Raw genomic sequence first — 144179 nt, 5'->3', positions numbered from 1 at the left:
GTTATATGTGTACATATAACAATTATCTCTTAGAATTACGATCTTCCGTTCTGAAATTCTGAAAAGCACCTAGTCTATGAACCAATACTCTGAATGTTTAAAAGTTGAATGAAGCAACAAAAACTGTAAACGACTTTAACAGTCGAAAGTTTGATGATAAAGAATAGCATGTTGGCAAAGCTCAGAAAAGTTGGAACTGGAAAACGGATTGAGAAAACCATGAAGGAGGCTATGGACAAATCACAAAGACTAAACTTGTACATAAAGAATCCTGATGATTCTGATTCTGATGAAATCTTTATTCAAATACCTTACTCGTTAATCGCTCTAAATCATCGTGAATGAATTTCTTCATCACAATTTGATTATAAAATTCTAAGATATCATCGTATCTTTCTTTATTAATATCCTCAATATTTCTGAAGATATCTTCATAAATATTCTTGTCCAATATTAATTATCTCTCCGCTCTATCTGTAACACCCTAGGCAAATCCCACATCGCCCACAGACATGAGTGATCATGGGATTATAAGGTAATACTCACGCTTAAATGACACAACGCGTTTTGGGATCACAGGCTGAGTAGAAGTGCGAGTACGTTGTGGTTAAGCGTGCTCGTGCGAGAGCACTACCAGGATGGGTGACCTCCTGGGAAAGTGCTTCTCGTGTGTGGTCGCCAAGAAAAAGCCGTGCGCCTGCGGGCAAAGCGGACAATATTGTGGTCATGTTAAGCTGGGGTGTTACAGAATGGTATCAGAGCCACTCATGTGCCGTTGGGGGTGGTGGGGCAAACCTCATCGAGGACGATGAGTCCCTGAGGGGGGGTGAATGTAACACCCTAGGCAAATCCCACATCGCCCACAGACATGAGTGATCATGGGATTATAAGGTAATACTCACGCTTAAATGACACAACGCGTTTTGGGATCACAGGCTGAGTAGAAGTGCGAGTACGTTGTGGTTAAGCGTGCTCGTGCGAGAGCACTACCAGGATGGGTGACCTCCTGGGAAAGTGCTTCTCGTGTGTGGTCGCCAAGAAAAAGCCGTGCGCCTGCGGGCAAAGCGGACAATATTGTGGTCATGTTAAGCTGGGGTGTTACACTATCCGTGTTATATCATAAAAGAAACTGTTTTGGTTTCTAAAATTCTGAAAAATTCAAATTTGAATTATGAATGATATTGAAGTAGTGTTGGGAACTGAAGCATGAGTTAGTATAATATAATGACACTTGATCAACATGATTATATTACATTAAGTCATGCTGATTTGCTAATGGAACTTGATGATTCACAGACCCTAACATCGTTATGTGCCATGTACACGACTCTTACATTCTACCTAACCTCTAAACATATCAAGAATATATCTTCCTGATAATTCTATCTTTTCTCTTAAATTTTGGTAATTTAACCAATCAAGATTATGGTATTACAATCTCTCTCTTTGAACATCAGTCATGTTCATTCGAAATTCCATACTTACGAATTCTGGACCGTTACTCGCTTTACTATAGGTCGAGAAGAGAATAAAAAGGCAAATAGCTCTAAAATATAAGAGAAAATATAAAACCCAATAACAATACGGAGGTCACAAACTATGGATATTAATAAGAATAGCAATATAAAGACACGGTATAATTAAGAATAGTATCACCCAAGGTAATAGTAGAAGTAAACAGATTTCTCTGGCAGAAGATTGGAAAGAAGGATGACGGAAATGATAATTAGGCAAATATCAAGTATTAGAACTGGATTAAGCATTTTCACAATCTATTGGATGTATGAACTAAGAAAGAAGGTATAGGAATGGTGAGAATAATGGGACGGAAGAGTTTAATTTATAATGGAATTATCAGACAGAGTAGTCGAGGCAGATCACCGTATTTAATTATAGAGATTCTAATTTTCTTATTCACCGAAGAACCATATCTTGTAGATTTTGAAGATTTTCTTTAAATCCCTTGCATTCCAGAAATCAACTGTGACTACATCAAAAGTTAAGTCGAACCTCTACTTAATTCAATTCACTCTTTTGTGATAACTTCACTCATACGCTTCGAATAATCGAATTGTTTTATCTGTATTAATCAATAATGATAAAACTCTATTCATCAACTCATATTTGTCATGAAACATTTCTATTGTCAACCATGACCACTTCACTCAAATTTCGAGATGAAATTTCTTTAACGGGTAGGTACTGTGACGACCCGGGAATTTCCAACCAAATTTAAACTTAATATTTATATGTTTCTGACACGATAAGCAAAGTATGTAATGTTGAGTCTAAAAAAAAATTTGAAACGATGTTCATATATTCATTTGACCTTCGACTACTCTCGACGATTCACGAAACAATTAAGCGTAGATAGATATGTGTGTATGTATATATAAATAATAATTCGAAGTATAATTTGAAGTATTATATGTTGTTGTTATTAAAAATTAATAAAATAAAGATAGGATATTATAATAATTATTATATAAAATATATTTCTATATATAAATAATGTATATTAAAAATAAATATTAAATGCTTGTAATACTCGTTTGATGTTTTGATTGATATTAAGCAAGTTAAATTCAAACTTATGTATTTTTAAAATAAACGGTGATACAAAAATGAGTTCTATAAATTTTAGGGTTATTAAAAATGTATTTAGTAACTATTTGTTAAGTTTTAAAACTTTTTATATTTTACCTGGGGTTGGGAGTGAATAATTAATGTAATTTTTATTTAATAAATAATGATCGAATTTTATACCATAATGACAAAAATAAATAAATATAGTTAATTTAAAAATATGGGATTTTTCTTAACACTTTTACCCGCTACTGATTATCAACGGACCCCGAAATAATATGTGAACTAAAACTGTCGGTAGCATACCAACAAATAAGCTTCACGAGAATTTTAATTATATTACTGTGCGTGCACGTTTAATATGAAATATGAATATGAAATTGGGATTATTGTTTTAACATTGAAATTCATACTTGATAGATTATATTATAATATAATATAATTATAATCTAAAAATCTAATCTATATATATATATTATATATACTGTAAAAAGGAAACCCACTTCAGTACTTCACATAACTCTTATTCTTCCTCATTTAACACAGCATGATATCTTTTCCCTAATTCCAATTCTATCCGAGAACACCTTAGTCACCATGGTTAAACCCACTCGAGAACATCACTCAAGAATGCTCTCTTTTGTGTCTATTTTCGAATAACACCAAGAACCACCATAACCCATCACTACCACCTTTGTGATCTTTTTCTTCTCGAAAACCCACATCAAATCTTCACAAACCACCATTTACAACCATCTTTAAACCATTTAACCATCTAAACCACTCCACCAAACATTTTCAGTTTTTCTGTTTCTGATCAATATCAACACCCATGTATATTATTATTGCTACTGCAAATGTTTTTGTTTTAAAACCACCATCACTCGATCACCGTTGAACCGCCACTCAACACCAATAACCACACTATAAACCGCCATCTCTCTACTTAACGTATTCATCGATTAACCTGTGTACGTTTCTTCTTTCTTAATTACCGAGTATAACCGACACCTTCAAGACCACCATCTAAACCGTAACAAAACACCACCATCATCAATACTTGATGCATCTACTTTCTGATCTAAATGACCCAAACACCCATTATAGAACAACCTGCAAATCACCATACACCATCATCACTTTCTTCTATTTCTTTGCGATGCAAACCCACCGGACCACCTTAAATCACCATCTATTCCTTCTCTGGTTTACGTTGGAAAACAATCATCAACCAACACCACAATCTTTGTTGCTACTCCTCGTTCTGCAATCCATCTTCTTCCATCGTTAAATTCTGTTACAAGTTGAAACCCACGAAGTATGATACATGAAATCACGATGAGGACGGTATGTGAATGATTGATTGTGAAGTCGATGATGATAATGATTAGAAATAATGATTAGGATTTTATGAGGTTAATAACCTATGAAGATAATTGATAGCGTATTTTTTTATACCCTTCTGCCGATATTTTTTTTATTATTTCTTTGTGGCCGACCATGATGACATATGGTGTCCAAGTTGTTTTCCTTCTGTTACCGAATGAGGCTCACTCCCCAAACCCATCGAACAATTTATTAACTTGATGTTGGGCTTACTTTATTCAATAGATTGGGCTGTGAATTTAATTTGTTGGGCTGGTATTGTCAGGTTGGGCCGAGATCCAGTTTTGTTGTTGGGCCAGAATAATCATATATATATGTTCTGTCGAATTCAATGAGGATGTATGATGATGATAAGATGAAAATATAAAGGATTTAATTTAAGAATTAAAATAGAAATTAAGTAACAGAGGAATGGTTGGGCGAGTGGCAAGGAAACGGGAGGTCTTGGGTTCGATTCAAGGTCGCGACCTACTTTTTTCCTATTATTTTGAAGAAGAAATAAGCATAGAAATAAGAATTACAAGAAATCAGGTATCATTTAAGTCAGGAAGATCATAGACAGACAGATGGTTAAGCTTGTGTTGGGGTTTCAAGAGGTCGCGGGTTCGAGCCTCGTCTGGTGCATTTCTTTTTATAAAAAAAGCTTGGAGAGGGTATACACTTTTATTTTATTACTATCATTATTATTATTAATTATTATTATGTTTATTAGTATTATTATTATTGTAACTATTATTGTTATTGTTATTATTAGTATTATAATTATTATTATAGGTATCATAATTGTATTTATTATTATTATCATAAAAATATGTATTATATCTATTATTATTATTATTATTATTATTATTATTATTATTATTATTATTATTATTATTATTATTATTATTATTATTATTATTATGAGTATTACTTATGATACTATTATTAATTTTAAAACTTTAATATTATTATTATGATGAGAAGGTTTATTATTATTAGCATTATGAATATAATACAATTATTATTAGTTTCATAAATACTAGTATTAGTATCTTTTTGTAAATAATAAAATTGTTAATATTAACATAAGCATTATTATTTATATTGTCATGAGTAATATTATTATGTAATTTCTAAAATCAGTATCATAACTGTCATTAACAGTAAAATTAATATTTTTACAAGTATTATTATTAATATCACCATTATTATCATTAATATAATTATTATTAAAATTATTACCTTTATTAGCAATATTAAGTATTATTATTATTATTATTATTATTATTATTATTATTATTTTTACCATTGTTAATATTATGATAATATTATTATAATTACTATTATAAAACAAATGATATATTTAATACACATAACATAACAACATCAATATTTTATATACAGAATGAATGTATGAAACATATATATTATTAATATAAAAATGATATACTTCATAAATTATATATATATAAACTTGTCCAATTACGATTATATATATTAATATATATAAATGATATAGGTTCGTGAATCCGAGGTCAACCTTGCATTGTTCAATGTTGTCATATGTATTTTTACTACAAAATACAGTACTGTGAGTTTCATTTGCCTTTTTACCCTTTATATTTTTGGGCTGAGAATACATGCAAAAATTTTATAAATGTTTTACGAAATAGATACAAGTAATCGAAACTACATTATATGGTTGAATGATCGAAGCTGAATATGCCCCTTTTGCTTGGTAACCTAAGAATTAGTAAACTGATCTACTAATTGACGCGAATCCTAAAGATAGATCTATTGGGCCTAACGAACCCCATCCAAAGTACCAGATGCTTTAGTACTTCGATGTTGTTTTTATAAGGATTTCCCGGAATGATAGGGGACATTCTTATATGCATCTTGTTAATGTCGGTTACCAGGTGTTCACCATATGAATGATTATTTTTTTGTCTCTATGCATGGGACGTATATTTATGAGAAATGGAAATGAAAATCTTGTGGTCTATTAAAATGATGAAATGAATGTTTATGATAAACTAATGAACTCACCAACCTTTTGGTTGACACTTGAAAGCATGTTAATTCTCAGGTTTAAAAGAAATCTTCCGCTGTGCAGTTGCTCATTTTAGAGATATCACTTGGAGTCATTCATGACATATTTCAAAAGACGTTGCATTCGAGTCGTTGAGTTCATCAAGATTAATATTAAGTCTTTCATAGTTTGGATATATTATGAAAGGATATGCATATCTGTCAACTTTCGATGTATTGGAAGTTTGTCTTTTAAAAACGAATGCAATGTTTGTAAAATGTATCATATAGAGGTCAAATACCTCACGATGAAATCATATGTTATTGTATTCGTCCTTATGGATTAGGACGGGTCGTCTCAATAATGGTCCAGAATTTGTAGATATGAAGTTCAGAATGAACATAGTTAATGTTCTAAGAAGGAAATTATAATGGCACGATCTTGATTTGTCAAATTACCAGAATATCCTGGAAAAGACCGAATCATCAAGAAAAATATTTTCTTGATATGTCTAGAGGTTAAATAGAATACAAGAGTTGTGTAACATAGCACATGATGACGGTATGGTCTGTGAATCATCACGTTCCATTTAGAAACTCAGCATGACTTACTGTAATATAATCACATTGATCAAGTATCATTATATTATACTAACTCATGCTTCAGTTCCCAACACTACTTCAATAACATTCATATTTTAAATTCGAAGGTTTACAGAATATAGAAACTAAAACAGTTTCCTTTTATGATATAACACAGATAGCGCAGAGAGATAATTAATATCGGACGAGAATATTTATGAAGATATTTTCAGAAATATTGAGGATATTAATAAAGAAAGATACGATGATATCTTAGAATTTCAGAATCATATTGTGATGAAGAAATTCATTCACGATGATTTAGAGCGATTAAGGAATTAGGTATTCGCTAAAGATTTCATCAGAGACAGAATCATTAGGATTCTTTAAATACATTGTTTAGTCTTTGTATTTGACCTTTGTCTCTTTCATGGTTGGCTCAATTCGTCTTTCAGTACCAATTTTCTCATCTTTTGAGCTTTTTTAGCCACTATTATTTAGCATCAAACTTTCGACTGTTAAGGTTGTTTACAGTTTTTGCTGCTTCATTCAGCTTTTTCAACATTTTTGAGTTTTGATTCGTAGACTGGGTGCTTTTCAGAATTTCAGAACGGGAGATCATAATTCTAAAAGATAAATGTTATATGTATACATGTAACTGTTGATGTAGAAATGCTGCGAGATTTAAAAATACTGATTGCTAGTTCTCGGTAACTGGTATGGCAATTCTCGTTATAAGATACGGATGAGTATATGATAGGGTTTTATTGAATAGATATAATGGTTTTTCGAAGTGATTTAATCCAATGAGTAGTGAATGTTGCTGGCAAGTTTACTACTAATGTGATGGAATATAAATGGTTTCTCCACTAACGACAACGAAGGGCGAACTTATACATCAAAGTTATAATAGAGTTTATTTGAATGAAAAGTCGAAATGGATTTTGTTGAAGCTGTGACAAAATTGGCTAATTTGGAGAGAGATTGTAAAGTTATTTTTTATAATAACAACGCCAGAGGAGCTAGCATAGATACGTGTTAAACGTGTACTAAGGTTTCGAGAGTTTTTTAGGTGCATAACTAAATGCATAAATCTTTTCTTCCGTAGATGAAGTGCGGTTGGTTCATCCTCTCGATTGAGGTATTTTCAAGTATCATAAAAGGTTTGAACGCAGATTGTAATTGTCAAGATACAAACAAGGTTTAAGATGAAATCAAGTGATAAACTTGAAGAAATGTTTAGTTTCATATGTTATAATCAATATTTTAATTCATTTTAATTGTCCAATGTTGGTAGTCCACAGTTAGTAGTTCAATAATTCATATATAATTTAATATATAATATTCGAATTAATTTTTACGTATCGTGACCCATTGTATACATGTCTCAGACTCGATCACAACTCAAAGTATATATATTATTATAGAATCAAGCATTACCGCATATAGATTGTCTATGGTTATTCTAAATAATATATATAGATGCATCGATATGATATGTCAAAACCTTGTATACGTGTCCCGATATTTAAAGTGTGTAAAATAAATAACAGAAATTAAATGACGATAAATAAAATTGCGAGAATATAAATTGCGATAATTAAATTGCGATAAATAAAATGTAATTAGTTAGCTAGGAACAGTTAGCTAGGAACAGTTAGCGTGGATTCTTAACAAAAATTTTCTCGTAATTAATTTGTTTGTTTCTAACAAGTTTTATTTTGTCCAGTGTTTTCTTCATTATACCACTTGTTGGTTTCTGATAAGTCAAAATCCAAATATGAAATTGAATGAAAATGGTTATTCTGTGGTGAACGGATTCGTATATCTGTGGATGTAAGTAGGATAGTAATTGACTGTTGCATCATATTCGAAGAGTGTACAGTGTAACTTATTTATGTGAAATCTTAAATATTCCTCAAGTATTACCTACCCGTTAAAATATTTTCACCATTAACAGTTTGTACAAAAGAATTTTTAATTACAATCTTTATAAAATCATATGTACATATATATTTTCTTCAGATGTAATCATGGATTTAATGAGTTAATATGATATTAACTCATTTTCTTTTCGGTTTGAGCTAGAATAAGTAACCTCTAAGACTTTTAGAAACCACATATTCTTCGCAGAATATTTCTTCAATGAAGTTATGGATCAATACTTCATCGTTCATTGTCGTTGGTACTCCTTGGTATCTATGGTGCGTATGATGTTGATGTTTGTGATGACCCGGAAATTTCCGATCAAATTTAAACTTAATCTCTATATAATTTCGACACGATAAGCAAAGTTTGTAAAGTTTAATCTAAAAAATTTTGAAATTTCATTCATGTAATCAATTACCCTTTGACCGTGCTCGATGATTCACGAACATTTATGTGTATATGAATATTATTTGTAAATATATTATAACAATAATTTTATTGGTTTAAAAATATAATTAGTATTTACTATATATATATATATATATATATATATATATATATATATATATATATATATATATATATATATATATATATATATATATATATATATATATATATATATATATATATATATATATATATAAGTATATTGAATGTATATATATTTGGTTTCGGATTCATTTAGTAAACGATTGCAACGATCGATGGTTATGTAAACAAATCGAAATATAGTTATTATACTAATATTATTTTGGTATAATTAGTATTAATCTTAATATCAGTATTATTAGTATAACTATATATAATGTATATACATATGAAAGGTTATACATTTAAATTGTTACCAAAAATTGTTGTTATCATCATTAATATCATTATTATTATACTTAATAAAAATTAATGATTTAGTCATTATTATAACTATTATCATTAATTTCAAAATTATTATTCCCAATATTATTAAAAATCATTATAGTTATCATTATTATTATAAATAGGATAAAATATTATTATTATTATCATAAATAATATTATTATTATTACCATTTTTATTATCTGTATTATTAATTATTATTATTATTATTAATATTAATAGTATTATTACTATTATAGTAATATTTATTAAATGATAAAATTATTTATGTACACAAATAATATAGATACAGATATATGATTACAAATACTGTTATATATAAATACAAATGCATATATAAATTTCAGTTATTTATATATAATTACATATAAAAAATAGATAAATAAATGAACATACCTAAATACATAAATATATATATAATACGACTATATGTATAAACTAATACATATACACCTATAATACAGTTATATACCTATATCCAATACGTATTCTGTTATATATTACAGACACATTTAAATTATTTATATGATGATAAAGTCTTTGAATCGTACGAACTAATTTACAGAATTATATTCGTTGTTATTTTCCTTCTTGTTCTGTTGCAAATTGGTACTAGTTGTCGATGTAATATTGTCTTCAATTTGTTAGCTGTCCAACTCAACCACGATCCGCAGACAAAAGAATTGGTGTATTATAGACAAATGAGAAGAAAGTAAACAGATAAATACAAAGTCAGTTGCCCATCGTTATCAGCTTTTACTTTTGTTTACTGGAACGAATATTTCAAGTCTATAAATCAAATCCATTCAATTATGTTAGGGAACCAAAAATCCATTCAAATATTTTCTACGAATATCTTATATCAATTACATCTCTTTATCTTATAAATTAAACAGAATTATATATATATATTTTTACTATACATCTCTGTTCTTGAGTGTAAAACTCAATAGCCCAAAAACGAATCCAATATCAAAATGTGTTAATGCAGATATGTTAGTAATCGTGTCTTTAAACTATCTGCCAAGTTTCAACTTTCAATTCCTTATATTGATCACGAATTTTAGAGTCAAAGTTTGTTTTCAAAAAGTCAACCTGTTTGTTCTTCGTAAAATTCTTATTCATGTTAATGTTTCTGTTTCAATTGAGGCTTCAGAAAGATTATAGAAGTGATTTAAAAATATTTTCATTTAGAAACATGGGTCTAAAACGTTCTCAAAGCCAAGATTGAAGTTTTAGTTTTTGATTATGCTTGCGACTACAGCAGCAGTTTTACAAATGGGTTATTTTATTTTTTGTTTGCTAATTTAATCCAAACACTTTTAAAGAAAGAGTCTGTTTCAAGTACATATTATAAATCCAACAATTCAATTGAAGATAGAAAGGTTATGGATCGATTGAAGTTTGTTTTTAAGAAGATGAAAAGGAACCAGAATAACAAATGGGTTATAATAAATTCGTTTGGGTTTATAACAGAAAGACAGTCACAGAGCAATGGTTTACGGTGTTAGCGTTATTTGAGAGGTCTCGGGTTCGAGACCCGGCTGAGCCAATTTTTTTTAATCCGATTAACATGAGGTAGTTTTCATTACCATTATTATTATTATTACTATTATTATTATTAATATTATTACTATTATTATTGTTATCATTATTATTATTATTATTAGTACTCATATTAGTATTATTATTTTTGTTATTATTATTATTTTTTTTATTAATTGTTATTATTATTGTTATATTATTAACTATGATCATTTTATTAGTTATTATTATTGATATCATTAACTTCATTAATATAAATTACGATATTATCATTATTATTATTATTATTATTATTATCATTTAGGAAAGAAAAACTAGTAGTATTATCATTTCTAATATTATTATTATTATTATTATTATTATTATTATTATTGTATTATTACTAGTAATATTATCGTTATTAGTATTGTTATTATTAAAAATTATTATTACTATGGTCATTTTTACTAAAAATTATCCACTGGTTATCATTAAAATTAGTCCTAGTACTAAGTACCGTTATTATTAATAGTTAGTATTAGGATTATCATTTAACATTAATATTAGTATTAGTAGTAATATGATTAGTTAAATTTCTATTAAAAAGTATCATGTTTATTAAAAGTACTACTATTGTTAAAAATATTATCTTTATGAAAACTATCATTTTATCTTATCATTATTTTCAAAATTGTCATCTTTACTGAAGCTATTATTATTATTATCATTATCATTATCATTAGTACTATAACTATTAATATCCTTATTCTAGTACCATTATCATAAATACTTTTCAAACCAAAGAAAAATTTTATAAAAATATATTTATTATATAAGTATATTAATATTACATAATATTACATTTTAACTAATATAATATCATCTATGTTAATATAACGTTAATTAAATTATATGTCAAATGAACATTATAATATATGATAAGTATTAATAAAATTGTATATATATATATATATATATATATATATATATATATATATATATATATATATATATATATATATAAATATTAATCTTAAAACAAAACTAAAGATATATAAATTCGATTACAAGAATATGTATTAATGAATATACAACTGATATAGATTCGTGAATCGAAGGCCAACCCTACACTTGTTCAATGTCGTCATATGTATTTTTACTACAAAATACAGTATTGTGAGTTTCATTTGCTCCCTTTTTAAATGCTTTTGCAATATATATTTTTGGGACTGAGAATACATGCGCAGCTTTTATAACTGTTTTACGAAATAGACACATGTAATCGAAACTACATTCTATGGTTTAATTATTAAACCGAATATGCCCCTTTTTAGTCTTGTAATCTAAGAATTAGGGAACATACACCCTAATTGACGCGAATCCTAAAGATAGATCTATCGGGCCCAACAAGCCACATCCAAAGTACCAGATGCTTTAGTACTTCGAATTTATCATGTTCGAATGGAGTCCCGGAATGATGGGGATATTCTATATGCATCTTGTTAAGGTCGGTTACCAGGTGTTCACCATATGAATGATTTTTATCTCTATGCAGTTTGCAAAATGCCTGATATGAGATGATGTTTATGAAACATGAAATGAAAATCTTGTGGTCTATTAAATTAATGAAAATGATTGTTATGATAAAATAATGAACTCACCAACCTTTTGGTTGACACTTGAAAGCATGTTTATTCTCAGGTTTGAAAGAAATCTTTCGCTGTGTAATTTGCTCATTTTAGAGATATTACTTGGAATCATTCAGGACATATTTCAAAAGACGTTGTATTCGAGTTGTTGAATTCATCAAGAATATTAAGCCATTTATAGTTGGATATATTATGAAATGGTATGCATGCCGTCAACTTTCGATGTAATGAAAGTTTGTCTTTTAAAAACGAATGCAATGTTTGTAAAATGTATCATATAGAGGTCAAGTACCTCGCGATGTGATCAACTATTGTGAATCATTTATAATCGATATGAATGGGTCCTTTCAGTTGGTATCAGAGCGGTGGTCTTAGCGAACCAGGTCTTGCATTAGTGTGTCTAACTGATAGTTGTTTAGATGCATTAGTGGGTCTGGACTTCGACCGTGTCTGCATGTCAAAAGTTTTGCTTATCATTTAGTGTCGAAAATTATTTGCTTATCATCCTTAAAGTCTAGACACGTCTTACTGCCTCTATTGCATAGACAGTGTATAGATAAATTCATATCCTAGCGTATCGGTTACTGTAGATTTGCCTGACATATGTCGTAAATTCCTGTGTAATCTACGAAATCTTTTGTTCTATATATATATATATAGATATTCTATGTAATTAGAATACCTTCGGATAGCTAAAAATCATTTCATATTAAAAGTCCTTTATTCGGAAGTACGAAATGGGACTCGTCACTAGTTCAAGTTCTTCGGAACCCGACAGCTATTCCGACATGGATGTTCACCTAAGCTCCGGAGGCAGCGTCACCAGAATGAATCAACCAATCAACCATCCCCAATTCATCTGATGGGTTAGTAGATGACTTAACCGATGGAGACGCAAAGAAGGCGATTCTTTTCATCCACCACATTCCCCTCTTGACGAAGAACCTGAAGCATTTACCGGCGAACCTATTCGAAACACCATTTTCACACTCATTTCCAGAGTATCTCGCCACGATTATATTCTATCTAAAATTCTAAACCTTATTCACCCGCTCGTTCCGACCGACAATCATCCCGGAATAATAGAAGAAGTCAACGAACTTCGCGCTCGAGTAATCAATTTGGAGAATATGGTGCAATATTTACCAGCTTCAATAACAACACCGGCACCAACAATACCATCAGTAATAGCACCAGTACCATCAACAATCCATGTCTCAACATCTCATTCTGTACCATGAGCATAATCATAGTTCTACGTATCGTTCTATCTATATTATCTTCGTTCGACATGGCGACTATGTAATCTCTAATGTTTTAGAGATTATGTATTCTAGTTCTAAAGGTAAATCAAATGAGATTAATATTATATTAACTCATTAAATCCATGATTACATCTGAAGAAAATATATATGAAAGTATATTTTCATAAAGATTGTAATTAAAAACTCTATTGTACAAACTGTTAATGATGAGAATATTTTAACGGGTAGGTAATACCCGAGAAATATTTAGATTTCACATTAATAAGTTACACTGTACATTCTTCGAATCTGATTCAACAGTCATTTACTATCCTACTTACATCCACAGATATACGTATCCGTTCACCGCATAATAACCATTTTCACTCAATTTCATATTGGATTTTGACTTATCAGAATCCAACAAGTGGCATAATGAAGAAAACACTGGACAAAATAAAATTTGTTAGAAACAAACAAATTAACTACGAGAAAAATTTTGTTAAGAATCCACGCTAACTGTTCCTAGCTAACTGATTACATTTTATTTATCGCAATTTTAATTCTCGCAATTTTATTTATCGTCATTTAATTTCTGTTATTTATTTTACGCACTTTATTTATCGTCATTTAAATACTGTTATTTACGCGTTTTAAATATCGGGACACGTATACAAAGTTTTGACATATCATATCGACGCATCTACATATATTATTTAGAATAACCATAGACACTCTATACGCGGTAATGATCGAGTTAGCTATACAGGGTTGAGGTTGATTCTACCATAATATATATACTTTGAGTTGTGATCGAGTCTGAGACATGTATACGGGTCACGATATGTATTAATTAATTCGAATATTATATATTAAACTGTATATGAATTATTGAATTACTAACTGTGGACTACAAACTGTGGACTACCAAAATTGGACAATTAAAATGAATTAAAATATTGATTTTAACATATGAAACTAAACAATTCTTCAAATTTGCCACTTGATCTCATCTTAAACCTCATTTGTAACTTGACGATTACAATCTGCGTTCAAACTTTTCATGATTCTTGAAAACACCTCAATCGAGAGGATGAACCAACCGCACTTCATCTACGGGAGAAAAGATTGATGCATAATAGTTATGCACCTGAAAAACACTCGGAACATGAGTAAACGTTTAACACGTATCTGTGCTAGCTCCTTTAGCATCGTTATTACCAAAAATATCATTTCAATTCTTTTCAAATTAGCCAATTTTGTCACAGCTTCAGCAAGTCAACTTCGACTTTTCATTCGGATTAACTTTATTATAACCTTGATATATAAGATTACCCCTTCATCTGAAATGTCCCGTTCATATCAATTATAAACGTTCCATATTAATTGATTTTGTTGCGAGGTTTTGACCTCTATATGAGACGTTTTTCAAAGACTGCATTCATTTTTAAAACAAACCATAACCTTTATTTTATCGACAAGGTTAAAAAGACACCACCTAGATTATCCAGAATTGATAATCTAAAAATATCACACTTACAAACTACCAATACATATTGGTTTACAATATTAATATGTTACAACAAAATAAATCTCGAATACAGTTTTAAACAATATTATACAAGCATGCTGACACCAAATCTTGTCCATATATTAGCATGCAACAGCGGAAGCTCTTAATAATCACCTGAGAATAAACATGCTTTAAACGTTAACAAAAATGTTGGTGAGTTATAGGTTTAACCTATATATTTATCAAATTGTAATAATAGACCACAAGATTTCATATTTCAATATACATCCCATACATAGAGATAACAATTATTTATATGGTGAACACCTGGTAACTGACATTAACAAGATGCATATAAGAATATCCCCTATCATTCCGGGAAATCCATCGGACATGATAAAACAACATCGAAGTACTAAAGCATTCGCAACCATGGATGGGGTTCGTTAGTCCCAATAGATCTATCTTTAGGATTCGCTTCAATTAGTAGATCGGTTTACTAATTCTTAGGTTACCAAGCAAAAAGGGGCATATTCGGCTTCGATCATTCACCCAGATAATGTAGTTTCATTTACTTGTGTCTATTTTGTAAAACATTTATAAAACTGCATGTATTCTCATCCCAAAATATTAGATTTTAAAAGTGGGACTATAACTCACTTTCAGAGATTTTTACTTCGTCGGGAAGTAAGACTTGACCACTGATCGATTCACGATCCTATAACAAATATGTACATATATATCAAAGTATGTTCAAAATATATTTACAACATTTTTAATACGTTTTACTATTTTAAGTTTATTAAGTCAGCTGTCCTCGTTAGTAACCTACAACTAGTTGTCCGCAGTTAGATGTACAGAAATAAATCAATACATATTATCATGAATCAATCCATGACCCAGTGTATAAATGTCTCAGGCTAGATCACAACTCAAAGTATATATATTTTTGGAATCAACCTCAACCCTGTATAGCTAACTCCAACATTACTGCATATAGAGTGTCTATGGTTGTTCCAAATAATATATATACATGGGTCGATATGATATGTCAAAACATTTGCATACGTGTCTATGGTATCTCAAGATTACATAATATATTAGAATACATGTATAATACAATATGAGTTTGCTAGGATATGATTAATATAGATTTGTTACCAATTTTCACGTAGTTACAACAAGCAAAAATATCCAATCTTATTTTACCCATAACTTCTTCGTTTTAAATCCATTTTGAGTGATTCAAGTTGCTATGGTTTCATATTGAATTTAAGTTTATGAATCTGAACAGAAAAAGTATAAGTTTATATTCGGAAATACAGATTACAAGTCATTTTTGTAAAGGTAGTCATTTCAGTCGAAAGAACGACGTCTAGATGACCATTTTAGAAAACATACTTCCACTTTGAGTTTAACCATGATTTTTGGATATAGTTTCATGTTCATAAGAAAAATCATTTTCCCATAAGAACAACTTTTAAATCAAAGTTTATCATAGTTTTTAATTAACTAACCCAAAACAGCCCGTGGTGTTACTACGACGGCGTATATCCGGTTTTACGGTGTTTTTCGTGTTTTCAGGTTTTAAATCATTAAGTTAGCATATCATATAGATATATAACATGTGTTTAGTTGATTTTAAAAGTCAAGTTAGAAGGATTAACGTTTGTTTGCAAACAAGTTTAGAATTAACTAAACTATGTTCTAGTGATTACAAGTTTACACCTTCGAATAAGGTAGTTTTATATATATGAATCGAATGATGTTATGAACATCATTACTACCTCAAGTTTAGTAGGTAAATCTACTGGAAATGATAAAAAAATAACTTGAGCTTCAAAGGATCTTTGATGGCATGGAAGTTCTTGAAATAGAATCATGACACAAAAACAAGTTCAAGTAAGATTATTACTCGAATTAAGATAGTTATAGTTATAGAAATTGAATCATGTAGTGACCCGAACTTTTCCATGTTTATATATATTAATTGAGATTGATGTTTACATGATTAAATGTTTCCAACATGTTAAGCAATCAAACTTGTTAAGACTTGATTAATTGAAATAGGTTTCATATAGACAATTGACCACCCAAGTTGACCGGTGATTCACGAACGTTAAAACTTGTAAAAAAACTATATGATGACATATATATGGTTATATATATAGTTAACATGATATTATGATAAGTAAACATATCATTAATTATATTAACAATGAACTACATATGTAAAAACAAGACTACTAACTTAATGATTTTGAAACGAGACATATATGTAACGTTTATCGTTGTAACGACATTTAATGTATATATATCATATTAAGAGATATTCGTACATCATAATATCATGATAATATAATAATTTAAAATCTCTTTTGTTATTATAAACATTGGGTTAACAACATTTAACAAGATCGTTAACCTAAAGGTTTCAAAACAACACTTACATGTAACGACTAACGATGACTTAACGACTCAGTTAAAATGTATATACATGTAGTGTTTTAATATGTATTTATACACTTTTGAAAGACTTCAATACACTTATCAAAATACTTCTACTTAACAAAAATGCTTACAATTACATTCTCGTTCAGTTTCATCAACAATTCTACTCGTATGCACCCGTATTCGTACTCGTACAATACACAGCTTTTAGATGTATGTACTATTGGTATATACACTCCAATGATCAGCTCTTAGCAGCCCATGTGAGTCACCTAACACATGTGGGAACCATCATTTGGCAACTAGCATGAAATATCTCATAAGATTACAAAAATATGAGTAATCATTCATGACTTATTTACATGAAAACAAAATTACATATCCTTTATATCTAATCCATACACCAATGACCAAAAACACCTACAAACACTTTCATTCTTCAATTTTCTTCATCTAATTGAACTCTCTCAAGTTCTATCTTCAAGTTCTAAGTGTTCTTCATAAATTCCAAAAGTTCTAGTTTCATAAAATCAAGAATACTTTCAAGTTTGCTAGCTCACTTCCAATCTTGTAAGGTGATCATCCAACCTCAAGAAATCTTTGTTTCTTACAGTAGGTTATCATTCTAATACAAGGTAATAATCATATTCAAACTTTGGTTCAATTTCTATAACTATAACAATCTTATTTCAAGTGATGATCTTACTTGAACTTGTTTTCGTGTCATGATTTTGCTTCAAGAACTTTGAGCCATCCTAGGATCCATTGAAGTTAGATCCATTTTTCTCTTTTCCAGTAGGTTCATCCAAGGAACTTAAGGTAGTAATGATGTTCATAACATCATTCGATTCATACATATAAAGCTATCTTATTCGAAGGTTTAAACTTGTAATCACTAGAACATAGTTTAGTTAATTCTAAACTTGTTCGTAAACAAAAGTTAATCCTTCTAACTTGACTTTTAAAATCAACTAAACACATGTTCTATATCTATATGATATGCTAACTTAATGATTTAAAACCTGGAAACACGAAAAACACCGTAAAACCGGATTTACGCCGTCGTAGTAACACCGCGGGCTGTTTTGGGTTAGTTAATTAAAAACTATGATAAACTTTGATTTAAAAGTTGTTATTCTGAGAAAATGATTTTTATTATGAACATGAAACTATATCCAAAAATTATGGTTAAACTCAAAGTGGAAGTATGTTTTCTAAAATGGTCATCTAGACGTCGTTCTTTCGACTGAAATGACTACCTTTACAAAAACGACTTGTAACTTATTTTTCCGACTAGAAACCTATACTTTTTTTGTTTAGATTCATAAAATAGAGTTCAATATGAAACCATAGCAATTTGATTCACTCAAAACGGATTTAAAATGAAGAAGTTATGGGTAAAACAAGATTGGATAATTTTTCTCATTTTAGCTACGTGAAAATTGGTAACAAATCTATTCCAACCATAACTTAATCAACTTGTATTATATATTATGTAATCTTGAGATACCATAGACACGTATACAATGTTTCGACCTATCATGTCGACACATCTATATATATTTCGGAACAACCATAGACACTCTATATGTGAATGTTGGAGTTAGCTATACAGGGTTGAGGTTGATTCCAAAATATATATAGTTTGAGTTGTGATCAATACTGAGATACGTATACACTGGGTCGTGGATTGATTCAAGATAATATTTATCGATTTATTTCTGTACATCTAACTGTGGACAACTAGTTGTAGGTTACTAATGAGGACAGCTGACTTAATAAACTTAAAACATCAAAATATATTAAAAGTGTTGTAAATATATTTTGAACATACTTTGATATATATGTATATATTGTTATAGGTTCGTGAATCAACCAGTGGCCAAGTCTTACTTCCCGACGAAGTAAAAATCTGTGAAAGTGAGTTATAGTCCCACTTTTAAAATCTAATATTTTTGGGATGAGAATACATGCAGGTTTTATAAATGATTTACAAAGTAGACACAAGTACGTGAAACTACATTCTATGGTTGAATTATCGAAATTGAATATGCCCCTTTTTATTAAGTCTGGTAATCTAAGAATTAGGGAACAGACACCCTAATTGACGCGAATCCTAAAGATAGATCTATTGGGCCTAACAAACCCCATCCAAAGTACCGGATGCTTTAGTACTTCGAAATTTATATCATATCCGAAGGGTGTCCCGGAATGATGGGGATATTCTTATATATGCATCTTGTTATTGTCGGTTACCAGGTGTTCACCATATGAATGATTTTTATCTCTATGTATGGGATGTGTATTGAAATATGAAATCTTGTGGTCTATTGTTACGATTTGATATATATAGGTTAAACCTATAATTCACCAACATTTTTGTTGACGTTTTAAGCATGTTTATTCTCAGGTGATTATTAAGAGCTTCCGCTGTCGCATACTTAAATAAGGACAAGATTTGGAGTCCATGCTTGTATGATATTGTCTAAAAACTGCATTCAAGAAACTTATTTTGTTGTAACATATTTGTATTGTAAACCATTATGTAATGGTCGTGTGTAAACAGGATATTTTAGATTATCATTATTTGATAATCTACGTAAAGCTTTTTAAACCTTTATTGATGAAATAAAGGTTATGGTTTGTTTAAAAATGAATGCAGTCTTTGAAAAACGTCTCATATAGAGGTCAAAACCTCGCAACGAAATCAATTAATATGGAACGTTTTTAATCAATAAGAACGGGACATTTCAGTTGGTATCCGAGCGTTGGTCTTAGAGAACCAGAAAATTTGCATTAGTGTGTCTTATCGAGTTTGTTAGGATGCATTAGTGAGTCTGGACTTCGACCGTGTTTTCTTTAAAAATGATTGCTTAACATTTTTGTTGGAAACTATATATTTTTAACATATGAATATTATGTGATATATTAATCTCTTAACGTGTTTGATATTATGTGATAGATGTCTACCTCTAGAACAAGTCCCATTGACTCACCTAATAATAATGAAGAGTCAAATGTAAATTGGAATGATTTGTGGACTGATTCACAAGTTCCCGAAGAGGAACCGGAAGAAGAGTCGGAACCGGAAGAAGAATCGGAACCGGAAGAAGAATCGGAACCGGATGAAGAAATAGAACCGGTGGGGGAAATAATAAAACGGTTAAGTAAAAGAAAATCCTCAACCAACCGACCAAAGTTAATTATGGTCAATGGTGTTTCCGCCAAGGAAGCAAAATATTGGGAGGATTACCAATTCTCCGATGAATCGGATTCCGACGAGAATTCCGATGATGTTATAGAAATTACCCCAACTGAATTTAAAAAGGCAAAAGAAAATAATAAGGGAAAGGGCATAAAAATAGAGAAATCTAATTCCAACCCCGATGAACTTTATATGTATCGTCAACCCCCGAAGTCCTTAAGTTGTAACAATGACCCGGGAACCTCTAAACCACCAGGTTTTTCTAAACCAATGTGGACAACGACGGCTCGTATTAGGGGAACATCATATATCCCTAGAAACTTGGCAAAACGAACCAAAACCGAAGAAGAAGAAACGAGCGAGTCGGAATAAGATAGTTGTATTCGTGTGGTGTAATATATGTAATATAGTGTTCTTATGCTTTATGATATATGTAAAAATTGCTTGTATTAATAAGTATTTTTTTATGAAACTAACTCTTGTCTATTTTACAGTTTAAAAACACAAAATGGATAGACAACCCAATATTTTAAGAGACCTACCCGGAGACATGATTGATGAAATCTTGTCTAGAGTCGGCCAGAATTCTTCGGCACAACTATTTAAGGCGAGATCAGTTTGTAAGACATTCGAAGAACGTTCCAAGAATGTCTTAGTTTATAAGAGACTTTCGTTTGAAAGATGGGGGATATCACATTGGGAAACCCATAAGTTACGATGTGTTTACTTTGACGCATATATTGCGGGGAACCCAAATGCTATTTTACGCAACGGGTTAAGAAATTATTTTGACTCAATATATCCGAATATTGGACTTCGTGATTTAGAAAAAGCGGCTAACATGCAACATAAAGAAGCATGTTATGCTTACGGATTAGTAATGTTCGCTTCTCACCAAAGTGAGAACAAGAACATCGGGCTACAACTATTAAACAAAACGTTTCCACAAGTGACGGAGTCGGTAATTGGGGTAAGAAATGAGGTTTTTAGATTATTACGGGACTGTTGGACATTACGTAACCCTCGTCCCTTTGATGACGTTACAACACGCTGTCTTATCAACGGCCATAACTGTTATGTTGCACAAGACCAAGGATGGGAAGTAGTCCTAGTAAAACCAGAATGCATGACTTGTTTCTGGACGTATGAATTACGTGTCTTTATTGCCTTTGCCGAACGACTTGTGTACTAGCTAGAATTGTCTTCACAACTATCTTGTATCAAAGTTATTGTGTGCTATATTTCATGCTTTATGTAAAATAAGCGGTATTGTAAGTTTGTAAAATATTGTATAAAAGTTTGAACGCGAAATATTATTACAATCAGTTTTTCATATAGAATTGTAGTAGTTGAATTGTATATTAGCTACTAAGTATGAACTTAACGGGTAGGTACTACCCGAATTTAAACTTATAAAACGCTAATATGAAGAAAAAGCTTTTATAAATGAGTTCATATTATGCTACGAAATACTATTAACTACTCTTAATATTCTGTATGATTAACTTGTTCCATTTAACTATTTTGAAGGAAATGGCACCGACTACTCGACACACCGTGAATATGAATGAAGAGGAATTCCGTACTTTTCTAGCTTCAAACATAGCCGCAGTACAGGCTGCGCTACATACCAACAATAACCTTGGATCTAGCAGTACAGGAAATCGTGTAGGATGCACCTACAAAGAATTCACTGCCTGCAAACCTTTGGAATTTGATGGAACCGAAGGACCGATCGGATTGAAACGTTGGACCGAGAAGGTTGAATCGGTGTTTGCCATAAGTAAGTGTACTGAAGAGGACAAAGTGAAGTACGCTACGCATACCTTCACAGGTTCTGCGTTAACATGGTGGAATACCTATCTAGAGCAAGTGGGACAAGATGATGCGTACGCACTACCGTGGTCAGCATTCAAGCACTTGATGAACGAGAAGTACCGTCCCAGAACCGAGGTCAATAAGCTCAAGACAGAACTTAGAGGGTTACGAACCCAAGGATTTGATATTACCACGTACGAAAGACGATTCACAGAATTGTGCCTATTGTGTCCGGGAGCATTCGAAGATGAGGAAGAGAAGATCGACGCGTTTGTGAAAGGATTACCGGAAAGAATCCAAGAAGATATAAGTTCACACGAGCCCGCCTCCATACAACAGGCATGTAGAATGGCTCACAAACTAGTGAACCAGATTGAAGAAAGAATTAAAGAACAGACTGCTGAAGAGGCCAATGTGAAGCAAGTCAAAAGAAAGTGGGAGGAAAACGGTGATAAGAATCACCAATACAACAACAACAGCAATTACAACAATAATCGCAACATCAATCGCAACTACAACAAACGGCCCAACAACAACAACAACAACAACAACAGCAACTACAACAATCATCCCAACAACAATAATAACCGCAACAACAACAACAATCAGAAGCAACTATGCCAAAGGTGTGAAAAGAATCACTCGGGGTTCTGCACCAAATTTTGCAACAAGTGTAAAAGAAATGGTCATAGCGCGGCGAAGTGTGAGGTCTACGGACCAGGGGTTAATAGAACGAAAGGAACAAATGGTGTCGGAACGAGTAATGGTGGAGCAAGTAGTGTCGGAGCAAGTTATGCCAATGTAGTTTGTTATAAATGTGGAAAACCAGGCCACATTATTAGAAATTGCCCGAACCAGGAGAACACGAATGGACAAGGCCGTGGAAGAGTTTTCAATATTAATGCGGTAGAGGCACAGGAAGACCCGGAGCTTGTTACGGGTACGTTTCTTATTGACAATAAATCTGCTTACGTTTTATTTGATTCGGGTGCGGATAGAAGCTATATGAGTAGAGATTTTTGTGCTAAATTAAGTTGTCCATTGACGCCTTTGGATAGTAAATTTTTACTCGAATTAGCAAATGGTAAATTAATTTCAGCAGATAATATATGTCGGAATCGAGAAATTAAACTGGTTAGCGAAACATTTAAGATTGATTTGATACCAGTAGAGTTAGGGAGTTTTGATGTGATAATCGGTATGGACTGGTTGAAAGAAGTGAAAGCGGAGATCGTTTGTTACAAAAATGCAATTCGCATTATACGAGAAAAAGGAAAACCCTTAATGGTGTACGGAGAAAAGGGCAACACGAAGCTACATCTTATTAGTAATTTGAAGGCACAAAAACTAATAAGAAAAGGTTGCTATGCTGTTCTAGCACACGTCGAGAAAGTACAAACTGAAGAAAAGAGCATCAATGATGTTCCCATTGCAAAAGAATTTCCTGATGTATTTCCGAAAGAATTACCGGGATTACCCCCACATCGATCCGTTGAATTTCAAATAGATCTTGTACCAGGAGCTACACCAATAGCTCGTGCTCCTTACAGACTCGCACCCAGCGAGATGAAAGAACTGCAAAGCCAATTACAAGAACTTTTAGAGCGTGGTTTCATTCGACCAAGCACATCACCGTGGGGAGCTCCTGTTCTGTTTGTCAAGAAGAAAGATGGTACATTCAGGTTGTGTATCGACTACCGAGAGTTGAACAAACTTACCATCAAGAACCGCTACCCACTACCGAGAATCGACGACTTATTTGATCAACTACAAGGCTCGTCTGTTTATTCAAAGATTGACTTACGTTCCGGGTATCATCAAATGCGGGTGAAAGAAGATGATATTCCAAAGACTGCTTTCAGAACACGTTACGGTCATTACGAGTTTATGGTCATGCCGTTTGGTTTAACTAATGCACCAGCTGTGTTCATGGACCTTATGAACCGAGTGTGTGGACCATACCTTGACAAGTCTGTCATTGTTTTCATTGATGACATACTTATTTACTCAAAGAATGACCAAGAACACGGTGAACATTTGAGAAAGGTGTTAGAAGTATTGAGGAAGGAAGAATTGTACGCTAAGTTTTCAAAGTGTGCATTTTGGTTGGAAGAAGTTCAATTCCTCGGTCACATAGTGAACAAAGAAGGTATTAAGGTGGATCCGGCAAAGATAGAAACTGTTGAAAAGTGGGAAACCCCGAAAACTCCGAAACACATACGCCAGTTTTTAGGACTAGCTGGTTACTACAGAAGGTTCATCCAAGACTTTTCCAGAATAGTAAAACCCTTGACTGCATTAACGCATAAAGGGAAGAAATTTGAATGGAATGATGAACAAGAGAAAGCGTTTCAGTTATTGAAGAAAAAGCTAACTACGGCACCTATATTGTCATTGCCTGAAGGGAATGATGATTTTGTGATTTATTGTGACGCATCAAAGCAAGGTCTCGGTTGTGTATTAATGCAACGAACGAAGGTGATTGCTTATGCGTCTAGACAATTGAAGATTCACGAACAAAATTATACGACGCATGATTTGGAATTAGGCGCAGTTGTTTTTGCATTAAAGACTTGGAGGCACTACTTATATGGGGTCAAAAGTATTATATATACCGACCACAAAAGTCTTCAACACATATTTAATCAGAAACAACTGAATATGAGGCAGCGTAGGTGGATTGAATTATTGAATGATTACGATTTTGAGATTCGTTACCACCCGGGGAAGGCAAATGTGGTAGCCGATGCCTTGAGCAGGAAGGATAGAGAACCCATTCGAGTAAAATCTATGAATATAATGATTCATAATAACATTACTACTCAAATAAAGGAGGCGCAAGAAGGAGTTTTAAAAGAGGGAAATTTAAAGGATGAAATACCCAAAGGATCGGAGAAGCATCTTAATATTCGGGAAGACGGAACCCGGTATAGGGCTGAAAGGATTTGGGTACCAAAATTTGGAGATATGAGAGAAATGGTACTTAGAGAAGCTCATAAAACCAGATACTCAATACATCCTGGAACGGGGAAGATGTACAAGGATCTCAAGAAACATTTTTGGTGGCCGGGTATGAAAGCCGATGTTGCTAAATACGTAGGAGAATGTTTGACGTGTTCTAAGGTCAAAGCTGAGCATCAGAAACCATCAGGTCTACTTCAACAACCCGAAATCCCGGAATGGAAATGGGAAAACATTACCATGGATTTCATCACTAAATTGCCAAGGACTGCAAGTGGTTTTGATACTATTTGGGTAATAGTTGATCGTCTCACCAAATCAGCACACTTCCTACCAATAAGAGAAGATGACAAGATGGAGAAGTTAGCACGACTGTATTTGAAGGAAGTCATCTCCAGACATGGAATACCAATCTCTATTATCTCTGATAGGGATGGCAGATTTATTTCAAGATTTTGGCAGACATTACAGCAAGCATTAGGAACTCGTCTAGACATGAGTACTGCCTATCATCCACAAACTGATGGGCAGAGCGAAAGGACGATACAAACGCTTGAAGACATGCTACGAGCATGTGTTATTGATTTCGGAAACAGTTGGGATCGACATCTACCGTTAGCAGAATTTTCCTACAACAACAGCTACCATTCAAGCATTGAGATGGCGCCGTTTGAAGCACTTTATGGTAGAAAGTGCAGGTCTCCGATTTGTTGGAGTGAGGTGGGGGATAGACAGATTACGGGTCCAGAGATTATACAAGAAACTACCGAGAAGATCATCCAAATTCAACAACGGTTGAAAACCGCCCAAAGTCGACAAAAGAGCTACGCTGACATTAAAAGAAAAGATATAGAATTTGAAATTGGAGAGATGGTCATGCTTAAAGTTTCACCTTGGAAAGGCGTTGTTCGATTTGGTAAACGAGGGAAATTAAATCCAAGGTATATTGGACCATTCAAAATTATTGATCGTGTCGGACCAGTAGCTTACCGACTTGAGTTACCTCAATAACTCGCGGCTGTACATAACACTTTCCACGTCTCGAATTTGAAGAAATGTTTTGCTAAAGAAGATCTCACTATTCCGTTAGATGAAATCCAAATCAACGAAAAACTCCAATTCATCGAAGAACCCGTCGAAATAATGGATCGTGAGGTTAAAAGACTTAAGCAAAACAAGATACCAATTGTTAAGGTTCGATGGAATGCTCGTAGAGGACCCGAGTTCACCTGGGAGCGTGAAGATCAGATGAAGAAGAAATACCCGCATCTATTTCCAGAAGATTCGTCAACACCTTCAACAGCTTAAAATTTCGGGACGAAATTTATTTAACGGGTAGGTACTGTAGTGACCCGAACTTTTCCATGTTTATATATATTAATTGAGATTGATGTTTACATGATTAAATGTTTCCAACATGTTAAGCAATCAAACTTGTTAAGACTTGATTAATTGAAATAGGTTTCATATAGACAATTGACCACCCAAGTTGACCGGTGATTCACGAACGTTAAAACTTGTAAAAAAACTATATGATGACATATATATGGTTATATATATAGTTAACATGATATTATGATAAGTAAACATATCATTAATTATATTAACAATGAACTACATATGTAAAAACAAGACTACTAACTTAATGATTTTGAAACGAGACATATATGTAACGTTTATCGTTGTAACGACATTTAATGTATATATATCATATTAAGAGATATTCGTACATCATAATATCATGATAATATAATAATTTAAAATCTCTTTTGTTATTATAAACATTGGGTTAACAACATTTAACAAGATCGTTAACCTAAAGGTTTCAAAACAACACTTACATGTAACGACTAACGATGACTTAACGACTCAGTTAAAATGTATATACATGTAGTGTTTTAATATGTATTTATACACTTTTGAAAGACTTCAATACACTTATCAAAATACTTCTACTTAACAAAAATGCTTACAATTACATTCTCGTTCAGTTTCATCAACAATTCTACTCGTATGCACCCGTATTCGTACTCGTACAATACACAGCTTTTAGATGTATGTACTATTGGTATATACACTCCAATGATCAGCTCTTAGCAGCCCATGTGAGTCACCTAACACATGTGGGAACCATCATTTGGCAACTAGCATGAAATATCTCATAAGATTACAAAAATATGAGTAATCATTCATGACTTATTTACATGAAAACAAAATTACATATCCTTTATATCTAATCCATACACCAACGACCAAAAACACCTAAAAACACTTTCATTCTTCAATTTTCTTCATCTAATTGAACTCTCTCAAGTTCTATCTTCAAGTTCTAAGTGTTCTTCATAAATTCCAAAAGTTCTAGTTTCATAAAATCAAGAATACTTTCAAGTTTGCTAGCTCACTTCCAATCTTGTAAGGTGATCATCCAACCTCAAGAAATCTTTGTTTCTTACAGTAGGTTATCATTCTAATACAAGGTAATAATCATATTCAAACTTTGGTTCAATTTCTATAACTATAACAATCTTATTTCAAGTGATGATCTTACTTGAACTTGTTTTCGTGTCATGATTTTGCTTCAAGAACTTTGAGCCATCCTAGGATCCATTGAAGCTAGATCCATTTTTCTCTTTTCCAGTAGGTTCATCCAAGGAACTTAAGGTAGTAATGATGTTCATAACATCATTCGATTCATACATATAAAGCTATCTTATTCGAAGGTTTAAACTTGTAATCACTAGAACATAGTTTAGTTAATTCTAAACTTGTTCGCAAACAAAAGTTAATCCTTCTAACTTGACTTTTAAAATCAACTAAACACATGTTCTATATCTATATGATATGATAACTTAATGATTTAAAACCTGGAAACACGAAAAACACCGTAAAACCGGATTTACGCCGTCGTAGTAACACCGCGGGCTGTTTTGGGTTAGTTAATTAAAAACTATGATAAACTTTGATTTAAAAGTTGTTATTCTGAGAAAATGATTTTTATTATGAACATGAAACTATATCCAAAAATTATGGTTAAACTCAAAGTGGAAGTATGTTTTCTAAAATGGTCATCTAGACGTCGTTCTTTCGACTGAAATGACTACCTTTACAAAAACGACTTGTAACTTATTTTTCCGACTAGAAACCTATACTTTTTTTGTTTAGATTCATAAAATATAGTTCAATATGAAACCATAGCAATTTGATTCACTCAAAACGGATTTAAAATGAAGAAGTTATGGGTAAAACAAGATTGGATAATTTTTCTCATTTTAGCTACGTGAAAATTGGTAACAAATCTATTCCAACCATAACTTAATCAACTTGTATTATATATTATGTAATCTTGAGATACCATAGACACGTATACAATGTTTCGACCTATCATGTCGACACATCTATATATATTTCGGAACAACCATAGACACTCTATATGTGAATGTTGGAGTTAGCTATACAGGGTTGAGGTTGATTCCAAAATATATATAGTTTGAGTTGTGATCAATACTGAGATACGTATACACTGGGTCGTGGATTGATTCAAGATAATATTTATCGATTTATTTCTGTACATCTAACTGTGGACAACTAGTTGTAGGTTACTAATGAGGACAGCTGACTTAATAAACTTAAAACATCAAAATATATTAAAAGTGTTGTAAATATATTTTGAACATACTTTGATATATATGTATATATTGTTATAGGTTCGTGAATCAACCAGTGGCCAAGTCTTACTTCCCGACGAAGTAAAAATCTGTGAAAGTGAGTTATAGTCCCACTTTTAAAATCTAATATTTTTGGGATGAGAATACATGCAGGTTTTATAAATGATTTACAAAGTAGACACAAGTACGTGAAACTACATTCTATGGTTGAATTATCGAAATTGAATATGCCCCTTTTTATTAAGTCTGGTAATCTAAGAATTAGGGAACAGACACCCTAATTGACGCGAATCCTAAAGATAGATCTATTGGGCCTAACAAACCCCATCCAAAGTACCGGATGCTTTAGTACTTCGAAATTTATATCATATCCGAAGGGTGTCCCGGAATGATGGGGATATTCTTATATATGCATCTTGTTATTGTCGGTTACCAGGTGTTCACCATATGAATGATTTTTATCTCTATGTATGGGATGTGTATTGAAATATGAAATCTTGTGGTCTATTGTTACGATTTGATATATATAGGTTAAACCTATAATTCACCAACATTTTTGTTGACGTTTTAAGCATGTTTATTCTCAGGTGATTATTAAGAGCTTCCGCTGTCGCATACTTAAATAAGGACAAGATTTGGAGTCCATGCTTGTATGATATTGTGTAAAAACTGCATTCAAGAAACTTATTTTGTTGTAACATATTTGTATTGTAAACCATTATGTAATGGTCGTGTGTAAACAGGATATTTTAGATTATCATTATTTGATAATCTACGTAAAGCTTTTTAAACCTTTATTGATGAAATAAAGGTTATGGTTTGTTTAAAAATGAATGCAGTCTTTGAAAAACGTCTCATATAGAGGTCAAAACCTCGCAACGAAATCAATTAATATGGAACGTTTTTAATCAATAAGAACGGGACATTTCAAATCAAAGCTTGAATATGAATATTACCTTGATTTAGAAAGACAACCTTCTGTAAATAACAAAGGTTTCTTGATCTTAGGTGATTGCTTGGAATGGATTAGGAAACTTGAAAGTAAACTTGTAAACTTGGAAGTGTTCTTGATGTGTTCTTGAGTAATTATTTTTATGATGATTATAGGTAATAACCAAAGCTTTTATTTGATAATTTTTGCTGGAAAATTAGTAACTTAGATGTTCATGGAAGAGTGTGTGTGTTTTGAGAGAGAATTGGGAAAAAAAATTGGAAGTGAAATGGAGTAGGTGGTGACTGGTGAAGGTGAGTGGGGTTAAAAGGAGTTCTTGTTTTTGTTTCCTTACTCATAAGTCATGCTAGTTGTTTAATTATTGGTTCCACATGTTTATTGACTATCTAGGCCTGCTAAGAGCTGAATTATTATGTGTATATACCAATAGTATATACGTCTAGGAGCTGGGTATTGTACGAGTACGAATACGGTTGCATACGAGTAGAATTGTTGATGAAAATGAATGAGAATGCAATTGTAAGCATTTTTATTAAGTAGAAGTACTTTGATATGTGTCTTGAAGTCTTTCAAAAGTGTACTAATACATCTAAATACAATACATGTATATACATTTTAACTGAGTCGTTAAGTCATCGTTAGTCGTGACATGTAAGTGTTGTTTTGAAACCTTTAAGTTAACGATCTCATTTAATGTTGTTAACCCATTGTTTATTATATCTAATGAGATGTTAAATTATTACATTATCAAGATATTATGATGTATGAATATATCTTAATATGATATATATACATTAAAATATCGTTACAACGATAATCGTTACATATATGCCTCGTTTCAAAATTCTTAAGTTAGTAGTCTTGTTTTACATATGTAGTTCATTGTTAACATACTTAATGATATATATAATTATCATTTTATCATGTTAAATATAGTGTAACAATATCTTAATATGATACATATGTATTTAGTAAGACGTTGTAATAACGATAATCGTTATATATATCATTTCGAGTTTCTTAACTTAGAAGTCTCATTTTTATGTATATAACTCATTGTTAATATACTTATGGAGATACTTACTTATCATAATCTCATGTTAACTATATGTATATCCATATATATATATATATATATATATATATATATATATATATATATATATATATATATATATATATATATATATATATATATATATATATATATATATATATATATATATATATATATCGTCATGTCGTTTTTACAAGTTTTAACGTTCGTGAATTCGCTGGTCAACTTGGGTGGTCAATTGTCTACATGAAACTCATTTCAAATAATCAAGTCTTAACAAGTTTGATTGCTTAACATGTTGGAAACATTTAATCATGCAAATATAGTTTTCAATTAATATATAATCATGGAAAAGTTCGGGTCACTACAGTACCTACCCATTAAATAAATTTCGTCCCGAAATTTTAAGCTGTTGAAGGTGTTGACGCATCTTCTGGAAATAGGTGAGGGTATTTCAGCTTTATCTGATCTTCACGCTCCCAGGTGAATACGGGTCCTCTACGAGCATTCCATCGAACCTTAACAATTGGTATCTTGATTTGCTTAAGTCTTTTAACCTCACGATCCATTATTTCAACGGGTTCTTCAATGAATTGTAGTTTTTCGTTAATTGTAATCTCGTCTAATGGAATGGTGAGAACTTCTTTAGAAAAACATTTCTTCAAATTCGAGACATGAAAAGTATTATGTACCCCGGCGAGTTGTTGCGGTAAGTCAAGTCGGTAAGCTACTGGTTCGACACGATCTATAATCTTGAATGGTCCAATGTACCTTGAATTTAGTTTCCCCCGTTTACCAAATCGAACAACGCCTTTCCAAGGTGAAACCTTAAGCATGACCATCTCTCCAATCTCAAATTCTATATCTTTTCTTTTAATGTCCCCATAGCTCTTTTGTCGAATTTGGGTAGTTTTCAATCGTTGTTGAATTTGGATGATCTTCTCGGTAGTTTCTTGAATTATCTCCGGACCCGTAATCTGTCTATCCCCCACTTCACTCTAACAAATCGGAGACCTGCACTTTCTACCATAAAATGCTTCAAACGGCGCCATCTCAATACTCGAATGGTAACTTTTGTTGTAGGAAAATTCTGCTAACGGTAGGTGTCGATCCCAACTGTTTTCGAAATCGATAATACATGCTCGTAGCATGTCTTCAAGGGTCTGTATCATCCTTTCACTTTGCCCATCAGTTTGTGAATGATAAGCAGTACTCATGTCTAGACGAGTCCCCAATGCTTGTTAAAATGTCTGCCAAAATCTTGAAACAAATCTGCCATCCCTATCTGAGATAATAGAGACTGGTATTCCATGTCTGGAGACAACTTCATTCAAGTATAATCGCGCCAACTTCTCCATTTTATCATCTTCTCTCATTGGCAGAAAGTGTGCTGACTTGGTAAGACGATCGACTATTACCCAAATTGTATCATAGCCACTTGCAGTCCTTGGCAATTTAGTAATGAAATTCATGGTAATATTTTCCCATTTCCATTCTGGGATTTCAGGTTGTTGAAGTAGACCTAATGGTTTCTGATGTTCAGCTTTGACCTTAGAACACATCAAACATTCTCCTACGTATTTAGCAATATAAGCTTTCATACCCGGCCACCAAAAGTGTTTCTAGAGATCTTTGTACATCCTCCCCGCTCTGGGATGTATTGAATATCTGGTTTTATGTTCTTCCTTAAGTACCTTTTCTCTCACATCTCCAAAATTTGGTACCCAAATTCTTTCAGCCCTATACCGGGTTCCGTCTTCCCAAATATTAAGATGTTTCTCCGATCCTTTGGGTATTTCATTCTTCAACTTTCCTTCTTTTACAACTCCCTGCTGCGCCTCCTTTATTTGAGTAGTAAGGTTAGTACGAATAATTATATTCATAGCTTTTACCCGTATAGGTTCTCTATCATTTCTACTCAAAACGTTGGCTACCACATTCACCTTCCCTGGGTGGTAACGAATCTCAAAGTCGTAATCATTCAACAATTCAATCCACCTACGTTGCCTCATGTTTAGTTGTTTCTAATTAATTATGTGTTGGAGACTTTTGTGGTCGGTATATATAATACTTTTGACCCCATATAAGTAGTTCCTCCAAGTCTTTAATGTAAAAACAACGGCGTCTAATTCCAAATCGTGAGTCGTATAATTTTGCTCGTGAATCTTTAATTGTCTGGACGCATAAGCAATTACCTTCGTTCGTTGCATTAATACACAACCGAGGCCTTGCTTTGAGGCATCAAAATATATCACAAAATCATCATTCCCTTCAGGCAATGACAATATAGGTGCCGTAGTTAACTTTTTCTTCAACAATTGAAACGCTTTCTCCTGCTCATCCTTCCATTCAAATTTCTTCCCTTTATGCGTTAATGCAGTCAAGGGTTTTGCTATTTTGGAAAAATCTTGGATGAACCTTCTGTAGTAACCAGCCAGTCCTAAAAATTGGCGTATATGCTTCGGAGTTTTCGGGGTTTCCCACTTTTCAACGGTTTCAACCTTTGCCGGATCCACTTGAATACCTTCTTTGTTCACTATGTGACCGAGGAATTGAACTTCTTCCAACCAAAATGCACACTTTGAAAACTTAGCGTACAGTTTTTCTTTCCTCAACAACTCTAGCACTTTTCTAAAATGTTCTTCGTGCTCTTGATCATTCTTTGAGTAAATAAGTATGTCATCGATGAAAACAATGACAAACTTGTTAAGGTATGGTCCACACACTCGGTTCATGAGGTCCATGAACACAGCTGGTGCGTTAGTCAACCCAAACGGCATAACCATAAACTCGTAATGACCGTAACGCATCCTGAAAGCAGTCTTCGGAATATCATCCTCCTTCACCCACAATTGATGATCCCCGGAACATAAATCGATCTTCGAATAAACCGATGAGCCTTGTAGTTGATCAAATAAGTCGTCGATTCTCGGTAGTGGGTAACGATTCTTGATGGTAAGTTTGTTCAACTCTCGGTAGTCGATACATAACCTGAATGTACCATCCTTCTTTTTGACAAACAAACAGGAGCTCCCCATGGTGATGTACTTGGTCGTATAAAACCACGCTCTAAAATTTCTTGTAATTGGCTTTGGAGTTCCTTCATTTTGCTGGGTGCAAGTCTGTATGGAGCACGAGCTATTGGTGCAGCTCCTGGTACAAGATCTATTTGAAATTCAACAGATCGGTGTGGAGGCAGTCCCGGTAATTCTTTCGGAAATACATCGGGAAATTTTTTTGCGACGGGAACATCATTGATGTTCTTTTCTTTGGTTTGTACTTTCTCGACATGTGCTAGAACAGCATAGTAACCTTTTCTTATTAGTTTTTATGCCTTTAAATTACTTATAAGATTTAGCTTCGCATTGCTCTTTTCTCCGTACACCATTAAGGGATTTCCTTTTTCTCGTACAATGCGAATTGCATTTTTGTAACATATGATTTCTGCTCTCTCCTTTTTCAACCAATCCATGCCGATTATCACATCAAAACTCCCTAACTCTACTGGTATCAAATCAATCTTAAATGTTTCGCTAACCAAATTAATTTCTCGATAATTAATTTACCGTTTGCTAATTCGAGTAAAAATTTGTTATCCAAAGGCGTCAGTGGACAACTTAGTTTAGCACAAAAATCTCTACTCATATAGCTTCTATCCGCACCCGAATCAAATAAAACATAAGCAGATTTATTGTCAATAAGAAACGTACCCGTAACAAGCTCCGGGTCTTCCTGCGCTTCTGTCGTATTAATATTGAAAACTCTTCCGCGGCCCTGCCCACTAGTATTCCCCTGATTCGGGCAATTTCTACTAATGTGGCCCGGTTTTCCGCATGCAAAGAAAACTATGGCGGCATTATTTGTTCCGACATTATCTGTTCTTTTAATTCTGTTAAACTTTGGTCCGTAGGCCTCACACTTTTCCGCACTATGACCATTTCTTCTACACCTAGTGCAAAATGGCGTGCAGAACCCCTGGTGATTCTCTTCACACCTTTGGCATGACTGTTTTTGGTTTTTGTTGCCATTATTGTTATTGAGATTGTTGTTGGGATTGTTATTTTTGCTATTGTTGTTGTTGTTTTTGTTGTTGGGACGGTTATTGTAGTTGTTGTTAGGACGTTTGTTGAAGTTGTTGTTGCGATTGATGTTGCGGTTGTTGGGATAGTTTTTGCGATTGTGGTTGTCATTGTTGTTGTTGTATTGGTGACTCTTGTCATTGGTTTCTTCCCACTTTCTCTTTACTTGTTTCATGTTAGCGTCTTCAGTCGTCTGCTCTTTAATCCTTCCTTCGATCTGGTTCACTAATTTTTGAGCCATTCGACTTGCCTTTTGTATGGAGGCGGGCTCGTGTGAACTCACATCTTCTTGAATCCTTTCCGGTAAACCTTTTACAAATGCGTCGATCTTCTCTTCTTCGTCTTCGAACGTTCTGGGACACAATAGGCACAATTCGGTGAATCGTCATTCGTACGTGGTGATATCAAAACCTTGTGTTCGTAATCCTCTAAGCTCTACCTTGAGCTTGTTGACCTCGTTTCTGGGACGATACTGCTCGTTCATCAATTGCTTGAATGCTAACCACGATTGTGCGTAAGCAGCATCTTGTCCTACCTGCTCGAGATAGGTATTCCACCATGTTAGCGCCGTACCTGTGAAGGTATGCATAGCGTACTTTACTTTGTCTTATTCAGTACATTTACTTATGGCAAACACCGATTCAACCTTCTCGGTCTACCGTTTCAATCCGATTGGACCCTTGGTTCCATCAAATTCCAAAGGTTTGCAGGCAGTGAATTCTTTTTAGGAGCATCCTACACGATTTCTTGTGAAATTAGTTCCACTGCTAGATCCAGAGTTATTGTTATTTTGCATCGCAGCCTGTACTGCGGCTATGTTTGCTGCAAGGAAAACACGGAAGTCTCCCTTGCTCATGTTCAAATTCTGACGATTCGCCGGTGCCATTTCCTTCAAAAATAGCCCAAAAGAATTAAGTTAATCATATAGAATTTTAAGAGTAGTCAATAGTATTTCGTAGCATAGTATGACTTATTTATAAAAGTTTTCTCTTCATATTAGCGTTTTATAGTTTTTAATTCGGGTAGTAACCCATTAAGTTCATACTTAGTAGCTAATATACAATTCAACTACTACAATTCTATATGAAAAAACTGATTATAATAAAATTTCGCGTTCAAATTTTATACAATATTTTACAAACTTACAATACCGCTATTATACATATAGGATGAAATATAGCACATAATAACTTTGCTACTCGGCAGCTATAAAGGCAATTCTAGTTAATACGCAAGTTGTTCAGCAAAAGAAATAAAGACACGTAATTCATAAGTCCAGAAACAAGTCATGCATTCTGGTTTTACTAAGACGACTTCCCATCCTTGGTCTTGTAGAAAGTAACCGTTATGAGCATTGGCTAGGCAGCATGTTGTAATGTCGTCAAAAGGACGAGGGTTTCGTAATGTCCAACAGCCCCGTAATAATCTAAAAACCTCGTTTCACACCCCAACTACTGAATCCGTCACCTGTGGGAATGTTTCATTTAATAGTTGTAATCCGATGTTCTTTTTCTCACTTTGGTGATAATCGAACATCACTAACCCGTAAGTATAACATGCTTCTTTATGTTGCATGTTAGAAGCTCTTACTAACTCATGAAATCCTATGTTGGGATATGTTGAGTCAAAATAGGTTCTTAACCCGTAGCGTAAAATTGCATTGGGTTCCTCGCATTTAACGCTTTAAAGAAAACACGGCGTAACTTACGGTCTCCCCAATGCGATATACCCCACCTATCAAAGGAAAGCCTTTTATAAACTAAGGCATTTCTGGAAAGTCTTTCAAATGTTTGACAAGTTAATTTCGCCATAACTAATTGTGCTGATGAATTCTGACCGACTCTAGACAAGATTTCCTAAATTATATCCTCTGGTAGGTCTTCTAAAATATTCGGTTATCTACCCTTAACGTCCATTTTTTTAATACTGTAAAATAGACAAGGATTAGATTCATAAAAGATAATTAACAAACAATACAAGCAATTTTTACATAGAACATAAAAGTACAAGCACACTACAATACATATAAACACAACATGATTACAACTCCCTAATCTGAATCACTGGTTTTTTCTTCTTCGGACTTGGTTCGTTTTCCTAATTTTCTAGAGATATATGGTGTTCCTCTAATACAAGTCGTCGTTTTCCACAATGGTTTAGAAAAACCTGGTGGTTTAGAGGTTCCTGGGTTATTGTTACAATTTAGGAAATACGGAGGTTGCCGATTGAAATGCCCCATTCATATTAATTATAAACGTTTCATATTAATTGGTTTCTTTACGAGGTTTTGACCTCTATATGAGACGTTTTTCAAATCTTGCATTCGTTTTTAAAAACAACCATAACCTTTATTATTGAATAAAAGTCTTATTGACATAATTTAGATTGTCTATCAAAGACAATCTCCTCAAATAGATAAGTTTTTACACAACCCATTACAATATGATCAAATATATTACAACAAATACTCCGAATGCAAGTTTAAACAATATAAACAATTATGCTGACTCCAAATCTTGACTTTGGGTTGGCATACGATAGCGGAAGCATTTTTAATATTCACCTGAGAATAAACATGCTTAAAACGTCAACAAAAATGTTGGTGAGTCATAGGTTTAATTTCTATATAATAATCATAATATTTAATAAGCCACAAGCTTTCATTTAATTAAATGCGCAGGATCATTACAACTGCAAAAATCATTCATACGATGAGTCGCCTGGTAACCGACCTTAACATAAAGCGCTTAAGGTATCTGGCATCATACATTCCACTATTCAAATGTATGACAAGGACCCTTCGAAGTACTAAAGCATTTCCACTATTCGAAAATGGGGGTGGTTGGTGCCGTAGATCTACCTTTAGGATTCTCGTCAATAAGTGTTTTTCACTAATTCTTAGGTTACCAAGCATAATAATAATAAGTACAGATATCCGGTATAACAAAACAATCGTAGAATGTAGTTCCACGAACTTGTGCTTATTTTGTAAAACATTTATAAATTTTACATGTATTCTCTTCCCAAAATAATTTAGATAGTAAAAATGGGACTATAACTCACTTGTGATGATTTTGGAATAGATGGTGGTAAGACTTGGCCTTTGACAAATTCACGAACCTAATAATAATATTCTTGTGTCAAGATATATATATATATATATATATATATATATATATATATATATATATATATATATATATATATATATATATATATATATATATATATATATATATATAAAATTAATATTCCATACTTATGATACTTGTGATAATTTTAATTGTCCATTGTTAGTAGTCCAATGTTCGTAGTCCAATAGTCCAACAGTATGAATATATATATAAATATAAATGAGTATATTGTGTTAGAATTCACTAACACTATAATATATTGTCTTAATATAATAAGACACATAATATGTATATTGTCTGAAGCAATCCGTGACCCATTGTATACATGTCTCAGGCTCGATCACAACTCAAAGTATATAATATTTTGGAATCCACTGCGACCCACAGCTAACTCGAAATTACTGCCAATGGGGTCTTATAGTTCGTTCCAATAATATATATAGAAGAAATCAAAATGATATGTCAAAACGCTGTATACCGATCCACGGTGATCAAGTCATATATATATATATGGTGCCTTACGATCTTTATTAAGACTATAATATATTGTCGTAGAACTTAATCACGACTATTATAAATTGTATTTCCATAAGTTCGGGAACAAGACATGTATAAATACATGTAGGATACAAGGTAAGTTAGCTAGGATAAGGTTAGCATCCATTTTTATGAATCATGTCCGTAGCTAAAAATTAAGAAAAATATCCAATTTTATTTTACCCATAATTTCTTCATTACAAATCCGTTTTGAGTGATTCGAGTTTCCATGGTTTTGTATCGAACTCAAAATTATTAATCTTAACAGAAAAAGTATAGGTTTATAGTCAAAAATACAGCTTAGGTGTCAAATAAGAGAAGATAGTCATATCCGTCGTAAGAACGACATCTTGATGACCCTTTTGAAAAACATACTTTCACTTAGAGTTTAACCATAGATTTTGGATATATTTCATATCCATATAAAATAAGATTTTTCACCAAAGGAATTCTTTTAATTCAAAGTTTAACATAAGTTTTTAAAATTAAACCCAAAACAGCCCTCGTTCGACTAAGACGGCGTATATTCGATTTTAAGGTGTTCTTCGTGTTTACAAGTTTTATATCCTTATGTTACCTTGAAATATAGTCATAATACATGTGTTGAAGTATTTAAAAAGTCAAGTTAGAAGGATTAAGTTTATTTGCAAACAAGTTTAGAAATAATCTAAACTATGTTCTTGTTGTTATTAGTTATAACTCAAAATAAGATAGCTATAAGAATATGAATCGAATAAAATTATGAATAAGATTACTACCTCAAATTACTTGGATAAAGCTACTGGAAAAGATAGGAAATAATCTTGGAATCAAAAGTATCTTCGATGGCTTGGAAACTCTTGAAGTATGAACATGGAATGAACAAAAGTTCGAATAAGAATTCTATCTTGAATTAAGATAGTTATAAGTATATAAATTGAAGCAAAGCTTATATATGATTCTTACCTTGATTAAAAGACGAAAAGCTACTGGAAAGGAAGTATAATTCTTGATCCTAAAGAGTGGTGGGGTTGGATTGAAAGGTTGGAAGTAAGCTAGTAAACTTGAAAGTATTTGTGAAGTGTTCTTGATGTGTTCTTGAATATTGATGTTTCTTGATTGTAATTGAAGCTAGATTGACCTAGATGATCAATATTACTGAAGTAGAGACGTTCTTGAGTGTAGAGAGAGTTAGGATGGAGAAAATTTGGATTAGAAAATCAAGGAAATGTGATGTGTGTGTTGTTTGAAAAAAATGCCTAATGCTTAGTCAATATAAGGTTATTAGTTTTTGTTTTTATGCATAAATATCAAGTATAAGTTAAAACAAGTCATGATCATGGTTTATGACTCATTCATGGCTGATCATTGGATTTTACTATTGGTATGTACCAATAGTAAATAATCTAGAAGCTGTGTATTGTACGAGTACAAATACGGTTGCATACGAGTAGAATTGTTGATGAAAATGAACGAGAATGTAATTGTAAGCATTTTTGATAAGTAGAAGTACTTTGATATGTGTCTTGAAGTCTTTCAAAAGTGTATGAATACATCTTAAAATACTACATGTATATACAATTTAACTAAATCGTTAAGTCACCGTTAGTCGTTACATGTAAGTGTTGTTTGAAACCTTTAAGTTAACGATCTCATTTAATGTAGTTAACCCAATATTTATTATATCTAATGAGATGTTAAATTATTATATTATCATGATATTATGATGTATGAATATATCTTAATATGATATATATACATCAAAATTATGAATATATCTTAATATGATATATATACATGAAAATATTATTACAACGATAATCGTTACATATATGTCTCGTTTCGAAATCCTTAAGTTAGTAGTCTTGTTTTTACATATTTAGTTCATTGTTAATACACTTAGTGATATGTTTAATTGTCATTTATCATGTTAAACATTGTGTATCGATATCTTAATATGATTCATATGTATTTAGTAAGATGTTGTTATAACGATAATCGTTATATATATGTATATAGTCTTGAAGTCTTTAAGTTAGTAATCTCATTTTATGTATATAACCAATTTTTATTATATGTAATGAGATACTTAAATATCATTTTATAAAATAATAAGTATATTGTTATAATATATAAATATATATATATATAAATGGATAGTCAATTATTGATGCACAAAAGTAATATTATTGTATTACCTAAACTTGTGATATTTTTGCTAAAAATAGCCATGAATGCAAGCATTAAACTTGCACCATTTCTCACACTTACAAAGTGTTTCTTTCTTTCTCTCCATTATCATCTTTGTTCTTACACTTCATTATTAGTATTCTTAATCAAGAATCAAATCACTAAAGGTAGTTATAAGCCTACTGAATTATAACATCAAGAATCAAACCACTAAAGGTAGTTATAAGCCTACTGAATTATAACACGTTATCAGCACGATAATCTTAATACTAATTATGGTTTGCTCTGCCACCTAAATGATATATGGTCGGTTATACCACCTGAATAATATATGGTCGACACTGTCGTCTAATTATCATTTATGTTACTAACATTTATATTTCAATTATCTAACATTTATATGGCCGACACTGTCGCCTAATTATCATTTATGTTACTAACATTTATATTTCTATTATCTAACATTTATATGGCCGACACTGTCACCTAATTATCATTTATGTTTACTAATATTTATATTTATGTTATATAACATTTATTAATGATTGCTTACATATGGTCGACACTGTCACCTACTTATCATTTATGTTATATTAAATTTATGTTTAATGTTTATATACTTATGAATATAAATTGACTCTAATTTATCATGTTGTTTGTTTTAATTTTTGATAATAGAAAATGTCGAATCTGGAAAAGCTTAAATTTACTCCTTTAGAATCAACGGGAAACAACTACATGCCATGGGTTATAAAAGTAAAAATGCATCTTAAATCAATGGGCATTCTTGAAACCATAAATGAAAACAACACTTGTTCTGAAAAAGAACAAGCAACGGCATGTTGCTTTATTCATCAACATATTGATGAATGCTTACAAAATAATTATGTGACTGTAGAAGATCCCCATGTTTTATGGGAAGGTCTCAAAAGCAGATTCAATAATCAAAGAGAAATTTTACTTCCAGCTACTATGGATCAATGGAGAACATTAAGGTTCCAAGACTTTAAGAAAGTAAATGAATACAGCTCAGCTCTATATAATACAGTCTCACAACTTAAATTCTGTGGACATGAAATAAGTGATGCAGACATTTTGGAGAAAACTTTCTCCACAATGAATGCTGCCAACATTACAGTGCAAAGAAATTTAAGAATGCTAAAGTTCAACACATATCCTGAACTTAATTCATATCTCTTGGTTGCAGAGCAAAATGATGAGCTATTACTGAAAAATCAGTAATCCCGTCCTACTGGTACACTTGCAATCCCTGAAGCAAATACTGCAAATAATTATAAACAGGGACAAGGACGTGGGCAAGGTCGTGGTTATAATAACCATCGCCATCATCATGCCAAAAGCCATAATTATGGTAGATACCATCCTTATGGTAATGGGAATGGGCGTGGACGTGGCCGTGGTCATGGCTGTGGTGGTAAAAGAAATAATAATCCACGAAAATATAAATATCAACCACAAAACAAGCCCACTAAACAAGATGTTGAAGAAAATTCTTCTAAAAATTCTGAAGAATCTTGCTACAGATGTGGTAGAATGGGCCACTGGGCTAATACTTGCCGAACATCTAAACATCTTGTTAAGATGTATCAGGATTCGCTTAAAGGTAAAGAAAAGGAAGTAAATTTTGTGGATAATATTGATCCAACAGTCACTGAGCAACCATCTGATTTATATGAAGATTTCTTGAATTAAATTAATATGTTTCTTTTATAAATAAAATGATTTAACCTTTGTCATCATGTTTTCTCAAATGTTTCATTTCTATATGTTTTATCAAATGTTCCAGTTCTATGTTTGATGTTTCAATTCTATGTATGTCAAATGTTTCAGTTTTATCTATTTGTGTGTAATAAACATTTTGTGTAAAATTTATATACTTACTGTTTGTTTCTTATATATGAAGTTTAATATGAATTCTGCTGGAACACAACATCAATCAAGTAGTGGAGATCTCTGTATAGCAGATAGTGGTACTACACACACTATACTTAAATCTAAAAAAAAAAAAAAAAAAAAAAAACTTAAATCTAAAAAATATTTCATTGATTTGAAACCAACGGAAGGAACTATACATACAATATCAGGTGCTGCTAACTTGATAGAAGGGATAGAAAAGGCAAAATTCATATTACCAAATGGTACAACATTTTTAATTAATAATGCCTTATTCTCTCCTAAGTCAACCAGAAATTTATTGAGTTTTTCTGACATATACCTTAATGGATATGATTATCAGTCAGTAACGGCAGAAAATGAGAAATATTTAAGTATCACTAACAAGAATCACGTGATTGAAAAACTGCCAAGACTTAATTCTGGATTACATTATACACATATAAATGTACCAGAAGCACATATGGTGATTAAAGAAAAGTATATTGATCCCGGAGTATTTAATTTATGGCATAACAGATTGGGCCATCCAGGATCAACAATGATGAAAAGAATTATTGAATATACACATGGACATCCACTGAAGGATAGAAAAATCCTTCATGATATAATGGTTCCATGTATATCTTGCTCTCTTGGAAAATTGATAACTAGACCCTCACCACTTAAGGTTGAGAAAGAATCACCAATGTTTCTTGAAAGAATTCAAGGTGATATTTGTGGACCAATTCATCCACCATGTGGACCATTTAGATATTTCATGGTTCTAATAGACGCGTCTAGCAGATGGTCTCATGTTTGTCTGTTATCAAGCCGTAATGTGGCATTTGCAAAATTTCTTGCCCAAATTATTAAATTGAGAGCTCATTTTCCTGATTACACCATTAAAAGGGTGAGACTTGATAATGCTGGTGAATTTACATCTCAAGCAGTTAATGACTATTGCATGTCTATAGGAATTGTTGTTGAACATTCTGTTGCTCATGTGCATACACAAAATGGTTTAGCCGAGTCATTTATTAAACGTTTACAGTTAATCGCTAGACCATTGATAATGAGAACAAAACTCCCTGTATCTATATGGGGTCATGCAATTTTACATGCTGCTGCATTGATTCGCATCAGACCAAGTGCAAGTCATAAATATTCCCCCCTACAACTTGCTTTTGGTCAAGAGCCAAATATTTCCCATCTTAGAACATTTGGTTGTGCAGTGTATGTTCCAATTGCGACACCACAACGTACAAAAATGGGTCCTCAAAGGAGGTTGGGAATATATGTTGGATATGAAATATCTTCAATATTAAGGTATATTGAACCTATGACAGCTGACGTTTTTACAGCACGTTTTGCTGATTGTCATTTTAATGAAACATTGTTCCCTAGATTAGGGGGAGAAATGAAAAATAAAGAAAATGATGTTTCATGGTGTGAACCTCAATTAAAGTATCTTGATCCTCGCACAAAAGAATGCAAGACAGAAGTTCAAAAGATAATGCATATACAAGAACTTGCAAATCAATTGCCTGATGCATTTACAGATACAAAAATGGTGACAAAATCATATATACCAGCAGTAAATACTCCAGCTCGAATTGAAATTCCAAAAGCTGGCAATAACGTCACTCATGAATCTTTGCCACGTCAGAAACGTGGAAGACCAATTGGTTCAAAGGATAAAAATCCTTGAAAAAGAAAATCAGCTGATAATGAAGTAAAAGAAAGTGTTCAAGAAGAACCACAAATCAGTACTCCTACTGCAGAGGAGATTGATGATGTCAATACAGAAATTGCAATCAATTATGCATATTCAAAAATATTATGGAACCGAAATGAAATGAAAAATCTTGATGAGAAATTTTCATTTAATGTTGCATATGACATCATGAATAATGATGATGATCCAGAACCAACATCTATGGTTGAATGTCAAAATAGACATGATTGGGCTCAATGGAAAGAAGCAATACGAGCTGAATTAGAATCACTTAATAAAAGAAAAGTTTTCGGATCCATCATTCTCACTCCTAAAGATGTGAAACCTGTAGGATACAGATGGATTTTTGTCCGAAAAAGAAATGATAAAAATGAAGTTACAAGGTATAAAGCTAGACTTGTAGCTCAAGGTTTTTCTCAAAGATCGGGAATTGATTATGAAGAAACTTATTCCCCTGTTATGGATGCAATTACTTTTAGGTACTTAATCAGCCTGGCAGTTTCTAAAAATTTAGAAATGCATCTCATGGATGTTGTGACTGCTTACCTATATGGATCACTTGATAGTGATATATATATGAAGATACCTGAAGGATTTAAGGTACCAGAAGCATCAAATGCAAAACCCAAAGAAATGTATTCGATTAAATTACAAAGATCCTTATATGGGTTAAAACAATCAGGACGTATGTGGTATAACCGATTAAGTGATTACTTGATAAGCAAAGGGTATACAAATAACCTTACTTGCCCTTGTGTTTTCATTAAGAAAACAACATCCGGATATGTGATCATAGCTGTTTATGTTGATGATCTTAACATCATAGGTACAAATAAAGAGATCTATGAAGCCATTCAACTTCTAAAGAAAGAATTTGAAATGAAAGATCTCGGAAAAACCAAGTATTGCCTTGGTTTACAAATTGAGCATATGCCTAATGGTTTACTTGTACATCAAACAACATATACTGAAAAGATTTTGAAACGTTTCAATATGGACAAGGCAAAACCATTAAGTACTCCTATGGTTGTTAGATCACTCAATGTTGAAACTGATCCATTTCGTCCATGTGAAGATCATGAAGATATTCTTGGACCAGAAGTACCATATCTTAGTGAAATTGGAGCTCTTATGTATCTTACAAATTGTACAAGACCTGACATTTCTTTTGCAGTTAATTTGTTGGCAAGGTTCAGCTCTGCTCCTACCAAAAGACACTGGAATGGGATCAAACACATATTTCGATACCTTCGAGGAACTACTGATTTAGGATTATTTTATTCTAACGAATCAAAAACAAGATTTGGTTGGTTATGCTGATGCAGGTTATTTATCTGATCCACATAAAGCTAAATCTCAAACTGGATATGTATTCCTAAATGGAGGTACTGCAATATCATGGCGTTCTCAAAAACAAACACTTGTTGCTACATCATCAAATCATGCCGAAGTGATTGCATTACATGAAGCTAATCGGGAATGTTTTTGGTTGAGATCAATGACATAAATCATTACTGATTCTTGTGGACTAGAACGCGATAAAAGTCCAACAATTATCTATGAAGATAATGCAGCTTGCATAGCACAGATGAAAGAAGGGTATATCAAAAGTGACCGAACCAAACACATACCTCCTAGATTCTTCTCATACACTCAAAATCTCATTAAGGACAACGAGATTGAAATGAGATATGTTCAATCCAGCAAAAACTCTGCTGATCCTTTCACGAAAGCACTTCCAACTGCAATTTTCAGAACACACGTTCATAACATTGGCATGAGACATGTTCAAAAGATGTAACAACCGAAGCGATGTCTACTTGAGGAGGAGTCAACTCCATACTGCACTCTTTTTTCCTTAGCTAAAGTTTTTCCCACTAGGTTTTCTTTAGCAAGGTTTTTAACGAGGCAGTAACTTGCAGTTGATCTTCAACAAACAAAATTGCTATCCAAGGGGGAGTGTTATAATATATAAATATATATATATATATATAAATGGATAGTAAATTATTGATGCACAAAAGTAATATTATTGTATTACCTAAACTTGTGATATTTTTGCTATAAATAGCCATGAATGCAAGCATTAAACTTGCACCATTTCTCACACTTACAAAGTGTTTCTTTCTTTCTCTCCATTATCATCTTTGTTCTTACACTTCATTATTAGTATTCTTAATCAAGAATCAAATCACTAAAGGTAGTTATAAGCCTACTGAATTATAACATCAAGAATCAAACCACTAAAGGTAGTTATAAGCCTACTGAATTATAACATATATATATATATATATATATATATATATATATATATATATATATATATATATATATATATATATATATATATATATATATATATATATATATATATATATATATATATATATATCCATATATACATCATTATATAATTATTTCGAGTTATGACGTTCGTGAATCGTGAGACAAATTGGGTGGCCAAACATTTGTATAAAATTCATTTCAAATAACCAAATCTTAATGAGTTTGATTTCTTAACATGTTGAAAACATTACTTATGTAAATATTAATCTTCTATATATTATCGGAAAAATCCGGGTCGTTACATTACACACCCGTTAAATTAAATTTCGTCCCGAAATTTAGAATAGTACCTAGTTAACGTGTGATATCGGGAAACAAATGTGGGTACTTCAGCTTCATTTGGTCTTCTCATTCCCAAGTAAATTCAGGTCCTCTACTAGCATTCCATCGAACCTTAATGATTGGTATCTTACTTTGTTTGAGTCGTTTGACCTCACGATCCATAATTTCGACGGGTTCTTCGACGAAATTTAGTTTCTCGTCAATTTTAATCTCGTCTAAAGGAATAATGAGATCTTCAATAGCTAGGCATTTCTTCAGGTTTGAAATATGAAAGGTGTTGTGAATCTTTTCTAATTGTGGAGGTAGCTCAAGTCGATAGGCCACCGGCCCAATGCGTTTTTCAATCTTGAATGGCCCAATGTATCTTGGGCTCAATTTCCCCCACTTTCCAAAACGAATAACACCTTTCCAAGGTGTTACCTTAAGCATAACCATATCACCTTCCTCAAACTCTAAAGGTTTTCTTCTAACAACCGCATAGTTCTTTTGTCGACTCTGGGCTGTTTTCAATCGTTGCTGAATCTGAATGATTTTATCGGTGGTTTCTTGGATAATTTCTGGACCTGTAATCTGTTTATCCCCCACATCACTCCAACAAATAAGAGAGACCTGCACTTCCTACCATAAAGTGCCTCGAATGGTGCCGCCTCAATACTAGAATGATAACTGTTGCTGTAGGAAAACTCAGCTAATGGTAGATGTCGATCCCAACTGCTTCCAAAATCAATAACACATGCTCGTAGCATGTCTTCAAGTGTATGAATCATCCTTTCACTCTGCCCATCAGTTTGTGGATGATAGGCAGTACTTAAATCTAGACGAGTTCCCAACGCTTCGTGTAATGCCTGCCAGAATTTGGAAGTAAATCTGCTATCACGATCAGAGATAATAGAGATTGGTATACCATGTCTAGAAACAACTTCTTTCAGGTATAATCGTGATAATTTCTCTATACCATCCTCTTCTTTTATTGGCAGAAAGTGTGCTGACTTAGTAAGACGATCGACTATTACCCAAATCATATCATAACCACCTATGGTTCTTGGTAACTTAGCAATGAAATCCATGGTAATGTTTTCCCATTTCCATTCTGGGATTTCAGGTTATTGGAGTAGGCCCGATGGTTTCTGATGTTCAGCTTTGACTTTAGAATAAGTCAAACATGCTCCTACATATGTGGCTATATCGGCCTTCATTCCTGGCTACCAAAAGTTTCTCTTGAGGTCTTGGTACATTTTCCCCGCTCCGGGATGTATTGAATATATGGTTTTATGTGCTTCATCTAGTACCACTTTCCTCAAATCTCCATTCTTTGTTACCCAAATTCTTTCAGCTAAATACCTGGTTCCGTATTCCCGAATATTAAGCTGTTTTCCTAATCCTTTGGGTATTTCCCTTCCAAAAATTCCTTCCTTCAAAACCTCCTGTTGTGCCTCTTTTATTCGAGTAGTAAGATTAGTATGAATAATCATGTTCATAGCTTTTACTCGAATAGGTTCTCTTTCCTTTCGACTCAAGGCTTCGGCTACCACATTCGCTTTCCCTGGGTGGTAACGGATTTCACAATCATAATCATTTAGCAGCTCAACCCATCTACGCTGCCTCATGTTTAGTTGCTTTTGATTTAAAATATGTTGGAGACTTTTATGGTCGGTGTATACGATAAACTTGACCTCATATAGATAATGTCTCCACATCTTTAATGCAAAAACAACGGCGCCCAATTCCAGATCATGTGTGGTGTAGTTTTGTTCATGAATTTTGAGTTGTCGAGAAGCATATGCAATCACCTTCTTCCGTTATATAAGAACACACCCAAAACTCATTCTTGATGCGTCACAGTAAATAACAAAATCTTCCATTCCATCAGGTAACGATAAAATAGGTGCCGTAGTCAACTTCTTTTTCAACAATTGGAAGGCACCCTCTTGTTCGGAAGTCCATTCATACTTCTTCCCCTTATGTGTCAAGCCAGTTAAAGGTTTGGCTACTCGGGAGAAATCTTGAATAAATCTCCTATAATAACCGGCTAAACCCAAAAATTGACGTATTTACGTTGGAGTTTTCAGGGTTTCCCAATTTTTGATGGCTTCGATCTTGGCGGGATCAACTTTGATTCCATTACTACTGACTACGTGGCCAAGAAATTGTACTTCATTTAACCAAAAAGCGCACTTAGAGAATTTTGCATAAAGCTGTTCTTTTCTTAACAATTATAACACAAGTCTCAAGTGTTGTTCGTGTTCTTGGTTATTCTTCAAATAGATAAGAATGTCATCAATAAAGACAATAACAAACTTATCTAAATATGGATTACATACTCGGTGCATGAGATCCATGAAAACTGCGGGTGCATTGGGTAGACCGAATGGCATAACCATGAATTCGTAATGGCCATAACGAGTTCTGAAGGCTGTTTTTGGTATATCGGCTTCTTTAACCCTCAGTTGATGATAACCCGACCTTAAGTCGATTTTGGAGTATACGCTCGAAACTTGGAGTTGATCAAATAGATCGTCGATTCGGGGTAAAGGGTATCGATTTTTGATGGTTACTTTGTTCAGCTCACGGTAATCGATGCACATGCGAAAAGACCCATCTTTCTTTTTAACGAACAAAATTGGAGCTCCCCATGGTGACGTACTCGGTCGGATAAAACCACATTCTAATAATTCTTGTAGCTGACTTTGTAATTCTTCCATTTCGATGGGCGAAAGTCTATATGGAGCACGAGCTATTGGTGCAGCTCCTGGTACAAGATCTATTTGGAATTCAACGGATCGGTGTGGAGGTAGTCCCGGTAATTCGTCCGGAAACACCTCAGGAAATTCTCTTGCAATGGGAACGTCATCGATTTTCTTTTCTTCTTTTTCAACCATCTCTACGTGTGCTAGTACGACATAGCAACCTTTTCTTATTAGTTTGCGCGCCTTCAAACTACTGATAAGATTTAATTTGGCATTACCCTTTTCTCCGTACACCATTAAGGGTAACCCGTCTTCTCTCGGAATGCGAATCGCCTTCTCATGACAAACAACTTCGGCTTTTACCTTGGACATCCAGTCCATTCCAATAATTACGTCGAAGCTTCCCAATTTCACCGGTATTAAATCAATTGCAAACGTTTCGCTAATTAAACAAATTTTTCGATTTCGGAAAATTTTATCAACCATAATTAGTTTACCGTTTGCTACTTCAACTATACACTTTTTATCCAAAGGCGTTAACGGACAATTTAATTTGGCACAAAATTCTCTACTCATATAACTTCTATCGGCACCCGATTCAAATAAAACATAAGCAGGTGTATTGTTGATAAGAAACGTACCCGTAACAAGCTCCGGGTCTTCCTGTGCTTTCTCCCCATTAATGTTGAAGGCTCTCCCATGGCCTTGCCTATTTCCATTCTGGCACTGGTTTATGGTATCACCCGGTTTTCCACATCCATAGCAAACAATGCCGTTATTATTTGTTCCAGCATTATTTACTCCTTTGTTTCTATTTGGTCCGTAGACTTCACACTTTGCCGCAATATGGCCATTCCTATTGCACTTGGTACATATTTCTCTACAAAACCATTTTGGATGAAACGTATCACACCTTGGGCATATAGTCCTTTGCTTTTTGTTGTCGTTGTTGTTGTTGTTAGGGTTATTGTTGTTGAGACGTTTGTTGTTGTTATTGTTGTGATTGGGATTGTTGTTGTTGTTATTATTATTGGGATGGTTGTTGCGGTTATTATTGCGGTTGTTGTTGCGATTATTGTTGTTGTTGGGGTGGTTGCAATTGTTGTTGTAATTATTGTTTTGATTGTTGTTGTTGTACTGGTGACCCTGATCACCGCTTTCCTCCCACTTTCTTTTCCCCTGTTTCATTATGGCCTCCTCGGTCACTTCTTTCTTTATCCTTCCTGTAATTTGGCCTATCAATTTGTGGGCTATACGGCTCGCTTTCTGCATTGTTGAGGGTCGTTAGCACCTACATGCTCTTGGATTCGTTCCAGCAACCCTTTTATGAATGCTTCAATTTTTTCTTCTTCGTCCTCAAATGCTCCAGGACACATTAAAGCCAGTTCGTTGAAATTTCGCTCGTAGGTAGTGACATCTAACCCTTAGGTTGTCAGTGCTTTAAGCTCTGCCTTGAGCTTGTTGATTTCGGTTCTGGGACGGTACTCTTCCGTCATCATGTGCTTGAAAGCGGACCATAGAAGTGCGTAGGTGGTATTCTGTCCTACGTAATCCATGTAGGTATTCCACCATGTCAAAGCAGTACACCTGCAAGTATGTGTGGCATACTTAACTTTATCCTCTTCTGCGCAGTTGCTGATTACGAACACAGCTTCAACCTTCTCTGTCCACCGCTTTAGTCCAACGGGTCCTTCGGTTCCTTCAAACTCATTAGGTTTGCAGGCTATAAAAGCTTTGTAGGAACATCCTATCCGGTTGCCATTGTTTCCTCCACTGCTGGAACCCGATTGGTTATTGTTGTTCATTGCATTCACCACTGCAGCCACATTTGCAGCGAAAGCTTGAAATTCTTCTGTGTTCAATTGTTGTTGTCTAGTAGCTGGAGGAGCCATTTCCTTCAAAAATAGCCGAATGAGTTAATCATATAGAATTTTTAGAAGTAGCCAAAAAGTATTTTGTAGCTTAATATGAACTTATTATTATAAAAGCCTTTTCTTCATATTAGCGTTTTATAACTGTAATAATGTTCATACTTAGCAGCTAACACACAAATTAACTACTAAAATTCTAATATGAAAAACTATGGTAAGTTATTACGTTACTATGTAATAATAAGTTGTAATAATAATAATAAACCTTCCATGCTTATTCTTATTATTATACAATCATAAGGAAAATTACATTGCGGATTTTCTTACAAACTTAAACACACAATATAATACATATTTCACAATGCATGGAATACAGGATAGCTGCCGATGGTTCAAGAACGGCGAGATTTCTTAGATGTTGACGTTGTTTCTTTCTCGACCAAACGTTTGGATTTCATTTGGATAGTTCTTTTTCTAATTCCTCCCAATTGGTTCTTTCGGCTAATTGTTTGGGAGCAAAACCAACAGTCGTTATACGAGTGGTCATTTTATAAACTGGTCTCTTAGGTGGTTCAGGTGGATGATCACAAACATTTTGGGTCATAATAGGTTCATCGGGTTTGGGATCGGGTATAACAGCCAAAGATTTTCCCAAATCACGTTGTGGTTCGGTAATTTCCACAACTTCTTCAGGATCCTCTTCTTCGGGTTCTTCTTCGGGATCTTCCTCTGGATCCTCTTCTGGAACATCTACTGGAAATTGTGAATCTTCCCAATTTTCCCAACAATTTTCCACTTTAATGGTAGCACCAAAAGTTAACTTTTCCGTTGGTTTATAAGTCGTTTGCTTTGACTCAGCCTCCGAATCACTTGATAAGTAAATGAAATCTGAATCACTAGAGATGGTTATATGATCAGATGAAGTCATCTATCACGTAATAGCAGGCACGTTAAGAGAATGATATATCTTATAATATTTATATGTTAATAATCTTATGTTTCCAACAATTATATTAAGCAATCATTTTTAAAACAATTACGGTCGAAGTCCAGACTCACTAATGCATCAAAAATCAGTTAGACACACTAATGAAAAATTTTCTGATTCTCTAAGACCAACGCTCGGATACCAACTGAAATGCCCCGTTCATATTAATTATAAACGTTTCATATTAATTGGTTTCTTTGCGAGGTTTTGACCTCTATATGAGACGTTTTTCAAATCTTGCATTCGTTTTTAAAAACAACCATAACCTTTATTATTGAATAAAGGTCTTAATGACATAATTTAGATTGTCTATTAAAGACAATCTCCTCAAATAGATAAGTTTTTACACAACACATTACAATATGATCAAATATATTACAACAAATACTCCGAATGCAAGTTTAAACAATATAAACAATTATGCTGACTCCAAATCTTGACCTTAGGTTGGCATACGACAGCGAAAGCATTTTAATATTCATCTGAGAATAAACATGCTTAAAACGTCAACAAAAATGTTGGTGAGTAATAGGTTTAATTTCTATATAATAATCATAATATTTAATAAGCCACAAGATTTCATTTAATTAAATGCGCAGGATAATTACAACTGCAAAAATCATTCATACGATGAGTCGCCTGGTAACCGACCTTAACATAGAGCGCTTAAGATATCTGGCATCATACATTCTACTATTCAAATGTATGACAAGGACCCTTCGAAGTACTAAAGCATTTCCACTATTCGAAAATGGGGGTGGTTGGTGCCCGTAGATCTACCTTTAGGATTCGCGTCAATTAGGTATTTTCACTAATTCTTAGGTTACCAAGCATAATAATAATAAGTACAGATATTCGGTGTAAAAAAACAATCGTAGAATGTAGTTCCATGAACTTGTGCTTATTTTGTAAAACATTTATAAATTTTACATGTATTCTCATCCCAAAATAATTTAGATAGTAAAAATGGGACTATAACTCACTTGTGATGATTTCGGAATAGATGGTGGTAAGACTTGGCCTTTGACAAATTCACGAACCTAATAATAATATTCTTGTGTCAAGATATATATATATATAATTAATATTCCATACTTATGATACTTGTGATAATTTTAATTGTCCATTGTTAGTAGTCCAATGTTCGTAGTCCAATAGTCCAATAGTCCAATAGTCCAATAGTCCAACAGTATGAATATAGATATAAATATAAATGCGTATATTGTGTTAGAATTCACTAACACCATAATATATTGTCTTAATATAATAAGACACATAATATGTATATTGTCTGAAGCAATCCGCGACCCATTGCATACATGTCTCAGGCTCGATCACAACTCAAAGTATATAATATTTTGGAATCCACTAAGACCCACAGCTAACTCGAAATTACTGCTAATGGTGTCATATAGTTCTTTCCAATAATATATATAGAAGAAATCAAAATGATATGTCAAAACGCTGTATACGGATCCACGGTGATCAAGTCATATATATATATATATATATATATATATATATATATATATATATATATATATATATATATATATATATATATATGGTGCCTTACGATCTTTATTAAGACTATAATATATTATCGTAGAACTTAATCACGACTATTATAAATTGTATTTCCATAAGTTCGTTAACAAGACATGTATAAATACATGTAGGATACAAGTTAAGTTAGCTAGGATAAGGTTAGCATCCATTTTTATGAATCATGTCCGTAGCTAAAAATTAAGAAAAATATCTAATTTTGTTTTACCCATAATTTCTTCGTTACAAATCCGTTTTGAGTGATTCGAGTTGTCATGGTTTTGTATCGAACTCAACATTATTAATATTAACAGAAAAAGTATATGTTTATAGTCAAAAATACAGCTTAGGTATCAAATAAGAGAAGATAGTCATATCCGTCGTAAGAACGACATCTTGATGACCCTTTTGAAAAACATACTTCCACTTAGAGTTTAACCATGGATTTTGGATATATTTCATATCCGTATAAAATAAGATTTTTCACCAAAGTAAATCTTTTAATTCAAAGTTTAAGATAGGTTTTTAAAATTAAACCCAAAATAGCCCTCGTTCGATTAAGACGGCGTATATTCGATTTTAAGGTGTTCTTCGTGTTTACAAGTTTTATATCCTTATGTTAGCTTGAAATATAGTCATAATACATGTGTTGAAGTATTTTAAAAGTCAAGTTAGAAGGATTAAGTTTATTTGCAAACAAGTTTAGAAATAATCTAAATTATGTTCTTGTTGTTATTAGTTATAACTCAAAATAAGATAGCTATAAGAATATGAATTGAATAAAATTATGAATAAGCTTACTACCTCAAGTTACTTGGATAAAGCTACTGGAAAAGATAGGAAATAATCTTGGAATCAAAAGTATCTTTGATGGCTTGGAAACTCTTGAAGTATGAACATGGAATGAATAAAAGTTCGAATAAGAATTCTATCTTGAATTAATATAGTTATAAGTATATAAATTGATGCGAAGCTTATATATGATTCTTACCTTGATTAAAAGATGAAAAGCAACTAGAAAGGAAGTATAATTCTTGATCCTAAAGAGTGGTGGAGTTGGATTGAAAGGTTGGAAGTAAGCTAGTAAACTTGAAAGTATTTGTGAAGTGTTCTTGATGTGTTCTTGAATATTGATGTTTCTTGATTGTAATTGAAGCTAGATTAACCTAGATGATCAATATTACTGAAGTAGAGACGTTCTTGAGTGTAGATAGAGTTAGGATGGAGATAATTTGGATTAGAAAATCAAGGAAATGTGATGTGTGTGTTGTTTGAAAAAAATGCCTAATGCTTAGTCAATATAAGGTTACTAGTTTTTGTTTTTATGCATAAATATCAAGTATAAGTTAAAACAAGTCATGATCATGGTTTATGACTCATTCATGGCTGATCATTGGAGTTTACTATTGGTATGTACCAATAGTAAATAATCTAGAAGCTGTGTATTGTACGAGTACAAATACGGTTGCATACGAGTAGAATTGTTGATGAAAATGAACGAGAATGTAATTATAAGCATTTTTGATAAGTAGAAGTACTTTGATATGTGTCTTTAAGTCTTTCAAAAGTGTATGAATACATCTTAAAATACAACATGTATATACAATTTAACTGAATCGTTAAGTCACCGTTAGTCGTTACATGTAAGTGTTGTTTGAAACCTTTAAGTTAACGATCTCATTTAATGTAGTTAACCCAATATTTATTATATCTAATGAGATGTTAAATTATTATATTATCATGATATTATGATGTATGAATATATCTTAATATGATATATATACATTAAAATATCGTTACAAAGATAATCGTTACATATATGTCTCGTTTCGAAATCCTTAAGTTAGTAGTCTTGTTTTTACATATGTAGTTCATTGTTAATACACTTAGTGATATGTTTAATTGTTATTTATCATGTTAAACATTGCGTATCAATATCTTAATATGATTCATATGTATTTAGTAAGACGTTGTTATAACGATAATCGTTATATATATGTATATAGTCTTGAGGTCTTTAAGTTAGTAATCTCATTTTATGTATATAACCAATTGTTATTATATGTAATGAGATATTTAAATATCATTTTATAAAATCATAAGTATATATATATATATATATATATATATATATATATATATATATATATATATATATATATATATATATATCCATATATACATCATTATATAATTATTTCGAGTTATGACGTTCGTGAATCGTTAGACAAACTGGGTGGCCAAACATTTGTATAAAATTCATTTCAAATAACCAAATCTTAATGAGTTTGATTTCTTAACATGTTAGAAACATTAATTATGTAAATATTAATCTTCTATATATTATCGGAAAAATCCGGGTCATTACACCGATACATATAAAGCTCATCGGGGTTGGAATCAGGTTTCTCTATTTTTATACCTTTTCCCTTATTATTTTCTTTTACTTTATTAAATTGGATCGAGGTAATTTCTATAACATCATCGGAATCCTCATCGGGATCCGATTCATCGGAAAATTGGTAATCTTCCCAATATTTTGCTTCCTCGGCGGAAACACCATTGACCATTTTTAACTTTGGTCCGTTGGTTGAGAATTTTCTTTTATTTAATCGATTTACTGTAGGTATCAATATTTCTTCCTTCGGAACCTCTTCTTCTTCTGGTTCCTCCTCTTCTGGAGTGACGACCCGAAAATTTCTGACCAAATTTAAACTTGATTCTTATATGATTTCGACAAGATAAGAAAATTCTGTAATGTTGAGTCTCGAAAACTTTGGAACAGTTACATGAATGCATTTGCCCTTTTAACCATTTCCGATGATTCACGAACAATTGTTTGTAAATAAATATGTATATGTAAATGTAAGTATATGTATATTAATTTGAAATTATAAAATATAAATTAAGCATTTGAATTAAATATGAAAAATAAGATACCAAATAAATAAGTGTAATTTAAAATAAGTCTATATATAAATATATATGAATTTTACATATAATTGATAAGGATATATATATTGTAATATATATTAAAAATGTATAAATAATAAATATTAAATATATGTTATTATATGATTATTAAATATTACATAGCTAGTAATAGATTATTAACAAGTAAAAATATAGTTGTTATAGTAATATTATTATTACTTTCATTAATATCAGTATTAGTAATATTAGTATTTTAATATGAAAATGGAAACATGTAACTTGTTATATCTTCATTAAGATTAGATATTATTAATATTAAAATATATAATACTCATTATTATATAATTTATTATATAATTATATTACATAATATATAATATGTAATACTTATAAATTAAGAATATTTGTTATAACAATATTGTTATTACCTTTAATATTAATATCAATACTAGTGTCATTAATATTAATTTAAATATAATCTATAAATACGAATTATATATATATAAAATGCTATAGTATTATTATTACTAATATTAGTATTATCATTAAAAAATATCAATATTATTATAATTAATATTAATATTATTAATATTATTATTGATATAAATTTTATAACTATTATTACCAATATCATTAATAATAATAATATTATTATTACTATTATATTATATTACATATATATATATATATATATATATATATATATATATATATATATATATATATATATATATATATATATATATATATATATATATATATATATATATATATATTTTGTTTTGTTTTTTGTTAATATTAATTATGATATTAAAAGTATTATAGTTATAACCATTTATTAATTAGTTGCTATATATAAATATAGATACATATATATACGATATATATGAATACTGATAATTTAAAGTATATACAGTTACAAATAAAACAGATATATATTATACTGTTATATATATACCAATTATCAGTATTATTATTTTTTTTGTATTAATAATTAATAGAATAATCATACGTATTTATACAATAAGAGATACCAGATTCTGTTTTACATCAACATCGACTAAATTGGATTGGTACTTCTTGTCTCCTAAAATTCATATCATATTGTGATCATAGTACCAATCAGATAGTACACAGATTCAATTTTTTCTTGTTTTATTTAATTATTCTGTTCTTATATTTGTTTGATTGAGAAATTGTTGCACGTCCATTATTAAATCAATCAAAATCAGTGTTAAAGGTCATCAGACGATTTACTTTATCAGCTAACCAATTCAATTACCTTTGAAAAATTTGTAAATTTTCGAATTCAAACTCAAAAGTGAAGAACACTCGTTTACTACCTCTGTATCTTCCACTTTTTAACAAAATCAATAATTAGAACGAAAATTAAAAATCTAATAATGCAGTTTCATTATAATTCATCTTCTCAAACTTTCTGTAAAGTTACAACCTCCAATTTCAGGTATTCAAATCGAATTTTGAGGTCAAAGTTTATATTTCAAAAAGTCAAAGTCTGTTCTTCATTGAAATTCAAACGTGTTTTAACGTTTTAAGTTAAATTGAAGGTTCATAGAGTTTCTAATAATGATTCTAAACCTTTTCCATTTGGAAATCATGGTTTGAAACTCTCTTAAAAATCGAGTAAATGTTTGAGTTGTCCATGTTCTTCACGAATACAGCAACCTGTTTTTTTTATTATTATTTATTCGTTGTATTTATATTACACAATATAAATCATTACAGATAGCTTACAATAAAGATTCAAGAATTAGATGAAACTTTAATTCGTATTTTATCTATGGATTGGATCTCCTGGTCGATCATTATTTTAAAGAAGAGGGAAGAAAGGAAAACAGAAGAGTAAGGTTAAATAATTTAGAATCTGGGTAAAGGTAGATGATACGTGATAGCCGGATGGTTGGGTACTTTTCGGGTTAGCGAAGGGTCTTGAGATCAATCCTAGGCTGGAACATTTTTTTTTTTACAAAGCTTTTAAGGTAGTCTCTTTATTTCTTTTTTTATTATCATTATTATTATTATTATTATTATTATTATTATTATTATTATTATTATTATTATTATTATTATTATTATTATTATTATTATTATTGTTATTATTATTATTATTATTATTATTATGATATTACTATTATTATTATTATGATTAGGATTTCGAATTAATGTTATAGGAACTTTAGTCATTAGTTTAGAAATTAAACGAGAAGATTTTGATTATTAGAAATAATATTAAAGTTTTAATGAATATTATTAGAATTATAATCATGGAAATCTTGAATATAAATATGTTTTTATGAAAAGAATTAAGTTCAAACTTAATTAGTTTATGAATTAAAGAAATTATTAAAAATATTATAATTATTGATATCCTTGTTATTATAATACAACATAGTATAAAAATCATTATTTAGAATCATTATTATTTCTATTAACACTAATATTATCAGTGTTATCATTATATATACAGTATCACTATTATTTCTAATATTAGTAATGTCATAATTATTAGCAATATCATAATTAATACTATTGTTATCATCATTTTTATTATTACTAAGTATCATTATTATTATTAAAATAACTATTAGTTATATAAAATTGTATGTAATACATATAACATAATAAAATTTAATATTTTTATATACAAAATGAATATATGAAACCTATATATATTATTAATTTAAAAATGAAATAACTAATAAATTTATATCTATAATTGTTCAATTACAACTATGTATATTGATAAATATACAAATTTTATAGGTTCGTGAATCCGAGGCCAACCCTGCATTGTTCAATATAGTCATATGTATTTTTACTACAAAATACATTAGGTGAGTTTCATTTGCTCCCTTTTTAAATGCTTTTGCAATATATATTTTTGGGACTGAGAATACATGCGATGCTTTTATAACTGTTTTACGAAATAGACACAAGTACTTAAAATTACATTCTATGGTTGGATTATTAAACCGAATATCGCCCTTCAAGTCTGGTAACCTAAGAATTTAGGGAAATGGCCCCTGATTGACGAGAATCCTGAAGATAGATCTATTGGGCTTAACAACCCCCATTCAGGTTATGGATGGTTTAGTACTTCGAGATTATTATACAGACGAGAGGTTCTGTTTTGGGGATATTCTATGCATTAAGTTAACGTCGGTTACCAGGTGTTCAATCCATATGAATGATTATTTTTGTCTCTATGCATGAGACGTATATTTATGAGAAATGAAAATCTTGTGTTCTATTAAAATGATGGAAGTGATTATTTATGTTAAACTAATGAACTCACTAACCTTTTGGTTGACACTTTAAAGCATGTTTATTCTCAGGTACGAAAGAAGTCTTCCGCTGTACAATTGCTCATTTTAAAGATATTACTTGGAGTCATTCATGACATATATCAAAAGACGTTGCATTCGAGTCATTGAGTTCATCAAGATTATTATTAAATAAATTTTAGTTGGATATAGTAGAAAATGGTATGCAAGCCGTCAACTTTTGAAGTAATGGAAGTTTGTCTTTTCAAAAACGAATGCAATGTTTGTAAAAATGTATCATATAGGGGTCAAGTACCTCGCAATGTAATCAACTGTTATAAATCGTTTATAATCGATATGGACTTCGTCCGGATGGATTAGGACGGGATGTTTCAGTTGGTATCAGAGCGGTGGTCTTAGCGAACCAGGTCTGCATTAGTGTATCTAACTGATAAGTTATTAGGATGCATTAGTAAGTCTGGACTTCGACCGTGTCTGCATGTCAAAAGTTTTGCTTATCATTTCGTGTCGAAAATTACCTGCTTATCATTCTTAGGGAATCACTTGCTTATCATTCTTAATCTAGACATATCTTACTGCCTAGATTGCATGAATAGTGTATAGACAAAATTCATATCTTAACGTATCTGCTACTTCATATCTTAGCGTATCTGTTACTGTAACTTTGCCTGACATATTCCGTAGATTCCTCCGTAACTTATGGGATTTTAGTATTATATATGCATATGTAAATTATGTATTGCAGGGTGCTAATCTACATCCTATAATCTATTTCTTATCGAAAATCCTTCATCTGATTTTACGATATGAATCACTCAACCAGTTCGAGTCCCTTAGATTTCGATAGCTATTCCGATAGTTATTCCGACAGCTATTCCGACATGGATATTCACCTAATCTCCGAAAGCGGTGTCACCAGAATGAATCAATCAATCAGCCATTCCCAATTCATCTGATGCATTCGTAGTCGACTTAATCAATGGAGATGCGAAGAAGGCGATCCCTTCCACCAACCGAATTCACCTCTTGACAATGAACCCGAAGCGTTTACCGGCGAACCTGTTTGAGACACCATTTTCTATCTTATTTCCAGAGTATCTCGTCACGATCATATAATATCTCAGATTCTAAACCTCATTCATTCGCTCGTCCGAACCGACAATCATCACGGTATAATAGAAGAAGTCAACAAGCTTCGCACCCGAGTTATAGCCTTGGAAAATATGGTGCAAAACATACCAGCTTCAGCAACATCATCGGCACCAACAGTACCATCAACAATCGATGCCTCAACATCTCATTCTATACCTCGAGTATAATCATCGTTCTACATCAATTATCTTCGTTCGACATGACGATTATGTAATCTCTAATGTCTTAGAGATTATATATTCTAGTTCTAACGGTAAATCAAATGAGCTTAATATTATATTAACTCATTAAATCTATGATTACATTTGAAGAAAATATATATGTACGCATATTTTCATAAGGATTGTAATAAAAAAATTCTTTTGTACAAACTGTTAATGGTGAAAATATTTTAACGGGTAGGTAATACCCGAGGAATATTTAGATTTCACATTAATAAGTTATATTGTACATTCTTCGAATCTGATTCAACAGTCATTTACTATCCTACTTACATCCACAAGATATACGTATCCGTTCACCAAAGAATAACTATTTTTATTCAAATTCAATTTCATATTTGGATTTTGACTTACCAGAATCCAACAAGTGGCATAATGAAGAAATAATGGACATAGTAAAAATTGATTAGAAACAGACTAATTAATAATATGAAATTCTGTTAAGAATCCACGCTAACTGTTCCTAGCTAATTGTTCCTAGCTAACTGATTATATTTTATTTATCGCAATTTAATTATCGCAATTTACATTCTTTATTTATCTTCATTTAATTTCTGTTATTTACTTTACGCACTTTATTTATCGTTATTTAATTTCTGTTATTTATTTTATGCACTTTAAATATCAGGACACGTATATAAGGTTTTGACATATCATATCGACGCATATATATATATATATATATATATTATTTGGAATAACCATAGACACTCTATATGCAGTAATGATCGAGTTCTCTATACAGGGTTGAGATTGATTCTACAATAATATATATACTTTGAGTTGTGATCGAGTCGGAGACATGTACACGGGTCACGATACGTATTAATTCGAATATTATGTATTAAACTATATATGAATTATTAGACTGTAACTGTGGACTAATAATATTGGACAATTAAAATGAATTAAAATATTGAATACAACATATGAAACTAAACATTTCTTCAAGTTTGCCACTTGATTTCATCATATACCTCATTTGTATCTTCACGATTACATTCTGCGTTCAAACCTTTCATGATTTTGAAAACACCTCAATCGAGAGGAGGAACCAACTGTACTTCATCTACGGAAGAAAAGATTGATGCATATAGATATGCACCTGAAAAATTCTCAGAACTTGAGTTAACGTTTAACACATATCTGTCCTAACTTCTTTGGCGTTGTTATTACCAAAAATAACTTTACAATTCCTTTTCAAATTAGCTAATTTTGCCACAGCTCCAACAAATTAACATCGACCTTTCATTCGAATAAGTCTTATTATAACTTTGTTATATAAGTCTACCTTTCGTCATCATTACCGGAGAACCGTTTATATTCCACCACATTAGCAGTAAACTTACCAGCAACATCATTACTCATTGACTTAAGTCTCTCCAAAGAACTATTATATTTACTCATTAAAAACCCTATCTTATACCCATCCGCATCTTGTAACGAGAATTTCCATACCAATTACCAGAAATTAGCATTTAATCATCTAAAAACAAAATTCTTCTGAAACCACCTCGAATTGATAACCGACGATTCAGATATGGTAGCATTAAATGTAGAGGAACCAGTAAAATTGTAGATGGCCTAAATGGCCAAGAGTTTGATGATAAAGAATGGAGTGTTGGGAACGCTCGATAGAAAATTTGGTACTGAAAAATGGATTGAGCTAACTATGAAGGAGACCAAAGACAAAGACAAGGACCAAACCATATATTCAAAGAATCCAGGTAATTCTGGATTCGCCGAAATCTTTAGAGAATATCTTTTTCCGAAGTCATGTTAAAATCTTGCGGGAAATTTTTTCTTCATCAACCTTCGAACTTAGAAATTCCAAAATATCATCATAAATATCTTCGATATTTCTGAGGATATTTTCATAAATATTCTTGTCCAAAATTATTTATATCTTCCTGCTATCTATGTTACATCATAAAGGAAACTACTTTAGTTTCTAATTTTCTTTAAAATTCGAGTTTGAATTATGAATGAATTTCTTCATCACAACTTGATTCAAAAATTCTAAGATATCATCGTACCTTTATTTTAAATACCATCGATATATCTGAAGATATTCTTATCTGAAATCATTTATCTATTCGCGCTATCAGTGTTACATCATATAGAAACTGTTAGTTTCGATATTCTGTAAACTTTCGAGCCTAAAATATGAATGATTTTGAAGTAGTGTTGGGTATTGATGCATGAGATAGTATAATATAATGACACTTGATCAACGTGATTATATTAAAGTAAGTCATGCTGAGTTTCTAATGGAACATGATGATTCACAGACCCTAATGTTATTATGTGCCATTTTACACGACTCTTACATTCTATCTAATCTTTAAACATATCAAGAAAATATTTCTTGATGATTTGGTCTTTTTCAGGATATTCTGGTAATTTGACAAATCAAGATCGTGCCATTATAATTCCCTTCTTAGAGCATTAACTATGTTCATTTCAAAATCCATACCTACGAATTCTGGACCATTACTTGCGAAAAGAAAACAAAAGCATGAAGCTCCGAAATAGAAAGGAGGTATAAATCGCAGCAAATAAGTGAGAACATTAACTGTGAATGACAATGATTATAGAAGACGGAAGCAGGAACTTCAAAATATAAGAGAGAATATAAAGCCCGATAACAACACATAAATCACAAACCGTGTATATCAATGTTTATCGCAACAATAAGACACGGGAGAATTAAAAACATTATAACCCCAGGGGCGAAGTAGAAGAAAACAAAATCCTCCGGCGGTAGATGAAAAAGGAGAATGATAGATATGAAGGTTAGGAGTATATCAAGGATCAAAACAGGATGGAGCATATTGACTAATGTTTAAAAGTATGAGTTGAAAGAGAAAGGATAGAAGGTGTGAGTTGTAAGGAAATAAAAGGGGGTGAATTTATAATAAGATATCCGGCAGAACAATCAAAACAGATGATCGCATTTAAAGCGGATCCTAATTTCCTTGATTATCGAAGAATCAAATCTTATTACGAAGATTTTCTTCAGATCCCTTGAACTCTTGAAATCAGTCATACCTACGTCAAAAGATATGACGAATCACTATAATCTTATTTCATTCATTTACGATAACTTCCCACTTACGCTTCGAGTAATTGAATTATTTAATCCATATTTCTTGAACATGATAAAAACTCTATAATCGTCATAATAACATTCTCATTGATTAGCCATGACGACCTCTATCAAATTTTGGGGACGAAATTTCTTTAACGGGTAGGTAATGTGACGACCCGAAAATTTCCGACCAAATTTAAACTTGATTCTTATATGATTTCGACAAGATAAGCAAATTCTGTAATGTTGAGTCTCGAAAACTTTGGAACAGTTACATGAATGCATTTGCCCTTTTGAGCATTTCTGATGATTCACGATAATTTGTTTGTAAATAAATATGTATATGTAAATGTATGTATATGTATATTAATTTGAAATTATAAAACATAAATTAAGCATTTGAATTAAATATGAAATATAAGATACCAAATAATTAAGTGTAATTTAAAATAAGTCTATATATAAATATATATGAATTTTACATATAATTAATAAGGACATATATATTGTAATATATATTAAAATGTATAAATAATAAATAATAAATATATGTTATTATATGATTATTAAATATTACATAGCTAGTAATAGATTATTAACAAGTTAAAATATAGTTGTTATAGTAATATTATTATTACTATCATTAATATCAGTATTAGTAATATTAGTATTTTAATATGAAAATGGAAACATGTAACTTGTTATATCTTCATTATGATTAGATATTATTAATATTAAAATATATAATACTCATTATTATATAATTTATTATATAATTATATTACATAATATATAATATGTAATACTTATAAATTAAGAATATTTGTTATAACAATATTGTTATTACCTTTAATATTAATATCAATACTAGTGTCATTAATATTAATTTAAATATAATCTATAAATATGAATTATATATATTTAAAATAATATAGTATTATTATTACTAATATTAGTATTATCATTAAAAAATATCAATATTATTATAATTAATATTACTATTATTAATATTATTATTGATATAAATTTTATAACTATTATTACCAATATCATTAATAATAATATTATTATTATTACTATTATATTATATATATATATATATATATATATATATATATATATATATATATATATATATATATATATATATATATATATATATATATATATATATATATATATATATATATATATATATATATATATATATATATATATATATATATATATATATATATATATATATTTTGTTTTGTTTTTTGTTAATATTAATTATGATATTAAAAGTATTATAGTTATAACCATTTATTAATTAGTTGCTATATATAAATATAGATACATATATATATGATATATATGAATACTGATAATATAAAGTATATACAGTTATAAATAAAACAGATATATATTATACTGTTATATATATACCAATTATCAGTATTATTATTTTTTTTGTATTAATAATTAATAGAATAATCATATGTATTTATACAATAAGAGATACCATATTCTGTTTTGCATCAACATCGATTAAATTGGATTGGTACTTCTTGTCTCCTAAAATTCATATCATATTGTGATCATAGTACCAATCAGATAGTATACAGATTCAATTTTTTCTTATTTTATTTAATTGTTCTGTTCTTATATTTGTCTGATTGAGAAATTGTTGCACGTCCATTATTAAATCAATCAAAATCAGTGTTAAAGGACATCAGACGATTTACTTTATCAGCTAACCAATTCAATTACCTTTGAAAAATTTGTAAATTTTCGAATTCAAACTCAAAAGTGAAGAACACTCGTTTACTACCTCTGTATCTTCCACTTTTTAACAAAATCAATAATTAGAACGAAAATTAAAAATCTAATAATGCAGTTTCATCATAATTCATCTTCTCAAACTTTCTGTAAAGTTACAACCTCCAATTTCAGGTATTCAAATCGAATTTTGAGGTCAAAGTTTATATTTCAAAAAGTCAAAGTCTGTTTTTCATTGAAATTCGAACGTGTTTTAACGTTTTAAGTTAAATTGAAGGTTCATAGAGTTTCTAATAATGATTCTAAACCTTTTTCATTTGGAAATCGTGGTTTGAAACTCTCTTAAAAATCGAGTTAATGTTTGAGTTGTCCATGTTCTTCACGAATACAGCAACCTGTTTTTTTATTTATTATTTATTCGTTGTATTTATATTACATAATATAAATCATTACAGATAGCTTACAATAAAGATTCAAGAATTAGATGAAACTTTAATTCGTATTTTATCTATGGATTGGGTCTCCTGGTCGATCATTATTTTAAAGAAGAGGGAAGAAAGGAAAACAGAAGAGTAAGGTTAAATAAATTAGAATCTGGGTAAAGGTAGATGATATGTGACAGCTGGATGGTTGGGTACTTCTCGGGTTAGCGAAGGGTCTTGAGTTCAATCCTAGGCTGGAACATTTATTTTTTTACAAAGCTTTTAAGGTAGTCTCTTTATTTCTTGTATTATTATCATTATTATTATTATTATTATTATTATTATTATTATTATTATTATTATTATTATTATTATTATTATTATTATTATTATTATTGTTATTATTATTATTATGATATTACTATTATTATTATTGTGATTAGGATTTCGAATTAATGTCATAGGAAATTTAGTCATTTGTTTAGAAATTAAACGCGAAGATTTTGATTATTATGACTAGGAATATAAAAGTTTTAATGAATATTATTAGAATTATAATCATGGAAATCTTGAATATAAATATGTTTTTATGAAAAGAATTAAGTTCAAACTTAATTAGTTTACGATTTAAAGAAATTATTAAAAATATTATAATTATTGATATCCTTGTTATTATAATACAACATAGTATAAAAATCATTATTTAGAATCATTATTATTTCTATTAACACTAATATTATCAGTTTTATCATTATATATACAGTATCACTATTATTTCTAATATTAGTAATGTCATAATTATTAGCAATATCATAATTAATACTATTGTTATCATTATTTTTATTATTACTAAGTATCATTATTATTATTAAAATAACTATTAGTTATATAAAATTGTATGTAATACATATAACATAATAAAATTTAATATTTTTATATACAAAATGAATCTATGAAACCTATATATATTATTAATATAAAAATGAAATAACTAATAAATTTATATCTATAATTGTTCAATTACAACTATGTATATTGATAAATATACAAATGATATAGGTTCGTGAATCCGAGGCCAACCCTGCATTGTTCAATATAGTCATATGTATTTTTACTACAAAATACATTAGGTGAGTTTCATTTGCTCCCTTTTTAAATGCTTTTGCAATATATATTTTTGGGACTGGGAATACATGCGCTGCTTTTATAACTGTTTTACGAAATAGACACAAGTACTTAAAATTACATTCTATGGTTGGATTATTAAACCGAATATCTCCCTTCAAGTCTGGTAACCTAAGAATTTAGGGAAATGACCCCTGATTGACGCGAATCCTAAAGATAGATCTATTAGGCTTAACAACCCCCATTCAGGTTATGGATGGTTTAGTACTTCGAGATTATTATACAGACGAGAGGTTCTGTTTTGGGGATATTCTATGCATTAAGTTAACATCGGTTACCAGGTGTTCAATCCATATGAATGATTATTTTTGTCTCTATGCATGGGACGTATATTTATGAGAAATGAAAATCTTGTGGTCTATTAATATGATGGAAATGATTATTTATGTTAAACTAATGAACTCACCAACCTTTTGGTTGACACTTTAAAGCATGTTTATTCTCAGGTACGAAAGAAGTCTTCCGGTGTACAATTGCTCATTTTAAAGATATTACTTGGAGTCATTCATGACATATTTCAAAAGACGTTGCATTCGAGTCATTGAGTTCATCAAGATTATTGTTAAGTCAATTTTAGTTGGATATATTAGAAAATGGTATGCAAGCCGTCAACTTTCGAAGTAATGGAAGTTTGTCATTTCAAAAACGAATGCAATGTTTGTAAAAATGTATCATATAGGGGTCAAGTACCTCGCAATGTAATCAACTGTTATAAATCGTTTATAATCGATATGGACTTCATCCGGATGGATTAGGACGGGATGTTTCATCTGGTTCCTCTTCTTCCAGTTCCTCCTCTTCTGGTTCCTCATCTTCCGGTTCCTCTTTGGGAATTTGTGAATCTTCCCAAAGTATATTCGACTCTTCATTATTATTAGGTGAGTCGATGGGATTTGTACTAGAGTTAGACATCTATCACACAATATCAAATACATTAAGAGATTAATATATTTACATGTTAATAATATATAGTTTTCAACAAAAAATGTTAAGCAATCGTTTTTGAAGAAAAACACGGTCGAAGTCCAGACACACTAATGCATCCTAACAAACTCGGTAAGACACACAATGCAAAAATTCTGATTCTCTAAGACCAATGCTCTGATACCAACTGAAATGTCCCGTTCATATCGATTATAAATGTTCCATATTAATTGATTTCATTGCGGGGTTTTTGTAGTGGCCCGAACTTTTCCATGTTTATATATATTAATTGAGATTGATATTTACATGATTAAATGTTTCCAACATGTTAAGCAATCAAACTTGTTAAGACTTGATTAATTGAAATATGTTTCATATAGACAATTGACCACCCAAGTGGACCGGTGATTCACGAACGTTAAAACTTGTAAAAACTATATGATGACATATATATGGATATATATATAGTTAACATGATACTATGATAAGTAAACATATCATTAAGTATATTAACAATGAACTACATATGTAAAAACAAGACTACTAACTTAATGATTTTTAAACGAGACATATATGTAACGATTATCGTTGTAAAGACATTTAATGTATATATATCATATTAAGAGATATTCATACATGATAATATCATGATAATATAATAATTTAAAATCTCATTTGATATTATAAACATTGGGTTAACAACATTTAACAAGATCGTTAACCTAAAGGTTTCAAAACAACACTTACATGTAACGACTAACGATGACTTAACGACTCAGTTAAAATGTATATACATGTAGTGTTTTAATATGTATTTATACACTTTTGAAAGACTTCAATACACTTATCAAAATGCTTCTACTTAACAAAAATGCTTACAATTACATCCTCGTTCAGTTTCATCAACAATTCTACTCGTATGCACCGGTATTCGTACTCGTACAATACACAGCTTTTAGATGTATGTACTATTGGTATATACACTCCAATGATCAGCTCTTAGCAGCCCATGTGAGTCACCTAACACATGTGGGAACCATCATTTGGCAACTAGCATGAAATATCTCATAAAATTACAAAAATATGAGTAATCATTCATGACTTATTTACATGAAAACAAAATTACATATCCTTTATATCTAATCCATACACCAACGACCAAAAACACCTACAAACACTTTCATTCTTCAATTTTCTTCATCTAATTGATCTCTCTCAAGTTCTATCTTCAAGTTCTAAGTGTTCTTCATAAATTCTACAAGTTCTAGTTACATAAAATCAAGAATACTTTCAAGTTTGATAGCTCACTTCCAATCTTGTAAGGTGATCATCCAACCTCAAGAAATCTTTGTTTCTTACAGTAGGTTATCATTCTAATACAAGGTAATAATCATATTCAAACTTTGGTTCAATTTCTATAACTATAACAATCTTATTTCAAGTGATGATCTTACTTGAACTTGTTTTCGTGTCATGATTCTGCTTCAAGAACTTCGAGCCATCCAAGGATCCGTTGAAGCTAGATCTATTTTTATATTTTCCAGTAGGTTTATCCAAGGAACTTAAGGTAGTAATGATGTTCATAACATCATTCGATTCATACATATAAAGCTATCTTATTCGAATGTTTAAACTTGTAATCACTAGAACATAGTTTAGTTAATTCTAAACTTGTTCGCAAACAAAAGTTAATCCTTCTAACTTGAATTTTAAAATCAACTAAATACATGTTCTATATCTATATGATATGCTAACTTAATGATTTAAAACCTGAAAACACGAAAAATACCGTAAAACTGGATTTACGCCGTCGTAGTAACACCGCGGGCTGTTTTGGGTTAGTTAATTAAAAACTATGATAAACTTTGATTTAAAAGTTGTTATTCTGAGAAAATTATTTTTATTATGAACATGAAACTATATCCAAAAATTATGGTTAAACTCAAAGTGGAAGTATGTTTTCTAAAATGGTCATCTAGACGTCGTTCTTTCGACTGAAATGACTACCTTTACAAAAACGACTTGTAACTTATTTTTCCGACTATAAATCTATACTTTTTCTGTTTAGATTCATAAAATAGAGTTCAATATGAAACCATAGCAATTTGATTCACTCAAAACGGATTTAAAATGAAGAAGTTATGGGTAAAACAAGATTGGATAATTTTTCTCATTTTAGCTACGTGAAAATTGGTAACAAATCTATTCCAACAATAACTTAATCAACTTGTATTGTATATTATGTAATCTTGAGATACCATAGACACGTATACAATGTTTCGACCTATCATGTTGACACATCTATATATATTTCGGAACAACCATAGACACTCTATATGTGAATGTTGGAGTTAGCTATACAGGGTTGAGGTTGATTCCAAAATATATATAGTTTGAGTTGTGATCAATACTGAGATACGTATACACTGGGTCGTGGATTGATTCAAGATAATATTTATCGATTTATTTCTGTACATCTAACTGTGGACAACTAGTTGTAGGTTACTAACGAGGACAGCTGACTTAATAAACTTAAAACATCAAAATATATTAAAAGTGTTGTAAATATATTTTGAACATACTTTGATATATATGTATATATTGTTATAGGTTCGTGAATCAACCAGTGGCCAAGTCTTACTTCCCGACGAAGTAAAAATCTGTGAAAGTGAGTTATAGTCCCACTTTTAAAATCTAATATTTTTGGGATGAGAATACATGCAGGTTTTATAAATGATTTACAAAATAGACACAAGTACGTGAAACTACATTCTATGGTTGAATTAACGAAATCGAATATGCCCCTTTTTATTAAGTCTGGTAATCTAAGAATTAGGGAACAGACACCCTAATTGACGCGAATCCTAAAGATATATCTATCGGGCCTAACAAACCCCATCCAAAGTACCGGATGCTTTAGTACTTCGAAATTTATATCATATCCGAAGGGTGTCCCGAAATGATGGGGATATTCTTATATATGCATCTTGTTAATGTCGGTTACCAGGTGTTCACCATATGAATGATTTTTATCTCTATATATGGGATGTGTATTGAAATATGAAATCTTGTGGTCTATTATTATGATTTGATATATATAGGTTAAACCTATAACTCACCAACATTTTTGTTGACGTTTTAAGCATGTTTATTCTCAGGTGATTATTAAGAGCTTCCGCTGTCGCATACTTAAATAAGGACGAGATTTGGAGTCCATGCTTGTATGATATTGTGTAAAAACTGCATTCAAGAAACTTATTTTGTTGTAACATATTTGTATTGTAAACCATTATGTAATGGTCGTGTGTAAACAGGATATTTTAGATTATCATTATTTGATAATCTACGTAAAGCTTTTTAAACCTTTATTGATGAAATAAAGGTTATGGTTTGTTTTAAAAATGAATGCAGTCTTTGAAAAACGTCTCATATAGAGGTCAAAACCTCGCAACGAAATCAATTAATATGGAACGTTTTTAATCAATAAGAACGGGACATTTCAGTTGGTATCCGAGCGTTGATCTTAGAGAACCAGAATTTTGCATTAGTGTGTCTTATCGAGTTTGTTAGGATGCATTAGTGAGTCTGGATTTCGACTGTGTTTACTTGAAAAATGATTGCTTAACAAATTTTGTTGGAAACTATATATTTTTAACATGTGAATATTATGTGATATATTAATCTTTTAACGCGTTTGATATTATGTGATAGATGTCTACCTCTAGAACAAGTCCCATTGACTCACCTAATAATAATGAAGAGTCAAATGTAAATTGGAATGATTCGTGGACTGATTCACAAGTTCCCGAAGAGGAACCCGAAGAAGAGTCGGAACCGGAAGAAGAATCGGAACCGGAAGAAGAATCGGAACCGGATGAAGAAATAGAACCGGTGGGGGAAATAATAAAACGGTTAAGTAAAAGAAAATCCTCAACCAACCGACCAAGGTTAATTATGGTCAATGGTGTTTCCGCCAAGGAAGCAAAATATTGGGAGGATTACCAATTCTCCGATGAATCGGATTCCGACGAGAATTCCGATGATGTTATAGAAATTACCCCAACTGAACTTTATATGTATCGTCAACCCCCGAAGTCCTTAAGTTGTAACAATGACCCGGGAACCTCTAAACCACCAGGTTTTTCTAAACCAATGTGGAAAACGACGGCTCATATTAGGGGAACGTCATATATCCATAGAAGCTTAGCAAAATGAACCAAAATCGAAGAAGAAGAAACAAGCGAGTAGGAATAAGATAGTTGTATTCGTGTGGTGTAATATATGTAATATAGTGTGCTTATGCTTTATGATATATGTAAAAATTGCTTGTATTAATAAGTATTTTTTTTATGAATCTAACTCTTGTCTATTTTACAGTTTAAAAACACAAAATGGATAGACAACCCAATATTTTAAGAGACCTACCCGGAGACATGATTGATGAAATCTTGTCTAGAGTCGGTCAGAATTCTTCGGCACAACTATTTAAGGCGAGATCAGTTTGTAAGACATTCGAAGAACGTTCCAAGAATGCCTTGGTTTATAAAAGGCTTTCGTTCGAAAGATGGGAGATATCACATTGGGAAATCCATAAGTTACGATGTGTTTACTTTGACGCATATATTGCGGGGAACCCAAATGCTATTTTACGCAATGGGTTAAGAAATTATTTTGACTCAATATATCCGAATATTGGACTTCGTGATTTAGAAAAAGCGGCTAACATGCAACATAAAGAAGCATGTTATGCTTACGGATTAGTAATGTTCGCTTCTCACCAAAGTGAGAACAAGAACATCGGGCTACAACTATTAAACAAAACGTTCCCACAAGTGACGGAGTCGGTAATTGGGGTAAGAAATGAGGTTTTTAGATTGTTACGGGACTGTTGGACATTACGTAACCCTCGTCCCTTTGACGACGTTACAACACGATGTCTTATCAACGGCCATAACGGTTATGTTCCACAAGACCAAGGATGGGAAGTAATCCTAGTAAAACCAGAATGCATGACTTGTTTCTGGACGTATGAATTACGTGTCTTTATTGCCTTTGCTGAACGACTTGTGTACTAGCTAGAATTATCTTCATAACCATCTTGTATCAAATTTATTGTGTGCTATATTTCATGCTATATGTAAAATAAGCGGTATTGTAAGTTTGTAAAATATTGTGTAAAAGTTTGAACGCGAAATATTATTATAATCAGTTTTTCATATAGAATTGTAGTAGTTGAATTGTATATTAGCTACTAAGTATGAACTTAACGGGTAGGTACTACCCGAATTTAAACTTATAAAACGCTAATATGAAGAAAAAGCTTTTATAAATGAGTTCATATTATGCTACGAAATACTATTAACTACTCTTAATATTCTGTATGATTAACTTGTTCCATTTGACTATTTTGAAGGAAATGGCACCGACTACTCGACACACCGTGAATATGAATGAAGAGGAATTCCGTACTTTTCTAGCTTCAAACATAGCCGCAGTACAGGCTGTGCTACATACCAACAATAACCTTGGATCTAGCAGTACAGTAAATCGTGTAGGATGCACCTACAAAGAATTCACTGCCTGCAAACCTTTGGAATTTGATGGAACTGAACGACCGATCGGATTGAAACGGTGGACCGAGAAGGTCGAATCGGTGTTTGCCATAAGTAAGTGTAATGAAGAGGACAAAGTGAAGTACGCTACGCATACCTTCACAGGTTCTGCGTTAACATGGTGGAATACCTATCTAGAGCAAGTGGGACAAGACGATGCGTACGCACTACCGTGGTCAGCATTCAAGCACTTGATGAACGAGAAGTACCGTCCCAGAACCGAGGTCAATAAGCTCAAGACAGAACTTAGAGGGTTACGAACCCAAGGATTTGATATTACCACGTACGAAAGACGATTCACAAAATTATGCCTATTGTGTCCGGGAGCATTCGAAGATGAGGAAGAGAAGATCGACGCGTTTGTGAAAGGATTACCGGAAAGAATCCAAGAAGATATAAGTTCACACGAGCCCGCCTCCATACAACAGGCATGTAGAATGGCTCACAAACTAGTGAACCAGATTGAAGAAAGAATTAAAGAACAGACTGTTGAAGAGGCCAATGTGAAGCAAGTCAAAAGAAAGTGGGAGGAAAACGGTGATAAGAATCACCAATACAACAACAACAGCAATTACAACAACAATCGCAACAATTATCCCAACAATCGCAACATCAATCGCAACTACAACAAACGGCCCAACAACAACAACAACAGCAATTACAACAATCATCCCAACAACAATAATAACCACAACAACAACAACAATCAGAAGCAGCTATGCCAAAGGTGTGAAAAGTATCACTCGGGGTTCTGCACCAAATTTTGCAACAAGTGTAAAAGAAATGGTCATAGCGCGGCGAAGTGTGAGGTCTACGGACCAGGGGTTAATAGAACGAAAGGAACAAATGGTGTCGGAACGAGTAATGGCGGAGCAAGTAGTGTCAGAGCAAGTTATGCCAATGTAGTTTGTTATAAATGTGGAAAACCGGGCCACATTATTAGAAATTTCCCGAACCAGGAGAACACGAATTGACAAGGCCGCGGAAGAGTTTTTAATATTAATGCGACAGAGGCACAGGAAGACCCGGAGCTTGTTACGGGTACGTTTCTTATTGACAATAAATCTGCTTACGTTTTATTTGATTCGGGTGCGGATAGAAGCTATATGAGTAGAGATTTTTGTGCTAAATTAAGTTGTCCATTGACACCTTTGGATAGTAAATTTTTACTCGAATTAGCAAATGGTAAATTAATTTCAGCAGATAATATATGTCGGAATCGAGAAATTAAACTGGTTAGCGAAACATTTAAGATTGATTTGATACCAGTAGAGTTAGGGAGTTTTGATGTGATAATCGGTATGGACTGGTTGAAAGAAGTGAAAGCAGAGATCGTTTGTTACAAAAATGCAATTCGCATTATACGAGAAAAAGGAAAACCCTTAATGGTGTACGGAGAAAAGGGCAACACGAAGCTATATCTTATTAGTAATTTGAAGGCACAAAAACTAATAAGAAAAGGTTGCTATGCTGTTCTAGCACACGTCGAGAAAGTACAAACTGAAGAAAAGAGCATCAATGATGTTCCCATTACAAAAGAATTTCCCGATGTATTTCTGAAAGAATTACCGGGATTACCCCCACATCGATCCGTTGAATTTCAAATAGATCTTGTACCAGGAGCTACACCAATAGCTCGTGCTCCTTACAGACTCGCACCCAGCGAGATGAAAGAACTGCAAAGCCAATTACAAGAACTTTTAGAGCGTGGTTTCATTCGACCAAGCACATCACCGTGGGGAGCTCCTGTTTTGTTTGTCAAGAAGAAAGATGGTACATTCAGGTTGTGTATCGACTACCGAGAGTTGAACAAACTTACCATCAAGAACCGCTACCCACTACCGAGAATCGACGACTTATTTGATCAACTACAAGGCTCGTCTGTTTATTCAAAGATTGACTTACGTTCCGGGTATCATCAAATGCGGGTGAAAGAAGATGATATTCCAAAGACTGCTTTCAGAACACGTTACGGTCATTACGAGTTTATGGTTATGCCGTTTGGTTTAACTAATGCACCAGCTGTGTTCATGGACCTTATGAACCGAGTGTGTGGACCATACCTTGACAAGTTTGTCATTGTTTTCATTGATGACATACTTATTTACTCAAAGAATGACCAAGAACACGGTGAACATTTGAGAAAGGTGTTAGAAGTATTGAGGAAGGAAGAATTGTACGCTAAGTTTTCAAAGTGTGCATTTTGGTTGGAAGAAGTTCAATTCCTCGGTCACATAGTGAACAAAGAAGGTATTAAGGTGGATCCGGCAAAGATAGAAACTGTTGAAAAGTGGGAAACCCCAAAAACTCCGAAACACATACGCCAGTTTTTAGGACTAGCTGGTTACTACAGAAGGTTCATCCAAGACTTTTCCAGAATAGCAAAACCCTTGACTGCATTAACGCATAAAGGGAAGAAATTTGAATGGAATGATGAACAAGAGAAAGCGTTTCAGTTATTGAAGAAAAAGCTAACTACGGCACCTATATTGTCATTGCCTGAAGGGAATGATGATTTTGTGATTTATTGTGACGCATCAAAGCAAGGTCTCGGTTGTGTATTAATGCAACGAACGAAGGTGATTGCTTATGCGTCTCGACAATTGAAGATTCATGAACAAAATTATACGACGCATGATTTAGAATTAGGCGCGGTTGTTTTTGCATTAAAGACTTGGAGGCACTACTTATATGGGGTCAAAAGTATTATATATACCGACCACAAAAGTCTTCAACACATATTTAATCAGAAACAACTGAATATGAGGCAGCGTAGGTGGATTGAATTGTTGAATGATTACGACTTTGAGATTCGTTACCACCCGGGGAAGGCAAATGTGGTGGCTGATGCCTTGAGCAGGAAGGACAGAGAACCCATTCGAGTAAAATCTATGAATATAATGATTCATAATAACCTTACTACTCAAATAAAGGAGGCGCAACAAGGAGTTTTAAAAGAGGGAAATTTAAAGGATGAAATACCCAAAGGATCGGAGAAGCATCTTAATATTTGGGAAGACGGAACCCGGTATAGGGCTGAAAGGATTTGGGTACCAAAATTTAGAGATATGATAGAAATGGTACTTAGAGAAGCTCATAAAACCAGATACTCAGTACATCTTGGAACGGGGAAGATGTACAAGGATCTCAAGAAACATTTTTGATGGCCGGGTATGAAAGCCGATGTTGCTAAATACGTAGGAGAATGTTTGACGTGTTCTAAGGTCAAAGCTGAGCATCAGAAACCATCAGGTCTACTTCAACAACCCGAAATCCCGGAATGGAAATGGGAAAACATTACCATGGATTTCATCACTAAATTGCCAAGGACTACAAGTGGTTTTGATACTATTTGGGTAATAGTTGATCGTCTCACCAAATCAGCACACTTCCTGCCAATAAGAAAAGATGACAAGATGGAGAAGTTAGCACGACTGTATTTGAAGGAAGTCGTCTCCAGACATGGAACACCAATCTCTAATATCTCTGATAGGGATGGCAGATTTATTTCAAGATTCTGGCAGACATTACAGCAAGCATTAGGAACTCGTCTAGACATGAGTGCTGCCTATCATCCACAAACTGATGGGCAGAGTGAAAGGACGATACAAACGCTTGAAGACATGCTACGAGCATGTGTTATTGATTTCGGAAACAGTTGGGATCGACATCTACCGTTAGCAGAATTTTCCTACAACAACAGCTACCATTCAAGCATTGAGATGGCACCGTTTGAAGCACTTTATGGTAGAAAGTGCAGCTCTCCGATTTGTTGGAGTGAAGTGGGGGATAGACAGATTACGGGTCCAGAGATTATACAAGAAACTACCGAGAAGATCATCCAAATTCAACAACGTTTGAAAACCGCCCAAAGTCGACAAAAGAGCTACGCTGACATTAAAAGAAAAGATATAGAATTTGAAATTGGAGAGATGGTCATGCTTAAAGTTGCACCTTGGAAAGGCGTTGTTCGATTTGGTAAACGAGGGAAATTAAATCCAAGGTATATTGGACCATTCAAGATTATTGATCGTGTCGGACCAGTAGCTTACCGACTTGAGTTACCTCAACAACTCACGGCTGTACATAACACTTTCCACGTCTCGAATTTGAAGAAATGTTTTACTAAAGAAGATCTCACTATTCCGTTAGATGAAATCCAAATCAACGAAAAACTCCAATTCATCGAAGAACCCGTCGAAATAATGGATCGTGAGGTTAAAAGACTTAAGCAAAACAAGATACCAATTGTTAAGGTTCGATGGAATGCTCGTAGAGGACCCGAGTTCACCTGGGAGCGTGAAGATCAGATGAAGAAGAAATACGCGCATCTATTTCCAGAAGATTCGTCAAAACTTCAACAGCTTAAAATTTCGGGACGAAATTTATTTAACGGGTAGGTACTGTAGTGACCCGAAATTTTCCATGTTTATATATATTAATTGAGATTGATATTTACATGATTAAATGTTTCCAACATGTTAAGCAATCAAACTTGTTAAGACTTGATTAATTGAAATATGTTTCATATAGACAATTGACCACCCAAGTTGACCGGTGATTCACGAACGTTAAAGCTTGTAAAAACTATATGATGACATATATATGAATATATATATAGTTAACATGATACTATGATAAGTAAACATATCATTAAGTATATTAACAATGAACTACATATGTAAAAACAAAACTACTAACTTAATGATTTTTAAACGAGACATATATGTAACGATTATCGTTGTAAAGACATTTAATGTATATATATATCATATTAAGAGATATTCATACATGATAATATCATGATAATATAATAATTTAAAAACTCATTTGATATTATAAACATTGGGTTAACAACATTTAACAAGATCGTTAACCTAAAGGTTTCAAAACAACACTTACATGTAACGACTAACGATGACTTAACGACTCAGTTAAAATGTATATACATGTAGTGTTTTAATATGTATTTATACACTTTTGAAAGAATTCAATACACTTATCAAAATACTTCTACTTAACAAAAATGCTTACAATTACATCCTCGTTCAGTTTCATCAACAATTCTACTCATATGCACCGGTATTCGTACTCGTACAATACATAGCTTTTAGATGTATATACTATTGGTACATACACTCCAATGATCAGCTCTTAGCAGCCCATGTGAGTCACCTAACACATGTGGGAACCATCATTTGGCAACTAGCATGAAATATCTCATAAAATTACAAAAATATGAGTAATCATTCATGACTTATTTACATGAAAACAAAATTACATATCCTTTATATCTAATCCATACACCAACGACCAAAAACACCTACAAACACTTTCATTCTTCAATTTTCTTCATCTAATTGATCTCTCTCAAGTTCTATCTTCAAGTTCTAAGTGTTCTTCATAAATTCTACAAGTTCTAGTTACATAAAATCAAGAATACTTTCAAGTTTGCTAGCTCACTTCCAATCTTGTAAGGTGATCATCCAACCTCAAGAAATCTTTGTTTCTTACAGTAGGTTATCATTCTAATACAAGGTAATAATCATATTCAAACTTTGGTTCAATTTCTATAACTATAACAATCTTATTTCAAGTGATGATCTTACTTGAACTTGTTTTCGTGTCATGATTCTGCTTCAAGAACTTCGAGCCATCCAAGGATCCGTTGAAGCTAGATCCATTTTTCTCTTTTCCAGTAGGTTTATCCAAGGAACTTAAGGTAGTAATGATGTTCATAACATCATTCGATTCATACATATAAAGCTATCTTATTCGAAGGTTTAAACTTGTAATCACTAGAACATAGTTTAGTTAATTCTAAACTTGTTCTCAAACAAAAGTTAATCCTTCTAACTTGACTTTTAAAATCAACTAAACACATGTTCTATATCTATATGATATGCTAACTTAATGATTTAAAACCTGAAAACACGAAAAATACCGTAAAACCGGATTTACGCCGTCGTAGTAACACCGCGAGCTGTTTTGGGTTAGTTAATTAAAAACTATGATAAACTTTGATTTAAAATTTGTTATTCTGAGAAAATTATTTTTATTATGAACATGAAACTATATCCAAAAATTATGGTTAAACTCAAAGTGGAAGTATGTTTTCTAAAATGGTCATCTAGACGTCGTTCTTTTGACTAAAATGACTACCATTACAAAAACGACTTGTAACTTATTTTTCCGACTATAAATCTATACTTTTTCTGTTTAGATTCATAAATTAGAGTTCAATATGAAACCATAGCAATTTTATTCACTCAAAACGGATTTAAAATGAAGAAGTTATGGGTAAAACAAGATTGGATAATTTTTCTCATTTTAGCTACGTGAAAATTGGTAACAAATCTATTCCAACCATAACTTAATCAACTTGTATTGTATATTATGTAATCTTGAGATACCATAGACACGTATACAATGTTTCGACCTATCATGTTGACACGTCTATATATATCTCGGAACAACCATAGACACTCTATATGTGAATGTTGGAGTTAGCTATACAGGGTTGAGGTTGATTCCAAAATATATATAGTTTGAGTTGTGATCAATACTGAGATACGTATACACTGGGTCGTGGATTGATTCAAGATAATATTTATCGATTTATTTCTGTACATCTAACTGTGGACAACTAGTTGTAGGTTACTAACGAGGACAGCTGACTTAATAAACTTAAAACATCAAAATATATTAAAAGTGTTGTAAATATATTTTGAACATACTTTGATATATATGTATATATTGTTATAGGTTCGTGAATCAACCAGTGGCCAAGTCTTACTTCCCGACGAAGTAAAAATCTGTGAAAGTGAGTTATAGTCCCACTTTTAAAATCTAATATTTTTGGGATGAGAATACATGCAGGTTTTATAAATGATTTACAAAATAGACACAAGTACGTGAAACTACATTCTATGGTTGAATTAACGAAATCGAATATGCCCCTTTTTATTAAGTCTGGTAATCTAAGAATTAGGGAACAGACACCCTAATTGACGCGAATCCTAAAGATAGATCTATCGGGCCTAACAAACCCCATCCAAAGTACCGGATGCTTTAGTACTTCGAAATTTATATCATATCCGAAGGGTGTCCCGGAATGATGGGGATATTCTTATATATGCATCTTGTTAATGTCAGTTACCAGGTGTTCACCATATGAATGATTTTTATCTCTATGTATGGGATGTGTATTGAAATATGAAATCTTGTGGTCTATTATTATGATTTGATATATATAGGTTAAACCTATAACTCACCAACATTTTTGTTGACATTTTAAGCATGTTTATTCTCAGGTGATTATTAAGAGCTTCCGCTGTCGCATACTTAAATAAGGACGAGATTTGGAGTCCATGCTTGTATGATATTGTGTAAAAACTGCATTCAAGAAACTTATTTTGTTGTAACATATTTGTATTGTAAACCATTATGTAATGGTCGTGTGTAAACAGGATATTTTAGATTATCATTATTTGATAATCTATGTAAAGCTTTTTAAACCTTTATTGATTAAATAAAGGTTATGGTTTGTTTTAAAAATGAATGCAGTCTTTGAAAAACGTCTCATATAGAGGTCAAAACCTCGCAACGAAATCAATTAATATGGAACGTTTTTAATCAATAAGAAAGGGACATTTCAGTTTTGACCTCTACATGAGACGTTTTTCAAAGACTTCATTCATTTTTAAAACAAACCATAACCTTTATTTTATCGACAAGGTTAAAAAGACACCACCTAGATTATCCAGAAATGATAATCTAAAAATATCACACTTACACACTACCAATACATATTGGTTTACAATATTAATATGTTACAACAAAATAAATCTCGAATGTAGTTTTAAATAATATTATACAAGCATGCTGACACCAAATCTTGTACATATATTAGCATGTAACAGCGGAAACTCTTAATAATCACCTGAGAATAAACATGCTTTAAACGTCAACAAAAATGTTGGTGAGTTATAGGTTTAACCTATATATTTATCAAATTGTAATAATAGACCACAAGATTTCATATTTCAATATACATCCCATACATAGAGATAAAAATTATTCATATGGTGAACACCTGGTAACCGACATTAACAATATGCATATAATCCCCTATCATTCCGGGAAATCCATCGGACATGATAAAACAACATCGAAGTACTAAAGCATCCGCAACCATGGATGGGGTTCGTTAGGCCCAATAGATCTATCTTTAGGATTCGCATCAATTAGTAGATCGGTATACTAATTCTTAGGTTACCAAGCAAAAAGGGGCATATTCGTCTTCGATCATTCACCCATATAATGTAGTTTCATTTACTTGTGTCTATTTCGTAAAACATTTATAAAACTGCATGTATTCTCATCCCAAAATATTAGATTTTAAAAGTGGGACTATAACTCACTTTCACAGATTTTTACTTCGTCGGGAAGTAAGACTTGGCCACTGGTCGATTCATGAACCTATAACAAATATGTACATATATATCAAAGTATGTTCAAAATATATTTACAACATTTTTAATACGTTTTACTGTTTTAAGTTTATTAAGTCAGCTGTCCTCGTTAGTAACCTACAACTAGTTGTCCACAATTAGATGTACAGAAATAAATCGATATATATTATCATGAATCAATCCACGACCCAGTGTATACACGTCTCAGGCTAGATCACAACTCAAAGTATATATATTTTTGGAATCAACCTCAACCCTGTATAGCTAACTCCAACATTACTGCATATAGAGTGTCTATGGTTGTTCCAAATAATATATATACATGGGTCGATATGATATGTCAAAGCATTTGCATACGTGTCTATGGTATCCCAAGATTACATAATATATTAGAATACATGTATAATACAATATGAGTTAGCTAGGATGTGATTAATATAGATTTTTTACCATTTTTCACGTAGTTACAATAAGCAAAAATATCCAATCTTGTTTTACCCATAACTTCTTCATTTTAAATCCGATTTGAGTGATTCAAGTTGCTATGTGTGAAGACCCGTCCTTATCCACCTGGATGAAGTCATCAACATTTGGTCCCATTGTGATGATCGACTCCAAATAATGTCCTTAAAATGAGCAAATGCACAGCGGAAGACTTAATTCGTACCTGAGAATAAACATGCTTAAAAGTGTCAACCAAAAGGTTGTTGAGTTCATAGGTTTATCATAACAATCATTTCAATATCTTAATAGACAACAAGATTTCCGTTTATAAATATATGTACACTCGCAAGTGTATAAAAGTATTCTATAAGTTGTAGGCACCCGGTAACAAGCCTTAACGTTCATGTTTTACCCTCTGAAGTACACCAGATCAGGGGTTTTTAAAATAACCTCGAAGTACTAAAGCATCCCATAGTCAGGATGGGGTTTGTCAGGCCCAATAGATCTATCTTTAGGATTCGCGCCTACCGTACATAGACAAGTAGTTTAATGTTACCAAGCTAAGGGTATATTTCTGGTTTAAACCCACATAGAATTAGTTTTAGTACTTGTGCCTATTTCGTAAAACATTTATAAAACAGCGCATGTATTCTCAGCTCAAAAATATATATAAAAAGGGAGTAATGAAACTCACCATACTGTATTTTGTAGTAAAAATACATATGACGACATTAAACAAGTGTAGGGTTGGCTTCGGATTTCCCGAACCTATATCATTTATATATATATATATATATATATATATATATTAACACACATAATTGTAATCGAACAAGTTTATATATATATATATATATATATATATATATATATATATATATATATATATATATATATATATATATATATATATATATATATATAACTTTATTAGTTATATCACTTTTATATTAATAACCTATATGTTTCATATAATTATTTTATATATTTAAAATAATTAAAAATATTAATTTTGTTATATTATATGTGTTAAATATATTTTTGTATATATATATATATACATATATATATCGTTTGTTTGTTAAAATTATAACAATACTAAAATAATATTAGTAATGATAATAATAATAATAATAATAATAATAATAATAATAATAATAATAATAATAATAATAATAATAATAATAATAATAATAATAATAATAATAATAATAATAATAATAATAATAATAATAATAATGATAATAGAGTTAAAAATAATACTTTTAATATTAATGATAAAAATGATAATTTTAATAAAAATCATACTTTTAATAAAAATGTTAATTTTAATGATAATGAATACTTTTAATAATAATACTAATACTTATGGTAATAATAACAATAATAATAATAATGATAGTAATGATAATAATAATAATAATTGTAGTAGTAGTTATAATACTAATAATAATAATCATGATAATAATGGTAATAGTAATACTACCTCAAAGAAGTATCCTTAAAAAAAATGCCCAAGTCCGGGTTTGAACCCGCGACATCTCGCTAACCCGATAACATCCTTAATCATCATATACTAATCTTCTTATATCATAATCATAATCATAACATCGTGATCATCTTTCTATATGTCTTCGATTATAATCTTCATTTATACCAAACTCACCATCATCTAACATCCTAGTCTCATTTTATCTTAATCATAACCACAATCATACCCGTACCCATCATCATCGTTTTCATTATGTTATGTATCATTATATTATCATTATATAACTTAATCGTGTTATCACTTATATCCTCATAATCACACCATAAACATTATTAAGCATCACCATCATCAACTCATCTTAATCACTTATTGGGCATTCGTTCAACCCAAAAGAAGAGAGAACACGAGTTGGGTTCACAGCCCAACATCTCCCTCGTTAAAGTCCAAGATATATTCGACTAAACAATTCTGTTTTTGTGTGTGTCTTGTTGTCAGGAAAAGAAATAATAAACAGGAAGAGTTCAACGATTATTATTGTTATTGCATCATCAACCCGTCATCATCTCATCATCTTCCATTATCATAATCAAATAGTCAGATTATCGGCACTTTATTAGGAATACCTACTATCCTTTTTAACCACAAGTGATTGTCTCCGGCCCACAACAAGAAAAAGCAGTACTCTTAATCGCTCAAGTGGATATTTATTAATCAATATAAAGAAAAAAATGAAGTTGAATCACACGTAGCATTTGGGTGGTGTGATGGGTTTAAATCGAAACAGACAAACAGTAGTTGACGATCAAAGTTTCCTGTGAAGAAGGAAGCCGGTTAGTATCAACAAATTATAGTAGTTGCAGGTGGTAATAGAGACGAACAAGATAGGATATTTGATGATCGAAGAGTTGCAGGTGGTAGTATTGTGTTCGATAGAGGTGTTGGTCGTTGATCAAAATAGTAGCAGGTTGTGATCTAATGATGGTTAAGGTGTTGGGTTAGGTGATGGTGATCGAGGAACAGAAACCAGTTGCAGGTATGGTTGAATCATGAATCAATGGAGGTGGTGTCTGGTGTTCCCAGTATAAACAGAAAACAGTAGCAATCTATCGTGATCGAGCAGTATTAGTTATAGATACAGAAAAAAATTAATACTGCAGTAACAGTGTATTCGTAGGTCTCTCGGTTTAGAATGGGAGAGAGAGAGAGACATAGAGAGAGGAAGAATATGGTGGTAATATTGGCGTGTTTGGTTTGGTAACAGGTGACATGAATAGCAGCAAAACCTGGCTACAGATGATTATATTTTGGTGGTGGTCTCGTCACGGCTCAAACAGAAATAGCAGGCAACAAGTTGTAGCACCGTGTACAAGTGGTGGTTCACGACTAAAATAGGAAGAGAAGAGGGATAGAGGAGAGAGAGGGATAGCGAGAGTGAAGAGAAAGAAAGGAGAGGTGACCGGTGGAGGTTTGTGGTTGTTTGCTAGTGGTCGTGGGAGGTGAAACCATGGTGGTTGTTCTCGGTGGTGTGGGTGATGAAAGGTGGTTGTGCGGTTAAGAAATGGGTCCTTAAGTTAGGGAATAAGAAACAGAATAGATTGAATGGTGATACATATCTCATATCTCATATCTCATAACTTAATATACATAAATATGAAAGAACATAGTGTAAACATAATATTAATTATAATATACAATAGTAATGAAACGTGTTTTGAAAAGAAATTAGTGGCCATAATTTTGTCTATCATGCCGACACTATTTTCCCCGAGTGGTATATCGTGTCCATTGCTAAACAGTTAACATATAAAAGTGTTCTTAAAAATCCCAAATTTTTGGGTTAAGTATAAATAATTATTTCATTCATTAACTGTTTGAAACCTGATAAAAGAAAAGGTCCGGTACTTATTTATTTTCTGTTCCACTTAATATATACGGGGTACTAACATTTAATCTAACAAGGTAAAAATATATTTACCAACCCTAAAATCTTTGTAATCGATTTACAGTTCAACTTTTATTTTAAATCTTCATAACATATATTGGATCTATATGAACACTAAAGAAATTTCAACCGAGTATTATAATCGTGTTTACTATTTAAGCTCGAAATTATTTATTTTCAATACACTATATGAATGTATAAATATAGATATATATTAATATCAAGTTTTATTATATAACTAAATATATTAAATATATATTTTCAAATAAATAAATTTAATATTTAATTTTATATAGTTACAATTAATATTCATGTATATATATATATCTATTTACAACTAGTTGTTCGTGAATCGTCGGAATTGGTCAGGGTTAATTGAATGTATGACAATAGTTCAAACTTTTTGAGACTTAACATAACAGACTTTCTTCTTATCATGTCAAAATCATATTAAGATTAAGTTTAAATTTAGTCGAAAATTCCCGGGTCGTCACAGTACCTATCCGTTAAAGAAATTTCGTCCCGAAATTTGAGTGAGGTCGTCATGGCTAACAATTGAAATGTTTTCATGACGAATATGAGTTGATAAATATAGTTTTATTACCATAGAGTAATAAGGATGAATTAATTCGATTATTTGAAGAATACGAATGAAGCTATCACAAAATAAATGAATGAGGAAAATAAATTTCGTCATAACTTTTGACGTAGTCATAGTTGAATTCCGGAATTCAAGGGATTTAAAGAAATCTTTGAAATCTGAGTGAGATCTGATTCTTCGGTGAATAAGGAGATTAAGATCTCTTCAATTAAATGCGTTGATCTGCCTTGATTGCTCTGTCGGGTATTTCCATTATAAATTCACTTTCTCCGTTCCATTAATTTTCACCACTTCTATACTCAATTCCCAAATTTAAAAGATTGTGAAAATGCTTAATCAAATTCTGATCCTTGTCCTCATCCTTACTATCACAACAATCATTCTCCTTTTCCAACTTCCACCAGAGGAATCTGCTTTCTTCTACTTCGCCCTTGGGGTTATAGTATTTTTAATTCTCCCGTGTCTTTATGTTGCGATAAACATTGATATACACGGTTTGTAATTTTATGTGTTGTTATCGAGCGTTATATTCCCCCTTATATTTTGGAGTTTCATACTTTTGTTTTCTCTTCCCGACTTCAAGTCAAGCGAATAATGGTCCAGAATTTGTAGATGTAGAGTTTCGAATGATTATAATGTTCTAAGCAGAAAGGAACGTGATAGCACGATTTGATTTACAAATTTATCAACATCACGGAAGATAGAACCATCAAGAATACATTTTCTTGATATGTTCAGAAGTTAAGTAGCATGAAAGAGTTATGTAACATGGCACATGATAATGGTATGATCTACTGTGAATCATCATGTTCCAATAGAAACTCAGCATGACTTACTGTAATATAATCACGTTGGCCGGAAGTTATTATATTATACTAACTCATGCATCAATTTCCAACACTACTTCAGAATTCATTCATAATTTATACTTAGATTTTACAGAAATTTCCTATATAATGGAGTACAGAAAACACGAAGAGGTAGATAATTTCGGACAAGAATATTTATAAAAATATCCTCAGAAATATCGAAGATATTTATGATGATATTTTGGAATTTCTAAGTTCGAAGGTTGGTGAAGAAAAATTTTCTGCAAGATTTTAACATGACTTCGGAGCAAGATATTATCTAAAGATTTCATTAGATCCAGAATCATTTGGGTTCTTTGAATATAGGGTATGTTACTTGTATTTCTCCTTGGTTTCCTTTATGGTTAGCTCAATCTGTTTTTCAGTACCAAAAATTTTCTATCGAGCGTTCCCAACGCTCCATTCTTTTATCATCACCTTTGGTCATTAAGACCATTTACTACATGCTGCTTCATCAGCATTCTCAAAGTTAATGGATCTGGATCATTGGTTATCAAATCGAGGTGTTTTCAGGAGAATTGTGTTTTTAGATGATTAAACGTTGATGGTAATATGGTGGAATATAAAAGGTTCTCCAATTGCAATAAAAGAGCACGCGTATATATCAAAGTGATAATAAGGTTGTTTCGAACGAAAAGTCGAAGTTGACTTGCTGGAGCTGTGACAAAATTTGCTACTTTGAAAGGAATTACCAAGTTATTTTGGGTAATAATAACACTAAAGGAATTAGCACAGCTACGTGTTAAACGTTTACTCAGGTCCCAAGAGTTTTTCAGGTGTATAACTATATGCATCAATCTTTCCTTCCATAGATGAGATGCAGTTGATTCATCCTCTCGATTGAGGTGTTTTCAAGAATTTTGAAATGTTTGAACGCAGATTGGAATCGTCAAGATACAAATGAGGTTTAAGATGAAATCAAGTGGCAAACTTGAAGAAATATTTAGTTTCATATGTTATGATCAATATTTTAATTCATTTTAATTGTCCAATATTATTAGTCCACAGTCGATAGTCCACAGTTAACAGTCCAATAATTTATATATAGTTTAATATATAATATTCGAATTAATTAATATGTTTTGTGACCCGTATACGTCTCAGACTCAATCACATCTCAAAGTATATATATTATTTGAGAACCAACCTCAACCCTGTATAGAGAACTAGATCATTACTGTATATAGAGTGTCTATGGTGATTCCAAATAATATATATAGATGCGTCGATATGATATGTCAAAACCTTGTATACGTGTCCCGATATTTAAAGTGCGTAAAAATAAATAACAGAAATTAAATGACGATAAATAAAGTGCGTAAAGTAAATAACAGAAATTAAATGGCGATAAATAAAATTGCGAGAATGTAAATTGCGATAATTAAATTGCGATAAATAAAATGTAATCAGTTAGCTAGGAACAGTTAGCTTGGAACAGTTAGCGTGGATTCTTAACAAAATTCCTCATAGTTAATTTGTTTGTTTCTAACAAATTTTCTTTTGTCAAATGTTTTTCTTCATTATGCCACTTGTTGGATTCTGATAAATAAAAATCCAAATATGAAATTGGATGAATATGGTTATTCTGTGGTGAACGGATTTGTATAACGGTGGATGTAAGTAGGATAGTAAACGACTGTTGAATCAGCTTCGGAGAATGTACATTGTAACTTATTAATGTGAAATCTGAATATTTCTCGGGTATTACCTACCCGTTAAAATATTTTCACAATTAACACTTTGTACGAAAGAATTTTTAATTAAAATCTTTATTAAAACATATATACATATATATTTTCTTCAGATGTAATCATGTATTCATTGAGTTAATATGATATTAAACTCATTTGGTTTACCGTTAGAACTAGAATACCTAATCTTTAAAACATTTAGAGATTACTTAATCGCCATGAATAATGAAGATAACTGATGTAGGGCGATACGTAGAACGATGATTATACTCGAGGTACAGAATGAGATGTTGAGGCATGCGATGTTGAAACTTTTGTTGTTGGTGGTACTGGTGTTGTTACTGATGGTACTGTTGGTGCCGGTGATGCTGTTGAAGCTGGTACATTTTGCACCATCTTTTCCAAGGCTACAACTCGGGCGCAAAGTTTGTTGACTTCTTCTATTATTCCGGGATGGTTGTCGGTCGGAACGAGTGGATGAATAAGGTTTAGAATCTGGCTTGTGATATAGTCGTGGCGAGATACCCCAGAAATGAAAGTGAAGATGGCGTTTCGAACTGGTTTGCCGGTAAGTGCTTCAGGTTCATCGCCAAGAGAAATTTGGTTGATGTAAAGTATCGCCTTCTTCTCGTCTCCATTGATTAAATCGACTACGAACTCATCAGATGAATGGAGGATGGCCGATTGGTTGATTCATTCTGGTGACGCTGCTTCTGGAGCTTAGGTGAACATTCATGTCGGAATAGCTGTCGGAATAACTATCGGAATAGCTATCGGAAATCTGAGTGACTCGAACTGGTTGAGGAATTCAGCTCGTACGATCAGATGAAGAACTTTTCGATAAGAAATAGATTATAGGATGTAGATTAGTACCCTGCAATACATAATTTACATATGCATATATAATACTAAAATCCCATAAGTTACGGAGAAATCTACGGAAGTTGTCAGACAAATGTAACAATAACAGATACGCTAAGATATGAATTTATCTATACACTGTCTATGCATTAGAGGCAGTAAGATATGTTTAGACTAAGAATGATAAGCAAATAATTTTCGACACTAAATGATAAGCATAACTTTTGACATGTAGACACGGTCGAAGTCCAGACTCACTAATGCATCTAAACAACTATCAGTTAGACACACTAATGTAAGACCTGGTTCGCTAAGACCACCGCTCTAATACCACCTGTGAAGACCCGTCCTTATCCACCTGGACGAAGTCATCAACATTTGGTCACATTGCGATGATCGACTCCAAATAATGTCCTTAAAATGAGCAAATGCACAGCGGAAGACTTAATTCGTACCTGAGAATAAACATGCTTAAAAGTGTCAACCAAAAGGTTGGTGAGTTCATAGGTTTATCATAACAATCATTTCAATATCTTAATAGACAACAAGATTTCCGTTTATAAATATATGTACACTCGCAAGTGTATAAAAGTATTCTATAAGTTGTAGGCACCCGGTAACAAGCCTTAACGTTCATGTTTTACCCTCTGAAGTACACCAGATCAGGGGTTTTTAAAATAACCTCGAAGTACTAAAGCATCCCATAGTCAGGATGGGGTTTGTCAGGCCCAATAGATCTATCTTTAGGATTCGCGCCTACCGTACATAGACAAGTAGTTTAATGTTACCAAGCTAAGGGTATATTTCTGGTTTAAACCCACATAGAATTAGTTTTAGTACTTGTGCCTATTTCGTAAAACATTTATAAAACAGCGCATGTATTCTCAGCTCAAAAATATATATAAAAAGGGAGTAATGAAACTCACCATACTGTATTTTGTAGTAAAAATACATATGACGACATTAAACAAGTGTAGGGTTGGCTTCGGATTTCACGACCCTATATCATTTATATATATATATTAACACACATAATTGTAATCGAACAAGTTTATATATATATATATATATATATATATATATATATATATATATATATATATATATATATATATATATATATATATATATATATATATATATATATATATATATATATATATATATATATATATATATATATAACTTTATTAGTTATATCATTTTTATATTAATAACCTATATGTTTCATATAATTATTTTATATATTTAAAATAATTAAAAATATTAATTTTGTTATATTATATGTGTTAAATATATTTTTTTATATATATATATATATATATATATATATATATATACATATATATATCGTTTGTTTGTTAAAATTATAACAATACTAAAATAATATTAGTAATGATAATAATAATAATAATAATAATAATAATAATAATAATAATAATAATAATAATAATAATGATAATAGCGTTAAAAATAATACTTTTAATATTAATGATAAAAATGATAATTTTAATAAAAATGATACTTTTAATAAAAATGTTAATTTTAATGATAATGAATACTTTTAATAATAATACTAATACTTATGGTAATAATAACAATAATAATAATAATGATAGTAATGATAATAATAATAATAATAATAATAGTAGTAGTAGTTATAATACTAATAATAATAATCATGATAATAATGGTAATAGTAATACTACCTCAAAGAAGTATCCTTAAAAAAAATGCCCAAGTCCGGGTTTGAACCCGCGACATCTCGCTAACCCGATAACATCCTTAATCATCATATACTAATCTTCTATATCATAATCATAATCATAACATCGTGATCATCTTTCTATATGTCTTCGATTATAATCTTCATTTATACCAAACTCACCATCATCTAACATCCTAGTCTCATTTTATCTTAATCATAACCACAATCATACCCGTACCCATCATCATCGTTTTCATTATGTTATGTATCATTATATAACTTAATCGTGTTATCACTTATATCCTCATAATCACACCATAAACATTATTAAGCATCATCATCATCAACTAATCTTAATCACTTATTGGGCATTCGTTCAACCCAAAAGAAGAGAGAACACGAGTTGGGTTCACAGCCCAACATCTCCCTCGTTAAAGTCCAAGATATATTCGACTAAACAATTCAGTTTTTGTGTGTGTCTTGTCGTCAGGAAAAGAAATAATAAACAGGAATAGTTCAACGATTATTATTGTTATTACATCATCAACCCGTCATCATCTCATCAACTTCCATTATCATAATCAAATAGTCAGATTATCGGCACTTTATTAGGAATACCTACTATCCTTTTTAACCACAAGTGATTGTCTCCGGCCCACAATAAGAAAAAGCAGTACTCTTAATCGCTCAAGTGGATATTTATTAATCAATATAAAGAAAAAAATGAAGTTGAATCACACGTAGCATTTGGGTGGTGTGATGGGTTTAAATCGAAACAGACAAACAGTAGTTGACGATCAAAGTTTCCTGTGAAGATGGAAGCCGGTTAGTATCAACAAATTATAGTAGTTGCAGGTGGTAATAGAGACGAACAAGATAGGATATTTGATGATCGAAGAGTTGCAGGTGGTAGTATTGTGTTCGATAGAGGTGTTGGTCGTTGATCAAAATAGTAGAAGGTTGTGATCTAATGATGGTTAAGGTGTTGGGTTAGGTGATGGTGATCGAGGAACAGAAACCAGTTGCAGGTACGGTTGAATCATGAGTCAATGGAGGTGGTGTCTGGTGTTCCCAGTATAAACAGAAAACAGTAGCAATCTATCGTGATCGAGCAGTATTAGTTATAGATACAGAAAAAAAATAATACTGCATTAACAGTGTATTCGTAGGTCTCTCGGTTTAGAATGGGAGAGAGAGAGAGACATAGAGAGAGTAAGAAGATGGTGGTAATATTAGCGTGTTTGGTTTGGTAACAGGTGACATGAATAGCAGCAAAACCTGGCTACAGATGATTATATTTTGGCGATGGTCTCGTCATGGCTCAAACAGAAATAGCAGGAAACAAGTTGTAGCACCGTGTACAAGTGGTGGTTCACGACTAAAATAGGAAGAGAAGAGGGATAGAGAAGAGAGAGGGATAGCGAGAGTGAAGAGAAAGAAAGGGGTGGTGACCGGTGGAGGTTTGTGGTTGTTTGCTAGTGGTCGTGGGAGGTGAAACCATGGTGGTTGTTCTCGGTGGCGTGGGTGATGAAAGGTGGTTGTGCGGTTAAGAAATGGGTCGTTGAGTTAGGGAATAAGAAACAGAATAGATTGAATGGTGATACATATCTCATATCTCATATCTCATATCTCATAACTTAATATACATAAATATGAAAGAACATAGTGTAAACATAATATTAATTATAATATACAATAGTAATGAAACGTGTTTTGAAAAGAAATTAGTGGCCATAATTTTGTCTATCATGCCGACACTATTTTCCCCGAGTGGTATATCGTGTCCATTGCTAAACAGTTAACATATAAAAGTGTTCTTAAAAATCCCAAATTTTTGGGTTAAGTATAAATAATTATTTCATTCATTAACTGTTTGAAACCTGATAAAAGAAAAGGTCCGGTACTTATTTATTTTCTGTTCCACTTAATATATACGGGGTACTAACATTTAATCTAAAAAGGTAAAAATATATTTGTGAAGACCCGTCCTAATCCATCCGGACGAAGTCCATATCGATTATAAACGATTCACAACAGTTGATTACATCACGAGGTACTTGACCTCTATATGATACATTTTACAACCATTGCATTCGTTTTTGAAAAGACAAACTTTCATTACATCGAAAGTTGACAGGCATGCATACCATTTCATAATATATCCAACTATAATTGACTTGATAATAATCTTGATGAACTCGACGACTCGAATGCAACGTCTTTTGAAATATGCCATGAATGACTCCAAGTAATATCTATAAAATGAGCAAATACACAGCGGAAGATTTCTTTCGTACCTGAGAATAAACATGCTTTAAAGTGTCAACCAAAAGGTTGGTGAGTTCATTAGTTTAACTTAAACAATCGTTTCCATCATTTTAATAGACCACAAGATTTCAGATTTCCATTTCTCATAAACATACGTCCCATGCATAGAGACAAAAATATCATTCATATGGATTGAACACCTGGTAACCGACATTAACAATATGCATATATAAGAATATCCCCATCATTCCGGGATCCTCCTTCGGACATGATATAAATTTCGAAGTACTAAAACATCCGGTACTTTGGATGGGGCTTGTTGGGCCCGATAGATCTATCTTTAGGATTCGCGTCAATTAGGGTGTCTGTTCCCTAATTCTTAGATTACCAGACTTAATAAAAAGGGGCATATTCGACTTCGATAATCCAACCATAGAATGTAGTTTCACGTACTTGTGTCTATTTCGTAAAACAGTTATAAAAGTTGCGCATGTATTCTCAGCCCAAAAATATAAAGGGTAAAAAGACAAATGAAACTCACGATACTGTATTTTGTAGTAAAAATACATATGACGTCATTGAACAATGCAGGGTTGGCCTCGGATTCACGAACCTATATCAATTGTGTATATATTAATACGTATAATGTAAGTTACAAAATTTCATTTATTAATATGTATTATTTATATATTATAGTTTTGTAGAATTTATTCTAACCTTTATTTTAAAACGTATACTTATATTATATTTTAAGTTATATTATATATATATATATATATATATATATATATATATATATATATATATATATATATATATATATATATATATATATATATCTATTTTATGTATATATATCTATAATGATTTACGTTTATATAAATAGTGACATTAATATATTTATATACATATATTTGTGGTTAGTATTGTATTTATGAAATTTTATTAGTTTGTTATGTGAATTATTAATACAATCCTAGTATATACCATAAGTATATATATAGTGTACAAAAGATTTATTTGTTAAAATAAAATTTAGATAATAATGATTTGCTAATAATAATAATAATTTTATTAATAATGATAATACTAATAGTAAAAAAAATGAAAATGATAACTGTTAATGATACTAATAATAATAACTCTAAAATAATATTAATACTAATACCATACTTATGTTAATAATAAGGGTTCTAATATTTATAAAATGATAAATGATAATCATAATAATACTAGTAAATATTAATGATGATACTGATAAATATGATATTATTAATTGTAAATGTACTGATGATACTATTATTTATAAACCGGTACAAATTCTAATATTGATGATAATAATATATTTTTATTTCCTTCATAATAATAATAATGATAATCATAATCATAATCCTAATGATGATAAAATACTAAAATGATAAGTTTATTACTAATAATAATATTATTAATACCTATCATAATAATAATAGTAATGTCTATAATACTTTTAAATATGATAACAAGTATGATACTAATAATAACAATAACAATAACAATCAAAACAATCACAATAATAATAATAATACTAATAATAATTAATATATAATAGCAATAATAAAATTAGAAAAGAAAACTACCTCACATGAAAAGAGTTTAAAAAAAAAAAAAGAAACTACCGTCCTCTGGACTCGATCTCGTGACCACATGCTCACACGCAAACACTCTCGACCATCCCACCAATTCTGATTCTCTGTACTAATATCGAATTTAAATTTTATATATAAACTGTTTTTCTTCTATTCCTCTTCTTCTCCACAAGTCTCATGGATTCAACAAAACATCAATAACCAAAAAAAAAAAAAAAATCGGGGTTCCCTTTAAAGCTTCAAAACATTACAGAAAAAATAATAATTTGGGTTCTAAAATAAAAAAAAAAAATACTAAAGGCCTACTGCTGCGTCGGTTCTTGGAACAAAACAAAAAAAATTGATTTCGTAATAGATAACATTATAGATAATGTTTATAACACGAAATAGTTTTCTAAACATGTATAAAAACTACTGGAATCGTCAATTTGATCAGAAACATATACACGAACGCGAATTTGTCTCAAGAACAATTGTTGACTTTTTTTAAACTAAACTTTGACTTCAAAATTCAAGATCGATATAAAGATTTGAGAGTTGAGATTTTGCAGATAGATTCAAAGAAAGATTTCTAACCTTTCTGCATTTTTAGATTTTGAAACTTTATTCGAAATTGAATTAAGAGAAGAAAAAAAATTGGAGCGTGCAGAGAAGAAGAAAAAAAAAAATATCGCTGTGCTCTTTAATCCCATTGGATTTCCTTTTTATTTGATTTGCAATTATACATAATCATGTTGTAATAATAGAGATCGGTTGATAAAAAATGGAGAAAATGTCAACACAGGTTCACGAGTTGGGAGCAGGAAAGAAACAAAAAAAATAATAATAATAGAGATAAAGGATACAGAGGTCACGCGTATAATATAGATCCCTACTGTTTTTTTTAATTAATAATAATAATATATAATAACAATACTATTAATATCTAATAATATTAATAAAATTAAAAATAATGATAAATATAATATTAATGATAATAATAATTGTAAAAATGATAATAATAATATAATAATAATAATAATAATACCATACTAATTATGATAATATTAATATTTTATCGATAATAATAATATTAGTAATAATAATCTAATTTATACATCCAATTTCATCTTTATATGATATAAAGTGTAATTATGAATACAAATATTGATATTTGACGATACAAATAACATTACTACAACAACTATATTTGTATTTAAATTTAATTTATTAATATCATCTATTATTATGTAATATTTAATAATTATGTAATATGTATTGTAACATATACTGAATATTATATATTTATGCATTTTAATATAAATATATTATAATATTTATTTACATACTAATTATATTATACTTATGTATGTAATTATGAAAAATATAAATTTTTTATATATGTAAGTATTATATATATTTATTAAAATAGTACATTATTTCATCATAGATATATTATAAATTTCTACATATACATAATATAATAATTATGTATAAAATCATATATATATAGTTATATTTATGTATATATGTATACTACCATATATATAAAATCATGTTTTAAATGTTGAGTAGATGATTAATTATGTATATTAAACAATTAACTACAAAGTATAACATTGTACATTTAATATTTTGATAACGTTGGTAAAATATGTTTGAATCATTTATATACAATATACTATATATATTCAAAATGAAAATCTTTAGTTATTAAATGTTATCTTTTATAATAACAAAATTACTTAATAGTTCATTAATACTAATATAATTAGTTTTATATATAATTATTTATATTTACATTCTTAGTTACAATTAAAGGTTCGTGAATCGTCGGAAATAGTTAAAGGTCAAATGTTATCATGAAATAGTTCAAACATAATGAGACTCGGTTTAATAGACTTTGCTTATCGAGTCGAATCATATAAGATTATGTTTAAATTTGGTCGGAAATTCCCGGGTCATCACAGTACCTACCCGTTAAAGAAATTTCGTCCCGAAATTTGAGTGAGGTCGTCATAGCTAACAATAAATATGTTTTCCTGACGAATATGAGTTGATAACTTGAGTTTTATCATCATTGAGTAATATGGATAAAAATAATTCGATTATTCGAAGAGTGCGAATGAAGCTATTCACAAAAGGATGAAATGAGAAACAAAGATTTGTTTTTAACTTTTGACGTAGTCAGGTTTGAATTTAGAAAATAAGGCGCGTCTTAACTTTTGACATTGCCTTGGTTGAATTCCGGAATTTAAGGGATTTAAAGAAAATCTTGAAGATCTATAAAATCTGATTCTTCGGGATTTATGGAAATTAAGATCTCTTTAATTAAATACGGTGATCTGCCCCGATTACTACGTCTGATATTTTCAGTATAAATTAAGCTCTTCCTTTCCATTATTCTCACCATTCTTATACTTTCTTTCTTATTTCATACATCCAAAAGATTCTGAAAATGATTAATCCAGTTCTGATCCTTGTCCTCATCCTTACTATCGCAACAATCATTCTCCTTTTCCAACTTCCACTAGAGGAATCTGCTTTCTTCTACTTCGCCCTCGGGATTATAATGTTTTTAATTCTCTCGTGTCTTTATGTTGCGATAAACATTGATATACACGGTTTGTAATTTATGTGTTGTTATCGGACTTTATATTCTCCCTTATATTTCAAAGCTCTATGCTTTTGTTTTCTCTTCCCGACTTCAAGTCAAGCGAATAATGGTCCAGAATTTATAGATATAGAGTTTCGAATGATTATAATGTTCTAAGCATGAAGGAACGTGATAGCACGATTTGATTTTCAAATTTATCAACATCACGGAAGATAGAACCATCAAGAATACATTTTCTTGATTTGTTACGGAGTTAAGTAGGATGAAAGAGTTATGTAACATGGCACATGATGACGTTATGATATGTGAATCATCACGTTTCATTTAGAAACTCAGCATGACTTACTGTAATATAATCACGTTGATCAAGTGTCATTATATTATACTAACTCATGCATCAGTTCCCATCATTACTACAATAACATTCATATTTTAAGCTTGAAAATTTACAGAATATAGAAACTATAGTTTCTATATGATGTAATACTGATAGCACGAAAAGATTAATGATTTCAGATAAGAATAGTTATAAAAATATCTCCAGAAATATGGAGGATATTTATAATGAAAGGTACGATAATATCTCAGAATATCTAAGATCAGAGGATGATAGAAACTATTGTCTGCAAGGGTTTAGAGTAAGGAGCAAGTTATTCACTATAGACTTTAGCAGACATTGAATTATTTGGATTCTTTGAAGTCAAACTTATTCTTTGTGATTTATCCACGGCTTTCTTCATAGTTTCGCATAATCTGCTTTTCGGTACTATATTTTCTATTGAATGTTTCCAATATATTGATACACAGGAAGCACGAAGAGGTATATAATTTCGGACGAGAATATTTATGAAAATATCCTCAGAAATATCAAAGATATTGATGATGATATTTTGGAATTTCTAAGTTCGACGGTTGATGGAGAAAGATTTTCCGCAAGATTTTAACATGACTTCGGAGCAAGATATTCTCTAAAGATTTCAACGGATCCAGAATTACCTGAATCCTTTGAATATAGGATTTGGTCCTTGTATTTGTCCTTGGTCTCCTTCATGGGTAACTCAATATGTTTTTCAATACCCAATTTTCTATCGAGCGTTCCTAACACTCCTTTCTTTATCATCAAACTTTTGTCCGTTTAGACCATCTACCATTTTTCTGTTTCCTCTGCATTTAATGCTATGATATCTGAATCATCGGTTATTAATCCGAGGTGGTTTCAGGAGAATTGTGTTTTTAGATGATTAAACGCTGATGGTAATATGATGGAATATGAAAGGTTACCTGGTAACAATAAAAGAGCACGCGTATATATAAACGTTATAATAAGGTTGTTTCGTACGAAAAGTCGAAGTTGACTTGTTGGAGCTGTGACAAAATTGGCTAATTTTGAAAAGGGATCGCAAAGTTGTTTTTGTTAATAAATGCCAAAGGATCTGACGCGGCTACGTGTTGAACTTTTACTCAATTGCCGAGAGTTTCTCAGGTGCATAACTATATGCATAAATCTTTCCTTCCGTAGATGAAGTGCGGTTGATTCATCCTATCGATTGAGGTGTTTTCAAGAATCATGAAAGGTTTGAACGCAGAATGTAATCGTGAAGATACAAATGAGGTTTAAGACGAAATCAAGTGGCAAACTTGAAGAATTGTTTAGTTTCATATGTTATATTCAATATTTTAATTCATTTTAATTGTCCAATGTTATTAGTCCACAGTCGATAGTCCACAGTTGACAGTGCAATCATTCATATATAGTTTAATATATAATATTTGAATTAATTAATACGTATCGTGACCCGTGTACATGTCTCAGACTCGATCACAACTCAAAGTATATATATTATTATAGAATCAACCTCAACCCTGTATAGAGAACTCGATCATTACTGCATATAGAGTGTCTATGGTGATTCCAAATAATATATATAGATGTGTCGATATGATATGTCAAAACCTTGTATACGTGTCCCGATATTTAAAGTGCGTAAAATAAATAACAGAAATTAAATGACGATAAATAAAGTGTGTAAAGTAAATAACAGAAATTAAATGACAATAAATAAAATTGCGAGAATATAAATTGCGATAAATAAAATGTAATACGGAATTAACAGTTAGCTAGGAACAGTTAGCTAGGATTTTGTTAGCGTGGTTTCTTAATAAAATTTAATATTGTTAATTAGTCTATTTCTAATCAATTTTTATTGTGTCCACTTGTTGGATTCTGATAGGTCAAAATTCAAATATGAAATTGAATTTGAATGAAAATAGTTATTCTTTGGTGAATGGATAAGTATCCCGGTGGTTGTAAATAGGATAGTGAATAACTGTTGAATCAGATTCGAAGAATATACAGTGTAACTTATTAATGTGAAATTTAAATATTCCTCGGGTATTACCTACCCGTTAAAATATTTTTATTATTAACAGTTTGTACAAAAGAATTTTTAATTACAATCTTTATGAAAACATATATACATATATATTTTCTTCAAATGTAATCATGAATTTAATGAGTTAACATGATATTAAACTCATTTAGTTTTCAGTTGGAACTAGAATAAATAATCTCTAAAACATTAGAGATTACATAATCACCATGTCGAACGAAGATAACTGATGTAGAATGTCATGTAGAATGATGATTATACTCGAGGTATAGATTGAGATGTTGAGGCATGTGATATTGAAATTTGGGTTGTGGGTGGTACTGTTGGTGCCGGTGATTTGGATGAAGCTGGTACGTTTTGCACCATATTTTCCAAGACTACAACTTATACGCGAAGTTCGTTAACTTCTTCTATTACACCGGGATGATTGTCGGTTCGGACGAGCGGATGAATGAGGTTTAGAATCTGAGATAGTATATGATCGTGATGAGATACTTTGGAAATGAGAGAGAAAATGGTGTCTCGAACAGGTTCGCCGGTAAACGTTTTAGGTTCATTGTCAAGAGGTGAATTTGGTTAGTGGAAATGATCGCCTTCTTCGCGTTTCCATTGATTAAGTCGACTACGAACCCATCTCCAATTCATTCAGAATAGATGATGGCTAATTGATCGATTCATTCCGGTTACTCTGCTTTCGGAGCTCGAGTGGAAATTCATATCGAAATAGCTGTCGGAATAACTATCGAAATAGCTATCGAAATCTGATGGACTCGAACTGGTTGAGGGATTCATCTCGTACGATCAGATGAAGGATTTTCGATAAGAAATAGATTATAGGATGTAGATTAGTACCCTGCAATACATAATTTACATATGCATATATAATACTAAAATCCCATAAGCTACGGAGGAATCTACGGAAGCTGTCAGGCAAAGGTAACAATAACAGATACGCTAAGATATGAATTTAACTATACACTGTCTATGCAATAAAGGCAGTAAGACGTGTCTTAGACTTTAAGGATGATAAGAAAATAATTTTTCGATACTAAATGATAAGCAAAACTTTTGACATGCAAACACGGTCGAAGTCCAGACTCATTAATGCATTCCAACGACTATCAGTTAGACTCACTAATGCAAGACTTGGTTCGCTAAGACCACCGCTCTGATACCAACTGTGAAGACCCGTCCTAATCCATCCGGACGAAGTCCATATCGATTATAAACGATTCACAACAGTTGATTACATCGCGAGGTACTTGACCTCTATATGATACATTTTACAACCATTGCATTCGTTTTTGAAAAGACAAACTTTCATTACATCGAAAGTTGACAGGCATGCATACCATTTCATAATATATCCAACTATAATTGACTTGATAATAATCTTGATGAACTCGACGACTCGAATGCAACGTCTTTTGAAATATGCCATGAATGACTCCAAGTAATATCTATAAAATGAGCAAATACACAGCGGAAGATTTCTTTCGTACCTGAGAATAAACATGCTTTAAAGTGTCAACCAAAAGGTTGGTGAGTTCATTAGTTTAACTTAAACAATCGTTTCCATCATTTTAATAGACCACAAGATTTCAGATTTCCATTTCTCATAAACATACGTCCCATGCATAGAGACAAAAATATCATTCATATGGATTGAACACCTGGTAACCGACATTAACAATATGCATATATAAGAATATCCCCATCATTCCGGGATCCTCCTTCGGACATGATATAAATTTCGAAGTACTAAAACATCCGGTACTTTGGATGGGGCTTGTTGGGCCCGATAGATCTATCTTTAGGATTCGCGTCAATTAGGGTGTCTGTTCCCTAATTCTTAGATTACCAGACTTAATAAAAAGGGGCATATTCGACTTCGATAATCCAACCATAGAATGTAGTTTCACGTACTTGTGTCTATTTCGTAAAACAGTTATAAAAGTTGCCTATGTATTCTCAGCCCAAAAATATAAAGGGTAAAAAGACAAATGAAACTCACGATACTGTATTTTGTAGTAAAAATACATATGACGTCATTGAACAATGCAGGGTTGGCCTCGGATTCACGAACCTATATCAATTGTGTATATATTAATACGTATAATGTAAGTTACAAAATTTCATTTATTAATATGTATTATTTATATATTATAGTTTTGTAGAATTTATTCTAACCTTTATTTTAAAACGTATACTTATATTATATTTTAAGTTATATTTTATATATATATATATATATATATATATATATATATATATATATATATATATATATATATATATATATATATATATATATATATATATATATATCTATTTTATGTATATATATCTATAATGATTTACGTTTATATAAATAGTGACATTAATATATTTATATACATATATTTGTGGTTAGTATTGTATTTATGAAATTTTATTAGTTTGTTATGTGAATTATTAATACAATCCTAGTATATACCATAAGTATATATATAGTGTACAAAAGATTTATTTGTTAAAATAATAATTTAGATAATAATGATTTACTAATAATAATAATAATTTTATTAATAATGATAATACTAATAGTAAAAAAAATGAAAATGATAACTGTTAATGATACTAATAATAATAACTCTAAAATAATATTAATACTAATACCATACTTATGTTAATAATAAGGGTTCTAATATTTATAAAATGATAAATGATAATCATAATAATACTAGTAAATATTAATGATGATACTGATAAATATGATATTATTAATTGTAAATGTACTGATGATACTATTATTTATAAACCGGTACAAATTCTAATATTGATGATAATAATATATTTTTATTTCCTTCATAATAATAATAATGATAATCATAATCATAATCCTAATGATGATAAAATACTAAAATGATAAGTTTATTACTAATAATAATATTATTAATACCTATCATAATAATAATAGTAATGTCTATAATACTTTTAAATATGATAACAAGTATGATACTAATAATAACAATAACAATAACAATCAAAACAATCACAATAATAATAATAATACTAATAATAATTAATATATAATAGCAATAATAAAATTAGAAAAGAAAACTACCTCACATGAAAAGAGTTTCAAAAAAAAAAAAAAGAAACTACCGTCCTCTGGACTCGATCTCGTGACCACATGCTCACACGCAAACACTCTCGACCATCCCACCAATTCTGATTCTCTGTACTAATATCGAATTTAAATTTTATATATAAACTGTTTTTCTTCTATTCCTCTTCTTCTCCACAAGTCTCATGGATTCAACAAAACATCAATAACCAAAAAAAAAAAAAAAAATCGGGGTTCCCTTTAAAGCTTCAAAACATTACAGAAAAAATAATAATTTGGGTTCTAAAATAAAAAAAAAAAAATACTAAAGGCCTACTGCTGCGTCGGTTCTTGGAACAAAACAAAAAAAATTGATTTCGTAATAGATAACATTATAGATAATGTTTATAACACGAAATAGTTTTCTAAACATGTATAAAAACTACTGGAATCGTCAATTTGATCAGAAACATATACACGAACGCGAATTTGTCTCAAGAACAATTGTTGACTTTTTTTAAACTAAACTTTGACTTCAAAATTCAAGATCGATATAAAGATTTGAGAGTTGAGATTTTGCAGATAGATTCAAAGAAAGATTTCTAACCTTTCTGCATTTTTAGATTTTGAAACTTTATTCGAAATTGAATTAAGAGAAGAAAAAAAATTGGAGCGTGCAGAGAAGAAGAAAAAAAAAAATATCGCTGTGCTCTTTAATCCCATTGGATTTCCTTTTTATTTGATTTGCAATTATACATAATCATGTTGTAATAATAGAGATCGGTTGATAAAAAATGGAGAAAATGTCAACACAGGTTCACGAGTTGGGAGCAGGAAAGAAACAAAAAAAATAATAATAATAGAGATAAAGGATACAGAGGTCACGCGTATAATATAGATCCCTACTGTTTTTTTTTAATTAATAATAATAATATATAATAACAATACTATTAATATCTAATAATATTAATAAAATTAAAAATAATGATAAATATAATATTAATGATAATAATAATTGTAAAAATGATAATAATAATATAATAATAATAATAATAATACCATACTAATTATGATAATATTAATATTTTATCGATAATAATAATATTAGTAATAATAATCTAATTTATACATCCAATTTCATCTTTATATGATATAAAGTGTAATTATGAATACAAATATTGATATTTGACGATACAAATAACATTACTACAACAACTATATTTGTATTTAAATTTAATTTATTAATATCATCTATTATTATGTAATATTTAATAATTATGTAATATGTATTGTAACATATACTAAATATTATATATTTATGCATTTTAATATAAATATATTATAATATTTATTTACATACTAATTATATTATACTTATGTATGTAATTATGAAAAATATAAATTTTTTATATATGTAAGTATTATATATATTTATTAAAATAGTACATTATTTCATCATAGATATATTATAAATTTCTACATATACATAATATAATAATTATGTATAAAATCATATATATATAGTTATATTTATGTATATATGTATACTACCATATATATAAAATCATGTTTTAAATGTTGAGTAGATGATTAATTATGTATATTAAACAATTAACTACAAAGTATAACATTGTACATTTAATATTTTGATAACGTTGGTAAAATATGTTTGAATCATTTATATACAATATACTATATATATTCAAAATGAAAATCTTTAGTTATTAAATGTTATCTTTTATAATAACAAAATTACTTAATAGTTCATTAATACTAATATAATTAGTTTTATATATAATTATTTATATTTACATTCTTAGTTACAATTAAAGGTTCGTGAATCGTCAGAAATAGTTAAAGGTCAAATGTTATCATGAAATAGTTCAAACATAATGAGACTCGGTTTAATAGACTTTGCTTATCGAGTCGAATCATATAAGATTATGTTTAAATTTGGTCGGAAATTCCCGGGTCATCACAATATTTACCAACCCTAAAATCTTTGTAATCGATTTACAGTTCAACTTTTATTTTAAATCTTCATAACATATATTGGATCTATATGAACACTAAAGAAATTTCAACCGAGTATTATAATCGTGTTTACTATTTAAGCTCGAAATTATTTATTTTCAATACACTATATGAATGTATAAATATAGATATATATTAATATCAAGTTTTATTATATAACTAAATATATTAAATATATATTTTCAAATAAATAAATTTAATATTTAATTTTATATAGTTACAATTAATATTCATGTATATATATATCTATTTACAACTAGTTGTTCGTGAATCGTCAGAATTGGTCAGGGTTAATTGAATGTATGACAATAGTTCAAACTTTTTGAGACTTAACATAACAGACTTTCTTCTTATCGTGTCAAAATCATATTAAGATTAAGTTTAAATTTAGTCGAAAATTCCCGGCTCGTCACACTATGGTTTTATATTGAACTTAAGTTTCTGAATCTAAACCATAAAAGGATAAGTTTATAGTCAGAAATACAGGTTACAAGTCGTTTTTGTAATGGTAGTTATTTCAGTTGAAAGAACGACGTCTAGATGACCATTTTGGAAAACATACTTCCACTTTTAGTTTAACCATGATTTTTGGATATACTTTCATGTTCATAAGAAAAATCATTTTCCCAGAAGAACAACTTTTAAATCAAAGTTTATCATAGTTTTTAATTAACTAACCCAAAACAGCCTGTGGTGTTACTACGACGGCGTATATCCGGTTTTACGGTGTTTTTTGTGTTTTCAGGTTTTAAATAATTAAGTTAGCATATCATATAGATATAGAACATGTGTTTAGTTGATTTTAAAAGTCAAGTTAGAAGGATTAACTTTTGTTTGCAAACAAGTTTCGAATTAACTAAACTATGTTCTAGTGATTACAAGTTTAAACCTTCGAATAAGGTAGTTTTATATATATGAATCGAATGATGTTATGAACATCATTACTACCTCAAGTTTAGTAGGTAAACCTAATAGAAATGATGAAAAAATAACTTGAGCTTCAAAGGATCTTTGATGGCTTGGAAGTTCTTGAAATAGAATCATGACACAAAAACAAGTTCAAGTAAGATTATTACTCGAATTAAGATAGTTATAGTTATAGAAATTGAATCAAAGCTTGAATATGAATATTACCTTGGTTTAGAAAGATAACCTACTGTAAATAGAAAAGGTTTCTTGATCTTGGATGATTGCTTGGAATGGATTAGGAAACTTGGAAGTAAACTTGTAAACTTGGAAGTGTTCTTGATGTGTTCTTGAGTAATTGTTTTTATGATGATTATAGGTAACAATTAAAGCTTGTATTTGATGATTTTTGCTGGAAAAATAGTAACTTAGACGTTCATGGAAGAGTGTGTGTGTTTTGAGAGAGAATTCGGGAGAAAATTGAAAGTGAAATGGAGTAGGTGGTGAGTGGTGAAGGTGAGTGGGGTTAAAAGGAGTTTTTGTTTTTGTTTCCTTGCTCATAATCATGCTAGTTGTCTAATTATTGGTTCCACATGTTTGTTGACTATCTAGGGCTGCTAAGAGCTGAATTATTATGTGTATATACCAATAGTATATACGTCTAGGAGCTGGGTATTGTACGAGTACGAATACGGTTGCATACAAGTAGAATTGTTGATGAAAATAAATGAGAATGCAATTGTATGCATTTTTGTTAAGTAGAAGTACTTTGATATGTGTCTTGAAGTCTTTCAAAAGTGTACTAATACATGATGTGTGCAGCAGCGTATACGAAATAGTTATATTTTTATTGTGAAATACTATTAAATACGATACAATTTTACACAAGTTATTTATTTATTTATTTATAGAGTGGATATACCTAAACCTTGATACAACACTATAGGCAGTGTACCTAATCATACAGTAGTGTAGTTTTTAGTAAGTCCGGTTCGTCCACAGGGAACTAGCCAAGTTTAACGCTATATTTTAAAACTATATTTGAATATATATACATATATATATATATATATATATATATATATATATATATATATATATATATATATATATATATATATATAAGTAATATTATTATTATTATAAAAAGGGGGTTTTACTTTTTAATGACCGGTTTGTCGATTTTAAAACTTTTGTCACAATTAAAACCTAATGTAAAATATTAAATATACAAATAACTTAATTTAAAGCATAAAGTAAATAACGATAATAAAAGTGTGATAATTTAAAGTGCGATAAATAAAATGACGATAAATAAAAATGCGATAAGATATAAAATAAAGGAATTATGCTTATTTAAACTTCCGTAATCATGATGTTTGACGTGTTGATTTTAATTTATTACCATGGGTTAATTGTCTTTTGTCCTGGATTATTCAATATGTCCATACGGTTTTTGTCCATAACAGTCCATCAGTCATAAATATAAAGTGTGAGAGTCCTCGTCAAATTATCCTTATACCTGAAGTCAAATATTCTAACTAATTGGGGACTCGAACTGTAACAAGGTCTTAATACTTTGTTCAATGAATACAAGAGGTTATCGACTGTGTGTAATCCAAGGTTTCAATACTTTGTTAACAATTACACCAATTACCCTTGAATGTAATCTACCCCTGTTTCAACGAGTCCATTGACTATTAATCCATTCCCGTGTCCGGTAAAATGAACAATTATTGGTATTTATAGATATCCCGCCCACTGTACCTGATTAAGCGTATGTGGTTATTTATAGATACGTCGAATTGTAACCTTTAATATTAAATTAACAAGGTATCGTTTAGTTAATATAAAACCTATTAATAGTCCATAGTGTAATTTCCACAATTGTCGTTCTTTTGTCCAAACCCCAATTATGGTACAAAGCCCAATTACCCAATCTTAATATTTAGCCCAACATCACGATTACTTCGGCTTAAATAAGCATAATAATAACTTAGCTACAAGACATTAATTTAAAAATGTTGAACATAACTTACAATGAGTATTAATCACGTAGTGTTACACGGACAGAATTTCGACTTACAAACTTACAATATTCGCCACTATAACCTTATTATTATTAAACTTAAATTAAAATTAAAATTATAAAATATATATATATATATATATATATATATATATATATATATATATATATATATATATATATATATATATATATATATATATATATATATATTTACGTATATAGAAAAGAAAGAAAAAGGGTAATGAATCGATCAGAATGCGCGGCCTTTTATAGGCCCACGTTTCACTGTTGAGCTCCGCGAGTGCGGAGGTTTTCTTCATCACAGCTCCGCGAGTGCGGAGGTCTGGAATCCAGCTCATAGATTAAATCCAAAACGTGGGCTGCGTATAATTATAATATATAATAATATATATAATTAATTATATATTATATTATATTCTTGTGCATAGTTGACTTGTAATTTTTGGTCCATTGCGTCGCGCGCTAAAAGTTAGTTCATGTCTCGGTTCTGGATTTTCGAACGCCTTTTCGTACGATTTAATATCTTGTACTTTGTGTTTCACGGCTTGTACTCTTGTAATTTTTAGACGTTTCTCATCAATAATTTGAACCACTTGGATTGTACTTTGTACTTTTTAGCTTTTTGGTCATTTGCGTCTTCAATTCGTCGAATCTGTCTTTTGTCTTCACCCATTAATATTTAAACGAATATCACTTGTAAATAGAACAATTGCAACTAAAAGCTTGTCTTTCTTGAGGGATAATGCTATGAAATATATGTTCATTTTTAGCATTATCAAATATTTCCACACTTGAGCGTTGCTTGTCCTCAAGCAATATAGAACTTGAATATAGCTTTACAAGAATCACTTCTTTATTCTTTACACTTTGTACATCAGTGATTTCTATACGACGGTATAAACAATGATAGTAACGTTGTGGTTTACAGTCCCACATGACTATGAAAATTTAGATCCTTTAAGGAAATTGGATCTTTATGAAAACATTTGATCTTTTTGAAAATTCAATCTAGCTTTTACCCTAGATAAGTTTTCCGGAATAACCCTTCACCGGTGTTTGCAAAATGTTTTTGTGGGTTTGGTGGATTTCAGATTTGAAAATTTTAGCTCAAAACTTGCGATTTTGTGTCACCCACTTGCTAACCTTGTATTGGGAAAGCAACACGTCCAGTATATTTGCTCCGTATATTACCTTTTGGTAAATTACCGTCCGGTTGTAAAGGAAGCGTTGAACAAGAAACTGTTGAGGCAATGTCCTGTGACATGCTTTTGATTATGATCTATGTCATGTCGGATGCAATTACTATCCTTGGTAGGAGCAATAGTAAAGATCACCCTATAGTTTTTCAGTCTGGCATAAGGTCCTGTCTTTGACCATGCTATGCAACCACCGTTCTTACGGTTGACACCTGATTTGGTTCAGGTGACCTAATGAATTCCAGGTGAATTCCTAGGATGTTACGTTCAATGGTAATGAACGTATTAAAAATGGGTTTTCAGAAAACAAATCGGTTTGTAATTTGGTCAAAATATTTTCTCGTTCATGCTCGAGTTTAGATATCATTGAATTCCATGAGTTTGAATTCTCAATCTTTAAGGTCAATCTCAAGGATTGAGTAATATCAGTCTTAAAAGCTGATTTTTGATCTTTAAGGAGATTATCCTTTCTGGGGATCGGATTCATTAGTCTTATAAGCTAATTTGCATGGTACCCCCCATTGTACGAGACAGATCCTCTCATGGTTAGGATAAGTCTGACCACTTGGCGACCCTGTTTGATGCTGAGGTCCGTGGATTTTCCGGTGATTTTCGAGAAAACTTTTCAAGGTTTTTCGTAGACTCTACAACTGGTTTGGACGACAACTTCCTGACCTAAATCAAGAAGCGCGTGTCTTTTTCTCGAAAGACTTTACTTCCTTTTAAATCAAGTGGCACATTTCTTTCAAATATATTATAAGAAATCGGGTAAAACTGATAAAATTGTCCAAAACAAAAGTATCTTCAATTATTTGTACACAAATATGTGATATATGTTTTAAATAAATTGGTAAATTTTTCCCACTCTTGGCTTTTATTTTCCTTTCTTTGCCTTTTTATTGTCCTCTATTCCATTTTAAATGAATTCAAGCATTTTGGGTTGTTTCTCAATTTAGGTCATTTCCGAGGTAACAATAATTTCGGTGTTAACACCTAGTTTTATCGTTCATAAATATGTATAAACATGATTTTGAGTTCATTTAGTTGAAAATTTTGAAAATTTTTACTAGAATTGGGTAGTCAGTATATAAGACTAAGGTTGTTCTTTATTATCAGAGAGCACTAGATTCTAATACAACTACTGCGTTACTAGTATTTTTAATGGTAACCAAGTGTTTAAATTAATTTTTTTTTAATATCTGAAAGAATTTAACCCCTTCCCACACTTAAGATCTTGCAATGCCCTCATTTGCAAGAAATCAGTAACAATTTAAATTATTGAGGGTGATTAGCGTAGAAAAATGATTAAATTTTACCAAAGTTTACAAACATATTGTTGTTTATGTTGAATGATAAATGGTACACATTATTTGTTCATTCCTGCAGTTGTTATTTCACATATATTTTGCATCTTATCGTCAAAATTAATTGCTTTTGCTGAACTTAATGCCAGTCTTTAAAAATGTGTTATTTTACCCTGTTTTGTACATGAGATAAACTACAAATATATATATACATATTTTTGAAGTTGGGTATATCACCCCACATTCAAAAATTATTAAAATCTAATAATAAAAGTTAGAAACTTATAAAAACTATTATAGTATCAAAAGAAATATTAAAAGTATAAAATTACAAGTTACAAAATAAATAAAAATAGGCATAAAAGAAAATTAGGGTTGATGAGGACGGTGCCAGTAGGGATTCCATTCATAGCCGTATGTGCTGTAGAATGCTTGAGCTGAGTCATATGTAGGGTACGGTGGTCGGGTCTGTATAGTCCAGGGAGGAAATACGGATATTGGAGTAGGAATGTAGTTTGTATTTATGTGTGCACAATGACTTATGATTTGGTTTTGATGATACTGCCAATCTTGAAATGCTCGTTGTCTAGCCATTGCATACTCATGTTGAGCCATACAAATTTGCATTTGTGTCATCTGATTCCCCCATCCCGCATTACCTTGCTACTGATCTCTTTCGACCTGTGGATGATGGCCATCATATGGTGCTGCAGCGTTATGTCATTTTTTTAAAACCTTAGCACCATGATATACTTTCAAACCAATTGTATCACGGGGTTCTGGTACTGCAATTATTAATCCCCCCTGACTTCTATCGACACCGAGATACTCAGCAATTAGAGTAACAAAGATATCACCTCTTATTATACTGTTAGGCCGTATACTCCTAACCATAGCCGATAAATAATAATCCACACAATAAGGTATACTCACAGCGCTCTGTGAGTCTCGAATACACATGAGATAAAATAAATCATTCTCATTTACCTTCTCTTTGTTCCTACCTCACTGTGTAATCGAGTTTGCTAAGAACCTATGGATTACTCTTAGCTCAGCTCTATCAATATCAGTATAAGAGTTATTCTGAAATGACCCGTTCATATACATTATAAAAAATTCACAATAGTTGATTACATCGCGAGGTATTTGACCTCTATATGATACATTTTACAAACATTGCATTCGTTTTTTAAAAGACAAACTTTCTTTACAACGAAAGTTGACGGCATGCACACCATTTCATAATACATCCAACTATAACTGACATAATAATAATCTTGATGAACTCAATGACTCGAATGTAACGTCTTTCAAAATATGCCATGAATGACTCCAAGTAATATTCTTAAAATGAGCTAATGCACAGCGAAAGATTTCTTTAATACCTGAGAATAAACATGCTTTAAAGTGTCAACCAAAAGGTTGGTGAGTTCATAGGTTTATCATAACAATCATTTCAATATATTAATAGACCATAAGATTTCCGTTTATAAATATATGTATACTCGCAAGTGTATAAAAGTATTCTATAAGTTGTAGGCACCCGGTAACAAGCCTTAATGTTCATGTTTTACCCTCTGAAGTACACCAGATCAGGTGTGTTTAAAATAACCTCGAAGTACTAAAGCATCCCATAGTCAGGATGGGGTTTGTCAGGCCCAATAGATCTATCTTTAGGATTCGTGCCTACCGTACATAGACAAGTAGTTTAATGTTACCAAGCTAAGGGTATATTTCTAGTTTAAACCCACGTAGAATTAGTTTTAGTACTTGTGCCTATTTCGTAAAACATTTATAAAAACAGCGCATGTATTCTCAGTCCCAAAAATATATATAAAAGGGAGCAAATGAAACTCACCATACTGTATTTCGTAGTAAAAATACATATAACGTCATTTAACAAGTGCAAGGTTGGCCTCGGATTCACGAACATATATTAATTATATATATTTATATGTTGGTCAATATTTGTCTAACAATTTTTGGTCAAGTCATAGTGTACCACAATACTAATGCTCGAGACTAATATGCAAAAGTCAACAAAAGTCAACTTGACCCAAAATGACTTCTAAAATTTATACGTGTTTATAATATAACTTAACTATAGTCGTTTTATATATTTAATTTTATAATAATAAAAGTCATTTATTAATAAAAATTTATATTAACGTTTTTATATGATAAAATATACTTTTATATATCTTAAGTAGTAAAATTTATAAAGTTCACTTAATATCGTAAAACTATAGTGGTAAGTATTATTAATGTAATTATATTACGCGTGGTGAAAAATATCTTTGTATCCCCTATTTATTTGATAAAATAATTTTGATCATAATAATAATAAGTAAAAGTTGTATTATTTTGTAATAATAATTATTATTATTCTATAAAAAAATAATAATATTTATATTTACTAAAAATGGTATTATGATAAAATGATAATACTAACATAATAGTAATAATGATATTTTATAATAACAATGATATTTCTATTAAAATAATAACGACGATAGTAATAATAATCATTTTAACAATAATACTAAAATTCAGTTGACTATAACTTCTAATCCATTCATCGAAACCATTCGATATCTAAATGAAAAGTTCTTAATTTTTCGCTAGCTTTCCAATGACATGCATATCATATACCTTATCTCAGTAGCATATGTATCTAATTCAGGATTCAACATACCTATCTAAGGACAATATCGAATGTACAAGCATGCATAATCCTATATACTCGAGCACTAGTCAGGGATACACTATTGATATATAAAAGTTAAGTTATGAGTGCTCACGTATCAATATTGAGATTCAATATTGCAGGAAAGTACGTAGACGCAACGGAGATGATAAACACTAGATTGACCTCACAAGCATACCCATGAACCATACCCATCACCTCCATAGCTATAACCCATAATTTCCTTAGCTTCGACTCATTCAAAAAACTATTTTGAAATCACTCGGACATCACTCCGTCGTAATATTTTATGTATACTAATAATATCTTGAAATAATACAGAGCAAATATTTTCAAGTTTCTATGAAATATTGAAACCTATTGAATTCTATTTATAATAGATTTTTGAATTATTAAAGTGAATTATTAAAATATGAATTATTAAAGTGAATTATTAAAGTATGAATTATTAAAGTGAATTATTAAAGTATGAATTATTAAAGTGAATTATTAAAGTTAAAGTAAAGTAAAAGTAAAGTAAAGGTAAAGTTAAAGTATAGTAAAAGTATAAAAACTATATATGTATAATACGCGTATAAATATATATAATATTAATTTAAATCGTTATATATATTTAATGAAATATAATATAAATATCGTTATATTTATTATACTGGTTAAGTAATGAGTTGTCAAAAGTAATTCTAGATATTTATAAAAGTTATATACGTTTTAATAATAAAGTTCTTTTTAAACTGAAAACGTTTTTGTACATTTGAAAATAGATTAATAGAATATTATGGAAACCAATTCTCCACTAGCTTTTGTCTAACTTTCGTAAATGACACTTTTTATTTTTATTTATAAATAGCTTTACAAATTATTCCGAATATCGTTAAGAGGAATAGATTTTCTCAAATCATAGTGGACCTCTCAACAGAGACTTGTAATCATAATTCAATGTTTCTGATAATTCAATCATTTAATATTTTTTTTTTAATTTCTTCGATAATCATATTGAAACAAATACGTTCATATAAAGCATTATACGTTTAAATACTTTGTTGACATTTTCAATTTATAACATATACACATATACATACATATTCATATATGTTCATTTAATGGTTCGTGAATCATTGGAATTTGGTCGAGGTTTAAATGAATGTATAAACATAGTTTAAAATCCTTGAGATTTAACTTAACAAACATTGCTTACCGTGTCAGAATAATATAAAGATAAAGTTTAAATTTAGTCGGAAATTTTTGGGTCGTCACAGTACCTACCCGTTAAAGAAATTTCGTCCCCGAAATTTGATAGAGGTCGTTATGGCTAACAATGAGAATGTTATTATGACGTAACGATTATGAAGTTTTATCAAGTCTAAGAAGTATGGATAAAATAATCCAATTACTCGAAGCGTATGAGGGAAGTTATCGTAAATGAAGGAAATAAGATTATAGTGATTCGTCATATCTTTTGACGTCATCACAATTAATCTCCGAATTTAAAGAAAATCTTTGTAATCTATGTTGGATTTGATGCTTCAGTGATTAAGGAGATTATGATTCTCTTCGAATTAATACGATAATCCATCTTGATTTCTCTGTCGGGTATTTCACTATAAATCCACCTCCTTCGTTTCCTTACAACTCACACCTTCTATTCTTTCTCCCTCAACTCATATTTTAAAGTATTTGTCAATATGCTTCATCCAGTACTAATTCTCGATATACTCCTCACTTTCATATCTGTCATTCTTCTTTTTCATCTGCCTCCGGAAGAATCTATTTACTTCTACTATACTCTCGGTTTTATAGTGTTTTTAGTTCTTCCGTGTCTTTATATTGCTATATGCATCGATATATACGGTTTATAATTTTTGGGTGGTTGTTGGGTTTTATATCTTCCCTTATATTTTAAAGCCCCTGCTTTTGTCTTCTATAATCATTGACATCCATAGTTAATGCTCCCTTCTATTTGCTGTGATTTATACTCCAATTTCTATTTTAGAGTTTTGTCCTTTCGTTTCTTCTTCTTGCGATTAAGCAACGTTTGTAATGGTCCAATATTCGCAGATATGAATTTCAGAATGAACATAGTTAATGTTCTAAGAAGGAAATGGTAATGGCACGATCTTGATTTGTTAATTTACTAGAATACCCTGAAAAGACCGAATCATCAAGAAAATATATTCTTGATATTTTTAGAGATTAAATAGAATACAAGAGTCATGTAACATGGAACATGATGACGGCATGGTCTGTGAATCGTCATGTCCCATTAGAAACTCAGCATGACTTACTGTAATATAATCACGTTGATCAAGTGTCATTATATTATACTAACTCAAGCTTCAGTTCCCAACACTACTTCAAAACATTCATAATTTAAACTCGAAAGTTTATAGAATATAGAAACTAATAGTTTCTTATATGATGTAACACTGATAGTGCAAAGAGATAAATGACTTCAGATAAGATTAGTTGTGAAAATATCTTCAGAAATATTGCGGATATTTATAATGAAAGATATGATAATATCTTAGAATTTCTAATATTGATGGATGATAATAAAGATTTGTCTGTAAAGGTTTAGAATAAAGAGTAAGGTATTCGTTAATGACTTTAGCAGGCACTGAATCATTTGGATTCTTTGAAGGCAGATTTAGTCTTTGTGATTTGTCCACAGCCTCCTTCATAGTCTGTTCAATCCGTTTTCCAGTTCCAAACCTTCTCTTTTTCTCAGCTTTACCACCTTACTATTCTTTGTCATCAAACTTTTTACTATTAAGATCGTTTACAGTTTTTGATGCTTCTTCAGCATTTCAAGAACTAGTTTGCAGTTCAAAATATTTTTCAGAACTTCACATTCAAAGTATGTAAGTCCAGGAGATAGACGTTTTACGTACACATATAACTGTTGGTGTAGACATGCTGCGAGATTTCAAAATACTGGTTACTGTTTTCTGATGATTCGTATGACAATTCTCGTTACAAGATGCGAATGAGTAAATGATGTGATTTCAATAAATATAATGATTTTTCGAAAAGTCAAAGATAATTGAAGTTGTTGGTAAGTTTATTGCTAAGGTGGCGAGATATGAAAGGTCCCCAGTAACGATGACGAAAGGGCAACGTATCTATCGAGGTTATAATAAGACTAGTCCGACTGAAAAGTCGAAGTTGAAAAGGAATTGAAAAGTCATTTTAGCTAATAAATGCCAAAGGGTCTGACACGGATACGCGTCGAACAATGACTTTGGCTTCGAGAGCTTTTTAGGTACATAAATGTGGGTAATATGTGGTTGGATCATCATCTCGATTGTTCATTGTTTGAAGTGTCTTCGAAAACTTTGGAGAGTTTGAACACAGTTTGTAATCGTTAATATACATATGATGTTCTAACACAGTTTTGAAGTCAAAGTATACCTTGAAAGATGTAGGAATCTAAGAGTGATGTCTTCTGTTAAATCATGACTTGGATTTTGATTTGTCAAAATCAGAATGCGTAATCAAATTTGGGTGAGAATGGTTGTTTTGATTACTATACAAGAATGTATATTGTTGTGAGATTTTGGGAGTATAGTTGATGATTTGCTTAATCAGATTCGAAAAATGTAACATATTAATTGTGAATTTATATATCTCTCGAGTATTACCTACCCGTTAAAAAAATTTTTCTCAATTAATATTTTGTACAACAGAATTTTATTACAGTCTTTATGAAAATATATATGTGCATATTTTCTTCAGATGTAATATAGATTTAATGAGTTAATATTAAATTAAACTCATTTGATTTACGGTTGAAACTAGAACTGAATAATCCCTAAAGACTTTAGAAATTACATAACTTTTACGGAGTATTTATTCAATAACATTGAAATTATGAATTAATACTTCGTTATTTGTTGGTGTTTGTAACCCTTCAACCATATTCTCTAAAGCCACTACTCGAGCGCGAAGCGTGTTGACTTCTTCTATTACACCGGGGTGATTGTCGGTTCGAACGAGCGGATAAATAAAATCTAGAATTTGATGTAGTATATAATCGTGACGAGATACTCTGGAAATGAGAGAGAAAATGGTGTTTCGGACCGGTTCGCCGGTAAGTGATTCAGGTTCATCGCCAAGAGGGCAATGTGGTGGATGGAAGGGATCACCTTCTTCTTGTCTCTAATTATTGAGGAGGCTACAAACCTATCCCTAATTCATCCAGAATAGATGATGGCTAATTGGTTGATCCATTTCGATCACACTGCTTTCGGAGCTTGAGTGGGATTCCATATCGGAATTCGAGGGACTTGAACTAATGACGAATTCCATTTCGTTCGATTGAATAAAGGATTTTTCAATATGAAATGATTTTTCGGCTATCGGGTGGTATTCTAATTACATAGAATATCTATATATATAGCGCAAAAGATTTCGTAGATTACGGAGGAATTTACGGGATATGTCAGACAAAGTTTACAGTAACAGATACGCTAAGATATGGATGAGCAGATATGCTAAGATATGAATTTTGTCTATACATTATTCATGCAATCAATGCAGTAAGACGTGTCTAGACTAAGAATGATAAGCAGACAATTTCCGACAAAAATGATAAGCAAAACTTTTGACATGCAGACACGGTCGAAGTCCAGGCTCACTAATGCATCCTAACGACTATCAGTTAGACACACTAATGCAGACCTGGTTCGCTAAGACCACCGCTCTGATACCAACTGAAATGACCCGTTCATATACATTATAAACGATTCACAATAGTTGATTACATCGCGAGGTATTTGACCTCTATATGATACATTTTACAAACATTGCATTCGTTTTTTAAAAGACAAACTTTCTTTACAACGAAAGTTGACGGCATGCACACCATTTCATAATACATCCAACTATAATTGACATAATAATAATCTTGATGAACTCAATGACTCGAATGTAACGTCTTTCAAAATATGCCATGAATGACTCCAAGTAATATTCTTAAAATGAGCTAATGCACAGCGGAAGATTTCTTTAATACCTGAGAATAAACATGCTTTAAAGTGTCAACCAAAAGGTTGGTGAGTTCATAGGTTTATCATAACGATCATTTCAATATATTAATAGACCACAAGATTTTCGTTTATAAATATATGTATACTCGCAAGTGTATAAAAGTATTCTATAAGTTGTAGGCACCCGGTAACAAGCCTTAACGTTCATGTTTTACCCTCTGAAGTACACCAGATCAGGTGTGTTTAAAATAACCTCGAATTACTAAAGCATCCCATAGTCAGGATGGGGTTTGTCAGGCCCAATATATCTATCTTTAGGATTCGCGCCTACCGTACATAGACAAGTAGTTTAATGTTACCAAGCTAAGGGTATATTTCTGGTTTAAACCTACGTAGAATTAGTTTTAGTACTTGTGCCTATTTCGTAAAACATTTATAAAAACAGCGCATGTATTCTCAGTCCCAAAAATATATATAAAAGGGAGCAAATGAAACTCACCATACTATATTTCGTAGTAAAAATACATATAACGTCATTTAACAAGTGCAAGGTTGGCCTCGGATTCACGAACCTATATTAATTATATATATTTATATGTTGGTCAATATTTGTCTAACAATTTTTGGTCAAGTCATAGTGCACCACAATCCTAATGCTCGAGACTAATATGCAAAAGTCAACAAAAGTCAACTTGACCCAAAATGACTTCTAAAATTTATATGTGTTTATTATATAACTTAACTATAGTCGTTTTATATATTTAATTTTATAATAATAAAAGTCATTTATTAATAAAAATTTATATTAACTTTTATATATGATAAAATATACTTTTATATATCTTAAGTAGTAAAATTTATAAAGTTCACTTAATATCGTAAAACTATAGTGGTAAGTATTATTAATGTAATTATATTACGCGTGGTGAAAAATATCTTTGTATCCTCTATTTATTTGATAAAATAATATTGATCATAATAATAATAAGTAAAAGTTGTATTATTTTGTAATAATAATTATTATTATTCTATAAAAAAATAACAATATTTATATTTACTAAAAATGGTATTATGATAAAATGATAATACTAACATAATAGTAATAATGATATTTTATAATAACAATGATATTTCTATTAAAATAATAACGACGATAGTAATAATAATCATTTTAACAATAATACTAAAATTCAGTTGACTATAACTTCTAATCCGTTCATCGAAACCATTCGATATCTAAATGAAAAGTTCTTAATTTTTCGCTAGCTTTCCAATGACATGCATATCATATACCTTATCTCAGTAGCATATGTATCTAATTCAGGATTCAACATGCCTATCTAAGGACAATATCGAATGTACAAGCATGCATAATCCTATATACTCGAGCACTAGTCAGGGATACACTATTGATATATAAAAGTTAAGTTATGAGTACTCACGTATCAATATTGAGATTCAATATTGCAGGAAAGTACGTAGACGCAACGGAGATGATAAACACTAGATTGACCTCATAAGCATACCCATGAACCATACCCATCACCTCCATAGCTATAACCCATAATTTCCTTAGCTTCGACTCATTCAAAAAACTATTTTGAAATCACTCGGACATCACTCCGTCGTAATACAGAGCAAATATTTTCAAGTTTCTATGAAATATTGAAATCTATTGAATTCTATTTATAATAAATTTTTGAATTATTAAAGTGAATTATTAAAATATGAATTATTAAAGTGAATTATTAAAGTATGAATTATTAAAGTGAATTATTAAAGTATGAATTATTAAAGTGAATTATTAAAGTATGAATTATTAAAGTGAATTATTAAAGTTAAAGTAAAGTAAAAGTAAAGTAAAGGTAAAGTTAAAGTATAGTAAAAGTATAAAAACTATGTATGTATAATACGCGTATAAATATATATAATATTAATTTAAATCATTATATATATTTAATGAAATATAATATAAATATCGTTATATTTATTATACTGGTTAAGTAATGAGTTGTCAAAAGTGATTCTAGATATTTATAAAAGTTATATACGTTTTAATAATAAAGTTCTTTTTAAACTGAAAACGTTTTTGTACGTTTGAAAATAGATTAATAGAATATTATGGAAACCAATTCTCCACTAGCTTTTGTCTAACTTTCGTAAATGACACTTTTTATTTTTATTTATAAATAGCTTTACAAATTATTCCGAATATCGTTAAGAGGAATAGATTTTCTCAAATCATAGTGGACCTCTCAACAGAGACTTGTAATCATAATTCAATGTTTCTGATAATTCAATCATTTAATATATTTTTTTTTTAATTTCGTCGATAATCATATTGAAACAAATACGTTCATATAAAGCATTATACGTTTAAATACGTTGTTGACATTTTCAATTTATAACATATACACATATACATACATATTCATATATGTTCATTTAATGGTTCGTGAAGCATTGGAATTTGGTCGAGGTTTAAATGAATGTATAAACATAGTTTAAAATCCTTGAGATATTACTTAACAAACATTGCTTACCGTGTCAGAATAATATAAAGATAAAGTTTAAATTTAGTCGGAAATTTCCGGGTCGTCACATATTCCCCCCACGAAATCGGTTATGTCTAGTCATTCTACTCCATATTCCATTCATATCAAAATTTTCATCAACCCTCCTACCATTAACTATCAACCTTTGACAATCAGTAGATGCTAGTTCCTCAGGCGTATATATACACAAAGCCCGAGCCATGTCTAGTAGAGACATATGGCGCATCACACCTCCTAATAAAAATCTAATAAAACTCCGATCGGTTAAGGTAGCTACCCAATCATTTATTTCAACACTACATAATAATTCCACACACCATTCTCTATATACACGCCTACGTATATTAAACAAACGTTCCCAATCGTTAAAAGTAGAATTACCATACCTTTGTGTAAGTAATTCTCTGATTGGATCGGCCAATCCCACTGTTTCTAACGGTTCCCAATCTATTACCCTGGGTACTTCAACAACATTAGACTGAAGGGTGTGCAAGTTCCTCTGATATTTTGGATAATTTATCCAATGTCGGTTAAACCTTAAATTAGGATGTAAATCTGTCAATTCTATATTTGAATATGAAATGAATTGATGCGGTAGATTTTATCTATATTGGTCGTTAATCTCCTGTTCTTTTGCATTCTCAGGAGGAGTATTGTGAGCCTGGGATGCGGATGAAGATTCACCCCTTTCAGTCTACAAAACACATTAAACACAATTTTTGTGCATCCAAATATGCATTAGTGTTAGCAAAATCATAAATCAAAACAATCATAATGACATGTTTAATCCTTATTAAACTTTATACTCATTTTCATAATATTAACAATTCTACACTTTTACAAATAAACATATATGAAAATGTATACAATGTTCCTTAGCATTCATCTTCTAAATCATGTCAAAAATAATCATTATAGCAATTAAACGAGTTCCAAATGGCATTCATATCAATTAAATCGAGTTCATGCATTTTTGACTCAAAAAGTCCACTTTAATATTCAAAAATCATGTTTAGGATCAAAGTTTTTATCATTTAGCAACCTAAACATGTTACACTACTCAATTTAGTATAAACTAACAACAAAATTCGGCCATAACCCGTTTATTTCAAAAAGCCCCAATTTTGTTCAAGAACACGAACCCTAGATTACTCAAAATTTGAAGTTTAAAGCTTCTAATCATGTTAAATAGCATCAATCTAGGTTATACAAGCATAATACACAAACAATTTAAGCATAATTAAACTAGAAATCATCAAAATCAAATTAGGTATAAATTTATTCAAGAACACTACAAATCCGAATTAAATAGTGTTTAGATGTAGAAATTACCGATCTCCTTGAGTAATTTCTTGGTAGGATCCTTCTCAACATGATTTTAACAAAAAATTTGATGTTTAACGGTGAAAAATTTCGAATTTGAGAGCGTTTTGTGTGTGTTTTTCGCAGAAAATTAGGTGTGGTGTGTTGGGAACTGGTTTGTTCGACCAGTTAACCCTTTCTGGGTTTTTCAAACTCTGCGAGTGCGAATGTGGGTCCCTTTCAAGTACCGCGAGTTCGGATTTCTTTTTTTTTTAAATCTTTAATAATAAAACAATTAATTAAATTTAAAATTTTGTTTTCCTTTTTATTTAGGACGAGGTTGTTTCGGTACATTTACCTAGTCCGTCCCTCGACAAAATTTTAAAATTTGTCATTTTAAAGCGTTTTTTTTAAAAGCAAAGATTTTTGGGTTTTTTAAATATTTTTGGCATACTTTAAATCAATAAGAAAAAATAATGATAACAAAATTTCTCGTCCCGCCCTCGGGTAAAGCAATTTCGGTTCAACGACCTAGTCTTCAACTCACGACGAATTTTATATATCAAATTTTTAACTTAATGAAATAAAGTAAATTTTTTATTTTAAATTCACACCAAACTTAAATTTAAAATGCATAAAATTAAAAATTCATATTAATATTATTAATATTTTTATACATTAATTTTACAAACTTTATATTGAAAATATTAATTTTTAAAATATTTAAAAACTTAAATATATTGATTTAAAAATATTTACAATGTTAATTTAATATTTATATATTAATTTTAATAACAAGGTAAAAATAAAATTAAAAATTTTTTTGGTCTTTTATCCCACTTTAATTAATCAAATATTATCAAAAATATACGCCCCTCTTTTGGGTAAAGTAATTTCAGCTATTTTACCTAGTTTTACTCCTGACGAATTTCTGAAATATTTTGGATTGATTGATTAAAGATATTTATACCTTAAGAATAAACGGTAAATTTCGCAGTGATGTAATAAATTTTTGTATGATATCAATAATTTCGGTTTCGCATACCTAATTTTATTGAATATCAATTTAATACTTTATAGCGAATGATTCAGCGTTTATTATCAAAAGGTTAAAAGCAATAAAATAAAATAAAAACTATACATACTTACCTATAAGAAAGAATTCTCAGAGACCTGCTTTAGCCGACTCATAGGAGAGTCGTGTGATTTGGTTTTCCATAGCTACATAAGCGTAACCTCGATTCTTCAATAACTTTTCTTCTAAACATATGAACGGTCCTTCTCTGCATAGAGTAACAAATTCGGTATTTGAATATGTTTGATTGTTCGAACATTTACCTTTGTGTGACCATTTTCCGCATTTATGACATCTTTCAAGGTGTCGTGCTCTTCTTTTTGTTGCGGATTTTGATTTTCCTTTACCAAAATGTGTCTTATGATGATCTTTCCTGAGTTCTTTCCTTACTTCGTCCATTTTGCCTCTTATGAATAATACCAGTTCACTCGGGAAAGTGTTATTATTACGTTTAGTAATCATAGCATGTAGTAGTAGACCATGGTTCAGATCAAAGGAATTCTTCATCTCGTAAGACCAAAAAGAAATAAAAATTCAGAATGGAGGGAGAAGACTAGTTCTTTAGGGTCTGCTAGGGAAAGACCATTCGGATTCCATTCTCGAGAACTACACGAAAACAGATTATCTAACTCTAACAGAAATATATATTACCCTTAAAAGATTCGAATTTTCCCACACTTAGTTAGCTGTGGTATCGAAATTGTGATTAACTTCATTGTCAACTTCCATCGGACCATGTATGTAATGTTTAACTTGTGACCATTAACTTTAAATTCAATCCCATTTAAATTTATCAACTCTATTGTTCCATATGGGAAAACTCTTTTAACTATGAATGGTCCAGACCATCTTGATTTCAATTTTCCAGGAAATAGCTTGAATCGTGAATTGAAAAGAAGGATTCTGTCTCCTTTCTTAAATTCTTTTAAACTTCTGATTCTTTTATCATGCCATTTCTTCGTTCTTTCCTTATAGATTAACGAATTTTCATATTCTTCATGTCTTAATTCTTCTAATTCCTTTAGTTGACTTAACCGTAGACGTCCGGCTTCATGTAAATCAAGATTACATGTCTTCAAAGCCCAAAATGCTTTATGCTCAATTTCTACTGGAAGGTGACATGCTTTTTCGTAAACGAGTCTAAAAGGTGTGGTTCCAATTGGAGTTTTGTAGGCTGTTCTAAAAGCCCAGAGTGCATCCTCCAATTTCATGGACCATTCCTTCGGATTTGATCCTACGGTTTTCTCTAGAATACGTTTTAAAGCTCAGTTGGTATTTTCAACTTGTCCACTTGTTTGTGGATGATAAGCGGTTGAGATTTTATGAGTTACTCTATATCTCTTGAGAACTTTCTCAAGTTGATTATTACAAAAATGATTACCCCGATCACTTATTAAAGCTTTCGGTGTTCCGGACCTTGCAAAAAGACGTTTTAAAAAGTTGACTATAATTCGTACATCGTTAGTTGGGAGAGCTTGTGCTTCCGCCCATTTAGATACATAATCAATGGCAACGAGAATGTAGAGATTATTATGAGATTTTGGAAATGGACCCATAAAGTCAATACCCCAAACGTCAAACACTTCACATACTTGAATGACATTTTGTGGCATTTCATCACGTCGACTTATTTTTCCGGCCTTTTGACAAGCATCACAGGATTTATAAAGAAGGTATGCGTCTTTGAAAATTGTAGGCCAATATAACCCAGCATCGTAAACTTTTCTTGCTGTAAGTTGAGGCCCATAATGCCCTCCTGTTGGTCCTGTGTGACAATGGTTTAAGATTTGACTAGCTTCATCTCCGAATATGCATCGGCGTATTATTCCATCGGGACAACTTTTAAACAAATGTGGATCTTCCCAGAAATAGTGTTTTATATCACTAAAGAATTTCTTTCGTTGTTGGTACGACAACCCTTTTTCAAGGAATCCACATACTAAGTAGTTTGCATAGTCTGCAAACCATGGAATTTCATTATAATCGATCTTCAAAAGATATTCATCAGAAAAGTTATCTTGTATAGCCGATTCATTTAGAACTTCTAATTCAGGATTTTCAAGACGAGAAAGATGATCAGCTGCGAGATTTTCTGCTCCCTTTTTGTCTCGGATTTCAATATCGAATTCTTGTAAGAGTAAGATCCAACGTATTAATTGTGGTTTGGCATTTTGTTTTGAAAATAGGTATCTAAGAGCATAATGGTCAGTATAGACCACCGTTTTAGCTAGAACTAGATATGAACGAAATTTGTCAAAAGCAAAGACAATAGCAAAGAGTTCTTTTTCAGTAGTTGTGTAATTCGTTTGTGCTTCTTGTAACGTCTTACTGGCATAATAAAGAGGTTAAAATTGTTTTTCAATCCTTTGTCCTAAAACGGCTCCCATTGCAAAATCACTTGCATCGCACATGAGTTCAAATGGTAGATTCCAATTTGGAGTTATCATGATCGGCGCATTAGTGAGTTTTTCTTTAAGAATATTAAAAGATTTGATGCATTCATCTGAAAAGATGAATGGAGCATCCTTTTCTAGGAGTTTATTCATAGGAATGGCAATTTTAGAAAAATCTTTTATGAAACGTCGGTAAAAACCGGCATGCCCTAGAAAAATCCTAACTCCTCTAACATTGGTGGGATGTGGAAGTTTATCAATTACATCTACTTTAGCTCTATCCACTTCAATTCCTTCCTTTGAAATTTTATGACCAAGAACGACGCCTTCTTTAACCATGAAATGGCATTTCTCCCAATTAAGAACTAGATATGATTGCTCGCATCTAATAAGCATTCATTCAAGATTAACTAGACACGTTTCAAAAGTATCACCGAAGACTGAAAAGTCATCCATGAAAACTTCCATGGATTCTTCTATCATGTCGTGAAAAATTGCCATCATGCACCTTTGAAAGGTTGCAGGGGCGTTGCAAAGTCTAAATAGCATGCGTTTGTAAGCAAAAGTACCATAAGGGCACGTGAACGTGGTTTTCTCTTGATCCTCGGGTGCTATTGGAATTTGAAAATATCCGGAAAAACCGTCAAGAAAACAATAGTAACTATTCCCGGCTAACCTTTCCAACATTTGATCAATGAAAGGTAAGGGAAAGTGATCTTTTCTGGTGGTGTCATTTAATTTTCTATAATCAATACAAACACGCCATCCCATTATAGTCCTTGTAGGAATAAGCTCATTTTTTTCATTTGTGATGACAGTCATGCCACCCTTCTTAGGTACACATTGAACTGGGCTTACCCATAGACTATCAGAGATTGGATAAATTAAACCTTCATCTAGCAGTTTAATAATTTCTTTCTTAACAACATCTTGCATATTAGGATTTAGTCTTCTTTGGCGTTGCACATACGTTTTATGACCTTCTTCCATAAGGATTTTATGTGTGCAATACGAAGGACTTATTCCTTTAATGTCATGAATCTTCCATGCAATAGCTGGTTTATGAGCTTTTAACACAGAAATGAGTTGAGATTTTTCATTTTTCATAAGAGAAGACGATATTATTACAAGTAATTCAGATTCACCATGTAAATAAGCATATTCCAAATGGTTTGGAAGTGGTTTTAACTCTAATGTCGGTGGTTCTTCTATCGATGATTTGTATCGATATCTGTCTTCCTCTTTTAGCATTTGAAGTTCCTCTATTGTTGGTTCGTATTCGATAGCCATGAGTGCAGCTAACATTTCAGCTTCATCAATTGGTTCAGTTCCTTCTCCTAAAGAACATTCTCCTGTTCCTTGTAATTCTGGAAATTCTTCTAACAATTCTGCATGTGAATCTATAGTTTGAATATAATAACATGTATCATCTACAGATTGCGGTTGTTGCATGGCTCTATCAATAGAAAAGGTAACACTCTCGTCCTCTATACTTAGGGTCAGTTTCTTACCGAACACGTCTATTATTGCTTTAGCCATGTTTAAGAATGGTCTTCCTAATATAAGAGGAACTCGAGAATCTTCTTCCATGTCCAGAATAACAAAATCTACTGGAAACACTAATGTACCAACTTTAACTAGCATGTTCTCCGTTATCCCTCTAAGATATTTTACTGATCGATCTGCTAATTGTATGCTTATTCGTGTTGGTTTCAATTCTCCAAGGTCTAGTTTAGTGTATAATGAATACGGCATTAAATTTATACTAGCACCTAAGTCTGCCAATGCTTCTATTGAACTAAGACTACCCAAAAAACAGGGAATTGTGAAACTTCCTGGATCTGAGAGTTTTTCTGGTATCTTATTCAACAGTACTGCAGAACAATTGGCATTCATAGTAACATCAATGAAAGGAAGATTGACATTTATTTGTTTAAACATATCCAAGAATTTGGATTGCTCGGATTCAAGTCTTTCTTTTCTCATTTTACTTGGGTAAGGAAGTGGTGGTTGGTATGGTTTAACATAAGGCTTTGCCTTAACTGTGTTATCTTCATTAACCTTTTCAACTACCGGTTCTGTTTCCTTATCTTGCTCAGGTTGTGGTTCTTGTGTAGTAGGAATAGAGTCATCAGAAATTACAGGTATTTCAAGTGGTTTAAGTGTAATACCACTTCTCGTGGTAATGGCTTTAGCTGTTTCATTCCGGGGGTTAGCATTTGTATCGCTAGGTAGACTTCCCGGTTTTCTTTCACCTATCAACCTTGCTAGGTTGCTTACTTCTTGTTCCAGATTTTGGATAGAAGCTTGTTGATTTCTAAATGTTTGAGCATTTTGTTCATTCGTTTGTTTCTGAGATGTGAAAAATTGTGTTTGAGATTCAACTAGCTTCGACATCATATCTTCTAAATTTGGCTTTTTATCATCGGTTTGTGGTGGTTTATTTTGAAAAATAGGTCATTGCTGATTGTAAGTATTATTGGATACTTGTTGATTGATAGGACCTTGTTGGTTGTTGTATGGAACATTTCGGTTATAATTCTGGTTTTGATTGTAGTTTGGTCTTGGCGGTTGATAATTATTTTGATAATTATTTCCAGGCCTTTGGTTCATGTATGAAACATTCTCTCTTTGTTCCATTATTTGTTCAATACTGAGACAATCTTTTGTCAAATGTGGTCCTCCACACTGCTCACAACTAATTCGTATAGAGTGAATATCCTTAGTCATCTTTTCCATTCGTCTCTCGAAAGCATCTATCTTTGCGGACATGGAATAAAAGTCATGGCTAGAATCGGTTCTAGCCGCTTTAGATGATCTAATGATATCTTTTTCTTGGTGCCACTCATGTGAGTGGGAAGCAGTGTTATGAATAATTTTGTAAGCTTCAGTTGTGGTTTTCTTCATAATGGAACCACCAGCTGCTATATCGATGTCTTTTCTTGTAGTGATGTCGCATCCTTGGTAGAATATTTGTACTATTTGATAAGTGTCTAAACCATGTTGAGGACATCCTCTCAACAACTTTCCAAATCTTGTCCACGCCTCATATAGAGTTTCATTAGGCTTTTGCGTGAACGTAACAATTTCTCCTTGAAGTCTTACGGCTTTAGATGCCGAAAAGAATTGTTTAAGAAATTTTTCAACTAAAACATCCCATGTATCAATCAACCCTTCAGGTAACGATTCTAACCAATCTTTGGCTTCTCCCTTTAAAGTCCAGGGAAATAACATGAGATATATCTGTTCATCCTCAACTTCTCTGATTTTGAATAGAGTACAGATCCTATTAAAGGTTCGAAGATGTTCATTTAGATCTTCCTTCGGCGCACCACTAAATTGGCATTGATTAGTTACCATGTGTAGGATTTGTCCTTTTATTTCAAATCTGGCGCATTAATGTCTGGTTGAGTAATTGCGTGACCTTGGCCAGTGCGTTTAGCCCTCATTCGGTCTTCCATACTTAGAGGTTCCAGATTTTCCATGATTGAATTTGTTGAATCTGAATCACTAGAGGATTCTGATTTAATGGTTTCTTCCTCGACAATTTCTGGATGAGTGATTTGTGGTTTAGGAGGAATGATTAGTGGTTCAGGATCTCTGAATTGTCCCTGAATATCCTTCGGATTCTCAATTGTGAGGTCGGGTTCAAAAAATGGATTATCGGAAATTTGAATTGGAGTACTTGGTCAACTAGATGATGATTCTAAAGAAAAATCAACGACGACAATATTGGTTAAATGTCTTAATCTGGTTACAGGTGGTGAACGTATGAAAGGTGGTGAACGTTTTGCTCGGTGCATTCACTGAATATCCTATTAGTTATAAAGATAAAAATTATATAAGTTATCAAATTAATAGACTTTTCTGATTTTGCCCACGTTTCGAATAGCCAATAGATGCAGCAAGTAGCCAGGACCCTTTAAATCGGAAGCCCACAACTCGCCACTAACAAATCCAACTATTATTACAAACCAGAAAATTTTGGATGTCTATCAATTTAACCGCTTAAAATAATTTTTCGTCGAATTTTAAAGAAAATAAAGAAAATTCTATGTCCTAAAAACTAGAGTGTCGAGAAATAAGAAAGAAAAAGAGCGCGTCGAAAAACGTCGAAAAATAAAAGGTCGAAAAATAATAAAATGCAGCGTCGAAACTTAAAAGTCTAAAAACTAAATATTAAAACTTACGTCTAAAGGTATTAAAGATTAAAAGGAATTCTATATCCAAAACGACAATAACTTAAAAAGTACTAAAATCTATTAAAACTAAAGCAATAAGGGATGTCGTAAAATTCTAAAGCATCTAAATCTTAATCTAAAGAAAAAGCACTTACAATTAAACAATTAAAAAGATACAAAATTTAAAAATAAAACTAATGTAAAAAAATACAATTTTTATAAAAATATTATTTATATATTATTATTTTATTAAAGTATTAATTTATATAATTAATAATAATAATAACACTTAATATTACAAATAAAATTAAAACTAAACTAAATATATTAATTACTAAAACCCTAATTAGGTTAAATATTAATAATAATAAAATTATTAACCCTAATCTGTAATTAATGTGTACTAGGTTTGCTGCCAGAGCAGAATCCGCGAGTGCGGATGTCTGCTTCCCAATAACTCCGCGAGTGCGGAGGATGTTGATTCAAACAAGTAGCAGGCTCAAATTCGTGCAGTTTTAACGTTTAATATTTTTTTTTTTACTTTTTTACTTTTAATTTTTTTATGTTTTTAGTTTTTATAAAATATAACTTAAATAAAACTTATATTTTAACAATTACTTATTAGATTTTTATAATTCTAAAAAAAATAAACATTTTAATTAAAATACCTAAATAGATATATTTTTTTATGTTTTTATATTTTTGTTTTTAATATTTAAAACATATATTTTTAAAAAAATAGATTAAAACTTAATAAAAATCTTTTTTATAGCGTTTCGCTTCGGCGTTGAGTTGTCCCCGGCAGCGGTGCCAAAAATACTTGATGTGTGCAGCAGCGTATACGAAATAGTTACATTTTTCTTGTGAAATACTATTAAATACGATACAATTTTACACAAGTTATTTATTTATTTCTAGAGTGGATATACTTAAACCTTGCTACAACACTATAGGAAGTGTACCTAATCGTACAGTAGTGTAGTTTTTAGTAAGTTCGGTTCTTCCACAGGGAACTAGCCAAGTTTAACGCTATATTTTAAAACTATATTTGAATAAATAAATAAATATATATATATATATATATATATATATATATATATATATAAGTAATATTATTATTATTATAAAAAGGGAGTTTTACCGTTTAATGACCGGTTTGTCGATTTTAAAACTTTAGTCACAATTAAAACCTAATGTAAAATATTAAATATACAAATAACTTAATTTAAAGCGTAAAGTAAATAACGATAATAAAAGTGCGATAAGTTAAAGTGCGATAAATAAAATGATGATAAATAAAAATGCAATAAGATATAAAATAAAGGAATTATTGTGATGACCCGGAAAATTTCGACTTATTTTGAACCAAATTCTCGATATGATTTAATGTTTTCGACACGATAAGCAAAGTCTGTAAAACTGAATCTCAAAATTTTTGAACTATTCAATTACCCATCGACTGTTTTCAACGATTCGCGAACAATTATATGTAAAAAGATACATATATACACTATAACTTGAAAGCGTAACAAAGTATTAATTGTATGATACTGTGCATAAAACTTATTGGTTTAAATATCTATTTGAATATATATGATAAGTTGGAATTGTAATTGTATGAATAACTTACGATGTGTATTTAAAATGTGTTTATGAATATTAACTTGGTTATTAAACATTTTGATTTAAAACAATATTATTAAATATACTTTGATAGATAACGAGACGATGATTTATAGAAGTAAATGACCAAAACACTCGAATGTATAAGTTATATTTCGAGTGATATAGTTTATGGATAGTTAAGTCTATATTTTGAAAAATGTACGAGTCACGAAAGGTAAAGTGCCAGTTTTCTCAGTGTACGAAAGGACATTCGAAAAACCGAAATCGGGACATAAGTCGAGTGATGACGCACGACTTATCAGACAAAAAATTACAAGTCAACTAGACAACAGAATATAATATATTATATAATTAATTAATTTAAATTATATATATTATATATATTATATTTAATTATGTCGACAAGCAAAACAACAACAAAATTGTGAGCTGGATTTTGGGGCCATGCGATCGCATGGGAAATAGGCATAAAAACCATGCGATCGCATGTGGTCAGATTTCAGGAAAGGTCTATAAATTGAATTCGTTTTTGCTCGATTACACACACACATATCTTCACATCCCTCTGCTCTCTTTATATATTATTATTATTATTATTATTATTATTATTATTATTATTATTATTATTATTATTATTATTATTATTATTATTATTATTAATTAATATTATACATAAAATACTACGACGAGGTCATGAGCATGTCACTTCAAAACAAGCTTTTCGAATGGGATAGAGCTAAGGAAATTATGGGTTATAGCTATGGAGGTTATGGGTAATATTCGTGGGTATTGTTTGCAAGTCAAACCTAGTGTTTATCATCTCTGTTGCGTCTACGTACTTTCCTGCAATATTGAATCACAATATTGATACGTGACCATTCATATCTTATCTTTTATATATTAATAGTGTATACATGTCTAATGCTCGAGTATATATGTTTATGCATGCTTGTATGCTAAATTTTGTCATTAGATCGTTATGATGAATCACGAATTAAATACATATATTACTGATAAAAGGTATATGATATGCATGTTTTTGGAAAGCTGGCGAAAAATCAATAACTTTTCATTTAGAAATAGCGTAATTTCGATGAACGAATTAAAAGATATGGTCAACTGAATTATGATAGACGTTAATTGGAATTGCTTTTGAATCTAAAATTAATATTTAAACAACTTGTTTGTAAGATTGATAAATTGGATTTTTGAATATTACCAGCCGAGTAAATGAATCCTTATATAAGGCACATCTCGTTTTGTTGAACTATTGTCAAAATTGACTTTTTGAAACGACTTTGGATAATTTTTGTATGTCAATCTCGAGCATTAGGATTGTGATACACTATGACCTGACCTAGCTTGAAAGACATTTATTGATAAACATATGTTCTCTAGGTTGAGATCTACGGTTATTTGGTAATCCGAGTTTCGGTCACATTTTAGTGAACGACTTTATATGCTGCTAAGGTGAGTTTATAGATCCCTTTTTAATTGCTTTTGCAATCTATATTTTTGGGCTGAGAATACATGCACTTTATTTTATATGAAATAGACACAAGTACATACTTAATTCTACACTGAGTCTGAACCGAAAATCCCTTAGCTTTGGTAACTAGTAACTGCCAGTTATAAGAACTAGTGGGCGCGAGTAGTTGTATATGGATCCATAGGGCTTGACATCCCCGTCTGTTCCAGGTATAGAAACCCTAGCCTGAACTACAAAACATACGTATGCTATTTGAGTTTAGTACACGTTGGTTTGCGTGTATTGTACATGTTGGTTGCATGTATGTTAAAACAGGGGTACTTATTATAACGTTAAAGCTTAGTTACCAGGGTGCTCAATCTTGTAGAATATTTTGATAAACGTTTTTGGATGAAACAACTGAAATCTTGTGATCCACCTTTATGTACAGATTATGCAAAACATTAAAACTATGAACTTACCAACCTTTGAGTTGAAACTTGTTAGCATGTTTATACTCAGGTTCCCTAGAAGTCTTTCGCTGTTTGCTTATATGTTAGACAAGCTATGTGCATGGAGTCTTACATGGCATATTTTTCAAGGAAATGTTGCATTCACCAAATCATCACCATGTATCTTATTTTGACTGCACTGTCACCGGAAGTACTATTGTAAACTATTATATTACGGTGATTGTCTATATGTAGAAATCATCAGATGTCGAAAACCTTTGATTTAAATATTCATTTATGGTGTACCTTTTCAAAAGAATGCAATATTTACAAAATGTATCATATAGAGGTCAAATACCTCGTAATGAAATCGATGAATGACGTGTTCGTCCATATGGATTTGGAGCGATCGTCACAATTATGCTTATTTAAACTTCGTAATCATGATGTTTGGCGTGTTGATTTTAATTTATTACCATGGGTTAATTGTCTTTTGTCCTGGATTATTCAATTTATCCATACGGTTTTTGTCCATAACACTCCATCAGTCATAAATATAAAGTGCGAGAGTCCTCGTCAGATTATCCTTATATCCGAAGTCAAATATTCTAACTAATTGGGGACTCGAACTGTAACAAGGTCTTAATACTTTGTTTAATGAATACACCAGGTTTTCGACTGCGTGTAATCCAATGTTTCAATACTTTGTTAACAATTACACCAATTACCCTTGAATGTAATCTACCCCTGTTTCAACGAGTCTATTGACTATTAATCCATTCCCGTGTCCGATAAAATGATCAATTATTGGTATTTATAGATATCCCGCCCACCGTACCCGATTAAGCATATGTGGTTATTTATAGATACGTCGAATTGTAACCTTTAATATTAAATTAACGAGGTATCGTTTAGTTAATATAAAACCTATCAATAGCCCATAGTCTAATTTCCACAAGTGTCGTTCTTTTGTCCAAACCCCAATTATGGTACAAAGCCCAATTACCCAATCTTAATATTTAGCCCAACATCACGATTACTTCGGCTTAAATAAACATAACAATAACTTAGCTACGAGAAATTAATTTAAAAAGGTTTAACATAACTTACAATGAGTATTAATCGCGTAGTGTTACACGGACAGAATTTCGACTTACAAACTTACAACATTCGCCACTATAACTTTATTATTATTAAACTTAAATTAAAATTAAAATTATAATATATATATATATATATATATATATATATATATATATATATATATATATATATATATATATATATATATATATATATTACGTATATAGAAAAGAAAGAAAAGGGGTAATGAATCGATCAGAATGCGCGGCCTTTTATAGGCCCACGTTTCACTGTTGAGCTCCGCGAGTGCGGAGGTTTTCTTCATCACAGCTCCACGAGTGCGGAGGTCTGGAATCCAGCTCATAGATTAAATCCAAAACGTGGGCTGCGTATAATTATAATATATAATAATATATATAATTAGTTATATATTATATTATATTCTTGTGCATAGTTAACTTGTAATTTTTGGTCCATTGCGTCGCGCGCTGAAAGTTGGTCCATGTCTCGGTTCCGGATTTTCGAACGCCTTTTTGTACGATTTAATATCTTGTACTTTGTGTTTCACGGCTTGTACTCTTGTAATTTTTAGACGTTTCTCATCAATAATTTGAACCACTTGGATTGTACTTTGTACTTTTTATTTTTTTGGTCATTTGCGTCTTCAATTCGTCGAATCTGTCTTTTGTCTTCACCCATTAATATTTAAACGAATATCACTTGTAAATAGAACAATTGCAACTAAAAGCTTGTCTTTCTTGAGGGATAATGCTATAAAATATATGTTCGTTTTTAGCATTATCAATACATCTAAATACACTACATGTATATACATTTTAACTGAGTCGTTAAGTCATCGTTAGTCGTTACATGTAAGTGTTGTTTTGAAACCTTTAAGTTAACGATCTCATTTAATGTTGTTAACCCATTGTTTATTATATCTAATGAGATGTTAAATTATTACATTATCAAGATATTATGATGTATGAATATATCTTAATATGATATATATATATATACATTAAAATGTCATTACAACGATAATCGTTACATATATGCCTCGTTTCAAAATTCTTAATTTAGTAGTCTTGTTTTACATATGTAGTTCATTGTTAACATACTTAATGATATATATAATTATCATTTTATCATGTTAAATATAGTGTAACAATATCTTAATATGATACATATGTATTTAGTAAGACGTTGTAATAACGATAATCGTTATATATATCGTTTCGAGTTTCTTAACTTAGTAGTCTCATTTTTATGTATATAACCCATTGTTAATATACTTATGGAGATACTTACTTAACATAATCTCATGTTAACTATATGTATATCCATATATATATATATATATATATATATATATATATATATATATATATATATATATATATATATATATATATATATATATATATATATATATATATCGTCATGTCGTTTTTACAAGTTTTAACGTCCGTGAATTCGCCGGTCAACTTGGGTGGTCAATTGTCTACATGAAACTCATTTCATATAATCAAGTCTTAACAAGTTTGATTGCTTAACATGTTAGAAACATTTAATTATGCAAATATAGTTTTCAATTAATATATAATCATGGAAAAGTTCGTGTCACTACATCATCATCGTTACCGGAGAACCGTTTATGTCCCACTACATTAGCAGTAAACTTACCAACAATTTTGTTGATCCTTAATTTTTCAAAAAAAAAATTCATTATCTTTATTGAAACCTTATCATATACTCATCCACATCTTGTAACAAGAATTGCCATACCAAGTATCGGGAAATCAGCAATCAGTATTTTGAATCTCGCGGCATTTCTACATCAAAAGTTATATATACATATAACATTTATCTCTTAGAATTATGATCTCTCATTCTGAAACTCTGCACAAATCACAAGGACTAAACTTGTACATAAAGAATCCTGATGATTCTATTTCTGATGAAATCTTTAGAGAATACCTTACTCCTTAATCGCTCTAAATCATCGTGAATGAATTTCTTCATCACAATTTGATTCTAAAATTCTAAGATATTATCGTATCTTTCAATATTAATATCCTCAATATTTCTGAAGATATCGTCTTAAATATTCTTATCCGAAATCATCTATTTTCTCGCGTTATCATTATTACATCATAAAGGAAACTGTTTTAGTTTCTAAATTCTGAGAACGTGATGATTCACATATTATAACGTCATCATGTGCCATGTTACACGACTCTTACATTCTATCTAATCTATAAACATATCAAGAACATATTTTCTTGATAGTTCTATCAAGAACATATTTTCTTGATATTTCTATCTTTTCTCCAGAATTCTGGTAATTTAACCAATCAAGATCGTGCTATTACAATCTCTCTCTTAGAACGTTAGTCATGTTCATTCGAAACTTCATAACTACGAATTCTGGACCATTATTCGCTTGACATAAGGTCGGGAAAAGAAAACAAAAGTATGGAACTCCAAAATATAAAGGAAACGAAGGGAATGGATTTATAGTGAAATATCCGGCAAAGCAATCAAACCATATTGTCGCATTTAACCAAAGAAGATCTTAATTTCCTTAATTACCGAAGAATCAAATCTTATTACGAAAATTTTCTCCAAAATTCCTTGAATTCCGAAAATCAACCGTGACTACGTCCCAGTTAAGACGAATCTACATTTATTCATTTCACTATTTTTGTGATAGCTTCACTCGTACTATTCACATAAACAAATTGTTTTATCCATATTACTCGGTGGTGATAAAACTTTAATTTTCATCTCGTATGAGTCATGAAAACATTTTTATTGTTAGCCATGACCATCCTAATCAAATTTCGAGACAAAATTTCTTTAACGGGTAGGTACTGTGACGACCCACAAATTTCTGATCAAATTTAAACTTAATCTCTATATAATTTCGACACGATAAGCAAGTTTGTAAAGTTTAATCTCAAAAATTTTGAAATTTCATTCATGTAATCAATTAACCTTTGACCGTGCTCGACGATTCACGAACATTTATGTGTATATGAATATTATTTGTAAATATATTATAACAATAATTTTATTGGTTTAAAAATATAATTAGTATTTAAAATATATATATATATATATTTATATATATATATATATATATATATATATATATATATATATATATATATATATATATATATATATATATATATAAATAAAGTATATTGAATGTATATATATTTGGTTTCGGATTCATTTAGTAAACGATTGCAACGATCGATGGTTATGTAAACAAATTGATATATAGTTATTATACTAATATTATTTTGGTATAATTAGTATTAATCTTAATATCAGTATTATTAGTATAACTATATATAATGTATATACATATGAAAAGTTATACATTTAAATTGTTACCAAAAATTATTGTTATCATCATTAATATCATTATTATTATACTTAATAATAAAATTATGATTTAGTCATTATTATAATTATTATCATTAATTTCAAAATTATTATTACCAATATTATTAAAAATCATTATAGTTATCATTATTATTATAAATAGGATAAAATATTATTATTATCATAAATAATATTATTATTATCATTTTTATTATCTGTATTATTATTTATTATTATTATTATTATTAATAGTATTTTTACTATTATAGTAATATTTATTAAATGATAAAATTATTTATGTACACAAATAATATACATACAGATATATGATTACAAATACTGTTATATATAAATACAAATGCATATATAAATTTCAGTTATTTATATATTAGTATATATAAAAAATAGATAAATAAATGAACATACCTAAATACAAAAATATATATATAATACGACTATATGTATAAACTAATACATATACAGCTATAATACAGTTATATACCTATATCCAATACATATTCTGTTATATATTACAGACACATTTAAATTATTTATATGATGATAAAGTCTTTAAATCGTACGAATTGATTTACAGAATTATATTCGTTGTTATTTTCCTTCTTGTTCTGTTGCAAATTGGTACTAGTTGTCGATGTAATATTGTCTTCAATTTGTTAGCTGTCCAACTCAACCACCATCCGCAGACAAAAGAATTCGTGTATTATAGACAATGAGAAGGAACTAAACAGATAAATACAAAGTCAGTTGCCCATCGTTATCAGCTTTTACTTTTGTTTACTGGAACGAATATTTCAAGTCTATAAATCAAATCCATTCAATTATGTTAGGGAACCAAAAATCCATTCAAATATTTTCTATGAATATCATACATCAAATACATCTGTTTATCTTATAAATTAAACAGAATTATATATATTTTTACTATTCATCTCTGTTCTTGAGTGTAAAACTCAATAGCCCAAAAACGAATCCAATATCAAAATGTGTTAATGAAGATACGTTAGTAATCGTGTCTTTAAACTATCTGCCAAGTTTCAACTATCAATTCCTTAGATTGATCACGAATTTTAGAGTCAAAGTTTGTTTTCAAACAGTCAACATGTTTGTTCTTCGTAAAATTCTTATTCATGTTAATGTTTCTGTTTCAATTGAGGCTTCAGAAAGATTATAGAATTGATTTAAAAACATTTTCATTTAGAAACATGGGTCTAAAACGTTCTCAAAGCCAAGATTGAAGTTTGAGTTTTTGATTATGCTTGTGACTACAGTAGCAGTTTTACAAATGGGTTATTTTATTTTTTCGTTTGCTAATTTAATCCAAACACTTTTAAAGAAAGAGTCTGTTTCAAGTACATATTATAAATGCAACAATTCAAATGAAGATAGAAAGGTTATAGATCGATTGAAGTTTGTTTTTAAGAAGATGAAAAGGAACCAGAATAACAAACGGGTTATAATAAATTCGTTTGGGTTTATAATAGAAAGACAGTCACAGAGCAATGGTTTAGGGTGTTAGCGTTATTCGAGAGGTCTTGGGTTCGAGACCCGGCTGAGCCAATTTTTTTTAATCCGATTAACATGAGGTAGTTTTCCTTACCATTATTATTATTATTACTATTATTATTATTAATATTATTACTATTATTATTGTTGTCATTATTATTATTATTACTCATATTAGTATTATTATTTTTGTTATTAATATTTTTTTTTATTAATTGTTATTATTATTGTTATATTATTAACTATGATCATTTTATTAGTTATTATTATTGATATCATTAACTTCATTAATGTAAATTACGATATTATCATTATTATTATTAGTATTATCATTTAGGAAAGAAAAACTTGTAGTATTATCATTTCTAATATTATTATTATTATTAGAATTATAATTATTGTATTATTACTAGTAATATTGTCGTTATTAGTATTGTTATTATTAAAAATTATTATTACTATGGTCATTTTTACTAAAAATTATCCACTGGTTATCATTAAAATTAGTCCTAGTACTAAGTACCGTTATTATTAATAGTTAGCATTAGGATTATCATTTAACATTAATATTAGTATTAGTAGTAATATGATTAGTTAAATTTCTATTAAAAAGTATCATGTTTATTAAAAGTACTACTATTGTTAAAAATATTATCTTTATGAAAACTATCATTTTATCTTATCATTATTTTCAAAATTGTCATCTTTACTGAAGCTATTATTATTATTATTATCATTATCATTATCATTAGTACTATAACTATTAATATCCTTATTCTAGTACCACTATCATAAATACTTTTCAAACCAAAGAAAAATTTTATAAAAATATATTTATTATATAAGTATATTAATATTACATAATATTACGTTTTACCTAATATAATATCATCTATATTAATATAACATTTATTAAATTATATGTCAAATGAACATTATAATATATGATAAGTATTAATAAAATTGTGTATATATATATATATATATATATATATATATATATATATATATATATATATATATATATATATATATATATATATATATATATATATATATATATATATAAATATTAATCTTAATACAAAACTAAAGATATATAAATTCGATTACAAGAATATGTATTAATGAATATACAACTGATATAGGTTCGTGAATCGAAGGCCAACCCTACACTTGTTCAATGTCATCATATATATTTTTACTACAAAATACAGTATTGTGAGTTTCATTTGCTCCCTTTTTAAATACTTTTGCAATATATATTTTTGGGACTGAGAATACATGCGCTGCTTTTATAAATGTTTTACGAAATAGACACAAGTAATCGAAACTACATTATATGGTTGAATTATTAAACCGAATATGCAACTTTTTAGTCTGGTAATCTAAGAATTAGGGAGCAGAAACCCTAATTGACGCGAATCCCAAAGATAGATCTATCGGGCCCAACAAGCCCCATCCAAAGCACCGGATGCTTTAGTACTTCGAATTTATCATGTCCGAAGGGAGTCCCGGAATGATGGGGATATTCTATATGCATCTTGTTAAGGTCGGTTACCAGGTGTTCACCATATGAATGATTTTTATCTCTATGCAGTTTGCGAAATGCCTGATATGAGATGATGTTTATGAAAAATGAAATGAAAATCTTCTGGTCTATTAAATTAATGAAAATGATTATTATGATAAACTAATGAACTCACCAACCTTTTGGTTGACACTTGAAAGCATGTTTATTCTCAGGTTTGAAAGAAATCTTTCGTTGTGCAATTTGCTCATTTTAGAGATATTACTTGGAGTCATTCATGACATATTTCAAAAGAATTTGCATTCGAGTCGTTGAATTCATCAAGAATATTAAGTCATTTATAGTTGGATATATTATGAAATGGTATGCATGCCGTCAACTTTCGATGTAATGAAAGTTTGTCTTTTAAAAACGAATGCAATGTTTGTAAAATGTATCATATAGAGGTCAAGTACCTCGCGATGTGATCAACTATTGTGAATCATTTATAATTGATATGAACGGGTCCTTTCAGTTGAGCGGTGGTATTAGCGAACCAGGTCTTCCATTAGTGTGTCTAACTGATAGTTGTTTAGATGCATTAGTGGGTCTGGACTTAAACCGTGTCTGCATGTCAAAAGTTTTACTTATCATTTAGTGTTGAAAATTATTTGCTTATCATCCTTAAAGTCTAGACACGTCTTACTGCCTCTATTGCATAGACAGTGTATAGATAAATTCATATCCTAGCGTATCTATTACTGTTGATTTTCCTGACATATGTCGTAAATTCCTCTGTAATCTACGAAATCTTTTGTTCTATATATATATATATATATATATATATATATATATATATATATATATTCTATGTAATTAGAATACCATCCGATAGCCGAAAATCATTTCATATTGAAAGTCCTTTATTCGAAAGTACGAAATGGGACTCGTCACTAGTTCAAGTTCTTCGGAACCCGACAGCTATTTCGACATGGATGTTCACCTAAGCTCCGGAGGCAGCGTCACCAGAATGAATCAACCAATCAACCATCCCCAATTCATCTGATGGGTTCGTAGACGACTTAA

This window comes from Rutidosis leptorrhynchoides, chromosome 8, assembly GCF_046630445.1.
Source record: "Rutidosis leptorrhynchoides isolate AG116_Rl617_1_P2 chromosome 8, CSIRO_AGI_Rlap_v1, whole genome shotgun sequence".
NCBI classification, from domain to species: domain Eukaryota; kingdom Viridiplantae; phylum Streptophyta; class Magnoliopsida; order Asterales; family Asteraceae; genus Rutidosis; species Rutidosis leptorrhynchoides.
Note: the sequence above shows the minus strand (reverse complement) of the source record.